The sequence below is a fragment of the Botryllus schlosseri genome, chromosome 2 (genome assembly GCF_051294905.1).
Source record: "Botryllus schlosseri isolate E-star chromosome 2, Bs_hap1, whole genome shotgun sequence".
In the NCBI taxonomy this organism is placed as follows: Eukaryota; Metazoa; Chordata; class Ascidiacea; order Stolidobranchia; family Styelidae; genus Botryllus; species Botryllus schlosseri.
The window spans coordinates 36,505,697-36,649,875 of NC_137237.1; the positions used below are offsets into that span (position 1 = coordinate 36,505,697).

The following is a 144,179-nucleotide window of genomic DNA, read 5'->3' on the forward strand; positions in this document are numbered from 1 at the left end:
TCACACATCATATAACACAATTGGTATTTTTTGCGATATTACACTTATAATACAATTGCTGTTTTTGTGTGACGCGAGGTTGATTTTGGTCAGATCAGATTCAAGGTCTGCAGACCTTTTGTATAAAGTGTCATTTCAAATTGCAGAAATAGATTCGCTGTTGTCTATGTCATTCATACAAATTACATTTATGCGACACCGAAGCAAATTGATGTTTTTTGTGTGACGCGAGGTTGATTTTGGTCAGATCAGATTCAGGGTCCGTTGTACTCACTCCCATAATGCAAATGCTTAAGCTTGTGTAAATTTCCTGTGTGGCATTCGCGTCATATTTCATAAAACTAATTCCTCAATGCCCCAGGAATGATCCGATAACACGCTATAGAGTGTAGACCTTTATCCGGCTCATCTCGCGTATATCTTGCATACACACCAATATATTTTGTTTACGAAAAGCGCGGAGTTATCACATGAATCGATTCATAATATCATGCAATTATATGGTTTTGCGTGGTTAAAATGTTCGTTATCATTTTCACATAGTACTATATCAGACATTGAATCTTTTGCTTGGTTAGGTTGGTCGCAATCGTCGACATCGCCGTGATTTTTGTAAACTGATCATATTAATCAATGCATTGTCAATATTAGAACACAAGTCGTCATCTTTTTTGTTTAAAGTATCATTTAAGTATTGAATTGGAACTCAAAACACGTAATTGCATGAACGCCGTAGGTTTTAACCAACTTAGCGACTACTTACACTTGGGATTAATTTTTGAATCCGATCATGCACTCCGAGGCGGTAATCTACTCCAGCCCTAGTATTTTAATCCTCTACTTCATGAACAAACCACGGCGCGACTGAAGTCGTAAACGGCGTAGGAGATGACTTTCATACAAACACTCTCTGTGGCTAAGACTCTCCTCGGTATTCAATTGTTGTCAATGCATACTATATGAATACGGATTCATTTCGGTGTGGTTAAACATTCAACTGTGACAGATACGAATTGTCACACTCAACAGATTTTATACCAAGTAGTTATTTAGTCTACAACATCCAAGGTCCAGAAAAATGTATGTCTCTCTAAATAATTGAGTATACTCTATAACTATAGATAACTAACCTACGGATAGATGGGCAACACGTGATTCACGGTCGAGAGCCCAGATGCCGTCAGATTTGATGTCGCTTCATAGCATGAAGCGGCAGGTTATTGGCCAGATTGATGTTTGGTGCAGATAGGATATAGGGCAATCACAACAGGTTATTTAGTGATACAGTACAAAGGCACTGGCGCGGCTATCATTGCATTAATATCAGGAGGATATTTCATGAGCAAAATAAGTCATGATATTCACTCCATTATTAATTGGTTTCAATATTGACTTCGGCTGAGATTTCCTTGAACGATTTTGGTTTGTATAATCATTAGAGCGGCCATTTTTTGACATGTCAAAATTGGTCAAAATCGTAGTGGTAAAAAGTTGCCTATTTCTGAGCCAAAAACGTTTTTCGATGCTAAACTACTTCATTAGGACAGCTATAGTTCCTACCAGAAATAAAGATAAGAAGTTGGCTACAATTTTAACATTATGTGGTCAAAAAAACGCCCTAATAATCAGAGATAGGTTTTAGTATGTATTGCTAAATAAAGAGAATATGTTTTCATAATCCAGGCATAATTAATATGGAATAATTATATTTCGAATTACTGACTGAGGATATCATGTGTGCGTAGGGCTTGGCACAATGATTCTCGAATCTGAACATAATATGATTGCGGTGGAGGATGCATCAACGAGTCACAACTGGAGCTATTTCACTTTGAAGTCAGCTGTCATAAAATAATCATGTTTTTGGGCAACATAGTCTTCTTGCCTTGCATGTTGATACTGCCTAGCCATGCAAAGATTCCTCCTATGTAAAAAAGAGGTAAACCAACACTATGGCTGAAACCTTGACGTTGGTGTGTTGGCTTTTGTCCAATATCAGCTGGCAGTCCACTTCGCAATGGTGACATATCAAACTGACACATATATCCTCAGTATTTATTATTTTCAATATTTAATATCATCATCATCATCATTGGTTTATTAGCAATTTTATCAGTTCAATACACCACAAAAATGCGATACAATGAAAAGACAGGAAGATGTCGAAGCGACAGGGAGTAGTCTATGGAATCTGACACCCACCATGGCCTAGGCGATGTAAAGAGGAGGCATGCACACTGAATGAAAGTAAAGAAGATAGTATAGAAAAAGAATGCGGCAAGAAATAGGGCGGCATGTCATGGGAAGCGAGATCGATAGGTCAGTCGTGGTCCGGTAATCTTGAGGATGGATATTATCTTATATATATTATTCAATCGACTTTCGCTTGGGTATTGGGGATGCATCGTAGGGCTTTGCCGATCTTTTCATTGCCTTTGATTGGGTGACATGATGGATGTCGTACGCTAGCTGTGGAATATCCGGATTTGTCCGTCTTCTCCCCATTTGTCTCTGCAATCACAATCCCAGTCAATAATCTAACGCAGGGGTGGGCAAACTACGGCCCGCGGGCCGCATGCTGCCCGCAACACCGTTCTGTGCGGCCCGCGAGAGTCTAAATAAACTTTTTAAAAATATTGATACAATGCGTACTAAAAATGGAATTAATGCAGGGACTTGATCAACTTTTTCTTAGTGTATTTCACCTTGATAATTCTTAGACAGTGCATCTGAAGAGGCGCGCGCAGCTGAGCTCGACTGAAAAATGCCTCTAGCACATCTTGCGTGAACGTTCCAAGGGCCAACTTGGGCATTTCTTCGATGAGACGATCGCATAGACCCACCATATTCCGTGACGTGAAAATTAGGCCCAGGTTATTGCTGGGACAAAGAAGATTCCATTAGATGGACTCTTTACTGATCCAAATCCGTAGGCTCCTGAAAGGCCAATTTTTCTATGCTCCGATCCTCAGCATATCCTCAAGGTAGCTTTACCTGATAATTTTAGATCATATTATATTGTAGTACGGTGAGCACTACCAGAGGTGGTCAAAGTAGTCAAGAAAGCTACTCAAGTAGAAGTACAAGAAGCGATGAAAAAATCTACTCAAGTATGAGTAGAAGTACTTCTTCCATAAGCAACCTAAAACTACTTGGAGTAGAATTAGAATTGACTGACTTTAAAGCTACTCAAGTAAGTAGTTTTGAAAACTATCGTAATTCGTTCGCATGGACTGCCAAAAGCTATGAGGAAGGAGTAAAGAGCTTGATTCATATTGATGCATCCCAGGCGGGGTCAATTTTTGACAGAATAGGCAGTCGTCCATATCATGGGATGTAAATGCTAGTATTGATATGGAATGTGCTACTAATTCTTTGTTTACTTGAACACCCCGTTTTAGAGAATATCATGGCATGGTGCCCTCCCCCATATTATAAGGCGGCTAGTTTAGTCAATGAGCATTGGTGACAAGTTGTGTCGGATACGGCTTCAACACTTTGCGCGATTAGTAAACGTTAATTAAAAATATGGCAGTTCGTATGTTTTCAAAATGTTTACACAATAACTGAAACAATGACAATAATGCCCGTAATTTGAAGAAAAATACAAAAAAAGCGGTAATATATAATGTGTCGTTTGTCCAGAAAGTTTCAACGGTGGTCTGCTAGAACAGGTCTAAGTCTAACGTTAAAAAAAGTAAAGGTTCACTTTTCCGGATTTGGACACGTCATGTTACTGCTAGATTGCGAAACGATAGTATCAAATGTTATGGTGGGGGGGGGGGGTATACTTACTGTGATACTTTCGTTTAAACATATTTGTCACGCCGTATCTACTGCGCGCGAAGCGCAACGAAAATTTTGGGTATTACTTGACTTATGAAAATTAAATGTTAGTAGGCCTACCATGTGAAAACAGTCCCGAAATTCCATACCCGATATATTCTTATATCCTAACAGCCACACGGAACTCTCTATTCATCGAAAGCAGAGGGATCTCGATACATGAACATGAATGGGAGAGGGCAAGATATATTATGGACGGATATCCAAAAACTGTTTGTCGTGGAGTCGCGCAGCCTGTCACTTTACCAGTCCGGATTTACATTGGCCCATGTTAATTTAAATCTACGATCTAAAGTAGGCAAAAAATATGTTTGACACCTCTGGTCTAGATCAGTGCTTTTCAACCGGTTGGCTGCGGCCCACTTGGGCCGCGAAGAAATTTTAAGAAACGATGATAGATCCCAATTTGTAGATCTGTTCTCTACCACGAAGACCAAGTCGAAAAATGTCAATATTTTCAACGTTTTCTTCCACTTTTGGATGATGATTCTGGAACATGTAATTGACGGGCCTGCGGGGCTTGTGCACTTTCGGACTAAACTCAATACAGCCTTACGGAGAAAATGTGTTTTTGGTCCCAAAGTGCATGAGTCCCACAGCTATTCGCTCTATTGTCTGTAGTGGTTTGAACGTTTGTCGTGAAAGGGTGTGTGGTGGGCCACGCAATGAAATTTAGATGGAAAGTGGGACGCGAACTGAAATAGGTTGAGAAGCACTGGTATAGATGATGCGCTTGCAATCATTCACTGGGCTGAAATGTGACCGTTTTTCATGCCAGATGAATGTCAGTTTGGCTACGGGTGTATTGAGTCACAAAGTTGGAAATTGTTTGAAAGGGATGGAAGCAACCGGTACATCTGATTTTGTTCTGATGATGGAAAGGTATGAGTAACGAATTTTCACTTATATAACAAGGGGCTTGATTTTATGACCAAAAACAGATGGTTCAATAATCAATGTCGTCACATGCCGCATTAGTTATCCGATATGCAGCCTGGACGATGAAAGAATTGCATGGCTGGGTGAATTTACGGATCGATTATTGAGTTGGAAGGTCAGTTCCTCATAGTTATTATTCGAGGTATTTTCGGGTCATCATGTAATTTAGAAATATGCTTCAAGTCGTGGTGAGCCAAAACGAATGATGGCAAAACCCACAATGGAAGGCCTAATTTTCACGTCACGGAATATGGTGGGTCTATGCGATCGTCTCATCGAAGAAATGCCCAAGTTGGCCCTTGGAACGTTCACGCAAGATGTGCTAGAGGCATTTTTCAGTCGAGCTCAGCTGCGCGCGCCTCTTCAGATGCACTTTCTAAGAATTATCAAGGTGAAATACACTAAGAAAAAGTTGATCAAGTACCTGCATTAATTCCATTTTTAGTACGCATTGTATCAATATTTTTAAAAAGTTTATTTAGACTCTCGCGGGCCGCACAGAACGGTGTTGCGGGCAGCATGCGGCCCGCGGGCCGTAGTTTGCCCACCCCTGCGTTAGATTATTGACTGGGATTGTGATTGCAGAGACAAATGGGGAGAAGACGGACAAATCCGGATATTTCACAGCTAGCGTACGACATCCATCATGTCACCCAATCAAAGGCAATGAAAAGATCGGCAAAGCCCTACGATGCATCCCCAATACCCAAGCGAAAGTCGATTGAATAATATACATAATAAATATTAAATATTGAAAATAATAAATACTGAGGATATATGTGTCAGTTTGATATGTCACCATTGCGAAGTGGACTGCCAGCTGATATTGGACAAAAGCCAACACACCAACGTCAAGGTTTCAGCCATAGTGTTGGTTTACCTCTTTTTTACATAGGAGGAATCTTTGCATGGCTAGGCAGTATCAACATGCAAAGCAAGAAGACTATGTTGCCAAAAAACTGGATTATTTTATGACAGCTGACTTTGAAGTGAAATAGCTCCAGTCGTGACTCGTTGATGTATCCTCCACCGCAATCATATTATGTTCAGATTCGAGAATCATTGTGCCAAGCCCTACGCACACATGATATCCTCAGTCAGTAATTCGAAATATAATTATTCCATATCAATTATGACTGGATTATGAAAACATATTGTCTTTATTTAGCAATACATACTAAAACCTATCTCTGATTATTAGGGCGTTTTTTTTTGACCACATAATGTTAAAATTGTAGCCAACTTCTTAGATCTTCATTTCTGGTAGGAACTATAGCTGTCCTAACGAAGTAGTTAAGCATCAAAAAACGTTTTTGGCTCAGAAATAGGCAACTTTTGTACTACTACGATTTTGACATATCAAAACATGGCCGCTCTAATGATTATACAAACCAAAATAGTTCGGCGCTTCTTCGATATACGCCCCAGATCGAATCAGTGTTTCACATGTCACCAGCAAGTGTTTCCCATGAACACGATTAAGTTTTATAAACGTCAAAATAAATTGTTTTTTTCCCCGTGGAGACAAGGATATTAGGGTTGGATGTGGGTTAGGGTCAAAGTTAGGGTCAGGGTATCCCAAGATTAGGTTTGGCGGAGGGGGTATTAAGGTAGGAGGAGAAGAGGATATTAAGGTTGTGAAAGGGTTGATGTGGGTTAGGGTATTCCAAGATTAGTGTTGGGGAAGGGGGATATAAGGGTTGGAGGTGGGTTAGGGTATCCCACGATTAGGGTTGGGGGATATTATGGTCGGGAGAGTGTGTGATATTAGGGTTGGGGTACATTAGGGTGGGATATCGTGTCCCTCACCCAAATCCTAATCTTGGGATACCCTAATCCTAACCCTAACCCAGCTGTAACCCCAACTCTTACCCCTAACCCTAATACCCCCTTCCCCAATCCCAATATCCCCCTCTCCCCCAACCATAATATCGCCCTTTCCCAACACTAATCTTGGAATACCCTAACCCACGTCAACCCTTTCACAACCTTAATATCCTCTTCTCCTCCTACCTTAATACCCCCTCCGCCAAACCTAATCTTGGGATACCCTGACCCTAACTTTGACCCTAACCCACATCCAACCCTAATATCCTTGTCTCCACGAGAAAAAAAAACAATTTATTTTGACGTTTATAAAATTTAATCGTGTTCACGGGAAACACTTGCTGGTGACATGTGAAACACTGATTCGATCTGGGGCGTATATCGAAGAAGCGCCAATAGTTCAAGGAAATCTCAGCCGAAATCAATATTGAAACCAAATAATAATAGAGTGAATATCATGACTTATTTTGCTCATGAAATATCCTCCTGATATTAATGCAATGATAGCCGCGCCAGTGCCTGTGTACTGTATCACTAAATAACCTGTTGTGATTGCCCTATATCCTATCTGCACCAAACATCAATCTGGCCAATAACCTGCCGCTTCATGCTATGAAGCGGCAACAAATCTGACGGCATCTGGGCTCTCGACCGTGAATCACGTGTTGCCCATCTATCCGTAGGTTAGTTATCTATACTATAACAGACCTGGGTAAAGTGCGGCTCGCGAAGTGCGACCAGCTAAAGGTTGCTTGGAATTCAAAACATAAAACTTGTTTTTTTGAATGACTAAAACCATAGTCTGTATCAAATGATCAGGAAATTAGCTGACTTTGAAGCCTGCTCATTAATATGCCACTGTACAAGCTTCGAAAAGTGGGTGAACACGTGTTTTCGAGTTTTTTAACCACTACTGAGTGTGACAGCCCACCCATTAGGGGTGTATGTGATGATATAGTTACTATTGTGAAGGTATACTGTTATTTCTAGGGCCGCCAAGTGTCTAGCAACGACTCCGTTGAATGGACACTTGGTGGACCCCATGACAATGCATGCTCCCTTCTTGTCTGAACTGGCTACCGTGAGGACGCAGAAATAAAGCTGTCTAAAAACTATTGTGAATCTCTCTACATCGACTATATTAGAAGGTCTTCCACAATGGCGAGCACGCCAAATAATACTGTCGATGCGATATCCTTGTCAGCGGAGTGTTTTCTGGAAACACGCAACAGATTCCAAGTGCTCGACACGATTTCGGATTCGGATGATGACTCTGCTGTTACCAGTACCGGTGTGGATGGAAAAGTCAAAGAAAGCTTGGCGAGATTGGACAAAATTATGAAAGGTCTTCCGCGGAATATGGCATACGAAGCGAAGCGTCAGGCTACGGAATTGATGAATTCGGTCAATGGGGATGTAGCTGCTCTCCATTCGCAAGTTAAATGGATTGAAGATAAGATTCAGCTGATGAATAGAGGATTTGAAGATAAGCTTCAGCTAATGAACAGTAGCATGGGTGACATAAGAGGTATGTTGGCAGCTATGGTGAACTCGCTTAAGGTTGATGCCGACAGCAATGGGGAATTAGGTGGTGAGAATTTGAGTAAGCCCAAGGCTGCATTTGTGGTAGATTCCTGTGGAGATGAGACAGGCTTTGTCCCTTCTTGTAATGGTGCTCATGCTCAAAGTAGTCCTAAAGGGATGAGTGCCGGACCGTTCCCTTATGGAGTGTCTGATTATGTAAAAATGGCCCCTGATACATTTGATGGTGCTAGCGGTACTTCTCTAGAAGAATACCTTTGTCATTTCGAATATACGGCTTTATGTAACCAGTGGAACAATGAACGTAAAGGTTGCTATTTGGGTGCTAGTTTGCGTGGCCGAGCTTTGTCTGTTGCGTGTGAGTTATCAGCTGAGGTTCGTGTGCAGTATGGGCGCCTCGTTGAACATTTGAGAAAGAGGTGTAAAACTAGTTCACATGGCTCACTGGTTTATCGTAATTCCTTCACCACTAGGAAGAACTTGCCAGGGGAGTCACCCACAGCTTTTGCTGCGGCCCTGCGAAGTCTAGCCCATAAGGCATATCCTCAAATGTCTGACCAAGTTTGTGAACAGATGGTAATTCAGCAGTTTTGCCATGGTTTCTCAGACCCCCATGTGTGTGCTTTACTTAGCTTGCAGGATTCGAGCAATTTGGACGACCTGATTAAAGTCGCAGAGGTTTACGAAGGCGCTTTTTCGAGTAAAGTAGACCAGGGCAAGGTGGCAAAGTCTTTGATTAAAACTGATAATGGTTATGACTCTGATGGAAATGGTACGTCTAGTAGTGGAGTGTGTTCTGGTGTTTCTGATCTTCGCAAAGACTTGGAAACTTTGTCTTTGGAGGTTAGGAAACTGGTGAAATCGATGGAATCTGCCCCAGTCAGGTTTTCAAAACCAGAACGTCGTGTAATGCCGAAATGCTATCGGTGTGGTGATCCGTCCCATTTGATACGTAATTGCCCGGTTCCTGTTTGCGCGAGGTGCCGTGGGGCTGGTCACGTGGCCGAGCAATGTCAATTCCAGTATCCTGCTCCGAACCAGATGTATGGCCCTGTGTTTAATCAAAATGTGCCTGCTCAACCGACCCATCAAGCTTTAAACCGATAGTAGCGGATCATTGGTCCAGTGATACCGCGAATGAAACCAGTGCTATGGACCAATCATTGGATAGGATGTTAGAACATGATTCTCTGGTTTTTTCGTTAGCTTTATCAACTAATTGGTTTGCGATGGTGAGTGTGAATGGTTTTTCGATCAAGTTTCTTATTGACACGGGCAGTGCGATTACAGTTATCGATATTTCTGTGTGGGATGATATGCCTAACAAAGGTGAGCTGTTTCCGTATGAGATGTCGTATAAAGTTGCCAATGGTGGTTGGCTGAACGTGTTAGGTAGGTGTGAGGTGCAAATGTGCATTGAGTCTGTGTGTGTCGTCAGGGAAGTGGTTATTGCGGAGCTCGGCGCCGCTGTTGGGATTTTGGGTTATGATTATTTTAAAGAGTATGATTGTGTGTTGTATGCAAAAGACGAGTGCATGGAAGTGTTGGGTCAAAGAGTCAATCTTAAACCTTCCACTACATCAGTGCCCTGCTGTAGAATCTTTTTGGATAGTGATGTAACTATGTCCGGGTACAGTGAAAGGATAATATTTGGTAAACTTAATGAGACTTGGCCCCAGTTGGATGGAATTGCAGTTGTTTTCGAACCTTCGGGCAATTTCATGAATGAATATGAGTCGAGGGGTCTGTATTTGGTCCCTGGATTGGTAGACCCAGAATTGGATAGGATACCCTTGCTGTTGGTTAATTCTGGCGGTGAGGACATTATTTTGCCAGCTGCCTTGTTACTGGGAGTTTTGTGTCCGCAAGAGTGTCAGCCTGTGGAATTTTGCTGTCCCACGTTTGTTCAGAATGTTCCTCATCATTCTGAATCCCTACCTGAGCATTTGGAGTGTCTGGTAGACGGTGTGGAAGGTCTCTCTGATTTCCACATAGAATCATTGCGGAACCTCCTGAGCGAATTTCAGGATGTTTTCTGTGGCCCAGATGGTCGCTTGGGTCGTACTTCTGTGATCAAGCACAAAATTGTGACTTCCTCGTCTAAACCAATCAAAGTGCCTCCGCGACGATTGGGCTGGGCCAAGCGAAAGATATTGGACGCTGAGATTGATAAGATGCTGGATCAGGATGTTATTGAGCAATCGGACTCGCCGTATAATACACCGTTGTTGTTGGTACCTAAGAAAGATGGGTCATCTCGTGTTGTTTTGGATTTTCGAAAACTGAACGAAGTTACAGTGAAAGACGCCTATAGTCTGCCAAGGATAGACGACATTTTGGACTCGCTCGGTAATTCCACTTGGTTTTCTGTTTTTGATTTAGCCAGTGGTTTCTGGCAGGTGGAGATTGATGAGAAGGATCGCCACAAAACTGCTTTCAGCCTTCCTGGGAGAGACCATTACCAGTTCAAGGTTATGGCTTTTGGATTGGCCAACTCACCACCTCTGTTTCAAAGATTGATGGAAAAAGTTCTTGCTGGTATTTTATACAAGAAAGCTCTGGTATTCATTGATGATGTCATGGTATATGCCGGGAGTTTCGAAGAGGAAATTGCAAATTTGAGGGATGTTTTCCTCAGGATTCGTTCTGCAGGACTGAAATTTAAACCGTCCAAGTGCAAATTGTTCAGAAAGTCGGTGGAGTATTTGGGTCATGTTATCACGTCAAACGGTGTTTTGTGCTGTGAAGAGAAAGTGAATGCGATCAAGGAGTGGCCTGTGCCTTGTCAATTGAAGGATTTGCAGGCATTCTTAGGCACTGCAAATTATTACCGACAGTTTGTGCCATTCTTTGCATCGGTGGCCAAACCTTTGCTGCGGCTCACTAAGAAAGGTGTGAACTTCAAATGGGATGAACAGTGTCAGATGGCGTTTGATCAATTGAAAACGAAACTGACCTCGGCTCCTATATTGGCGTTTCCTTTGGAGGATGGTGGTGCTTTTATATTGGATTCTGATTGTTCTGGTTTTGGTGCAGGAGCAGTGTTGTCACAGCTTCAGAGTGGCGAAGAAAAGGTGATTGCATATGCGAGTAAATCTCTTTCAAAGGAACAGTCCAATTGGTGCGCTACTTTCCGAGAGCTGTATGCTTGTAGATGGGCAGTTGAACATTTCAAGACTTATCTTTGGGGTCGAAAATTCATTCTGAGGGTTGATCATGCGGCGCTTAAATGGCTGATGAATTTTCGCGAACCGGAAGGCCTGGTAGCCCGTTGGATATCTTACTTGAATACGTATGATTTCACGGTCGAACATAGGCCTGGAAAGCTTCATGGCAATGCGGACGGCTTAAGTCGCAGACCTCGGCGACGTTGCAATCGTGAAGAGTGTGGCTCATGCGCCCCGTTTTTGCCTTCCGAAGGTGGGAAAATTGTATCTGCAATTGTGGCCGGTATTTCTGACGATGGGACTACCAATTGGTTGGGATCTTATACGTTATCTGACATCCGTCAAGGGCAATCAGAAGACCCGGAACTTTATGCTGTCATACAGTATAAAGAGAATCGTACGGACCGTCCCACATCGGAAGAATTGTTGTTTCAGCCGCATGTAGTGCGTCAGCTGTGTATGCAATGGTCTGTGTTGTCGCTGTGTAATGGAGTGCTGTATAGAAAGTATTCGAAGACAAAGCCTGGATGTCCCATAACGTATCAACTGGTAGTGCCAAGATCATGGCGCAGGGAACTCTTCAATCATCTTCATAGTCTTCGGACTGCAGGTCACCTTGGACGTGACAAGACTTACTGGAAGATGAGAGAACGCTACTACTGGCCCGGTATGAAACGCATGGTGGAGCACTGGGTGAAATTTTGCAAGACTTGTACGGCTACAAAGTCACCTCATGGTATTCACCAAGCTGCTTTGTGCAAGATGCTTTGTGCTGAACCTTTAGATAGAGTGTCGCTTGATTTTGTTGGGCCATTGCCTGAGACCGACGAGGGTTATTTGCACATGTTGGTGCTTACTGATTACTTTTCGAAATGGGTTGAAGTATATCCGATGCGTGTTAAATCTGCTCAAAATACTGCAGAAATTCTGGTGTCCCAATTTTTCACCAAATATGGGTGCCCACGAATAATTCATACTGACCAAGGGGGACAATTCGAAGGGGAACTTTTTCAGCACATGTGTTTGCTCTTTGATATTAAGAAGACACGTACCACCCCCTATCATCCCCGTTCGGATGGACTCTGTGAGCGTATGAACAGAACGCTGCAGCAAATGCTTACTAGTTTTGTTGATGATTCTCGGTCTGATTGGGCTGACCATTTGCCGTATATTTTGATGGCTTATCGCTCAACAGTTCATCATTCCACTGGTTATACCCCGAATCGCCTGTTTATGGGTCGTGAGATATCACTTCCTACAGATATCATGTATGGACACCCCCCCAATAATGACAGTGCGAAATGCTATGTGGATTATGTCAATTGGTTTCGTGATGCATGTTCAGATGCTTTTACTTTTGCTCGAGAACGTCTATCTAAGTCTGCAGTAAGGCAGAAACGTGCTTTTGATAGTGCTGTGAGACCGCTTGCTTTTGCTGTGGGTGACTATTGTTGGTATTTCTATCCTCCTAGAAAGAGGAAATTGTCCTCTGGATGGTCAGGACCCTATGTAATTGTTGAGCAAATTTCAGAGTGTGTTTACCGCATACAGAAAGTTGGAACTCAGAATTTTCGCAAGTCTCATGTTGATTACCTGATGCCTTATGATCGTGACGATGGTGAAAGTAGTGATGGTGATGTTTTTGAACCAGTAATGGCTGATGTTTCTGATCATGGTGATGAGATTTTTGATATTGTGAATGACCAGGACGTGCCTGAAACTGTCTACACTACAAGGTCGAAACGTTTTGTTAGGCGTCCTAGGTATTTGTTGGATTATGAGTCATGATTATTGTTTATTTGAATAATTGTTGTTAGTTTTTGGTTAGACGTGAGAGTGAATTTTTTATTATGTAATTCCCTCTATTTTGGGGGGGGGAGCAGTGTGACAGCCCACCCATTAGGGGTGTATGTGATGATATAGTTACTATTGTGAAGGTATACTGTTATTTCTAGGGCCGCCAAGTGTCTAGCAACGACTCCGTTGAATGGACACTTGGTGGACCCCATGACAATGCATGCTCCCTTCTTGTCTGAACTGGCTACCGTGAGGACGCAGAAATAAAGCTGTCTAAAAACTATTGTGAATCTCTCTACATCGACTATATTAGAAGGTCTTCCACACTGAGTGTGTGTGTGTTTGTCAGTTACCTTGCCCACACATTAATAACTGCGGATTTTTGCAATGCAGGGAACATTTTGTTCAAATCTTTATAAACCAATTTATATTGTTTACAATACTTATCGCCTCGAACTCGGAAAATAAACTCGTAAAATAAAGAAAAACAAATTTTTTACCCCAACGTCAAAACGTACTTGTAACCAATCACTTTCATCAAACACACAACTCAATAAAAGTATTTACTTTCTACAACATAACAATCCCGATTTAGTTGAACATGTAGTTAAAAGGTATTAATATTCATCTATATCAAAATATCGTTACCGTTACCCAAGTATCAACCAGGTAACAAAATTGTTACTTCAGACATATTGACGCTGGAAAATAAATTCGAAGCACGAATCCGAACAAGAACATAATCCACGAATCGAAACCTGTATTATTCGCCATATTTCTAAAACATTATGTCGGTGTACAGCATCACATTGTTATTGCATGCTGGTAACCGTAAAGTCATGGAGGTTGCTAATTTCGACATATTGACTCTGTGGGCGGCTAAAGCACGAACGGGGACACACACGCATATGTGTGATTATCTCTTACACACACCGGGACACACAGTATTCGTCGATTTCCAAAGCGTACATTTCGATATACAAGAGTCTATTGTTATTTCATGTGGTTAACCGACGAAATAGATGCGATGCGACCGACGTGGGTGTACTATGAAACCGGTTGTCGTGTATATTTTCGTCACTGGTCGTTGTCATCAATTTCAAACTGTCGCTAATACAACAATTACCGAATTGATGGGTGTGGTTGTCAGATTTCAAAAGGAAAATGGTATTTTTACTCAGGTAAGCATCACATCTCCAAGTGAAAACGGTATTGTTACTCAGGAAAATGATAGTTTTCCAAACGAAAATGGTTTATTACTCAGGGAAATATATATTTCCAGACGAAAATGGATTGTTACTCTAGGTAACGACGGATTTCCAAACGAAAATGGTTTGTTACCCGGGGAAAAGACAGATTTCCAAGTGAAAACGTTATTGTTACTCAAGGATAAGATATATTTCCAAGTGAAAATGGTTTGTTACTCAGGAAAAAAATATATTTCCAAACGAAAAGGGTTTGTTACTCCGGGAAAAAATATATTTCCAAACAAAAATGGTTTTGTTACTCTAGGAAACGATAGACCTACAAGTGAAAATGTATTGTTACTCTGGGTAAATGATAGATCTCCAAAGGACAATGGTATTTTTACTCAGGTAACGGTGGACCTCAAAGGGAAAATGGTAATTTTACGCAGGTAATTGTCAGTTGTCCAAACGAAAATGATATTTTTACTTGGGTAGGTATCGTGTGTTCAACGCTGGTAGTGTGATTGGTCTTGTTAAACGTAGTTGTCGAGTTGTACAATATACTTGTCGTGAGTATACAATTAGGAAGGGGAGGAAAATGAAAATGTTATTACCAATGTAAGAAGGTAGTTGTATGTTGATTTGATTTGTCGGGTCAGTAACCCTATCATTCGCATATGACAAAAAATCATTACCGTGAATACATGTAACTGGCTCGCTCGGTCTCGACCAATGCAAAATTGATGGCTCGTTTTAAAACTGATAAAGCGTGCTAGTCGATGCGATTTCTACCTCCGCGCATTCTGTCATGTCGAGTCGATTTTAATACCGGTCCACAGGTACGAAACACACACTAACACCGTAAACAGAAGACGATGATTTTGATACACATTAATAAACAGATTTTCTCAACTACATGTTCAACTAAATCGGAATTACGATGTTGTAGAAAGTAAATAATTTTTTGAGTTGTGTGTTTGATGAAAGTGATTGGTTACAAGTAGTACAAGTGTGTTGGGAAAAAAAATATTTTTACTGTGTGTGACAGTGTGGGGTAAAATGAAAATAGATTCGTGGTTTTAATTGAATTGCGCTGTTTTAATGTACGCTTCGACATGGAGACTTGACGCTGAACAACAATTCGATTCACAAAACATATCCATTGCAAAATTTGCCACTGGTGTGCAAAGAGTTAGGAACATTTTTAATACAGTTCTACCTACTGGTTGTTTTGTTGTGAGGTCAATCATGTGATGACTCAGTACTTTTCGTTAGCAAAGTAGATTGATTTGTGTGAAAGATGTAAGGACCGTGACTACAAAACATATGCACTCTGTTGTTGGAGTAGCTGATTTATTGCTATGACATTGACGGAACCCTCGCGAAGTGACCATGCTTTTCTTTCACGAAAGTTTACGTGGCTCCGTTGTAATAAATTTGTGTTAACTAAACTCGGATGGATACCGCAATTGTGCTGGACTTACACGTGGTATTCACATACTGTTCACATACAAACTTTTGTGTAAACAACTCTGATGTTTCTGTAAGTACTAGTTCTGTGTTGAACTATTTGATTATTAAGATACATGAACATCCATCCGGACAATAAAGTTCTTGCGATATCGAAACAGTTTGAAAGCGTCACCAATCAGTGCGCATGTTCGTAGCATGAGAATATCGAATATTTTCGTGTGTCTGAATATCTTTCATATACATTTAGTGTGAAATGAGTTGCGTGGAATAATAATTAGTATCCTACAAAACTGAAACTTGTTGTGTTCGATTGCATACTTTTTATCATTGTTCATTGTGGTTTTGCAATACGGGTGAGTTTACATTTACATGTAGTAAGCGTAGTACCTCAAGTAATGAATTTGACTCGTTTGAAAATCGACAACGAGAAAAAAAATACCGGTCACTAGAGTAACAGTATCAATATGAGTGGTATATTATTTTTTCGCGATATGCAACCAGCCTTCTAAGCAAAACTTTTCAAGAATTCATCATGTCATACAAAAGTCGGTTGTTACGAATTCGAAACAATAGTACTTCGATTATCACGATGAAGGAAATTAAGAACAACGTAGTATTTCGAAGTGGTATGTTCACCAATCACTAAATGATGAAGATATCAAATTACGCATGCAACTCTGGCAGTTTAACGATACAGTTACAAGTTGGATGTAATCTTGATTTACAGATGGCCGCTTAATGTTGTAATACTCAACCACTCCAGTGTGTTTATTACAAAGTATTTGACGCAAACAAAATATTGATGAACGCTAACCCATCGGAATCGCAATCCAAGATAGTGAAATTGTTTTCTGCTACACCAATATAATTTGTAATAGTTTACTTATGTGTATACCACAATACAATATTTCATTTGTGTAAAATGTTTGACGTTATTCGATAACTGGTTTAGTACGGCGTTATGTGACTGATCGAGGCGCGAGAATTGTAATGTTGCGGTGAAGCTGTGTACAACCAACTATTCTGTAGGTGTGAAACGGCGGTATGGAAACGCGCGAATAATCCCAGCTGAAAATCGGTGATATTCAGGTTACGTACGAATCAAAAGATCGCAAGGACTGAACAAGTACATATGACTTTTGGTAATCGATATATTTTCTAAAATGCTTGCTATTCTAAAATGCTTGCTGACCCCGTAAGACACAACATAAAATTCATATCAAGCAAGGTCTTTGCACGCTTTGGGCTTTGTGATGACATTTCACCCTATAGAAATGAACTTGTATCAATACTATAACACGCATCGTATTTACTAGCGGAAGCTGTCCTTCTTTATCTGGTAAGGTTGCCAGGATCTATCGTGAACGAAATGAATAGATGTGATGCAAACCCATATGTGGTGGGAGAGGAGGTCTTTGTGAAACCTGGAAACGCGAGGTGTTTCACACCGTGGAGGTAGGGAACGGTGACAGGGATAGCCCTAACTTATCCCACATTTTACTTTCAGATCACCCTCTATTACGTCGAGGGCGACGTCAAGTCAATAACAATTAATTTATTTCTGTTTTTTTATGTTGTTATTTTAATAGAAAAATCATTCAAAACCTTGCGTTTCTCATTCAAAACCTGCGTTTCTCATTCAAAACCTTGCGTTTCTCATAACTGAAGCTGCATGCTGTTACTGAAAACGAAAGTTTTGGTACGAAGTACAGCTAGGTATTTCGTGTGATCCCAGAAATGGTTGATCGAAAGCCAGGTTGGAATGCTTCGTCTAGTAGGGAAGGAAGGGATCAGGTAGGCAGCAACCGCGTGATCCCAGAAATGGTTGATACGAAAACGCACTAGGTAGGAATGTTTCATCTAGCAGGCAAGGAAAGGATCATAGGCAGCCACTACGTGATTCCTGCCTGATCTGATATATTGACCTTGCTTTCCGTCGCACGCCATGTCTCCTCTTTACTTAGCCTAGGCCCAGGTGGGTGTAGATTACCTCAGGCCGTTGCGTTACCTTGCTATCTTTTCATCGATGATTAATCTGATAAAATCAATAACGATAATAAACTCTTAGAGCGCAGATTGCTGTAACCAACATAGCGTCAATCTCAGTGAGCTCTAGGCAATTCTACCCTGATCTAAATAAGGACTAGTGCATTCATCTTGTTTCTCTCATTCAATGATATAAATATATTATTTCTCCCATTTGATCACCTCTGCAGAAATCGCTAACCCATATTGCTACACATAACTCACATATCTTCACTTTCTAGGATTTATTTGGACTACTTTGACACAATAAGTAGAATAACAATTAGATGGTATAAATTTGATTGTAGCTGTGCCTTTGACATGTCACACGATGCTGAACATTCCTCCGTCAGTGGTATTCATAGCCACCACGTAGCTGGCAGCAATAGCATTTACAGCCGCGCCATTCTAGTGAGAAGATTTCGAATCGAGGCCAGGGTGATTCTGAGGCAGTCTCTGGTAATAACTTGAAGCTGGTGGTCATAGCCATAGATGCTTTTACTACCTATAGATAGAGTACCTGGAAGATAACAACAAAACTGGCATTATCCATTGCAATCAGTTGATAGCTTGGTTAATTATTTACACTTGAAATGTGCCTGTTTGTTGGTTTTCAAGATTTGTAATAGTAAATTACAGTGTGTGCTTGAATCAACAATTCGAGGACACAGTACATGAAACTGAAGCTATAATGAGTAAAAAGACAACATCAGCAAGCTCCCTCAGGATTAATGGCATCATATCCAAATCAAATTGCCATACACAGCAGTACCTGAAACATGAAGCTGTAGGGATAAAGATGACAACATCACCAAGCTCCCTTAGGATTAACGGTATCATATCCAAATCGAATTATCAATGCCATGACAATAGACACTTACGTGACCTTTGACACGAACCAATCAGGTTGCAGCAGGATGTAAACAAAGAACAAGCCCGGGCAAGCTTACTATGAGCTCTTATGGAAAAGGGTTGAAAAATATAGGTTTTTAGCAAAATTACATTGAATTGGGAATAGCTGGCTTTGGTGAATGGTAATAACGTAGAGCTAGTATGTATTTGCAGTGTTATAACCTACAATAAGCATGAATGGTGGCAAGCACGCATCAGCATGGTATGTCCAAATGAATGAATTTCTGACAACTTTTCGGATGAAGCAACTATTGCTGTATTATCCTTAGTCGTATACTATAGGATTGTCGTACCGAATAGCATGTATTAGAGGAGTCTTGAGTCAGGATATGTGTGGTATCCATTATGTGGGCTTGGCGTTATATGCGTTCTATTTATGGAATCGACATTCGTGTATAGTACAGTCTACAGTCTGTATCGTTATCTAGCAAATTACTGTTACACTGGACACCTGTATGCATATTCAATGATCATATTAATATGATATATGTTAGGCATCATGATCCGTTCCCAACTGAAATCTAGCTCGCGTGTTGAATCAGGATAGATGCCGGGTAAACACTGTGCTAATAGCCTGTGTAATATGGAGATGGCTACCCAGACCGTTCCTAGTGTGCGCTTTTACATTTCCCAGAGCCAATAACATGCATGGAAGAATGTAAAATCTGGATAAAGGCATGTGGACTTCCTTGTAGTCATCTGAATTCTCATTTTATTAATAAAATGACATATCTATTATTGTACCAAAAATTGAATCGTGACTAGGGCTGGGCAAAATGATTCGAGTACTCGAATCTGAATCGAGTAGTAATTGTAATGATTCGAGTCGAGTAGTACAAGACGATTTTTTCGAGTACTGAAATTATACGGTCCTCGCAACTGAAAGTTAATTTACTGACGAGAATTATAGTTTTGATACTATTTTCCACTGAGGAAGCCGTGAAACCTTGATTGGCCGTGTTTGAGCATACCAGGCACAGTTTAAAGCTACGAACGTTACTGGAAATAACACATTTCCGAAGTCATTATCATCCAACAAAATTGTTAAGAAGTGCGATGAAATCGGTATGGTCGAAAAAATACCAAAATATCTTTAATGTGATGGATAACAGGCATTACGTTCTTTGTGGTGGCATAAAAGGTTCATATTTGGACTTCGACATAGTACATCCTGTTGTGACGTCATAATGAGTGATACTCGATTACTCGACTCGACTCGAAGCATATTACGTGATTCAGAATCGAATCACTCAGGTACTCGATTTTGCCCAGCCCTAATCGTGACATAATCTAGATGAAACAATTCTGTGTTTCAAAATGAGTCCAATCTGAAATGCAGTCACACTTGATGCCACAATCGACTTGGTGTGTGTCTAGTTTTATTCCACTCCAGTCTTGTTGCTTGATGGTGTGTAATGTATTGAAATTGTGGAGAGCAATATATATTCAATAATGAGATGAATGGTTGAAATTGGTAGCGGTGATACGTTGCATGAGTCGGACGAGTACGCCTTGATAGGTGCCTGCACAGCAGTATTGCTCTGTAAAATAAACATATTATATATTTTGTGCAGGCTTGATGGATTTCTTTTATGAAGCTGCAGAAAGAGGAAGTCGATGGATAAAACGCAAGAAAATCAAATTTCTGGAAGAAGCATAGAAGCACAAAACAGGAAACTCGTCCAGGAAATTACAAATTGACGGACAATTATTGCCAGTGAAGTTCAGTTCTCAGAGGAGCATCATAATGTCAAAAGATGCGGAGAAGCTGAAATTTTATGCTAGACTACATTAAATTCTTTCTGAAGTGTCCGACTTATCCTACTGACGTCAAATTTATGGTATTGCTGTAAGCATACTATTAAACAATTGGTTCAGCCACATGTAACTGCTTCATTAAATCGCGATTTGGCCATGTAGATATGTGGTTCGTAAAAATGCACCATTTGCATTCATTCATGATTTCTCGAATCTAGAATGATTATTGACTGTCAATAAATCACATACAACTTTGAAAGGATTGATGGATTGTGGTACACTTACTTTTATGCAGGAACTATTCACAGGGACCATTTCAGATCGAAATATTAGTTAAATATGTGGATTAGACAAGAAATGCAAGAAAATGATGGAGTTCAGCTATGGTGAGCCAGGCAATGCTATCATGGCAGAAAAGGGATTCACCATTGAGTCTGAAATCAATAAATTGAATCTAGATTTAAATATTTCTGCACATGATTTACACAACGTCAAATGCCTGAGCAAGACTGTTCCACAACAAGAAAGATGGCGAGAGAACGTATTCATATTGAACAGCTGATCGGAAGAATCAAGGAGTATAAAATTTTGTTCGGTGTCATACTATGCAGCATTGTGTATCACAACTAACCAAATACGGACTAATTGCAATGCATACTCTAATTCAAGATTGAAAATTAAAAATGAATGACGCAACATATTCGGCAATTGTGCAAATTCAGTTCCATTGTGAATATCGTAATGCCTAATAGCATGCTACGGATCGTATTTGTGCGGTGCCAAGGTAAGTCTGTACCAACAGTGCATGTCTAGATATTCCAGTGGTGTGCATTGAAGCTTATTTAGATGCCCAATTTGTTGAATGAACAATTCTCCAGAAGAAAATGTTCTAGGATTATTTGTGTTTGGTGGAATGTTATAAAACTGAAGACACCAGATACACCAAAATCTACCTTGAGGCAGGAGTTGATCGGTTGCGAGTACGGTGGAGAGATTGCTTGTCAATCACAATGGAGCTCACTGATGCTGATGCAAATCACAATGTAGTCCTTTTAGCTTCAGGTGCTGGATTGTCTTAATCAATGCATATGCATGAGAGCATATATCAGAACCTATATATGAAAATAAATCATGGTTAAAATATCTATTGCAGGAGTCTCTGAAAAAATGTCTTTTTCCTTACTTACCCTGTCTTACAAGTGCAAGACGAATCAATAATGGATTTTCCGAGAACGTGTATTTCCATCGAGTGTGTTATCTCACTTTTCCGCAAGTTGCGATAACATTGGCTGTTCCAAAAAGAGTGGATTGTCTCCTCAATCTTTATCCCTAAATCGTGTGCGTAGCGCTCCATGAAATACTTCAAAGCTTTCTCCGCGGTGTTAGAAGAAGATGCTGTTCCACTCAAATCCATAAATTCGATAGAATCTCCATAGCTTTCAAGTTTCATAATAAATACACAAAAATTGTGATGTGTGGCAGCAGCTATATTTCATAGTATATAAATTTCTGAACATGAGATATGCTTGAAAATTTTGCTCGAGACCTGGAGCCTATGAAATCGTCAAAATATGCATTACCACAATCCTATAGTATAGTATACAACAATCGTCGCTTAATCCGAAAAGTTGTCAAAAACCCGTGTATTTGGACACAGCACGCTGGTGCGTACTTGCCACCATTCATGTTCATCCTAGATTAAAAGCTGCAACTACATACTAGCTCTACGCTATTACTATTCATTAGGGCCAGTCATCCCCAATTCAACGTAATCTTGCTTAAAACCTTCATTTTTCGACCTTTTTCCATAAGAACTCATAGTAAGCTTGCCCGGGCTTGTTCTTTGTTTACATCCTGCTGCAACCTGATTGGTTCGTGTCAAAGGTCACGTAAGTGTCTATTGCCTTATCCCAGTAATTGTGAAAACAGCACTCAAGGCCAGCAGGAATTTTTGAGCAGAAGCATATGTTTATTTACCTGGATACAACGAGTTACGCAATCTACAATCTACATCAGGAAGATATTTCACATATTTGCAAATGAATACATACGGTGACACATATATAACCTTATCTTGTCCGAACCATCGAAATTGATACCTCCAGGCCAAAGAGTAATCAAAACAGTCATATCACCCAACCACTTTTGCCTTGATTACCAGCTTATCGCGCAACTATCAGCTTAACCCAAAGATGGCGGCCAATTGACCACGCATATATCGCGAGTAGCGCACTCCAGTGTTTATATAGCTCAGTGGAAATAACCCATAATCCGGGTCTTTAAGCCCAATCCAATGCCCATCTCTACTAGCCAGTCTTCAGGATTACCGGACCACGACCTAACATCGACCTCGCCCTCCGCCACATGCCACCCCATGTTGTCGCTTGCGTCTTATATTCTCTGCATTACTTTTCATTCAGTGTGCATGCCTAGGCTAAGGTGGGTGTCTGATCTTAATGGCTACTCCAAGTTGTTTCGACACCTTCCTATTTTTTCATTGTATCGCAGCCTTGTGATGTTTTGAAACGATGAAAATATTAATAAGCCTGACTGACTGACTGACTGTATTGTGGTGGTGTCGAATGTATGTCATGTGCGACATACTGCTATAGAGGTATTTCAACATGCGCAAACTTTGACTTCTAAGCTGCGAGCTTCGTGATCGTATCGTATCTTATGTGTGAACTGTGAATGTCAGATACAGATTGTCAGCACACGGTGGGCTGGCTTTTAGCGCGGCAGGTTTTGTTATTATGCGGGTGTGGCGTAGTGCAGAGTTTTAATCAGTAAACGTGTTGAACTGCTTTGAAATTTGGCTGGACGATTTCATCAGCTTTACAATGCAACACTCAAACCAGCATGTACAGTGCACACTGCACAAAGTGCACATGTATGTTATTGAATCTTCGCTGTGCTCACACAATTCCTAATTTTTTTAAATATTTTTCATTGAATCATTTCTACTTGACGAATCATTGCTGCTCTCTGATTGGTGATGGTCATGTTGTTATGGATAAGAAAGTAGACTAGACCTTACTCTGGTGAAACCAACACCAGTCTTACTAAATGCGTCGTACTTCAACTACACGGAAAGCTAAATAAGTGTTTGTATTTGAGTATTTCTACCCAAAGTGACTCGATCTGACCAGTCTTACTAAATGCGTCGTACTTCAACTACACGGAAAGCTAAATAAGTGTTTGTATGTGAGTATACCCAAAGTGACTCGATCTGTTGAACCTGGCTTCCTGTATATCAAATCGGTGTCCTGTGCTCACACAATTCTTTATTTTTCAATAAGGGAAATATATATCTTTAACTTGGAGAGTCATCGCTGCTAACATGTTATATTAGGCAAAGCGTACCGAGATTCCAGTAGGGCAGGGGTTCTCAACTTCGCATGTACAACGGGCCGCATTTTACCCGCAAAAGACGCTGGGGGCCGCAAAACATTATTACCATGCATTTGTGAGCTTCCATCAAATTTTTATTCTACTGGAGCCTATTTGATAGTCGTATACGGGTGTCTAGTCCATTTTTATGCATTTCAAATCATTAATGGACACTGGACAGCGTTCGTAAGTTTTCAATCGCTGTTTTTTGTGAGAATATGTATCTTCCGGTGTCGCAAGTAAATCGCTTCATGGAGCGTGCATTGCATTCATTTCCAAGTCGGTATATGTACCTTATTATTATTATTACACACAGTATTACTGTGACGCCGTGATCGCCGTTTAGGCCTTGTGCATCACAACACAGGCACTTTTTTGTTGCAACAGAGGCCATTATCACTTTGAGCTCTCGGTGAAATGAGAAGAAGTCTGGCGTTTCGGGGTAATTTCAGAGCAAACCAATTAACCCATGTCCTTTCCTTCCATGGCTGGTGCCCTCCACCGATAGTTACAGAAGTCAACTTTGTCAAGTTGATGTTTTTCGCTGGTGAACTCCCCACGTTTGCCATGCCAGCATTTCTTCTGCAAATATGTCCACTCTGCGAAAATGCACCAAGAAAATTAGCTATGCAATGTTTGTGAAGTCGATGGATTCGTCCAATGCTAGGCTAAAGTAGTATACGCGGCAATGTGTTTCAGAACATGCGATAAAATGTTTACTAGCTACTCTTCTGGTCACGGTTGAATCGGACAACTTTAGCTTCAAAATTTGTCAGGTAATGTTGTCCTTGCTGCTAAGCAGTGCTCCCTCTAATTTCTGACGAGTCTGCGCACACTCACCAACTTACTGCGCAGACCCTTGGACATTGACAACCATGATTAAAGACTATAAAAAGGTCATCATTGCTGATTTTTTGTGCGCAACTTTGATTTTCTGTGCGCACAGATCGTGTCAGCACTGAGTAATTCCCTGTCAACATGCAAATATTTTTTAAATCCGTCTCCACACCCTCTGATTTTTCTCTAAATTTATATACAACTAAAGTATCTAGTTCTGAGTACAACGAAATTTATTTCGGAAAATTTCGTTGAACGGTTCTCGAGTTATTGCTGTTTGAAAAATGATGATTTTGTGTTTTGTGATTACTCAACCATGAAATTTTGCAACATAAAACCTGTGTATGATTGTAACTAATATAGCTCAGAGGTTACGTAGAATAAAGGTTTGAATGTTATTCGGCAATAATTGTTGGTACATGTTCTTCACTTACCACGAATTTCCGCGGCCCACAGTATTGGGTCAAGGTTCAAAACGCGATTTCAAAATTGGCATATGTTAAAATCGGTGATGCATAACGATATTTTTCAACTCATCTGGTACAATTCTATTTGAACCAAAATTCACAAGCAAGGTGTCATTTGAAAGCTGTTTCCAACTAGAATGCACGAAACTTGGTTTTATTATTGATATTTGACAGCAACATGGTTAAAAATATAATATGGTGCATAATGCAAAACAGGTCATTTTTTAATAAATTTTAATTATATTAATTCAGTGAATATATGATTTTGACATTATTCTACTCCTTATATGATAATGTGTTTCAGTAGATAATTATTGCCATGCTCAGAGAGTACTTTTATTTATTGCATGTGCATTATGCTTGCAAGGGTGCTTCTGGGTTTACCGACTATCAGTAATTCGAGTCAACATCCAAATAATATTTCAATTCGTCTTCACACCCTCGCAGATTTCTCTGCAATATCATGTACAACTAAAGTACCCAATTCTGAGTGAAATAGAATTTAATTAATATAACTTTATTGATCGGTTCTTGAGCAATTGCAGTATGAAGAATGAGGATTTCGTGCTTACTCAACCATGAAATTTGCGTATAATTATAACTGCTAAAATCATTACTTATACAGGCTGCAGGTAGTAATGCTGGTAAGCAATGATTGGTGGTACATGTTCTTCACTCACTAGGAATTCCCCTCCGCATTACAGAATCAAGGTTCAAATCTTGATTTGAAAATTGACATACCAGTATGTTAAAATCAGTGATGCGTGACGATATTTCTGAACTCTCTGGCATGACTCTATCTAACTCAAAATTCATAAGTAAGGTGTCATATGAAAGCTGTTACCAATTAGAATCCATCAGAATTGGTTGTGAATTGAATATAAGACAAGAACACGGTTAAAAATATACTTTGACACATTATGCAGAACAGGTCATGCACTATTTAGAGCGCATCTTTTCAATGAAGTTTTAGACAAGTGGCAGTCAAATATCACATGCAATACCAAGTCAGCTACGTTCTACTCTTTCCAAGCTTCCATTTGACACCTTCCTCGAAAAAATCGGTTTAAATAGAATTACGCTAGGCAGAGTTGCATATTTGTTACGCATGGCTGATTTTGAAAACATGGTGACTTTGAATTGACATTTGACCCCTAACCCCCATTAGTAAAGTTGAAAATTTAGGTCTATCACAATAAGCATATACCAAAATATCTTACTACAGAAATTTAAGTCTGCCCGGCAGCAATTTGATCACTATAATGTTAATTACAATTAGACATAGGTTCCAAGCGGTATAGCGTCACGGCCGAGTGAGCACAAAATGTCACTGGTATTGACTCAAAAAACCAAAATCCGGTTAGCTCTAATTATAAAAAGCATGTAGAAATGGCAACTTGCAAGTTATTGACCATATTTTTTTTCACAAGAGTATTTACAAAATGGTATTAGAGCATGCGACAAATATAAACATTCACGCAGATTCCAAAGTGTCGATAAAGACGTCTCACCTTTACCACATTTTATCAAGCGAAAGCTTCTTTTGTTTCGACTCCAGTGAGTTTAAAGCATTTGGCAAATCAGCTTTAGTCAAGAAATTGCAATAACTCTCTAACGAATTGTCCGATTTTCTTGAAACAAAGTTTGTTATGCACCAAATTTATTGCCTGATCGATGTGAAAATTTTCAATTTGATCTGAAATGGTGTGAAGACGGGCGTTTGCATGTTGAGAGGGAATTACTCCACTGCGCATTTGCGCACGTGCCCAGCTTGGAGGAAACATTGCTGCCAAGGCCTGGAAACAGCGAATATTCGCACAGTATGGTAAAGTATTAGTGAAATCACACTATCTGTAGCAGATTTCTTGGGTTTAGCGATATTCCAAAGCGTCTGTATAACGTCGTCGGCAATTTTAATAATTCCCATAGAACTATGGATTACTGGGCTTGACGCCTAGGTAGTAACGTTTTTTTTAAGATCAGGTGATATGTAACCTAGAATAAACTTTAGTGGTATCGTTTTTAACTTCTACGCTTCGTTACGACAACTGTTATTTGACAAATATAGGTTTTCCATTTATATATGAGAAAGCAAATTCATCAAATTTAAGCTGCGCGCGTGCGCGGCCGCACATTGCTGACAAAATCGCCACGCACAGAAAATCTGTGCCGCGCACAAAAAAAAGCCGAAGTGATGACCTTTCTTTCAGTCGTTACGCACTGTTGTCCAAGGGAGCGCACGGTGAGTTGGTGAGTGCGCGCAGACTAGTGAAAAATTAACGGTCCATACCAATACTGATTCAGAACAATAACAATCTAAACTCGAGAACATATCAAGAGACCAGATCACGTCAAAGAATGGTTATTCAAACGAAACATCGACGATGCGATAAGAGAGCTAAGTAGATAAATTAATTTGCAACAATGCTGGGCCAGTAGTAATTGCGTTCGTAATGAAAGAGGCCGCGGGCCGCAAAATGGACCTCTGTGGGCCGCGGGTTGAGAACCCCTGCAGTAGGGGCTGTGCTCACACAATTCTTTATTTTTTAATAAATATAATATATCTTTAACTTGGAGAACTCAAATTCCAGTAGGGCCTCTCATAAAACACAAGTCCGTTCGTCCGAAAGAAATAGTAGATAAAATTCGAATAACGTAATAATAATAAGGATCAAAAGGTCACTAATGCAATTAAACAACTGCTTCTGACTATGCCAATTGTCACAAGGGTTTGGTACCAGACCACATTACGATGTAGTAATCCTGAACCTGTTGCAGTAATTTCTTGAAGCTACTTATCTGTAAATATGCTACCCTTTTGAATTGATTCATGAATTTAGCCTGGCTAATCGGGATCAGAACAGTTGATTTAGTACATTTACTCATGCCGACTTTTACAGCACTGAATTTGTATCAGGACTTATAAATATTTAGGCCTAGCCTAACTTCTTGGTCATTAAATCCTAATATTTTTGTAGACACAATACAATTAAATAATTAAATTCGTACTAAAGGCTGGTCTCAATCAACACCATACTTGAACAATGGCAGCGGGGGAGCCGATGGGAATGTACACACCAGGAAAAATAACGGAAATTGAAGACGATGAAGAGTTCCAAGACGAAACGCTCATCGAAAGACTCTACGGACTGACTGAAATGTTTCCAGAGTCCGTACGAAACGCATCATATTCGGCCGCTATAACAAGCTGCAAGGCGTCAAAGGCGTTGTACAGATTCACAAGACGCTCAATGTGGATTGGATCCACAAGTCTAATGATTTTGGCCGCACCGATTGTGTTCGAACAAGAACGCTTCGCTTTGGAACAGCAGCAGCTGTCTCAGCAACGACAAATGCTGTTAGGGCCTAACGCCGCCATGTCCGGCGCATTTGGTATGCCGCAAGGCCCACCCGGAATGGCACCACCGCCGCCAAAATAGAATCTTTTTCACGCATTACAGGCTCTAAATTGCCTGCTAAGCATTTGAGACAACATGCCTGATATCATGCGTGATAATATAAAAGTCAGAGTAGTTACCTTTGATACTTGAGCTGATATGAAATTGACAACCGAAAGAGATTGGTTCGGTGATCCTGCTCAAAAAGCTCTTACACAAGTGGCTGAGTTATGTTTTCACAATATGCGAGTGTCGCGTTGCATTATAAACTGTAATTGTGTGTCGTTTTTGTGACTGGTTGTTAACCGTTAGTGGTGGCACATGTATAACATGCAGCTGGCTAGGGTGCACATGAGCTTGACGCTACGCAGTAGAATAGGTTGAGACAAATTGCAGGAAACCAACTAGTAGACGGCTGTCGGCACTGTGTCTTGAGACATTTACCGTAGAAATTAGATTTGAGATGTGTCCGGTTGGCGGGCACTTACGCTAAACATAGCAGATGGATAGATATCGTACTTTTGTAAGATCCACCCTGTCATCAAATAATTTTGTGAGGTCTATTAACCCTGACTTGACTAAATTATATCCTACTGCACACAGACATTACCATACCTATTTCTGCCCTGGAATATATCCACACAGGATAGAGTATGCAGAATTTATAATAATGAAACCCTCTCTTGAATTCAATGGCCCAATCCTGATTGCTCAAAACTTGCGGACCATGGCATTCACGACTTTCCCAGAGTATTATTGACTATAGGGTGCATCTATTTTGTCAACATCACCAGCTATTCTCAATTCAAATCAATGTCGACGACTATGTCTACTTCAGCACCAACTTCTGGGGCACTTTGCCTCCCCCCAGACCCCCCTCAGGCTATCCCACTGTTTACCGCTACTTTTCTTCTACATTGGGTGCCCGTTTAGTGAGTCCCCTTTCCTCGCCTAAACACGCGACACGCGAGAAATTTCTATGATACATGACTGAGTCTGTCAATATGATCGGGAATTGCATATCTATTGCTATCTGATTTACCGGTAGAGCTGAGTGAGGTGTTTTTGAAAATGTAGAACCCCTCAATAATAATTGAATTAATAATCTCCTGGTGTATACCAGTTGGCAGGAACGAAACAGCACTATTGTAAGACCCACCCAAAGAAATTTGGGCTACCATAGGGTGATAAACTGACCCCCCATCAAGTTGTTTGCTTTTGCCACGAAATTAGAGTTGTACTGTTTAGTGAGCCAGCGCTATGCGCGAAAATGTTCGATAAGATTGGGAATTGCATATATATTGCTATCAATGTCTTGTCCTCTCTGCTCACGTGATCAGATTTACCGGTAGAGCTGGGTGAGGTGTCTTTGTATCTACAGTCCGTAAATAATAATTGAACATCTTACGGCGGGCAGACCCGTCGGTATGACTTCGTTACGTGATGTTATTTCGTGACCTCCTGTCTGCTATATCAGAAAATATAGAATCGCTAAAACGTACTATACTGAAAGATTACACGAGTTCGGATTGGTATTTCTTCACTTGCAGATATTTTTTTCCTGCGGGATAGTATTTGTCTTGTGAGGTTCAGATTGCCAAGACAGGAACATTTAGGCGCCTATATTGACAAATGAACCTGTGTGTATGTATGTATTTTGTATATATAACGAAGTTTTCGGTCAGCATAAGGGCAGTCCTTTACGGCCAAGGATTTCTCGCTGCGATCGTTCTGGCACACTTCTTGCAGTCGCATGTTGCGTGGCCTAAAACAGCAGTTCTCAACCTGGGGTCCGCGAAACCCAATTTTTTTTTAATTAAGAAAAGCATGGGACAGTTTCGCTTCATAATTGCTAAAACTCTAGGACTCGCATCATTAAAACGCATGAAATAGCAGACTGTGCAGACACATGCTAATTTTCAAATTACCAATAGCTATTTAGAGATGTTTTGTTGGGGTTTGTGGAAAAATGAAATGTTCGAGATAGCATTTTAGATTTGGAGTTGTCAATCTCGGCAAATTAGCGAACAGTCGTTTGAAACATAGAAATTCCTGAATTTTTGAAATATAATCTGTCCCAATGAAGGAATTGAAACCTCGCCACCAAATCCACTCTTGTGACATAACCACTAAACAACTTGAAAATAAGATGCCAAGTCTGGGCGTGATGTGTTCATTAAAAATCACACCAAAAGCTGTCGTCGGAAGCGTTACGTGTTAATATTACATTCGCCACCAATACATCTTTGTTGAAATGGATTTTCGGCACTCGTTCATATCCAATCGCAGACGGGGATTTCAAGGCAATAAATACAGCTGCTGCAAAATTCGTTTCGATATAAGAACAGTCTACCCAATTTCTACATATAGTGTGATGTTACAAGAAAAGTCATTTTGTGACTGTTTATCACTAGCCTACAATCAATATGTGCGCGAGACAGATGCTGGTTGCACGATAATTGAGCTAATTTTGAACGAAAACTTGAGGGGGTCCGCGAAGACAAAAAGTTCGAGAACCACTGGCCTAAAACGTCATATGTCTTTGTGCGTCGCGCCGCGGTAATGGCCAACGCCGATATGCCCATTTCTATAAACCTTGCGTATATTTTGTTGGGGGAACAGCGGCCAATAATCAAGATATTTGGCGACTAGAAATCGCGCACGCGCGAAAAATTTTTGAAAAAGTTGCATCAATTTTCAAAATATACTCTATAACTTATGCTAATTCACAAAATAATTTTGGGCCCCCTTCGAGCTCACCCCCCCCCCCTCAATTTGAGGTCTGGCAGTTACGGCCCTGATTCTACTAGAGTAGCACCAATGGCAGCAGCTAGCTTGACCCCTTCATGAACTAGTCATTATTCTACTTGAGTTTTCGACTTTGCTGCTACTTAACTACAACAATGAAATATTTCCTAGCACAGTCAGATAGATCTCCGACATTGAGGCTACTCGACTAGAATTGTTTGCGACATTTTCAATGAATGCAATGACAAAGTAGATTCACATCTGACTTCATACAAGTGCTACAGGCACGTAACAACACTTTTTTGACCAACTTGTATGTATTCCACTTCCGTCACTGTACCATGCAGTTTCAACCACCCACACAATTAGTAGGTAATTCAGACCTGCCTGATGCAATTTATAAAAGTGTAGGTAGTCTGGAGGACTTCATTTCCACTATGTTGCCAAGATGCACTGCACTCTAAATGTCTCAAATTTAAGTTTGAAGTGCTAATGAAATTGGGGTGCAGTCATATTCCTTGAGAGACGACATCAACTCGTGGTCCTATTTCACCTTTTCAATCTCTGTGGTGTCGACATCACACTTCATCGTTTCTGAATAACATTGACTGATAATTAACTGAAATTCGTTCTCTGGGTGACTGCTTAATTGCGTCAACAAAGTGTAACAGTGGCGTGTTGTGCTTCAGAAGTTTCGCAATGTGTTGGGAAGGTGTCATGTGTGATCTCAATGCCATGGAGCAGCGGTACCCAACCGGTGGGGAATTCACACATTTGTTAAGTAATATATACAGGATAGTTCACATATTTAAGGAGACACATGTGCCAATACACTGCTCTTGAATGCATGCATCGAAAATTATAAATTGAAAGTGTCCACGGAGGATGCCCAAATGTCCTATTACTTACGGTAGTTATTTGTCCTCTTTTACTCTGAAAAGGATTCAAATGCCCCGAAATATGCGACTCCGCGTATCAGAGTTTCATAAAAAATCGGAAGCCAAGTCAAAGTGATGACCCTTTTTTTAGTCAACACAATACTGTCGCCATATCAGTCGAAAAATTTTCAAAATCATTTTTTTTTTTGGAGCTTTCAGAATTTATAAAACTTGTCCTCTTATTAGGATCTCAGACTACAGCAGCCCTATTTTAAATGGTATACAGGAGTTTCGGGTAGTGGGGAATGAAGATAAAATAGTTGGGAACCACTGCCATAGAGATTATGAAGCGCTCGTCAAAATACTTTACCTATAGTCCTAACACAGTGGCTTTCTGAGTGAAATCGCTGCCAGTTAATTTTTTCACACGTTCAACACTCACCAAATCATACTAATATCGCAATGCCTCATTACCAGGCTCTATGGACTTTCGTACTGATCAGCAGCAGCCCACATCACAACATCAACACAACTTTTTTTCGGCTGTATACTATATAGTTAATCTACTGAAATCAAAGTGCATAATGTTAAAACAGTTGCAGCATACACAAACTGATTTTAAATGTGACAACACAAAGTCAATTACTGAGCTTGTCACTGCGTCAAACCGAGCTTGACATTCCAATGTCGAAAGTGCTTAGCAATAATCCACGATATCACAACTACGGGGTTGGGCACAATGATTTGGGCTTGCTCAAACCAGATTTTAGTATTAATTCTAATAAGTTGAGAGACGGTTCTTTCGAGTATTGCAGCAGATGAACTACGCAGTACAAAAACACACACGTTGGCATGAATGTTTCGATGAAGTCACGGCATTACAGAAAGTGTAATGAAATGGGCATGGTCCAAAAATACCAATCATCTTTAACGTGGTATAGATTAGAACTGGCATAATGCTCTTTGTGTCCCATGATGGGTACATATCTGAACTTTCCACATTCATTCCACATTATGACGCCAAAATGGGAGGCCCTAATCACAACCCCCAAAAGGTCCTTTACTTCTTGTTTTTAAGATTTTCAAATCTCTTCGTCAGATCGTCGAAATCCACATCATCACCCCCACTGGGACCGCCTGGGGGTGGTGTACTGAAAGAGCTCGGCACTGAAGGCAGGTCTGGGACCACTGGGGATGCGCTGCGGGGTGCCGGTCTCGGGGGCTGAAGGTTTGACTGCGGGGGTACGTTTGAAGCATCGTCAGCCCCAGAGTATACGTCCACTGGGGGTAGGCCGGCGGGGCTTTTGTGGGGTAACGGCGGGGCTTGGTGACCATCGTCCATATCGGGTGGTGGTTTCATGTAAGACGCGCCTCCTGCTTGGTTGGGATCATTTGGTGTGTAGGGTGGCAGTGACGTAGGTCCTGGGATCTCCGAGTAGGTATCTGGATCCATGTAACTCGCACCTGGTGCAGACGCACCGGGTGGGTACGAAAACGGGACTGGTGCTGGCATTTGGCCCCCGCCACCCCCACCAAACCCAGGACCGCCAGGTCCTTTTGGACCATTGTACGGTGGATCCACACTCTTATCGTACAATTCGATAAGCTCAGACTCGGCGATAGCGCCTGGGGCTTCACCCACGTCATCACGCATTGCGTTTTCGTCTGGAGTGAAGTCGATGTTTGCGGCACGCGCGATTTCGATGAGATATTGCTCGACGAGCTTTTTCGGGGGTGGCGACGGGTCCAGTTTGTGCATGAGACGCTCGCAGACGGTGCCGATCTCGTTCGAATGGCACGCCTTCATGTATTCCTTGCCGTAGTAAGCGCCCAGTTGGTCGTGGACCACCTGCAGCTCTTCGCAGTGGCTCTTCATCCTGACAAAATGATTGTCCAGTTAGAAGTAGGGCTGGACATAATGATTCAATACTTAAATTCAAATCAAGTATCAATTCTAATGAATCAAGTTGAGCAGTAAAAGACGAATTGTTCGAGCACTGAAATTTACACGTCGTTTTCCACCAAAAGGTATTTGGAGGGCTTCTTAGAGGTACAGAACTTCGATATACAATTTAATAGTAGTTGTGTCGCCAAAAGAAGTTCGTGTATATTGAACGCTCTCTTATTCGAAACTTCATGTTGGTGACGTCATATTTTGTGATAAGATTGTTGATATGACATACAATGTTCTTTCCAATTATCTACAAGTTGCTGACGATTACCGCTGAGGCGCTGACGAGTGTCAGCCGAAAATATTCGGGGTTCATTTCAATATGAATATATTCAAGTTACATTGTCAACGAGAAGTATGGTTTCAATACTTTTTTCTCAACGTGGATGCCTGAAACCTGAATTGGGAGTGTCACAGCACACGGAACATCCGGTACAAAGCTAAACATGTTAGTGGAGTTGTTTGTAGGTTTCATGAAATGCAATGAAGTAGGTATGGCCGAAAAATCATCCCCATGTCGTGTAATACTGGCATCACTTTCTTTGAGGTCTTCTAAGCTTTGTGCCATGATAATGAGTGATACACGAATACTCGTCTTTAAGCATACGGTAACAGTCAATTCGGAATTTAATCACTCAGGCACTAGTCCTATTTACAAGGCTGCTCAGAGTTACGGTACTAGTCAAAATAGTAGGGATGCGCACAATGATTCGAGTCGAGAAGTGGGACACAGCTTTTCCGAGTACCGGTACTAAAATTGCACGCTCCTCAGAAGTACGAGAATTATAGTTTTGATAGTTCCTAGTGCTCCATGTTTGAACTTTACATAATCTACCATACTGCTTGGACATCATAATGAACGACATTCAGCATTCGACTAGAAGACTAATACCGTGCTGAGTTCAGGATCGAATCACCACGCTACTCAATTTTGCCCACCCTTGCAAAGTAGTAAGTGTCGCTACTCAAGTAAATGTGGAAGTATTGCCGAAAATTTTTATTCAATTGCAATTAGAACGAATATCTAGGACAAATCAAAGCGTAGGACTAGTACTCATGTAGCTCCAAAAATTTGATTTGGTTGAGGGGTCGCACACTGGGAACCATGACCGTGAGATATTTAGTACATTAATTTTTTGTGCAAAATATTACTTACCTTATGGACACCCATATTAATGACGACACCGGTTTGCTAAGACTTTCATCCAATGATTTGGAAGCTGTCAGCAATCCTATCCTCGCCATCAAAATGTCTGCATACATCTCGACCAACTCCATTGCCTCGACTAGGTAGTCTTCTCTGTTGAATAAATTTCACAGAACGCATTATTACCGTGCACAGGATAACTACATAAAACTGAAATTCAACAATAATTACCGCCACAGCTGATTAGTACGTCAATTACTCAATTCGGTACAATTTTGCTGAATTGAACTCCATTGACATGAGAATTTCATAGAGACAGAACTAACCTGTTATTTCACTGTGTCAAGTCTATAGTCTACATAACCTTGATGTTAATAACAATATCGGTTTTTGTGGGGATTCATAGCTCAAAGTCAATCTATAGCATTCATGGTAGGTCAGATGATGGCTCACAACACGTATCTTCGTGTAAAAATCAAGAAATTCCTTGTGGTTGCGTGTAGTATCACATAGACCGATTCCATACAGGTTAATATCTAGGCCCATGTACCAAATGTGGCCAAACATGCCTCAGACACACAAACGACATCCACAGGGCCATTCTGATATTGTGAACACTGGTACCTCCATTTTGATTACTGTACGAAGGGTGTTTGTCAATAGGAAAGAAGTACAGCTTTCAGTAAAAGGCACATTTACCGGCATGCCCCACAAATTTACAACTGGGTCTTTATGTGATTAATTTTGACTACTTCCAATGGATACTCGCGAGTTGGTGACACAATAATGCACTTACAATTCTTTATCCTGGAGAGATGGCTATGCCATTGTTAGGACTTAAGAATGTGACACCACATTTTGGCAACTTTATTGATAATAATCAAGCCAGTTAGCAGTTATCAAATGTTCACCCATATCGGCGTTATCTAAAGACACGCCAATTTGGATTATACCGTACCTTATGATATGTTCCACCTTTATGCGCGCACGATCGGTCTTGCTAAGCTTGATGTATTCGGCGATTTCTCGTCTTTCTTTCATGGCCAATTCAGTTTTTTTCTTTTCAATTAGTTTGAGTCGGTTAATAACCAGGCGAAGGTTGACCTTCAATTTCTTTTCCTTGAATCCAGTACCGAACATTGCGCTTATTCTTAATATCGATAGAGTATATGCCTACAAGGCGAAAATACATGAAGTTAAAACATTTTTCAGTTTCATTATTATAATACCGTACCTGTATACCAACGTCTAAACCCGGCACCACTTTACTGGAAATAAACCGGGAACGTAATCAACCCACTGAGCGTGCTCGTAGTTTCCGCACTATTGAAACGACAACATATATATACATATATATGGATTTCCGCTATACACTGCCGAGTGTGCCTTGTCCACCTAATAAACCTCAGGTCTGTTAGTATTTGGGTCATGTGATCAGTTACGTCACACCACAGTCATGTGTGACGATTATCACCAGCACGAGATTTTGCACATGATCACTACAAAAATACGAGCTAAGATTAGAACGGGAAGGAACAAGCATCGGAGGCATTGCCGAAAATAGTTAGTTTGTAGTAATTGCGAATGTCTTCTTCAACTTTTGTTTGAGATATGTATCCGAAATTATGAAACTTCTACAAATGAAACACCCCCGAATAGCGTACTGGTCGATCAACGTGCCAACTGCCCACTGTGTTGTATAGAATCATTATAGCCTTATAAAGGCTATGATAGAATAGGGTTGCCATACGTCCGGAATTTCCCGGACATGTCCGGAATTTCACTGTTCAAACTAGCGTCCGGGAGGAATTTCTAAAATATGCCAAATGTCCGGAATTTTGAAGATAATTTTTTCGTAAATCAACATAAAAACAATATTTTTGGGAATATTTATGCTGATGCATGATATTTTTCTTCGGGGTGCGCGCGATTTACCATCACATTTGTTGATTTTAGTATGAAGACTACCATACCCTCGCAAAAAATGCAATGAAATATAAATAAAAACAACTTTCATTAACTGGAATAAGACTAATTGTAGTCGCAATTATAGGAGAACGGTTTATTCCTAGAGATTGTTAAGGCCGTTTAAATGCTTTATTCGAAGATAGTGGTTCCAAACGTGGGGGTCGTTTGCCTTTATTCTGGGGTTCGCGAATATGTTGAACGTAATCAGAATCCAATATAGCCCGTGAGTAAGTCCGGGCAAAGGTGCTGACTTCTTTTATTAATCAGCTCGTCAAATTTTGATCTGGGTCACGGAACATTTTCAAATTGGAGATGGAGTTGCGACCATAAAAGGTTGGAAACCACTGGATGTGGGGTGTTTATAAAGCTTCGTGTTGCGCACCGGCATAAGACTGATAAACGATCTTATCGGACTTAACGATGTACAATAACGCTCCCTGTATTTTCATCATCATCCTCCACCAGCTCTACCGCTAACTCATGTGGGCGGAGAGTATAGTAACTATCTATAGTAATATATGGAACAAGCGAACAACCAATATTATTGACAGAATTCATTCAAAAAATTTAACGACATGAAGGATATAGAAACCAGATTCATGTAGCAAGCCACCCCCCCCCCCCCCCCCAGAAGTTGCATCGATTACCCTATGGTGGGCTCAAAATCATTGTTGATTTGGGCGGGAAAGGACTGAAAACATGTGCTTTCGGTCCCGGTTACACAACACACAGCCACATACTCCTGAACCGGGTCATGACCACCTCCGGTCTATCAGCAAAGCTTTGCTAGTGCGACGTCATAACTCATTTTGAAATCCGCTAGTGGGCGCTAAAGGGTGTCCGGAATTTGTATCACTGAAATATGGTAACCCTATGATAGAATCATATTCCTAGGTGTAGATTAATTTATAACCTACGGTGGCATTGCTCACTTCGCATTATTTAAAACTGCTATTCTTGTCCAGTCACCGATAAAACTAAGATGTTTCAGCTCTAAAAGTCTGTGCAAATAAATAGCGGACCGTTGTGAGGGTGTGTCGTCTGATAACCTGCTAGAGTTGTAACCTGAGTCCAACGTAATGTGAGGCTGGGTAGATATACTTAGCTCTTTTAGTAGTAGACGCACGTCCCTGCGTTAGTCCTTGATCTGACAACTTCAACGTGAATGCCACGACAGTATTGCCTCAGATAGATATATTGGTCGAATATGCATGGAATATACAGTAGGATATCGCATATGAGTCTGGTTTGTAATTGAAATGCACGGGCTGATGAATGGTCAGTCACGTGGTGCGAGAAGAAAGACATAAATCACGTGATATACAGATATGAGAGAGCCAGAGCGTCACACCATAGTGTCCTATATGGTGTCGGTTGACACAGGCAAATCTCACGCCTCAGTGAAATTGTATCACGTCACAATTTCCATTTGGCTACAGGCAATTTGAGGGTCATTTTTGACCGGCTTGCCGAGCATTAAATTTGGTAAAACAGGTATCAATCGAAAGCTGACTCTGCACTGATTACGAAAATATAAATTTTATTCCGCTCGTGGCCCTGGAACTCCCACAATCAGCCTCGAATTTTTCATTGTTATAGGGATTGGCATTGGGACGCAACAATATAGGACACTATGGTCACACCGTGAAAGCGATACCACCGCATGAAAGATAACTTTTCAAGGGCAATCGGTTCCAATGCGGGCACATAAAACAGTGTATAAACACAGAGCACAGTACACAGACTAGCAAGGTGTAAAGTCAGCTGCGGCGCCGAGTAGGCTCACTCGTACGCGAGGAGCAAGCTTGCCATTGTCAGTTGCTATTGCGCGGCGACACGAGCTCAGTATATTTAATAATCGGGTACCAATCGAAATGCTATTTTCGCACTGATTCCGAAAATCCAAATACTATAGTATAGTATATCTCATGTCAGAGCACCATGCCCCTCAATCTCACCTGGGAATGCGATAGCCAACGTTTAGTGAAGAGCAAAGCGTTGTATTGCCGATGGCGGTTATGTATATTTCGTAGGCTACCTATATCTTCAGAGAGAGATCTTTATTCGCCCACATTAGGCGTTAGGCCTACAAATCAACATCACACAGCAAAAATGGTATACGCGTCATATACCTTCTCACGCCGCCTGCATGTGAAGAGAGCTAATGAACCAAAGTCATTTGTTACGTGGGTTATTGTAAGTATGATGATGATGCTTCCCTGTAAAGTAGCAAGGTATGACGTCATGCCTTACCCAACTGTGCATGACCGCATCACTCGTGCTTGACCGCTTCATCTCATATATCATCTCTGGTTGATGGCACATGGAAGCCATAATAAATGTACAGCAAGAAACATGGTGTCAGAAGTGGGATTCGAACCCACGCCTCCATTCGGAGACCATTCGGAGGAACATTCCATTCGTATTGCGGCTCTCAGAGCGGCTCTTGGACCAGCTGGGTGCGATGTCTATGATGGCATTACTTTATCAGAAGATGACGCCAAGAGTTACCCAGTCGTATTGAAGAAAATGGAGGAGCGCTGTGTTGTGAAGATCAACATTATATACGAGAGGTACTGTTTTTTCAGTCGTAGTCAAGCTTCAAATGAATCATTCAACACGTACTACGAACAGCTGCGAAGGCTGATAAAAACCTGTGATTTTAAAACCTTGGAGGATGAGCTTCTCAGAGACAAAATTGTGTGTGGCATATCCGATGTTGTGCTGAGAAGAAAACGCCTACAAGAGACAGGACTTACATTGGACTCCTGTATTTTGAGTTGCAGATTGTTTGAGTCAACTGCTCTGCAAATGAAAAAAATGACTCTAACGTCAGATGACGTTGCAATTCATGCGATACAAAATAAGTACAAGCAAAGGAAATGGCCAGCTGCTGAAAGGGACTCTAAAATGAATTGAGGATATGATGGTAGTACACCTCAATCGGAAGAGCTCCCCAAAATCTGCAAGTTTTGTAGAAAGGTGCATGTTTTTGGTCGGCGATATTGCCCGGCTAACGGCAAAACTTGTTCACGCTGTAACGGAAAAGACCATTTTGCCGTGGCATGTCAGGCAACTGTGATGATGATATCAGCTGATCGCATTGAGTCGGATGAAGAAGAGGATGACGAAGTTCTTTCGTTTGAACATGTGAGTGCTACGGAGGAATCCTATGTTAAGAAAATATTTGCTCTGTTATACCTGGTTAACATGTATGTAAAATTCCAAATTGATTGTGGCGCAACCTTAAATGTTCTTTCATGGCGAGATTACTTGAATGTAACTGGTGACACAAAAATGCTCAACCTGAAACCTACTTCTATGAGACTGGTTGTATATGTAGCGACCCTGATACGGCGCTGTCAACCTAACAGGGACGTCGTTGTTCTTCGGTTCAGAAGCCCTCTCGTCGGCGACCCGCTATCACCAGCATGCCATCAAGTACACCCAGGAGTATTTACAAATTACGAATTTAATGCCAAGCCAAACTTAATACAACCAAATACTCCAATCAGTACCTCACAGAGATATACAGGTACTACACTACATTACAAGTACAAATACACAGTTCACAAGCATTCCCAAGCTTCCTACTAACCGACCGTGCACTCAATAACACGTGCAGCCAGAAACGCAAAGAACATTCTACCAGCTTCCGCGAAGCAAGCGCACACTCGTCAATCAACTGTGACCAACAATGCAATCACTGATCCATTACATTATTCTATTCCCAGGATGTTACATATATAATAAGGAAGTGATAAGCCCTCTCGGAATAACAACGTTGGAAATCACCAATAAACAGAATGGTGAAAACTACTTGCTAGAATTTGTAGTGGTTGAGAAGCCGAACACTTCCATCATTGGTTCCGCCGATGCTCAAAGGATGAAACTAATTACGATCAATTTTGAAAACATAATGATCGAGGAACCTTCAGTACAAGCTCTTACAGCGAAGGATCCTGAATTCGCCAATTTTGCTACACTGGAGTTTGATCAAATATGTGAACAATTTTCGGATGTTTTCAATGGTACGAGAAAGCTAGAGGGTAAACTTCATCTGGAAATTGATGACACTATCAGTCCTGTACAGATGCCTGTTCGCAAAATACCCCTGGCACTTGAAGCGCAAGTGAAGGAGAAAATTGATAGTTTGGTTGATGCTGACATAATAGCTCCCGTGGATTGCCATACTCCCTGGATATCTAATCTGGTCACTGTAAAAAAGAAATCTGGAGATATCCGCTTGTGCCTGGATCCCCTGGCGCTGATCAAAGCTCTAAAACGCAACAATTATCCAATGCCGACAGTTGATGATGTGTTACCATATATGCACAATGCCAAAGTATTTACACTGTGTGATGTAAAAATGGATTTTGGCATGTAGAACTTGATGATACTAGTAGTTATCTAACTACATTCGGTACTCCATATGGTCGTTACAGATGGCTCCGACTGCCTTTCGGAATCAGCCCAGCACCGGAGGAGTTCATGAGAAGACTGAAGATAGCGCTGGACGGCCTGGAAGGAATCACGCCCGTCGCGGATGAGATCTTGATTTATGGTGTGGGCGATACTGTTGAAGAGGCGACTATGGACAATAAGAAAAAGTTCTTGAACTGTTGAAACGCTGTCAACAAACTGGTATTAAACTGAATAAAGCGAAACTACGCTATCTGCAGACTGAAGTGCCCTACTTAGGCCATACCATCTCAAAAGATGGTCTAAAACCCTCATCGAGCAAAATTGAAGGCATCATAAAAATGCCCCCTCCAACGGATAAGCAGGGCGTCCAGAGAATGTTAGCGATGACAAATTTTCTGCAGCGTTTTGCCCCTAAGCTTTCAGATATAACCGCTCCCATCCGCGAACTCCTAAAAAAAGACAACGCGTTCATACGGGATCCAATCCTACATGGGACATGCTTTGAGAAAATAAAACAAACCTTGATCAACGCGCCAGTTTTACAATACTTCGACAAAAACAAACCTATGGTACTGCAATGTGATGCCAGTTCAAAGGGGCTAGGATGCTGTGTATTGCAAAACTCTCACCCTGTTGCCTATGCTTCACGGGCGTTGACAACAACGGAGTGCAACTATGCGCAAATCGAAAAAGAATTGCTTGCTATTCTCTTTGCCATGGAAAAATTTGAGTTATATGTCTATGGCAGATTTGTAACAGTAGAAAGCGATCACAAACCTCTGGAAGTGATCACAAAGAAAAGTCTGGTTAATGCACCAAAACGGTTACAGCGCATGTTACTTCAGCTCCAAAAGTATGACTTCGAGGTGATATACAAGCCTGGATCACAATTATTTGCGGCGGATACGTTGAGTCGTGCGTACATTCCAAAGTCACCCAAAGACGCAGAAACTGCTGATGTGTTTGATATCTTTCAACAGATTGCACATATCGACATGTTGAATGATATACCGGTATCAAGCTCCACGCTCGGCATGGTCAGCCAAGCAACAATCTCTGATTCTGTCATGAACACGTTAATCTCTTTTATAAAACATGGGTGGCCGAATGAAGCCAAGCTGGTACCCCAATCAATTCGAAATTTCTACTGTTTTAAAGAGGAGTTGACATTTCAGGATCAAATCGTTCTGAAGGGTGATCGTATTGTCATACCGTCGTCCATAAAAGGCACTATTCTCAAGCGACTTCATGCCAGTCATGTTGGAATTCAAGGTTGTGTACGCCGGGCTCGTGAATGTTTGTATTGGCCCAACATGGTTAACGATATTACGGACTTCGTATCAAGCTGTCCCACATGTGGCTTACACCAACCCAACCAACAGAAGGAAAGTCTGATTTCACATCCGGTACCAGGACGTTCTTGGCAAATAATCAGTAGCGATTTATGTGAATCTGACGGACAACATTATTTGATTACAGTTGATCACTACTCGGATTATTTTGAGGTAGATCGACTAACCTCACAGACTTCTACAGCAGTTATTCGCCGCTTAAAATCACATATGGCACGTCATGGAATCTGCGAGAAATTGATTACTGACAATGGTCCATGCTATGCTGCTCATGACTTCGAGGCATTTGCAAAGGAATATGAGTTTGAACATGTGACCAGCTCTCCGCAGGACACAGCCAATCGAACGGAAAGGCGGAATCAGCTGTCAAAATCTTCAAATCGTTACTTCGTAAAGCGACAACTGACAAAAAAGACATAAATATTGTACTGTTGGATTGGAGGAACACTCCAGGCGAGACTGTTCCTGGCTCTCCAGTACAGAGGCTATTTGGAAGACGCACCAAGACCTTGTTGCCAATAGCAACTAAACTGCTTGAGCCGAAAATTGTTTCTGATGTCATTCCATCGCTTATGGATCGGAAAAGAAAACAGGCAAAGTATTACAATCGTGGTGCAAAAGACCTCGCCCTGTTGAGTCCTGGTCAACAGGTTCGATTCAAAAGGACAGAAAATGGCTTGTGGCTCGAAGCGGTGGTGATTAAGCAACTGAATGATCGATCGTACATTGTGAAGGCGACAGATGGAACGATCTACCGACGCAACAGAAAGTTTATTCGAACTACTTTAACTCACCCGCATGTTGCATTTGACTTTGACGACATTTCGATTGCCAGACCAGCAGTAGTGAACAGCGACACTAATGGGTCGTTATCTGGTTCCAGTAGCAGCAGGCCAAGCCGTACAGTAATTCGACCAGCATACTTGCAAGACTATGTTACAACTTGATTCGTTGCTGTAATTTATATCCTAATTCGGTTCGGTTCGTTTTCTATTATTTTGTGATGTTTTGAGAAGGGGATGTTACGTGGGTTATTGTATGAATTATGATGATGCTTCCCTGTAAAGTAGCAAGGTATGACGTCATGCCTTACCCAACTGTGCATGACCGCATCACTCGTGCTTGACCGCTTCATCTCATATATCATCTCTGGTTGATGGCACATGGAAGCCATAATAAATGTACAGCAAGAAACATCATTAACTGAGGGGGCCAACCATTTCGGCTTTTTTATATATGCGATTCCGATTCCAAGGAAATAGATGCGTCCTCAATCATAAACCTACCGCACACCACTGCCTTGAATAATAATATAATCTAAGTTTCTCGAAACGATCATTGATTGCTTTTGCTCTGTTCTACTGCAAAACTTTCAGGTGCATTTTTGCGCTCTGTCCTGGTCCGTGTCATAATAAGTAGGCCTAGCCTATTCGGTTCTTGATTTTTGCGACTCGCGGTTCAATTGTGACAATGTTAGCAAGCTGCTAATAATGTAACTGTGTTGTTGTAAGTTCTTTATTCTTCAAGCTATCAGATCGCAGCACAGGCGCATAGAAACATGACCAGTAAATATAGCACGTGCACCTCGCACGGCGTACATCCAAGAGAGAGAACGCAAATATAACAACACGCTTCGTCGATATGCATGACGTCATCACTAGCCATAGATGGCGCCCCGTTACAATAACACAGGCGAATGTTGCGAAATGCGAACTCTAGAACCTACATTTCATTGTAACGTAATAAATTCGTATTTTTGTGCTGTGGCTCTTTTCAAACTGAGATTTTTGATATGCGGCTCGCGCTTGCAGCAGGTCTGCCCACCACCGTTAGCCTATATAGCAGTGTTGGGATGACTCGAGTCATGACTTGACTTGAGTCAGACTCGAGTCACCTTTGTCGTATGACTTGACTTGACTCGAGTCACTTTGCTAAAATGACTTGACTTGACTTGACTCGGCGCATCTATAATGTGGATTGACTCGTGACTCGAAGCAAAATTCACGAGTCAATTTCAAGTCATCAAGTAATCGATGTCGATAACAATCACTGTTTCTTCCATATGTTTGGATTGTTCGCGGAACGCTGGTGTAACCCGTGAGAGCGACTAATCATTCAATGATCGTGTGTAAATAAAATGACCATAAATAAAATGACCACGAACGTAGTGATTGAAGGTTACAGCTTACGTTGTCGTAAACTGTTAGTGAAGTAATTTAATAGCATAATATTCATTTCGGTTTTCTGTTCTTATACCTTAGCCAAACCTCTTGTTTTATTGAAATTGAATCCGAATATAGTTTATATACTTCTCAGCCATTGGCCTAGGCTTGAATTGTATCATATCAATTTGTAAATGGATAATGTATTGCATCTTGTCAATTCGTTTCTCTATTCTCTATTTTGGCTGATAACTATAAACTAAGGCTATGAAATTACTTACGTCTAGTTTAACAGCAGTTCTTCGTATATGTGATCGATACAGCGCCTTCTTGCGTGTATATTTAACTCTATATTCGTTCATCGGTTCCGTATCAATGACCACATTAATCTGTATTTCAGACAGCTAGCATGACGTAATCATGCCTCATACTTCGAAAAGGCAACTTGACTTGAATTGTGACTTGACTCGTGACTTGACTTGACTTGACTCGACTTGACTCGAGTCATCTCCAAAAATCGAGTGACTTGACTTGACTCGAGTCACCTTCGAAAATCGATTGACTTGACTTGACTCGAGTCAAATATGCAATGACTCGAAATGACGCGTGACTGGAAGGTAGTGACTTGATCCCAACACTGCTATATAGCATGTAGATATAAAACATATATACGAATTGGATATTCTGATGATGATGATGACCGCCGACCGTAAAAATGCTGCTAAACGATGTAGTTCCTGTTTAAGCAATTTTTGGTGCGTGTTAAGAAGCCTTTTACGTCGAAGGAGTCGTGATTAGCCCAATTCTTTCAATTTACAACGCCAAATCAGTGACGTCACAATAAAGGATCCGTGACGTCATGGATAAGAAATAGCAAATAAAAACATGTTTCAAAAAGGGCATTGTTTTAAACATGTTTTTTAACCTGATTTTATTGTGTTAAATGCAACTATAACTGTACTGAAGTAAATCAGGACGAAGTAGAAGCAAGCTCACTTCCTAACATGCCCACTGCCCAGCTCTGTAAGCAACCCGTTTAATATTGAACTGATGCTCGGTAAATTTGAACTTCGAATTAGTTTATTTCGACACAATGGTGACCTATAATAGATCGCCACAAAGCATCATAACTACTCTAAAACATGTGAAATACAAAATGTCACTAACTCCAATTATATCACATCTCCAATGAAAGGGAAAAGCAACGTTGTAATTGTAATTTGATATTTTTAGCATTGAGTAATTGAAACATGCAAGGAAGTAATTGTAATTGAACTGAATTATTGTAATTGATCCAACTCTGACCGGACCACGACCTAACATCGACCTCGCCCTCCGCCACATGCCACCTCATTTTGTCGCTTACGTCTTATATTCTCTGCATTACTTTTCATTCAGTGTGCATGCCTCTTATTTACTTCGCCTAGGCTAAGGTGGGTATCTGATCTTAAAGTCTACTCCAGGTTGTTTCGACACCTTCCTATCTTTTCATTGTATCGCAGTCTTGTGATGTTTTGAAACGATGAAAATATTACTAAACCTGATTGATTGATTGATTGAACGACCAACCAGTTGGGGTCTCTTGAACTGACATCCACCTCGACCTATAATGCCCGATGTCACAGTCTTCTTCGATGTTAAACTTTTTTCGTCGGTCCGTTTTAGAAGCAATTCCTTGCTCTATTTTTCTTTCTTTATCTGGTCTTTTCTTCTGAACTTTTTTTGTCGGAAGTCAAGGTAAGTCAAGGAAGTCAAGGTAAACTACCGCACATCGGTGCAAAACAAGCGCACAAGTATAAAATAAGGAAAAATAAGAGGAATAAGGACAATGTATAGTTTTATCAGTCATTGCCCTTCAAAATAAGGACAAACCAAATAAATATAAGTAATTTATGACGACTATGTATCGGCCTCTACATGCATGCTCACGGGGTGTTATATATGCGTTCTTTTCGCAAACATAATTTTATTTTATTGCGCAATACCGAGTTACGATCATTATAGAGTCCATGAAAATTCATATTGGGCCGAAGAATATTAACATAATGATGAAGGGTTATGGGTATGGCGCCACCGTGGCCGTATGGATATATAGCTTTTGAGGCCTTTTTACGTTTGTCGCCACGTCTTCGATTACGCACAGTTCAACCGCAGAGGTCCCGACCTCGCCTTCGGCTTCTTTCGTCCAAAAGGGACATACGGTATTCTGCCACGTTGGAAATGCAACGACCGTCATGATCATGGTGATGGTGATACACCCGTGAATCAAGATTTTCGCGGTGTAGCCTGCTCGCATCATTTTCATCGCGAAAAAACTGAACGTTACTACGTCAGTAATCGCGCAGATTAAACCGCAAACCAGGGTCCTGATGACGAGCGATTTAATGTAGGATGTCTGTACCATGGTCTCCTCCGAATGTTTCAGAAGGGGTCGGATGAAGGGGTATAGAAGGAGCGAATGGATTGCGACTGCCGCTAATGTGCTCGTGATCAACGTTACTTCTCTCGGTATGTTATTGCCCGTTGCATCACAACCGTTAGATGTTACGCTGAACGTGAAATCTTGGATATGCATACACATTTTGATGAACGGCACTACGAATGATGTCACATACGAAACACGGCTTGAAGCTCTGAGACAAGTTGAAGTCAAGTGTTTCAACGCCGGCTCGTCGTACAAAGTTTTGTGCCGTTCCCAAAACAGTATGTAAGAGCACACTAGGGCGGCATGACTCGCAACGATTTTCGCCTGCTTGACCGCGCTGCACATGTGCTGAGCAAAGACGTCGATTATGGATTCTTCGAATGCGTCAGCTACGAAGACAAACGTGGAAAACGCAGCGCAACCGATCGTGAATACTGCGATGTTGTCTTTACCGCGTTCCATTCTACTTTTTCGCCCGTGAGGGGAAATGTATTTCTTGAGGAAAGCGATCACGATCCAGAAACCAATAACCGAGGGCGGGACCGTTGTGAACCATAGTCGCGCCCAGTCCTGCCAGGTTTTGATCACTGTCACGGTGTTAGCCATCTCCGTTTGAGTTCCGGTTGCGACGTCTGCGCTTGTAATGTTAAATTCTTGCGGTCCCGATGTCATGTCGCTTCACTAAAGGCTAACCCTCGCGTTTCCGAAACAACTATCGAAAGATCGATGCATGCAAGACTGAAGAATGCGCCTTGGTATTATAAATACAGCCCTCAAAAGCGACTCCTAATCAACAGCATTGATATGAACATTCCAACGGAGTGGCATGATTGACCATATTTTGTAACTGTTATTTTGGACTCGTATGCGGTGTTTATAGCATTGTGCTGCGAATTGAACATATCGCATGACCCTTGCACGATGTTGAACAATCCGCTCATTTATCTTTTGGGATCATGTGATTATACACTGCCTCAAACCATCGATCAACCTCTTTGGCCACGCAACTTTGACTATGATTGATTGATTTTTACCTACCTAGTTCCTAGAGGTTAACTCTTCAGCAGGCCCTAAAAGTCGTTGACCGGGGGAGCGCACGCGTATATAAGCCCTTCTCCCTTAGCATTCGGCAGACCTAACTGTTGTATTTTTGTATTACTCAAGCTTCTGTAAGTAAGTAACGATAGAATGACAACTCTTTTCCAAAATATCTCAAAGTGCCCTTTCTTTGACGTCCTGTATGCTAGATCATGGGTTCCCAAACTGTGGCCCACTGGTGGGCCCCTTGAGCAATTTGAGGTGGGCCACATATTTATTTGGAAAATTGTAGAATTGATGAAGGTTTAGCAGCCTACTATTTTTATACTATTCGCTCAAAATGTATCATTGAATTATACGTATGCTACATAAAGCTTTTATAGCGTGCTCTGTCGTGGGCGCGCGTTCTTCTTGGTCCGCGGCTCGATAAGTCAAAGTAGACAAGTCAGCATTGCTCTTTTAATAAAACAACTAAAACATGACGATGCTCGTCCGACGGATACTAAAAGACGACTGGCTCGGACGGTGACTAAAAGCGACTGCCTAAAAGAGTACAACACAACAAGACGTAGCAGTAACGTAATCAGTCATCAGCGAGGGTAATTATGGGTTAATCATGGAGCGGTACGCTACAAGGGCCCCCCTGGTTGGTAAAAGCTTTAGGATATAATATGGACACTACATCAGTCAACGATATAACTACGAATGAAGGACCCTACCAGCATGACACGGCAATGATTACAGATTGCGATTCGAATATGAGTTCAATTCTAAATGTTCTAACGTTAATGAAAGTGAGATGGGCGTAGTGGTGAAGCTATTAACGACACAATAGTTCGTTTAGCGATAATGATGCACTTTACAATGAGACAGGCTATATAAGACACGATTTATAGAACATACAGGAGATGAAGAAGCCTGTTGCGAAAAAGTACAAGTGATGGCGGAAAAGTGAATGAGTAACACACTAAATATCCATTTTAAATACTGGTGACAACACAAAATCAGTCAAGTGATGTGGAGTACGAATAATACGGCCACTGGCCGACACAGAGTTTGTTCGCGAAGTGTCAACTTGCGGTGGCGTCAATTCGTCGAGACGCTCGATGGGAAGTCTGCCAGGTATAAGCCTGTCGGTTGAGGCGTCATACGGACCCTTATTCGTTAGAATTGTGAAACATTTACGAGTGCGTTTTAAAACTTGATGCGGACCAGAATAAACCGGATCGAGTGATCTACGATGACCATCTATCCGCAAGAAAACGTGCGTGCAATTAGTCAAATCGTTCGGGACATAAGATTTTTGATTCGAATGAAACCTAGTCGGCATCTCACCCACGGCCGAGAAAAAGCGTTTCAATTCACCAACGTAGTTGAAATCATTAGCGTTATTACCACTGGAAGAAGGATTGACTAATTGACCGGGTAGTCGAAGGGAAGTGCCATACACAAGCTCTGCTGGTGAATAACCGAGATCTTCCTTGACAGAACATCGCAGCCCTAAAACAATTAAGCCTAAGTGATGATACCAATTATGAGGACTTTCTAATGCGCGGAGGGAGGCTTTCAAAGTTATGTTATAGCGTTCGACAAGAGAATTTTGCTCCGGCTTATACGCCAAGGTTTTGATGTGGAAAATACCCAAGAATTGCATATACTGAGTCCATTCAAGCGAGGTAAACTGACTTCCTCGGTCGGTTATTACTTTACGGGGTGAGCCGAAATTCGACACCCAGCCAAAACTAAACGCATCAATAACAGTTTGGGCACGAATGTCCAACATTGGAACACATACAGGCCAGCGAGTATAGCGATCAACACACATCAAAATATACGAGTAGCCGCAACTATTCGGGAGTGACAAAATGTCCACGTTAACCGTATGAAAGCGTTCAGAAGGGACGGGAAGATTATTAATTGCAGTTCGAGTATGCCTATGAATCTTCGATCGTTGACACTGCTGACAATGACGGACGAAATCGTTCACATGTCGTTTCATGCCGGGCCATACATAACGTTCAGCAATTAATCTAGTGGTCGCGCGTATACCGGGGTGCGAAATATCATGCACACTGTGCATTACAGTCTCTCGAAGCGCTGCAGGAACGTAGGGACGTTCTCTACCAGGTAACGACTTGTCGAAAATGATAGGATCGTTCAACTCTACGAAATGTACTTCCGCGAGATGCAACGAGTGGTTATTGGTGTTGGCGAGGAGGTCTTTGAGCTCATCGTCGTCTTTCTGGGCTTGTAGTAATGCTTCCGCTGTGATGGGAACAGTGTTCGGAAAAATTGCGTTCACCTCGAGTCTGGAGAGAGTATCCGCAGCCGTGTTCAGAGTCCCTTTGATGTGTCTAACGTCGTCGGTATATTCCGTGATAAATTCCAACTGTCTTGCTTGACGATCCAGAAGTCTGTCGGTTGGATTCCTTAACGATTTTACAAGCCCGTCATTATCGGTAATCAGTTGAAATTTCCTACCCTTTAGTTGGACATGAAAATGCTTGATTGCTGAATAAGCCGCCAAAAGCTCGCGATCAAATGCGGAGTACTTGCGCTGTGTCGGGTTCAAGGTTTTCGAGAAGAATGCTAAGGGTAACCACGAATCATCACTTTTCTGTTGCAAAACAGCTCCAATTCCGATTTGACTAGCGTCTACCACGAGTGACAGTTCGGCATCATGAATCGGGTGGAACAATATGACATTATCGGACAGTTCGGTCTTGATGCGTTCGAAAGCTGTGTTAGCACTATCTGTCCATTTTACAAGATCACGCTTATTCGATGCTGCATTGGCCACGTCATACAGTGGCTTCAAAATCTCGGCACAGTTTTTGACAAAACGATGGTAATAGCAGACTAGTCCAAGGAATGAGCGTAGTTGTTTTACATTTTCGGGACGAGGATAGTTAGAGATTACTTCAACCTTAGACGGCAAGGGACTAATTCCCCTTGCATTAACAAGGTGACCTAAAAATTCGATTTCTTCCTTACCGAAACTGCACTTATCAACATTTATGACCAGTCCGAACTTACGAAACCTTGAAAACAATTTCGACAATGTTGCCATGTGCTCTTCTTCAGTCCGAGTCGCAATTAAAATGTCGTCTAAAAACACGAAAATATTCTCCAGTCCTTCGGTTACTTCGGATATAAAACGGCTAAAAGTACTACAAGCGTTGGTCAAGCCGAACATCTTCGTCGTTGGTTGGAATAGTCCTTCGGGACAAATAAAAGCAGCCTTCTCTTGATCGTCTGGATGAAGAGGAATTTGATGGTACGCCTTCGCTAAGTCAACTTTGCTAAAAACATTACAGGTCGACAGTTCATTGGTAAAATCACGCAGAAATGGGACAGGCCAGCGATCCTTGACCGTTTGATTGTTTAATTTCCTATAGTCGACACAGATTCTAATATCGTCTAACCCCTTCGGTACGACAGTGATGGTAGAGGCGAAAGGCGATTTTGAGCGAATGATTACACCGGACTTCAACATCTCTTGCAATCGATTCTTCACCTTCTGTTTCAAATGGGGCGGCAATGGGCGACAGCGAGAACGAGTGGGACATCCGTTAGTAATAATACGATGTACAGTACCGTGATTAGCTCGTACTGCTGCATTCCGTGGAATTGTAATGTCATTGAAGCTCGACAAAAGATCTACATATGGCCTATTGTGATCATGCGCTATAAAGTTCAACCCGCGAACTACTGGATTACACTTCCAGCCAGGAATGAAACCTCCTGAAACAGTATCAATCAGACAATTGCTCCTCAAATCAACGACGAGAGAAAATCGCTCAATAAAATCAGCCCCCAATATGGCAATGTGTGTATCGGCAATATAGAATCGAAATCCATACTTGTGTCTATCGGAGAGCTCGATCCGTAAATATCTCGTTCCAAACGTCGCAATTTTTGATCCATTTGTAGCGTACAGATTTGGTCCTGGTTTACTTTTTAAAACGTTACTCGAAGTCGGCAAAACAGAAACGGATGCTCCTGTATCGACGAGGAAAATCCGCCCTGAAATCGAATCTCGCACATGCAATAAAGGGTTTTGACATTCGAAGTTGGCATTCACTGTTGAAAATTGCTGCGATCCCTCACGAGGCCTCCGTCTAAAAAAGGGCGATTTGAGGAGTAGGAACAGGGTGGACGGCAATTTCGAGCTCGATCACCGAATTTATCATGATAAAAGCACAACTGATTCGTACCACGCAGATGAGCAAATCGAGTTACCTCACCACGTGTCTCTGAACGGTTTGACTGCGTCCGAAAAGCTGGTCGATCACCTCTAAAGGGTTCATGGCGAGGAACGGAACTACGATTGAAATTGTGCGAGCTTTGTCCGCCCGATGCAGGTAAATGTCGTGTCGAAGGTATCGCCTTCCATTCCCTGACCTCTCGAGCTATCGATTGAACAGTTCGTTGCAATTCATCTAATTGATTTGCGGGAGGATAACTGTAATGATTTGAAACCACACGAGGAGAAGCGCGAGTGTATACACTATCAGCTCATAGGGCAAGCTGTTCCACGGTATCGTCTACATGTGACGACAATATCCCAGCAATATGATCTGGCAAATGATGAAGGAACGTTTCCTTTAAATAACAGTCGGAACCTGGTGTGTTTGATAGAGTACCCATTGCATTCCGCAATTTTTTCAGAAGTTCAGAGGGTTTTAAATCTCTACAGCGATCACTATAAAGTTCCTTAACACGGTCTCGTAAGGGAACAGCGTACTCACGCATCAGAAGATCACGCAATACTTCGTAGCAGTCGACGTCTTCTGGGCCAGGTAACTTCAATCGAATCGATTCGAGCTGGTTGCCGTCTAAACACCTCAGAACGTGAAAATACTTCGCCGCAGAGTCGGTAACCCCATAACTGACAAATCCGGCTTCCACCGAAACAAACCACGACTCCGGCGAATGGGACCAGAAATTAACCACCGGTGGCGGCATCCTCGGGGTACCATTGAAATTCGCAGAGTTCGCAATATCGTTTATCGATTGTTGTTGTCGTCGTCGTCGAGAAGACATTTCAAATACAGCAGAGAGTGAGCAAGGGATTCGAGTCGGCTAGTGCACGTTGGGTTCGAGTCGGCTGGCGATACCACGTCGGCTAGGATGGCTAGCGAAATCACGTCGGGGTCACCAAAATATAGCGTGCTCTGTCGTGGGCGCGCGTTCTTCTTGGTCCGCGGCTCGATAAGTCAAAGTAGACAAGTCAGCATTGCTCTTTTAATAAAACAACTAAAACATGAGGATGCTCGTCCGACGGATACTAAAAGACGACTGGCTCGGACGGTGACTAAAAGCGACTGCCTAAAAGAGTACAACACAACAAGACGTAGCAGTAACGTAATCAGTCATCAGCGAGGGTAATTATGGGTTAATCATGGAGCGGTACGCTACACTTTTCAGCCGACCAGCCTATGTGCACTGTGCAGTCACAATAATGTACAAGTCGATTACGGGAGGTGGAAACGGCGGCTTTTGTCTTCCTGCTATGACAACCTACAGCTAACAATAGGGTTACCATGCGTCCTACTTTGGGAGGACTTGTCCTTCCGTTTCAGTTATTTCAAAATATTCTCCGAGGACGCGTAAATAATGTTCTTATTTTTCGCAATTCGTCCTCCTTTACAGCTTTCACAGCTAAAATAATGTACAGATTCGAGTGAAAATGGGCATAAATGACGCAAAATAGCAAATACGGACTTCGAGCGGGAAATCCGTGGTTCCATCGAAAGTGATGACCTTTTTTTAGTCAACACCACCAAATTTAAGTAAAAAGTGTGGAAATCGGGGGTCGAACGAAAGTGATGACTCACCAAATTTTGCAGCAGAAATAGCGAAATCGTCTGTTTTCAGTCTTGATCAACTAACTTTTCTGATACGGTAAAAGTGTACTCCTTTCCCGATTCCAAAATATCGTAACCCTAGCTAACAGCAACGAAAAATAATATCGACTGTATATTAACTGGAAGTTATTGCTGAAGTATCCAAGTATCCTAGCAGGGACAGGGTCATGTGTCGTATGCCGTTAAAAAGGGTGTGTATATGTATTAAACTCACACCGACGTGAATTTGATGTAGATTTGCGGTACTTCGGCAAGTCGTATTATTGTGCCGTGAAAGGCCATAATTGCAACTTAATCTCAATAATCAACTTCCTGTGGAAGTATACGGCACCAACGCAACGAATCGTATTGGACTAAGGATTTAGCGCAGCACATTAATCTTCGGACTCGGTTTAAAATGTTCGGCTTTGAGATCATTGTACAACATGTGAGAGTGACATGAATTGATTGTAGGCCTATCAATGAATGGAATGTTCTGACATCCCTACTTCAGTGGGTGCAAAAAAACTATGTACGACGTACGTACATGTACATTGTACAGCTTGAGTGTTGAAAAAATATTTCGTCACTTCTCTGTAGTAGGCCTTTCCCATTCACCAGAGAATTGTTTGATGCTGGTCCTGAATGTTTATATTTTTCCCCACCATAGTGGAACCAAAGCTCCAACCACGCATAGGATGCGGGAATTAGATATCGGGTTTCGCGACGTGAGTGGAACATTGGACGGCTATAATGTACACAAGAGTTATACGGTCTAGCAGGGCCGTAGCTGCAGCAGTACCCCTAACCACCAATTGGGTGGGGGAACTCGATCGGGCCTAAAAATATTTCGTTGGTCGTTTGTTGGAGGAGATTTATTCAACTTGGAAAATTTTCGTCGCGCTTTGCGCGATTTCATGTTCTTAGAGGTTTAGATGTAAATATAACTAGTATACGAGACAAATGCGCATATTTTAGTGAAATCGGACTATGACTGTATAAGAGGTGGGCCACAGAACATCTTCAAACCGGAGCAGGGGCCACGGTTAAACAAAGGTTGAGAACACCTGTGCTAAATCAAGAGTCGCCAACTGAAAACGGGTCGTGGGCCACTTTTCATATTACGTAGAGGCCGCGGGCCGCAAGAATGCAAATATTGAGACAAAAATACCACACAGTTTACCAGCAACGTTTTTGAAACTTTACAAGACGTGTCATCACGAATCATACGCATGAGGTGAGTGCTGTGTTCTTGACTTCGCGGAATCCATGGGACTTGCTCAGTGAATCCATGGTGTTCTCAGGAGCCTATAGGTTAAGAACCACTGATTTTGAAGAAAATAGATGAAAGATAGTGCCCGCATTGAGATATACGGATTTGTTCAATTAGATTTCAACTTTTAAATCAATTGTCTGCCATACATATTTTAATGTCCATATGACCTAATATACGATATGTTACTATGCATTAGTAGCACATACATGTATATTAGTCTGTTTCTTGAGATAGATATTGCAGTCACTGACCCTCTTGTCGGAATGTTCAGATCCCTATCCGGTCCGAACTTTCATCGGATCGAGGAGAAAACTAGGCTACATATAGAATTCATTTCATATATCGCATACTTGTGCATTCTTGTATCTTGTATGCAACTATCTAGGACAGTGGTTCCCAACCTGGGGGCGTGAAAGCATCTGAACGGGGGCACGATGAAGCGGTCAACTGAAAAAAAATTTCACGCGTGTTTCTCTATATATAGACCGAATTTCATATTTTTTAATTCTCTCATCAACAGTTATTACCTTCCATGCCATCACACAATCTGTTGAGGTTGCTAGCATCCCGGTTGGATTTTGTACTGATATGACGATAAGGAGGACGCGAAAGGGTAGCGTGTCTAAAAAAAGGTTGGGAACCATTGATCTAGGAAGATTGTTGATGAAGTTGATAAGTTGATGAAGCATATGATTCAAACCCAAAAGTGTCAATGCGCACATTTATATCTGTCGGCATAGTTCGCTTAGACGCGGCATCGCCAAATACAGGATTGTAAATTAACATTTCGCGCAATGCAGCACCATATTTTAGACAATGGTGAAAATGCCTCCGAACAGAAATTAGGTAAACCCAAACAAGTACGCTATCAATCGATAATTACACTGAACATTGCTATTTAGCGACATACACGAGGTTGAATCAAAATTCGAAATACTTTGCTATGTTCACATCAATTATTAATAGCGCAATTTAAATGATATTAAGGGATTGAACTTGAAACGATATATGTTCTTCGTAAATTGGCATAGAGAACGTTGGTATGTTCGACGTTTCACTTCGGCTAGTGCTGTGTGCAATTTCAATATTCGCGTGCACAACAAGTGAGTCGGGTAGTTCAATGTTCTAATAGCAAGCAGAGCAATAGGAGCATTGCATTGACACATATTTCTAAAATGCATTTCGAAATATCTATATAAATTAGCATCATGTAGCCACCATATTATCGCATGTTTTTGTCAGGTGGCCATGATCTGACCGTTATCCCCGAGACTTCGGGAAAGAGTGTGGTCGAAGCAGTGCTACAGAAGCTCCTTCAACTTCACAGCTTTTTGCCGGACTATCTATTTTTGAGAAGAATAGCCTACGTTGAATCTCGGTACGGCGAGGAAGACTTCACTTATCGCAATGGATATGATGGTGGAATTTGGCAGGTATAGAGTGACTGGAAAAACTTTGCAACTTTTGGGAGGTCGATTTCCGAGCAAACTGTAACATTTTATCTCAGATATAGTGTATGTTTCAGAGGTGCACTTGCGTAAATGCATATAGTTGCATGCGTTTCTACTCCTATATTCCGAAGGTTGACGAGGCTACGTTTCAACTGGGCTTGGACGGAATTACGAGCAAATCCACAGTAAACCCAAGAGCAGTAGGAATCGCCACCCAATCCGGCGTTGATATTTCGACAACAAAATGGAGAGACCTACGCAAACCGTTTTATTCCGGATTATTTTGTGCGGTAAGTTAAACTCTTTGACTGCTGCTTCAACTCAACCAGCGTATATTTGGTCTTCGTGTTGACGTTACAGATTTACCTTTACGTTAAACTGGGAATCGAGGAGCCCGTCTCGCTACCGTCGCAATTGACCGAACAGGCAAGCATATGGCAAAGAGAATATCGCCCGACATTGTCGATGACAATATTTCTGAGAGGCGCGAGCGAACGCGGAAAAACGATAAGTAAGAGACAAGCTTTGGGGAACATATATTTTCCCATACTGACAGTTTATGTTTCATCCGATGTGAGATTGCCGTTATAGAGTGCTGATAAAATATATACAATGTATGACTCTAGAATAGAGTTTTATGCTATCGAACAATAAGAGTATATTTTCCAACAGCGACTACATGGATGGGAAATAGGTGTATAATATAATACACTATATATAACAAATTTTCATTATAGTGTAAGGTGCAATCGGGGCATTGGCACCTTCTAACACCAAACTTTGCCCACACCTTGCAACGGGAGAATACGAGTCAAATACAGTAGTCCTCTATGAGATATATTCCTGATGTGTAACTCTGTTTACAGGCCCACCACTAGGACTGCATTTAAAACAAATGGTTGTTTAAAACACTGTTTAAAACATGCTTTAAACAAAGTGTTTTAAAAGCCTATTTTTAAAATAATTGTGTTTTTTCAAGCTGTAAAATTATGCCATAATTGTGTAAATACTTTCCAAAAAACAGGCTTTATGAGCCTGTGGACAAATACCACCCGATATAGCAGCGTTGGGATAAATGGAGTCATGACTTGACTGGAGTCAGACTCGAGTCACCTTTTTCGTATGACTTGACTTGACTCGAGTCACTTTGCTAAAATGACTTGACTTGACTTGACTCGGCGTATCAGAAATGTGGATTGACTCGTGACTCGGAGCAAAATTCACGAGTTAATTTCAAGTCATCAAGTAATCTGTAGTAACGTGACTGACGGTCTGTCTAATATACGAGACGTGAGTTCTCAAGCAGCCATGTATTCAGTGACGACCAAGCACCGAAGCACCTGCGATGTCGTCACACCCTAGTGGCGCCATAGAGCTACCACTACATCTCCCTTCTCGGGACAAGCACAAATGCTTATAAGCAGCACAAACATATACAACGCAAGCACAGAATGAAGACAATAAACAATCCGAATTGAGGCAGTTAGCGGTACAAAGGTATGAAGCAATTGGCAGGCAAGAGGTGAATGAAGAACACAACATATTTACACACACTACTCCTATAACTACATCAGTACTCCTCGATGTATCTACGAGGTGCGGTTCTGTTCCGATCCGACCGTCGGACTATCGCCGCCTCATGATGGTCATCACGATCGACACTAGTAGCGCTCGAACTGCTATCTCCTCCCTGATCGGGAAATTTGAAGAATTCAGCTGCCTCACTGGCGGTAATGTCGACGCCTTCTTGCGGGGCATTCTCCGTCTGGTATCTCCGCACCATTCGGCGATTTCTTCTGAAGGTGCCACGCCCAGTTCTGATAACCAAGGATCTGGGTTGAGTGTCAGTGTCAAGTTTTTCCACAACACCTTGCGATTTGCAGTCCGGAATCCAAACGCGATCTCCCACCTTGAACTCATCTCCAGGTACTACTCTGTGTCTTTTGTTGTAATCACGAGTAACTCTGCGTCGGTAATCTGCTTCAGCTTTCTTCACGGCGGTTCGGTTGACAGACTTGGGCAGAAGATCGTCTGGATGACACGGTACTCTTGTTCTTAGTTTGCGGCCCATGCTCAATTCTGCCGGCGAGTAGCCGATAGCCAATGGCGTGTTGCGGTATGTGAGTAGCGCCAGATATTCATCGTCACATTTTCGCAGAAGGTTTTTGATGGTCTGAACGGCACGCTCAGCCTCCGAGTTCCCCTGTGGATATCTAGGTGAGGACATGATATGTTCAATTTTCCAGCTTTCGCAAAATGACGCAAAGTCGCGGGAAGAGAACATAGGTGCTCCATCGGTGACCAAAGTCTCGCAGATGCCATGCCTACTGAAAATCTTCTTGAATTTCAGAATCGTCTCTGCTGCGTTCACTGTTTTGGAGACTATGCAAATCTCAATGTCCCTGGAGTAGTAGTCAACGGCTAGCAGGTACATGGAATTCTGGTATTGAAAGAAGTCGGCACCAACACGGGACCAGGGTCTCTCTGGGAAGGATGCTGACAGCATCGGTTCAACCTTTTCTCGCTGATGCTCCGTGCACTTTTCGCAATTTCTGACGGTTTCTTCAATGTCCTTAGAAATTCCAGGCCACCAGCATGACTGTGATGCATTGAGTCGGGATTTTGTCACCCCTTGGTGAGCATCATGAAGGTATCTTAAAACGTCTTGTCTCAGCGTACAGGGGATCACCAAGCGATTCCCTTTAAGCAGGAGTCCTTCATAAGTAGATAAACAGGCTCTATCATTCCAGTATGGCCTAAGTGGGCCATGCAGCGTCTCTTTGCATTTCAGCCACCCTGAGGATACATATTGCATCACTGTGCGCAATACGTCATCTTTCTGGAGCTCTGAGCGAATTTCATCCAACCGTTTACAAGACGCAGGAAGGCTGGATGTGACGGCATTGACATAGGCTTCTGTCTCATTATGAAGGCCATCAACGTCCTCGAAAGTTGGCAACGGACAACGAGACAATGCGTCAGCGGTATATAGCAGTTTCCCAGGAACATGAGATATGGTGAAGTTGAACTTCATCAGCCGCATTCGAAATCGTTGCACTCTGAGCGGAAGCTCATCAAGAGTCTTTGTTGACAAAAGTGGAACTAATGGTTGGTGATCAGTCTCCACGCGAAGTTGATGCAAGCCGATCAGGAGTTCCTTCCATCTCTCCATAGACCACGTTATAGCAAGGGCCTCCTTCTCGATTTGAGCGTATCGTCTCTCTGTCTCAGTCAGCGATCTGCTAGCATAAGCGACAGGGCGTAGAGAGTTGTCTACCTGACGTTGCATCAGCACAGCTCCAAGTCCATAACTGCTGGAGTCGGCAGAGATAACAGTTTCCTTATCCGGGCTGTACATAGCAAGAGTCACATCCGAGGACAGCTCTGCCTTAACCTGGTCGAAGGCCAGCTGTTGTTCAGCACCCCAGAGCCACGAAGTGTTTTTCTTCAGTAGATCCCTCAGAGGCTTTGTAAGCTCAGCCAGGTTGGGTGAGAATTTCATGAGTTGATTGGTCATTCCCAGAAACCTTCTCAGTTCCGGGACGTCTGAGGGAGCGGAGAACTTGGCAATCGCCTCAACCTTTTTAGGATCCTTGCCGATGCCATCTTTACCAACAACATGTCCAAGGTATTCCAGTTTAGTCGCTGAAAAGACACATTTGTCTCTATTCAATGTAATTCCCTCATCTCGGAGTCTATCCAGTACAAGTCCGAGGGTGGTATTGTAATCCTGTGGTGAGCTAGCAATTATGATGTCATCCATGTGACATATCACATTGGGGATGCCAGCAAGCACCTGATTCATTTTCCGTTGGTAGACTTCGGGTGCGCTGGCGATACCGTATGGAAGCCTCTTGAATCTGAACCTCCCATCAGGGGTGATGAATGTAGTTAACTTACGACACTCCGGTTCAAGTTCTATTTGATAAAATCCACTATTTGCATCCAGTTTGGTGTAAACAGTTCCTTCGGCAATCTTCCCCAGGGTGCTCTCAACTGTCGGCATAGGGTAGAGTTCCCTATCAACAGAATCATTTAGTTTCGTTAGATCCACACACAGGCGTATTTCAGAGTTTTTCTTTGGTACCACAACGATCGGTGCGCACCAGTCTGTTGGCTCGTTGACAGGCTCAATTATGTCCGCCTTTTGCAATTTATTTAGCTCAGCAGTCAAACTACCAAGCAAAGGAATGGGAACTCTGCGAGGTACTTTCAGGCTAAACGGTTTAGCATTCGCCTTCAGTTTGATAGAGTACTGTCCTTTCATTTTTCCAACTCCTTGAAAGAGTTCAGGGTAAGCTTTCATGACCTCTTCCTTAGACCGAAGCGAGGGAGTTACTGCACAGTCTACTGCACGGATGCTAACTGTACCCGGCACATCTTGCAGGAGTCCGATTTTGAATGCCCCTGGGATACCCAAGAGTAGTTTAGGCGTATCCCGGACAACGTAGACCTTTTCCACAACGGAGTTATCCTCAAACCCGAGCGTCATAGCGACATAGCCAAGGGTGGAAAGTTCCTTATTCCCTGCAGTCATCAAACGTTTGTCGGAGGGTCTGATGGATCCATATTGACGCTTGTATATGTGCAAGGGCATGACTGATACTTGTGCGCCAGTATCAACGCACCATGTAAGCAGGTCAAGGGCAACCTTGAGCTTGACAAACCAGCCAATATCTTCCGCTGGTTCCACCGTGCTAATGGTCAGCCCCTGGTGTGGGATTTCAGGCTCCATGTTAACTGTATCGGTATTGGGAGCACTATCCAAATCTACAGCAGCAATCACGGATCCCACAAAGACTGGTGCGATGGGACTTGAGCGTCCGTCCACATCGTCTTCACCAACAGTATCGGATTCCACGGAGCGTATATTTGTCCGAGCAGAAGCACGGCAGACAGTTTCGAAATGTCCTGTTTTCTCACACACCGAGCAATTGTAATCGGCAGCAGGACAGAAAAATCTACCAAACTGGTGCTTCTTACCACAGTATTTGCATTTTATCAGCGACGTCTTGGCATCCTTTCCATCCTTCTGTCGAGCAGTAGATCCTGTTTTTAGTGGAGGTTTCTTTGTGACTGCATCAATCGTAGCAGATTTATAGGACGCGACACCCTGTTTGACGTATTCGCGTTTATCGATGATCGATTCAACTTTGCTCAGTGTCAAGGTTTTCGGATCCTCGGCGAAGAGTTCTGACAAGGTACCGGTGTCCGTACAACACAGAAGGAGTTTATCCATAATAACTTCCTCAAGACACCTCTGCGGATGATAGCAGCACTTGGCTGCAGCTTCGCGAACACGGAGTGACCATTGCAAAAAAGACTCGTCCTCCTCCCGTTTCAAGAATAGCCAAAACTTCCTTCGCATTCTGAAGCGATCATCACGAAGCTCAAAGCACGCATCAAATTTCTCAATGACTAGTTTGTAGTCATTTTTATCCTCAGCAGGAATGTCTTGATCATTTTCTCGTCGAGCAGGAAGCCACGTGAGATTCTTGTAAATTGACTTTCCCTCCGGACCAATAAGACTCAGGAGGTGTCCTACCTTGACGCAGTCATCCTTTTGTGATAATTCTGCAGCACAGAGATACGTTTCAAAGTCTTCCTTCCAATCAACCCACGCTTGAGGCGGGTTGGTTCCAGCCAGTGATAATGGCTTCGGGTGCAGTCCTTGCAAGGCAGTATATCCACTAGCCATAATTCTGAGTAGCTAAGTAATTGCTATCAGCTGCTTTTATACTGCTGCCACCATGTAGTAACGTGACTGACGGTCTGTCTAATATACGAGACGTGAGTTCTCAAGCAGCCATGTATTCAGTGACGACCAAGCACCGAAGCACCTGCGATGTCGTCACACCCTAGTGGCGCCATAGAGCTACCACTACATAATCGGTGTCGATAAATATCACTGTCTTTCATATGTTCGGATTGTTCTCTCACAAATAAATTGACCGCAAACGAAGTGATCGAAGCTTACAGCTTACGTTATCGTAAACCAAGTAGTAAATAAATTTAATAGCAAAATGTCTATTCCTGTTTTCCGTTCTTACCTTAACGATACCTCTTGTTTTATTTAAATAGAATTCGAATATAGTTTAAATAGTCCTCAACCATTGGCGTAGGCTCGAATTGTATCATATCAATTTATAAAGGGTTAAGTATGGCATCTTATCCATTCGTTTCTCCATTCTCTATTTTGGCTGGTAACTATAAACTGAGGCTATGCAATTACTTGAGCAGTTTAACAGTTCTACGAATATGTGAGCGATGCAGCCCCTTTTTGCGTTTATATTCAAGTCTATATCCGTTCATCGGTTCAGAATCAATGACCACTCAATATGTATTTCAGACATCTAGCAAAATTCAATGGTGTAATCATGCCTCATACTCCGAAAAGGCAAGTCGACTTGAATTGTGACTTGACTCGTGACTTGACTTGACTCGACTCGACTTGACTCGAGTCACCTCCAAAAATCGAGTGACTTGACTTGACTCGAGTCATCTTCGAAAATCAATTGACTTGACTTGGCTCGAATCAAAATGTGCAATGACTCGAATTGACTTGTGACTCGAAGGTAGTGGCTTGATCCCAACACTGGCTCGAATTGTATCATATCAATTTGTAAATGGGTTATGCATTGCATCTTAACAATTCGTTTCTCTATTCTCTATTTTTGCTGGTAACTGCAATTACTTAGTAGTTACGCAGTTCTACGTATATGTGAGCGATACATCGCCTTCTTGCGTGTATAAATATTCAACTCTATATTCGTTCATCGGTTCAAAATCAATGACAACACAAACTGTATTTCAGACAGGCAGCAATTTGTGATAACGTAATCATGCCTCATACTTCGAAAAAGCAACTTGACTTGAACTGCGACTTGACCCGTGACTTGACTTGACTTGACTCGAGTCACCTCCAAAAATCGAGTGACTTGACTTTACTCGAGTCACCTTCGAAAACCGATTGAATTAACTGGACTCGAGTCAAAATGTGCACTAACTCGAAATGACTCGTGACTCGAAGGTAGTGACTTGATCCCAACACTGCGATATAGACGACATATACAATATGGGATGATTAGAAACTTCAAATAATCGGTTCAACGGCTATAATACGTAGATATTTCGTCAAAGGATCTATATTTACCCAATATTTTCAATTGTCAATGTCAATCCACTATGACGTCACAATTGAATATTCGTGACGTCATTACTTAAAAAACAAAACAAAAAAACATACAATAAAAAATATGTTACAAGGGCCTTGTTTCAAACATGTTTGTTTCAAATTGATTTTTGTTTCAAATGCAACTCTATCTACCACCATATTACTATATATTGGCGTGGTACAAGCAGGGCCGTAACAGCACTTTGCCAGCTCCCCCCAAAAAACGTTGGTTTTTGGCCCCCTATATGATGATAAACCGAACTTCTGGAGGGCTTCGTCCCTTCAGACCCCCCGCCAGCCTGGACGCTGTTTACCGCTGCTCACGATATACATTGCGGGCAATTTACTGAGTCAGCTTTACATGCCGAATCGCGGTAAACGCGAAAATTTTCTATAATTCATGATTGAATCGGTCAATATGATCGAGAATTGCATATATATTGCTATCAACTTTTATCTTCTCGCTGCTCACGTAATTAGATTTACAGGTAGAGCTGAGTGAGATGTGTTTGAAAAGGTACGACCCCTAAATAATAATTAAACATCTTCGGGCGTATACCCGTTGGCAGGAACGAAACTGCACTTCGTCACCCCCCCCCCAAAAAAAATCCTATGTCTTGGGGTCCATAGGGTGATAAACCTAACGCCAATCACGTTGTTTGCTTTTTCCACGAAATTTGTCACACTGATTAGTGAGCCAGCGCGCAGCGCGAAAATCTTTGATAATTCATGATAAAATCAGGAATTGCATATGTATTGCTATCAATTTCTTGTCCTCTCTGCTCACGTAATCAGATTTACCGGTAGAACTGAGTGAGGTGTCTTGGAAACTATCGGGCCCGTTGGTATGACTCCGTAACATGATGTTAATTTGTGACCTCTTTTCTGCTATATCAAAAATATAGAATCGCCGAAACGTAGGCTACTAAACTAAAAGACGTACACGATTTCAAATTGGTATTTCATCACTGGCATAGAATTTTTCCCTGCGGAATGGTATTTGTCTTGTGAGGTTCAGATCGCCAAGACAGGAACATTCTGCTCCAGTCAATTTGGCGCCTATAGACAATTAAACCTATAGGCCTATACATTTTGTATATATAACTAGGTTTTCGGTCAGCATAAGAGCAGTCCTTTTGGGCCAAGGTTTTCTCGCTGCCGATACTTCTGGCGCACTTCTTGTCGCATGTTACATGGGCCAAAACTTTATATGTCTTGGTGCATCGTGGCGCGGTAATGGCCAACGCCGATATGCCCATTTCTATAAATCTTGCGTATTTTTTCTTGGTGGAAGAGTACCATAAAATCAAGATATCTGGCAACTTTAAATCGCGCGGAGCGCAAAAAATTATGAAAAAGTTGCATCAATTTTCAAAAAATACTCTATAATTTATGCTAATTCACGAAATAATTTCGCGCCCCCTTCGAGCATGCCCCCCCCCCCCCAATCGGAGGGTTTGGGGTGCGGCAGTTACGGTCCTGGGTACAAGAAAACAGAATCCACTACAGACTACACCCATGCTGGGATAGGGGAATTTCACTCGTTTTCGTCCATTCGAGCTGGAGTGAAAGGAAAATGTGGTTTCAGAAAGGGTCATTTGCCCAATTTATACCATACGCTGCGTTATAACTCGGCGAAATACACAATGTCCGTATGCGGCATATTGATATTGATATATGGACGCATGGCCATGGCGAGGGTCGGTAATATGTCTGTATAACTCCACCCCTAATTATGCGAGTATTTTGTGTTTGTTCGGTCACAAGTTTTTGGTACTTTTGAATCTTCCCGTTTTTATTCGGTATGCGCGGTCGTTAACAACTTCTAAAACATGCAACCTTGAATTATATCACGTTATAGAGGTGAGGATGGCCGGGAGCTACTTGATTTTTACGATGTGATAATGCTATCAGGTATTGCGAACACCAATATTCAGTTTTACACCACACCATAATAACTTCCAACTTTGTATCCACTATATATTCTATTTTTTTCCATTCATATTCAGAGTGCAAAAAATCCAGACCAATCGATACCACGTTCCTGATCGATACGTCCGCGAGTCTCGGCATTCGTAATTTCCGGCTCGCCCTAAAATTCGTCGCGCAACTGGCGTCTGACTTTCAACAGTTGTCGACTAACTTTAGGACCGCTTTGATGACCTACTCTACTGAAACACGGATAGAGATCCCATACACCTTTTACAACGTGAGTCAACGTTTCGCGTTTTGATAGCGTTTTACTAAACCCCGGCGGATGTAGATGATGTACACTGTACAGGCCCGATATCGTATACTAAATATCGATATCGACTATAGCCGATGTTATCGAACATTTCCGGTGATGTCCTATCATATGTAAATAGCAGTATGTATATATTTTGTTCTACTATGGCAGGTGACTGAAATTTCATTAAGCGAATGGCACGTTTGCTTCTCTAATTGTTCTCTTTTGAGTCGCCCTACACCCAGTGCCGCAGTAGCCACTTGGCGCTTATGGCTCTGCGCCATGGGCGGCAGGCTCCAAGGGGGCGGCAAAATGTGAGGTGTTGACGTTAGCGTTCGATCACTAATACGTAGATACAGCAGAGGAGTTCCCAATTCTTTGATTTACATTTTTTCTGGTCAGAATATATAATGTCTTAACTGTATTGTGGAGCTGTACACACTGACAACGGGCATGACTCAATTAGGATGGATAGACATCGCTATCTGCTTTGAGCTAAGGAGAATTATGGCAATCTTAGGACTGGTGTCCCAAGTCCAAGATTTGATGCAGCTGATATCAATGAAAAGATATGATCGTAACAATTACGAAGTTAAAATTTAAATTTGGCCAGGAGACTGGAATGCATCTATAATCTTGAATGATAAACATTGTGATGAACAATGGCAGGGTAAAGAATAATGCGATTTCGCGGTCCGTCTGGCAATGCAATAATAAAAAAATATATGAACGTGGGAGATACACGTACAATACATGGCCAATATCGTAATAGAAGTTTTTTTTCATCAAGCAGTATCGCGTGGTACCTTTATATCGAAAACGTATACTACACTCTTAGCGAAAAGAATGTGTATTTCCACCCGCGTACCACCCTTGATACACGGGCGTGAATATATTATACATACACCCATGGCACTCGAAACCAGAACATACCTCAGACTGTATACCGCGGTATAAATCGATACTATCGATATTATCCAGCGTTGTAATGACTCGAGTCATGACTCTACTCGAGTCGGGTTTTTTGGTGACTCGACTTCACTCGAGTCATTTTCCCAAAAATGAAAAATGACTCGACTCGGGTCAATTTGTGTATTGACTCGACTTGTACTCGAGTCACTTCGTATGACTCAGACCAAGTCATATCACTCGAGACTGAGTCTACCAAGACAGGCATTTCATTGTAATTTCGAAGAATAGTAAAGCTATACTACTATTATTATTTTGTCTATCAGTACTGGTACTTGAAAATGCTACCAGAAACTGTTTAAAGTGAGGCAAATTAGTATAATATGAGTAGTAATATAGATGTGCGATCGACGCCCATTCGCGATTTATAAAGAACAAACAAACATTATCAAGATAATAAACAGTGTAAGAATTAGCTCATTCTCAATTTTGCAGCAATACTTTTATGACCTTGTGTGCGGCAATAAAAAAAGGGGGAATAATTAACGATAGAGAGAAAACGAACAAAGAATCTGGATTGACCTTTGTACTCAGACATGAGTCATTCTACTTGTACTTTTCCACTCGCCTCCTGATTATAATACATTGTAATTTTACTGTATTTTTCCACGATCCATAGCTGACCTCGGTCGTACACGAAGCTTGATAATAGTTGCCTGCCCTGACCCGTTGTTCCGTGGTCCAATTTCATGACCTGGGAGCAATAGCCCGTCAAACTGGTTGACTTATCGTTCCGCGGTTGATTCAATTTCGTGTACGGGGGGGGGGGGGTCATAGGAATAATTGCCGGTCGTGACGTCAGTATAGTTTTCTTCTGATCCATGAGATCCTGATGCGTGTTTTAGGTGTCCATACGTTCGGCTGTGTAAGGTGACGCCTGTGGTCTGTCTCATACTGTCGTACTTGAACCCGCTTGCTTTGTTGTCCACCCAGACAGTAACGAGAAATGATCTGTTATTATTATAAATATGTGTGTCATTTCGAGTCATACCGAGAATCAGAATGAATGTCCTAGTAGAAATTTGTATTAGGCGACCCGACATAGATTAGCTTAAATAAAGTAACATTATGAATATAATAAGTAATTAAACAAATAGCTGATTCTCAATTTTGCTCGCATCAACGCTCCCGGTATTACGTACCTAGTATTCGGTGCAAGCAACAAATGTGGCTGTTCCATACCTATACCGCGTTCTAGCGTCTTCATAAGGACAGACAGTCCCAACCAAACAATGTATTTATGATGGGTTCTTTTACTGCTTCACGTCTGGTCAGGCGTAATCGTACCGGTGCTTGTAAATGATATACAATTTACCGCGGCATATTATTTTTGTATGCTTGAATCGATCAGTTGTCGAACTCATGCTTTACCGGTATGTACTATCGATCACGAGCTCACCACGCACTTGTCGTTCGAGAGCGACTCATTTCGCTATAGGCAATCAGTTGTGTTCGCGTGTACCGTAACATATCCTCAACACTTGTTATGACAACACCTCCAAGCATATTTACAATATCATGCTAAGGAACTATTGCTTCGGCAGCCACGCACTGTCGTTCGAATTCGACTAATTTCGCCGCAGACAATCAGTTGTGCTCGTGTGTGTCGTAACATATCCTCAACACATGTTATGCCAACACCACCGAGCATATTGGCAGCATCATACTACGGATATATTGAACCGGCGAAGTGTTACCGTCAGAGAATTGCTCCCGTCAACTGGTATTTTGAAAGCTCCCGGTATGGTGTATAATTGTGTAATGTGTATGGATTGTCGCGGTATTAGAATTGTGGTTACGGCTCGTTGGCGGTGCGAGGATCAGGTTTATAGTATACTATAACTACTTAGCTCGGATACGCTATCGTTGCTTTGTCCAAGACCTAATTCACGATAATCAATCTCGCTGTCGAAAATGACATGCGGCCGCGTAGACTGCATAGCGCCATTTTGTTTTGTGATCCATCCTGCTGTGCCGAGGATCGAAACATATCCTCAACACATGTCAACACCCCCAAGCATATTTGCAGCATCGTACTACGGATATATTGACTCGGCAGAGTATTACCGTCAGAGAATTGCTGTGTCACGCCTTCGGGCCTTGCATTTTCCGCTCGGTAACTGCGAGTACGATGTTATTTCAATTGTCCACGAAACGAATCGGGGTAGCTCGCTTCATCGGGGATCAGTGACCTTATTTGGCTGAAACGCGCTCGGTGGTGCAATAATGGGAATGAATTGTGACAGATCATACGTGATGCGATCTATAGCCTGAGGTGAGGTGTAAAGTAGAGGGGGAGATTTCGAAATCGGAATCCACTGCGACTATAGGGTTGCAAAATCAAAGTCCAAAAAATCCGACTGGCCCGTAAAGTCCTGGTATTTCCATGTATTAGGCTGGTAAAATGTATCATAAATCCGACTCTCAAAGACACTTGGCCGCATCCAGCCCGGGTTTAACCAAAACTGATGAAATCCGCGCCGGAAACGAATCGTGACCACCCCCGTCCAGACAAAATAGTTCTGCTGTAAGGGGAGTGTCGTTGTACATTCATTTACGTACAGAGAGACTTTGTATCGACTCATCGGCGGGCTTCTGTTTGTCTGTACAGGTATTATTAGTGTAATTAGATTTGCCACCACGGGGAGTATATTGGCAAAATCACACAACGATAACAACTTTACCCGCCAACAACTCCAACGGGATATATATCCATGTAAATTTCATTCATATTATTATGAAAAAGCTAATCCACCACGTTCACACGATAATATTTCATACGACTCCTTTGACAGGGTTGTTTACGCTAGTATTGTAACATGGTGATCACTAACAGGGGGCTGTGAATCCAGGTCCAAAGAGTCCGGGAATAGGCTAGCAATACAACCGTTGGGGGTATTCGAGAAAATCGCTTAATTTTTCGACAGGAACGATGATCACACCGACGGCATCTCATGACTTGTCATTCGAATACTTGTAATTTTGATGTACTGTGCTGTACGCAAATCAGCTGTGATCAATCGAGCGTGACACAGTCGATGTCAGTCATCAATCCGCTTGTTTGACAAAACTCTCGTTTTCTGGTTGATAGCAACACGATACGATACATTTGTTGTCCCCATCGACCCTCCTAATAGGGTTACCATGCGGCCTCCTTTAGGGGAGCATATGTCCTCCTTTTCCCAGATATGTCACCCAATTCACCTAAATGTACTCTCTTTCTGTCAGTTTGTCCTCCTTGTTAGCTCAACATTTCCAAAAAAACACCACGAGTAACGCAAAATGCGGGTCTAGATTACGAAAGTCGGGTACGTAGCCAAATCGGAAAAATGACGCTATGATGGCATTGTGCAGGCTATCACGTGGATACGGGGGACCTGTGTAAACACGTGAATAGTAAAAGCGCCCCAAACTATCGTGAAAAAGATCGAGCGTACTCGACTATGTCGGGGCCCACCATAGTACAGCCAAATGATCCCATGTCGTACCGAGAATAGCCGGGGTGGTGGTACATCATTCGCACGAGATGTACTTTGGAATGCGTGTGAAATCGACATCCTCCGTTACTCGACTGAAGCAAGTCGCCACTGCACTCTCTCTGTGTATACACAACGATCCAGACGAAACTACGCGTTCTGGCGAGGTTATCGAAATAGCTGGAGCGATTCACAATACATGCTACATTTACTTCTAATGGAAGGACAAAATATAGCTTTGAAGTACTCAAGTAGAAGTAGTGTTAAAGAAATGTCGTGAAATCGCTTTCTATCCTAATGATAAAGAGTAGGTCCCCATAAAACTGTCGAGCCAAAATACAGTTTCGAAGCAACCCAGTAATTTGTAAATCTTATGGGTTGCACGATGTGTTCATTGATTAGAGAGAAGCAGACACGGTGGTGTCTGTATAACAAGGCTGTTCTCAAACCCACATTGTCTTCGTTATTATCGGCGAGATATGGCTTTGCAGTGACATTGCGGTTGTTAAAATACATTGATTAAATACGATTTATCCCTCGTATATGGGGATCAATGGGCGAATAATGTATCGATTCAGCAATTCGGTACGCCAAGTACTTAATTTTCTCCGGCCCGCCGACCGAAGAAGTTGCCCCCCCCCCCCCCCCCTTGTGTAACACGTAAATGATACAATAGCGACAGCTAGCGGTTGTCGATCATCCATAAAAATACTAACCAGTAATACAGCCCTCAAGGAAAACAACAATCCAGGAGATACGTCAAGTGTATTTCAGATACATCGTCTGTAGACCTCCAATTGCGGAGAACACCGGAGCAGCTGAAGCACTGCGTTCTGTCTAGGTCACCGAGATAAACCTTGTTTTGCCAACTCCCCGACCGTCCGTGGTATGGGATAGCTGAGCCATTTCTCAAAAGGTTCAGTACTCTCCGTATTTTGAGGTTATTGCACAATCTATCTCTAATATGCTGTAATATAGACAGGTCCAGACTTGTCTATTCACTTCCGTAGACTGACTTTTATAACACATTTTACACAAATACACATGTTCAGTTTATTTGAAGTAATAACGGGCAAGCACATTAACTAATCGTCCAGAACAAGGTGTAGAGCTTCTTTCAGATCTTGGCATACTTTCTTGATATCAGAATCCTTTTTTTTTGATTTGCGACGTGAAAGCAATACCAGCTTCGCATACACGAGCATATGATTGCGTATAAACCGATATTGAAGTCTTCTGAGAGCATCTTCATTATTCTCTAGTCTACACAATATTATTTTCCTCTTAGTACTTTATGTCTCTCAATCCAACAGTTGAATTGCTATTCGAAAGTATCTGATACAGACAAACTAATTCTTTAAGTTTGTTCATCGTAGCGTAACGACCATTTTTACGAATCCATAACTGTATCATTTGATATCGTTGCTCAGTTAAGTTATAGCAATCCGTGTATTGGCATTCGGCCATTTCATTGTCAGATAGCTCAAGTTTTTCACGTGCAAACCTATACCAGTTCATCGGGTCAATCCGATCCATTATGACGTATATATCACTAGCAGTAATCTTGGACATATTCGATCTATAGTGTACAGCGAATAATCATGTAATAAATATTACACGTTATATATTGCCTTGCACTCGGTTCAACTACAATAACAAATAAGGCGATCAACTTACGCAATAATGACGTAATCATATCTCAGCGTTACTGAAACCAAGCAAAGCCGCTCTCGTAATAACTAGAGTAATCGACTACGCAATCATAATGACGTAATCATTACTGCACATGCTTGAACTGCAATACGCAATCATAATGAAGAATATATACGTATATATCAATTTCTGCAACTTTTTAATTTTGCTCGCACTGTACACGATTTCATGTAGATAAATGTTTTGATTATTAGGCACCCTTCCTTCACAAAAAATACGCATCATTTATGAGAGTAGGAATCTAAGCGTTGCCCATTACCACGCCAAGATGTAAGAAGACATATGAAGTTTGGACCAACATGGGCCTCATAGAAGAGTGTCAAAAAGATCGTCAGCGAGAAAACATGGGTCGAAAAGGATTGCCCTTATGTTGACCGTAAACTTCGATATAAATGTATGGGTGCCTAAAGTGCTGGCACCGAATAATTATGTCGTGGTAATCTGGACCCCACAGGGCAACTGACATCCCGAATTATTATAGTGAAGAAATACCAATTTTGAATCGTGCGCTTCTTTTAGTTTAGTAGTCTGTAGGCGAGTTCAATATCTTTTGATTACATACCGCACAGGAAGTCGGGCTGAGAGGATACAAAATTTATAGCAATATACACGCAATTATCAATATTATTGACCTAATCAATCGTTAATTATACAGTTATTTTACCAGGTCCACGTGGTCGCATCTGAATGGAGACCGGATAGGTCAAAAGTGCTACATTCGGTCAAAGTGGCGAACATACCGCCTGGTTATCAAGTGTTTTTATGTATGATCGATCCCCACTGTCTAGCGAGACGAGCAGGATTTTGGTGTCTGATTAATAAGGTCGTAAGAGTGTGGTAAATCCGTTTACAAACTACTTTACACATTTCAAAATCCCAACACCCGAAAAGTAAGTAGCTAAAACTGTTGAAGCGGAGGTAGTCTGAAACACAACGACTCATATAGCACAGATGGACAAATCCTAATCGAGTACATCGGATAGAGTTGCATCCTTGAAATCGTTATTTCCTCAACAAATCGATACAAAAATGGATCTGCATGGAAATAAACCTGAATATGTTCTGATGACACTCGTTATGGAAAGCTAAATTCGCCTGCCCACATCCCCAACAGAACATATTGACAATTAATATCAGACATATACTACAGAAATACCCATTTACTCGAATGGTACCATGTCTGAAATACTGTAGTGTAGGCGAATCAGTGTCTACTGATCCTGACAGTCACCGTTTAAACAGGTTTTTGCCGGGTCAACTGTGATCGGACACGGTTCATCTGCTACTTGCAGACTTATACGCGCGGGGGTTGAAAAAAAAAAATGGCTCGGATGCTATGTCAGCTCAGGGCGACAATTCGAAGTTTTAAACGATACGGTTGGTACGTAAAGCCTCGTTATTCCCGCGTATTGTGAGGGTAAAACCGATGCTAAAATAAGTCGTCTGAAGGGTATACCGAAAGCCTCTTTGCACTGCGGGTGAACTTATCGCATAGCATTTCACAGCTCTGCGGCGTGTCCGAATCGTGGTCAACTCTAGTCAAGCCTAACAGCTCCGCTATCGTCGCATGATACGGAGGGGGTCGCTAAACTTTTATAAACTAGTAAAAGTAAGTGGCTTCCTAAAGAAGGCTAGCCACATTGATAACTTGGTGCTATCTTTTCTGGTTGCAAAGTAAGAATTTCCTCTTGAATTGCTCCGAAAGCCCGAAACTATTCATCAAACTTCACTATCCCATCAATTACAAGCGCTACCATGCAGTGGAAGATTCACTATTTCGCCACATTTCCACATCATGATGACATAACCTGACCCTTAGCTGATTTGTGACTGATATTTGTGAGTTGGACTTGGGCGTGACCTTTTTAGAATTACTCAGACTCGGGCTAACCCGATGGTAAAATGGAAATGACTCGAGTGGACTCAGATTGACTCGGAATATACCGTTAATTTATCGGAACCATGAACGCAACGAACTAGACGCGTATCAGGCGAATAGTAATAGATCAGAAAGTCGCAGCTTGGTATTTCGCTATTTAAGTAAGTAGTTATGACAACCATTGGTAATCTGTTAGTTACTTAGCCATGTTATTAAGGCCACTTAAAGGTACCGAGTACCGTAGTGGTACGCTCAAACGATGTAACAACAATGGCCCGTTCGGCGTTCCGACATTTTAATCACTAGGACAGATTCATTATTATATTTATATTATATTATATATATTTATGTTTGCTACTATTTGAGGATATTTGGCCATGAGAATAATAGCCTACTTATCAGAAGCATACACGAATCCTGGATTGGAATTACAATGCTCATGCTCGAGTTAAAAATGTTTTGATATGAGATCAGTGACATAGAATACACCTATCAATGCTGCGGCGTCGTCAAAACGGGAAAATTAGCCCATGAGCACATTTGAGACCTCTACACTATAGACAGTCTATACGAATAAGTCTGCATATCTCTGAATGACTACCTCAGATATAAAAATAGCTCGATCATTTCTCAATGTATAAAAACACTTGGTGATTCGTGATCCACCACGTCTGGTATCTAGGGAGCACTATGTTTGATATAGATTACAGAAATATAGGAAAAAATCATGCTTTATCTAGATTACACCCGTAGCAGGGAAAATTATGCTCTGTCAGCACCTACATTAGCGGGATTCAGGGTGTCTGGAACGTTTTTGCAGGTCCCCCCGTCGCGACGATCCTTTGTCGAGTTGAGATTCCCAAGTCATGCAGCGTGTTGTTTCCTAATCATATCCGCATATACCCCAAACTATTTGTTTCACTCGGTCGTTTATGGCCCCAATTAGCAGACAAAATGGACCGTCCACAGCGCTAGACAGCTAAATTACGACGCAGAGCTGTGAAATGCTATGCGATAAGTTCACCCGCAGTGCAAAGAGGCTTTCGGTATACCCTTCAGACGACTTATTTTAGCATCGGTTTTACCCTCACAATACGCGGGAATAACGAGGCTTTACGTACCAACCGTATCGTTTAAAACTTCAAATTGTCGCCCTGAGCTGACATAGCATCCGAGCCATTTTTTTTCAACCCCCGCGCGTATAAGTCTGCAAGTAGCAGATGAACCGTGTCCGATCACAGTTGACCCGGCAAAAACCTGTTTAAACGGTGACTGTCAGGATCAGTAGACACTGATTCGCCTACACTACAGTATTTCAGACATGGTACCATTCGAGTAAATGGGTATTTCTGTAGTATATGTCTGATATTAATTGTCAATATGTTCTGTTGGGGATGTGGGCAGGCGAATTTAGCTTTCCATAACGAGTGTCATCAGAACATATTCAGGTTTATTTCCATGCAGATCCATTTTTGTATCGATTTGTTGAGGAAATAACGATTTCAAGGATGCAACTCTATCCGATGTACTCGATTAGGATTTGTCCATCTGTGCTATATGAGTCGTTGTGTTTCAGACTACCTCCGCTTCAACAGTTTTAGCTACTTACTTTTCGGGTGTTGGGATTTTGAAATGTGTAAAGTAGTTTGTAAACGGATTTACCACACTCTTACGACCTTATTAATCAGACACCAAAATCCTGCTCGTCTCGCTAGACAGTGGGGATCGATCATACATAAAAACACTTGATAACCAGGCGGTATGTTCGCCACTTTGACCGAATGTAGCACTTTTGACCTATCCGGTCTCCATTCAGATGCGACCACGTGGACCTGGTAAAATAACTGTATAATTAACGATTGATTAGGTCAATAATATTGATAATTGCGTGTATATTGCTATAAATTTTGTATCCTCTCAGCCCGACTTCCTGTGCGGTATGTAATCAAAAGATATTGAACTCGCCTACAGACTACTAAACTAAAAGAAGCGCACGATTCAAAATTGGTATTTCTTCACTATAATAATTCGGGATGTCAGTTGCCCTGTGGGGTCCAGATTACCACGACATAATTATTCGGTGCCAGCACTTTAGGCACCCATACATTTATATCGAAGTTTACGGTCAACATAAGGGCAATCCTTTTCGACCCATGTTTTCTCGCTGACGATCTTTTTGACACTCTTCTATGAGGCCCATGTTGGTCCAAACTTCATATGTCTTCTTACATCTTGGCGTGGTAATGGGCAACGCTTAGATTCCTACTCTCATAAATGATGCGTATTTTTTGTGAAGGAAGGGTGCCTAATAATCAAAACATTTATCTACATGAAATCGTGTACAGTGCGAGCAAAATTAAAAAGTTGCAGAAATTGATATATACGTATATATTCTTCATTATGATTGCGTATTGCAGTTCAAGCATGTGCAGTAATGATTACGTCATTATGATTGCGTAGTCGATTACTCTAGTTATTACGAGAGCGGCTTTGCTTGGTTTCAGTAACGCTGAGATATGATTACGTCATTATTGCGTAAGTTGATCGCCTTATTTGTTATTGTAGTTGAACCGAGTGCAAGGCAATATATAACGTGTAATATTTATTACATGATTATTCGCTGTACACTATAGATCGAATATGTCCAAGATTACTGCTAGTGATATATACGTCATAATGGATCGGATTGACCCGATGAACTGGTATAGGTTTGCACGTGAAAAACTTGAGCTATCTGACAATGAAATGGCCGAATGCCAATACACGGATTGCTATAACTTAACTGAGCAACGATATCAAATGATACAGTTATGGATTCGTAAAAATGGTCGTTACGCTACGATGAACAAACTTAAAGAATTAGTTTGTCTGTATCAGATACTTTCGAATAGCAATTCAACTGTTGGATTGAGAGACATAAAGTACTAAGAGGAAAATAATATTGTGTAGACTAGAGAATAATGAAGATGCTCTCAGAAGACTTCAATATCGGTTTATACGCAATCATATGCTCGTGTATGCGAAGCTGGTATTGCTTTCACGTCGCAAATCAAAAAAAAAGGATTCTGATATCAAGAAAGTATGCCAAGATCTGAAAGAAGCTCTACACCTTGTTCTGGACGATTAGTTAATGTGCTTGCCCGTTATTACTTCAAATAAACTGAACATGTGTATTTGTGTAAAATGTGTTATAAAAGTCAGTCTACGGAAGTGAATAGACAAGTCTGGACCTGTCTATATTACAGCATATTAGAGATAGATTGTGCAATAACCTCAAAATACGGAGAGTACTGAACCTTTTGAGAAATGGCTCAGCTATCCCATACCACGGACGGTCGGGGAGTTGGCAAAACAAGGTTTATCTCGGTGACCTAGACAGAACGCAGTGCTTCAGCTGGTCCGGTGTTCTCCGCAATTGGAGGTCTACAGACGATGTATCTGAAATACACTTGACGTATCTCCTGGATTGTTGTTTTCCTTGAGGGCTGTATTACTGGTTAGTATTTTTATGGATGATCGACAACCGCTAGCTGTCGCTATTGTATCATTTACGTGTTACACAAGGGGGGGGGGGCGGGCAACTTCTTCGGTCGGCGGGCCGGAGAAAATTAAGTACTTGGCGTACCGAATTGCTGAATCGATACATTATTCGCCCATTGATCCCCATATACGAGGGATAAATCGTATTTAATCAATGTATTTTAACAACCGCAATGTCACTGCAAAGCCATATCTCGCCGATAATAACGAAGACAATGTGGGTTTGAGAACAGCCTTGTTATACAGACACCACCGTGTCTGCTTCTCTCTAATCAATGAACACATCGTGCAACCCATAAGATTTACAAATTACTGGGTTGCTTCGAAACTGTATTTTGGCTCGACAGTTTTATGGGGACCTACTCTTTATCATTAGGATAGAAAGCGATTTCACGACATTTCTTTAACACTACTTCTACTTGAGTACTTCAAAGCTATATTTTGTCCTTCCATTAGAAGTAAATGTAGCATGTATTGTGAATCGCTCCAGCTATTTCGATAACCTCGCCAGAACGCGTAGTTTCGTCTGGATCGTTGTGTATACACAGAGAGAGTGCAGTGGCGACTTGCTTCAGTCGAGTAACGGAGGATGTCGATTTCACACGCATTCCAAAGTACATCTCGTGCGAATGATGTACCACCACCCCGGCTATTCTCGGTACGACATGGGATCATTTGGCTGTACTATGGTGGGCCCCGACATAGTCGAGTACGCTCGATCTTTTTCACGATAGTTTGGGGCGCTTTTACTATTCACGTGTTTACACAGGTCCCCCGTATCCACGTGATAGCCTGCACAATGCCATCATAGCGTCATTTTTCCGATTTGGCTACGTACCCGACTTTCGTAATCTAGACCCGCATTTTGCGTTACTCGTGGTGTTTTTTTGGAAATGTTGAGCTAACAAGGAGGACAAACTGACAGAAAGAGAGTACATTTAGGTGAATTGGGTGACATATCTGGGAAAAGGAGGACATATGCTCCCCTAAAGGAGGCCGCATGGTAACCCTATTAGGAGGGTCGATGGGGACAACAAATGTATCGTATCGTGTTGCTATCAACCAGAAAACGAGAGTTTTGTCAAACAAGCGGATTGATGACTGACATCGACTGTGTCACGCTCGATTGATCACAGCTGATTTGCGTACAGCACAGTACATCAAAATTACAAGTATTCGAATGACAAGTCATGAGATGCCGTCGGTGTGATCATCGTTCCTGTCGAAAAATTAAGCGATTTTCTCGAATACCCCCAACGGTTGTATTGCTAGCCTATTCCCGGACTCTTTGGACCTGGATTCACAGCCCCCTGTTAGTGATCACCATGTTACAATACTAGCGTAAACAACCCTGTCAAAGGAGTCGTATGAAATATTATCGTGTGAACGTGGTGGATTAGCTTTTTCATAATAATATGAATGAAATTTACATGGATATATATCCCGTTGGAGTTGTTGGCGGGTAAAGTTGTTATCGTTGTGTGATTTTGCCAATATACTCCCCGTGGTGGCAAATCTAATTACACTAATAATACCTGTACAGACAAACAGAAGCCCGCCGATGAGTCGATACAAAGTCTCTCTGTACGTAAATGAATGTACAACGACACTCCCCTTACAGCAGAACTATTTTGTCTGGACGGGGGTGGTCACGATTCGTTTCCGGCGCGGATTTCATCAGTTTTGGTTAAACCCGGGCTGGATGCGGCCAAGTGTCTTTGAGAGTCGGATTTATGATACATTTTACCAGCCTAATACATGGAAATACCAGGACTTTACGGGCCAGTCGGATTTTTTGGACTTTGATTTTGCAACCCTATAGTCGCAGTGGATTCCGATTTCGAAATCTCCCCCTCTACTTTACACCTCACCTCAGGCTATAGATCGCATCACGTATGATCTGTCACAATTCATTCCCATTATTGCACCACCGAGCGCGTTTCAGCCAAATAAGGTCACTGATCCCCGATGAAGCGAGCTACCCCGATTCGTTTCGTGGACAATTGAAATACCATCGTACTCGCAGTTACCGAGCGGAAAATGCAAGGCCCGAAGGCGACACAGCAATTCTCTGACGGTAATACTCTGCCGAGTCAATATATCCGTAGTACGATGCTGCAAATATGCTTGGGGGTGTTGACATGTGTTGAGGATATGTTTCGATCCTCGGCACAGCAGGATGGATCACAAAACAAAATGGCGCTATGCAGTCTACGCGGCCGCATGTCATTTTCGACAGCGAGATTGATTATCGTGAATTAGGTCTTGGACAAAGCAACGATAGCGTATCCGAGCTAAGTAGTTATAGTATACTATAAACCTGATCCTCGCACCGCCAACGAGCCGTAACCACAATTCTAATACCGCGACAATCCATACACATTACACAATTATACACCATACCGGGAGCTTTCAAAATACCAGTTGACGGGAGCAATTCTCTGACGGTAACACTTCGCCGGTTCAATATATCCGTAGTATGATGCTGCCAATATGCTCGGTGGTGTTGGCATAACATGTGTTGAGGATATGTTACGACACACACGAGCACAACTGATTGTCTGCGGCGAAATTAGTCGAATTCGAACGACAGTGCGTGGCTGCCGAAGCAATAGTTCCTTAGCATGATATTGTAAATATGCTTGGAGGTGTTGTCATAACAAGTGTTGAGGATATGTTACGGTACACGCGAACACAACTGATTGCCTATAGCGAAATGAGTCGCTCTCGAACGACAAGTGCGTGGTGAGCTCGTGATCGATAGTACATACCGGTAAAGCATGAGTTCGACAACTGATCGATTCAAGCATACAAAAATAATATGCCGCGGTAAATTGTATATCATTTACAAGCACCGGTACGATTACGCCTGACCAGACGTGAAGCAGTAAAAGAACCCATCATAAATACATTGTTTGGTTGGGACTGTCTGTCCTTATGAAGACGCTAGAACGCGGTATAGGTATGGAACAGCCACATTTGTTGCTTGCACCGAATACTAGGTACGTAATACCGGGAGCGTTGATGCGAGCAAAATTGAGAATCAGCTATTTGTTTAATTACTTATTATATTCATAATGTTACTTTATTTAAGCTAATCTATGTCGGGTCGCCTAATACAAATTTCTACTAGGACATTCATTCTGATTCTCGGTATGACTCGAAATGACACACATATTTATAATAATAACAGATCATTTCTCGTTACTGTCTGGGTGGACAACAAAGCAAGCGGGTTCAAGTACGACAGTATGAGACAGACCACAAGCGTCACCTTACACAGCCGAACGTATGGACACCTAAAACACGCACCAGGATCTCATGGATCAGACGAAAACTATACTGACGTCACGACCGGCAATTATTCCTATGACCCCCCCCCCCCCGTACACGAAATTGAATCAACCGCGGAACGATAAGTCAACCAGTTTGACGGGCTATTGCTCCCAGGTCATGAAATTGGACCACGGAACAACGGGTCAGGGCAGGCAACTATTATCAAGCTTCGTGTACGACCGAGGTCAGCTATGGATCGTGGAAAAATACAGTAAAATTACAATGTATTATAATCAGGAGGCGAGTGGAAAAGTACAAGTAGAATGACTCATGTCTGAGTACAAAGGTCAATCCAGATTCTTTGTTCGTTTTCTCTCTATCGTTAATTATTCCCCCTTTTTTTATTGCCGCACACAAGGTCATAAAAGTATTGCTGCAAAATTGAGAATGAGCACTAATTCTTACACTGTTTATTATCTTGATAATGTTTGTTTGTTCTTTATAAATCGCGAATGGGCGTCGATCGCACATCTATATTACTACTATTATGAATGCGAAGCATTCGATATCACCGAGTAGAGTTGTAAAAACTAGGTTTCACATGACATTAACTCGGAACTGAACAGTCAATACAGTGACTTAGACTCTGACTCGAGTCAAAACACTCTGACTCGAACTCGACACTCTACTCCGTTACTTGGACTCGCACTTGACTCGGTGGTGAATTGAAAATGACTCGACTTGACTCGAGTCAAAACTATAAGATTGAGATTGACTTGTGAATCGGAACCTTGTGAATTGCGGTTACAACCCTGATATTATCTATACCTGTTATACGTTAGCTGCTATACACATCTACAGAACGACTCCGATGCCATTACCATTACATCACGCATTCTGAATACGAAGTATCTTCGGGGGAATACGTACACTGGAAAAGCAATCCGGAAAGCAATTGCTATGATGCACCACGACAGAGGTTGGATTGACTTGAACATCAAGTTTCACTGGGAATCCTGTTGTCCGAATACGTTGGCAGTGCAGACGTATATAATATAAGATAGAACGGACTGTATGGTTGGTATAAACACCATACTGCTCAGTCTGTCTGCATTTTTCGATGATTCCAGAGCAAAATAGAATGCGTATGAAACCATTTATTTGTATTTGAGGCGACTCGTCAAGGCAGCACTCACTGGCGGTTCAGAGTCTGGTGTTGGTAACGGATGGAAAAAGCTCGGACAACGTCAAGCACATCAACGACATAGCCCTTGAACATGGAATAAATATTTTCGCAATCGGTGTAAGTCTATTTTCACGAATAGCCATCGTATATACATTGAATATATGTCCTGCAGCAATGACCGCATAGCCATAGACAAGTGCTGCAGAAACAAATTCGTTAATTCTTATTCTTATGTAGAAAACAGAAATCTATCGTGATATCGATATGGGGAATTTGATTTGATAGTGGGTGTTAATTTGTTGTATATTCTACCATGATAGCACCAGAATTGGAGAACCGGTAATCTAATTCTCATCTAATGAGTGAAATATTTCTATGTCATAATTTTTCATTCTAATGTAAATTTGATTTCTGGTTTCATGGAAATGCGCAGGAGAACTGCGCAGTGCAAAAATTAGCTAAGCTTGGGGTACAAACATTTACCATTCTCATGCATATGGGAATGAGCTGTGATTTGATATGAACTGAACTATTGATTTAAAAATTATATTACTTTGTAAGTCAAGATCTCATTCCAATTCCAAGTTTTTGCGAATTTAGTAATTCGAATTCTATTATAATTTGGAAATAAATTTTTAGCTACAATTCTATATCAGTCTAGATCAGGGGTCTCAAACTCAAATATGCTCGCGGGCCAATTTCCTGGTTTTTGATGGCTCCGCGGGCCGCAGCATTATTAACAGGGGTATTCAATGTATTTCCAAGTAGGCCTTATCTGACGGGATTTCGCAGACTGGCATTCCACAAGCATCGGGAAAATTTAATTTACTCTTGTGAATTCGAGCCTGGCACGAAAAAAAATCACAATTTAAATATTTGAATGAATTTTTTGTTGTACTTGGCATAGTTTGCCAAAATTATTTGTTATAGGAACCATGCTAGCGTACAAATGCATCATGACGTGCATGCATATAAGTTGGATTTACATTCGTGATCAACAACAGCTTGAATACAATGATGAATGTGCCATAGCATTGAAACAGTCCAATAGCCGAGCAATCCGTCATTGTTACAGCGGTGAAGCGCATCTCTACCTCACTCCCCACCTTTAATTGGCTATAATAACATGGATAAACGGAACCAAGACGACGCAGGATGTAACTAACTATACATCAAGTGGAAACAGATTGCCAATGGTTGCCATTGTCATTCCGACCTGCTTAGATAGCTAAATACACTACGCTACGCAACGCAAGCTACGGCCTTTTGATATATTATTATTCCCAGTCTGGTAATAGTCCGTGGTTGTACCAAGTCACAGCGTTCTGAGTCACAAGTCATTCTCTGGTTGTAAAGTTTGACCCCACTAAAGTCGAGTTCTTTTTATTTTATCACCCATTTAGTCCAAGTTCGAGTAATTCTACTAAAGGTCGCGCCCAAGTCCAAATTACAATTTTCAGTCACGAATCATTAACGGATTAACGGATCATATCTTACCATCATCAACAGGTAATGTGACGTAATAGCTGATCTTCCCCTCGCATGGTAACTTTTGAAAGTGCTGATGTTGTAGTGAAATTTGATGAGTAGTTTCAGGTTTTTGGAGTAGTCTTAAAGCGGATTTCAAGTTCTCAAATCTCAAAAATATTTGTGGCAGTTTAATATTGTCGAATACTTCAAAATCCCAAAACGACGACGCGGGCCGCACAAAACGATCTCGCGGGCCGCGTGTTTGAGACATCTGATCTAGATTGCACACTGTGAAATATAAAGCCGTACATGAATGCAGCTCGCAATCCAGGCCAGGTGATAAATTGGAAAATAATAAGCAATTCATCATATCTCCATTGGTTCAGGCTCAGTTGATTTTTAACATCGTTTCCATTCATTTCTATAGGTCGGGGGCGAAATCGACTTGAACACCCTACTAACCATAGTGGATGGTGACAACTCGAGGGTGTTTCAAGCACAGGACTACTCCAACCTCGCATCATCAATGCGCGACGTTATGATCGAAAGGGCTTGTTCCACACCCACCCTCTTGAACATTCGACAGCAACACGACACGTTCAGCGAAAAGCTGCCGTCTGCAGCAGACCAGCCTTTGGAGACTACCGACGAGAGTAGATACCAACTTCGAACGACCGCAAACAGTGCAGTTCTCATTACTTTCAAAATTCAAAACGACAGTGATTACTCAACCGCGTGCTCCCAACGTCCCTTAAGTGACGTTACTGTGTTTGCATCTCCAGACAACCAGTTTGTTAACTCTGCGTTTTATACCAGCATTCACAAAGTAAACATTGGATGCGCAAATGCCGACACTCCAAAGTGTCAACCAGAGAATGGAAATTGCAAGCAGAGTAATTCGGTGCGGTTATGGTGGCCACAAAAACGTTCGGCTGGTTACGCGAATATAACTTGTAACAGTACCGGCAATAATCACTCGTGTTCCGCCGGAGGATTGGATCTGACAACTACCAGTTTTTCTGTTTTATCAAGCAGCAGAGAGGCATTGTTGATGGTTGTTTCTACTGATAATATTAGTATTGAGTCTCAAGCAACTTCAAGTGCCCGTCTCACGTCTAAGGTATGCACTGCGCAATGGTTCTGGGCACTCATTACGTAACCGAGGCTTGACTTGAACAACCAGATAAATTAAATTGTAATTTGTGAAATGTTTCTAGGCTCCAATTTTTATTCTAATATAATCAGAGTTGGTCAGTAACGAAGTACTTCTACTTGTTTAAATAACTCAAGTAGTTTTCCTCTACTTCTGGTACTTACTAAAGTAGATCTTTTTTTTACTTCTACTTCCACTTCGTAATATTTTGTGAACCACTCACTTGCTTTTCGCTATTTTCAGTTTGTCAAGTAGAAGTAGTTTATTCCCCCATTAAGAAAGATGGCCTAAGGAATTTCGGGGCTGTTTTCACGTAGTACCAACATTTAATTTTCATAAAAGTCATGTAATACCCGGAATTTTCGTTGTGCTTCGCGCACAGTAGATATGACACAACTTCTCCGTATTGTTCTTCGACTGAACTAGGGGTCATATAATATGGGGGAGGGCGCCATGCCATAATGTTCTTTAAAACGGGGTGTTCTAGTAAACAAAGGATTAGTATCGCACTTCCATATCAATACTATCATTTACATCCCCTGTTGTGGACGACTGCTTATTCTGTCAAAAATTGACACTTCCAGGTATGCATCAATATGAATCAAGCTCTCTACACCTTCCGCATAGCTCCATTTGCAGCTTTTGACAGTCCATGCGAACGAATTACGATCGTTTTCACTACTACTTACTTACTTGAGTGGATTTAAAGTCAGTCAATTCTACTTCTACCTCAAGTAGTTTTAGGTTGCTTATGTAAGAAGCACTTCTACTCGTACCTGAGTAGATTTTTTCGTCGCTACTTCTACCTTTACTCGAGCCTTCTCGACTACTTTGACCACCTCTGAATATAATTACAATTTTTTTCGAAAATGATACTTTGTCAGCGGCGTTTTCCAGCAAGTTATACGAGAATATCGCCCGAGCAGGGAAAACCTGTGCCCATTCGCTATCAGCCATCTAACGTGTCTGACAGTTAGAACTCTGATTTGATATGAACTGAACTTGATTTTTGTGGTATCTCTCTAGTTCGGAATTTAATTCAATTTACAAGTTATTGTGAATTCAGAAATTTCAATCTAATTTGGAAAAAACGGTGCAGTTATATTTCTAATTCTAATCTAATTTGGAGGAGCTGAAAATGTTGAAGGCTTCCAGCTCCGACCGAGGATACGGTAACCCGTGACCGATCACCCCCTGTTTTGTTCCGCTCCGTAAATAAGTCGCGAGGTCCCCGACACAAATTCTGTTATGCTCTGTATTATTATAATAATTCGTTTCATAACACACCGTCTCTAAGAAATAAAGTGAAGTTAAACTCACCTGGGGACTTCGAAAAAGTAAAGGTACGCCTTTAGCGAATACCTAGCTGGACCACCCTGCTAAAAGGTTCCACGCCCCTAATGTTACAGACATTTTGATAGGGTGGTAAACTGGGTGAACAATGAAGTACTTCTAATCTTCCGACTGGTGGTAAGTTTTATTTACTTGTCGTTTATATAAATCCCGACCAATATCAGAATTCAACACAGCCCTTAATTCCAAACACCGAAAATGGCTTCGTAAATGACAGATTTGTTAGCATTCTAGTTTTGTACTTCTATTTGAAGTACCTTTGGCCTGTCGTTTGAATTAACACTACACTGAACAGCATCATTACCTGCCTCTTTTAACAGGACTGGTTATGATCAAACTGTATTGCAGATGCTTACATCTACTGCCAAAGAAAGAGATGATATTAGCATCTCTACACTTTCATACGAAAGTCAACAAACTGCGCATGTACCAACTGAGAACGACGGAACAAGCTCTACATTTGGAAACATCATTCGTAGAAGTTACGAATTTCAGAAGACAGGTATTCTGCAGTTTGCTAACGCATAGGTGGCGACGTGGGGCAGAAATCTTCACCATGCCGAAGCACATTAGTCAAAGTGGTCCATTTCGCTACGCAAGCATAGAGAAGCAGAAGTAAGGTGTAAATTTCTATTCAATTAGAAGAAGAAGTGGGACATGAACGGTATTGAAAGTACTCATGTGAGTGGTTTTTAAAGTAGATTTTATTGATGTATGACGTACCTGAAATAGTGAATAGGAGGTGGGCTTCATACGAAATTGCAACACAAAACTATAAAAATAACTGATGACACAACCAATAGACTAGAGCAATCGTCGAAAATTGTCTAAAATATATACTGTTACCACGAGTTTATGGTTATTACGATTGTTTAGTCTCGGATAGCATGCTATTTTATCTGACACAAGTGACGCAAACCAATCCAAAAACTGTACTTTTTACTTTAAAAAATCTAAAGCGTAGAATAAGTTTTGATTCAATAAATAGTTGAGTAGAAGTGGAAGTCGTATGGAAACGTCACTGCTCACGTACGCAGGGAATTGCAGACAAGGCCCACTTAAGTAGGCTACTCGAGAAAATAAGATTTACTTAGCTACTGACCGCCTCTGATTATCACTCGTACATTTTCTTTTGTACTCAAGAAATCACGACAACCAGCACTGATGCATTTCAATCGACTGACCATGTGGGTGACGAACAAACTATCGAAGTCATTGTAATTTGTGGAATTGCCGGATTCGCGTCATTGGCGATGGCACTCTATCTGGTGATCAGGTAAACGTGAGGAAATACCAGAATACTATAGATCAGCGCTTTTCAACCTTTTTGAGCTCCGTTCGCACTTTTTTTGTAAAATAATTTTCATTCGCACGAACTAATCGAAAATTGTTTTACAAAAAGAAAATGACGATAGGCCTACTTAACAATAATTTGTTCAGATGTGCAACAAATTGGCAGAATTTTTTGCAATAAATTAAATAATTACAGCATACATATTAACAGATAGCTCTGGCACCGTGTCGACCAAAAATTATACCCTTTGCGGTCAATACTTTCATAACCCTTGAAAGGGTAAAAATTTGCGTAACAGTAACTTGCAAATGTGAGTCTGTAATGATGGTATGTACTACTATCCCCGTGCCTCGCGTTAATCGAACAGTTATTACCAACGTATGATGATTGTTCAGCGAAAGAAAGCAGAAAGTCAATTTGATGTCATTTTTCCAGCCTGTCACAGGCTCAGACGGGCTGATATACTGTATGTCTGCCACTATAGAGATTGTAGAGATCTCTATACTATCACTACACCAGCTTTCAAACCAGGCTTTTGGTTACGGAATAATGATAGTGCGGGAATATTAATTCACTACGACTTGTGAGAGCTACGATTAGTATAGTGCGTCGTATTAAGTTTTTTTAATTGCGTCGCAACTACAAATGTTACACTGATCTTAAATTTCCTATTAGGTTTATTTGAGTTATTCCACGTTAGAAAAGTTTGCAATTAATCACGATTTTCATTCGCACTTGATCTGGATTTTCATTCGCACCATTCGCATCACCTTCGTCATTCGCACTTGATCCGGATTTTCATTCGCACTATTCACACCACCTTCGTCATTCGCAGTGCAATTTTTTCATTCGCACAAGTGCGAACTGTCACACAGGTTGAAAAGCACTGCTATAGATAATTTCACATGTTTTGATGAATGCCCCAATATCGTAGAATCTTGGCAGGGCTTTTTCGGCTGACTGTACCAACTGCCAAGTAGTTTCGATGAGGACAGACTCGTAAATCGATGCCAAGTATAGAAACGGTTGAATCTTGATGAAATAATTCAAGTTCAGTTAGTTTCAGGATCATTTGAAAAACAAATACCGATAATGTTTTGGATTTGGGTTAGGGTATGACCTCATTCACTTACATTACATAGAGCAGTGATTCCCAACCACGGCCCCGAGGGCCGCATGCGGCCCCCAGCTAGCCTTCTTGCGGCCCCCACAAAAATATTGAGAAATCGATTTATGAAAAAAATATATATATTTATAAAATAGCCTACTCTTGCTTGGCTTGGAGTCTGGAGTTTTCAATTAGGATTGCAGGAAAGTTGTGAGTAGACTGCTAAGATTACGTCACTGCTGTTTCAATGCAATGTGCCCCAACTTTCTAATTGAACTAGCAGCAGTGTTGGGATCAAGTCACTACCTTCGAGTCGCGAGTCATTTCGAGTCATTGCACATTTTGACTCGAGTCAAGTCAAGTCACTCGATTTTTGGAGGTGACTCGAGTCAAGTTGAGTCAAGTCAAGTCAAGTCACGAGTCAAGTCACAATTCAAGTCAAGTTGCCTTTTCGGGGTATGAGGCATGATTACGTCATTGCATTTTGCTAGCTGTCTGAAATACAGATTGAGTGGTCATTGATTTTGAACCAATGAACGAATATAGAGTTAAATATACACGCAAGAAGGCGCTGTATCGCTCACATATACGTAAGTAATTGCAGAGCCTCAGTTTATATAGTTACCAGCCAAAATAGAGAATAGAGAAACGAATTGATAAGATACTCAATACATACCATTTACAAATTGATATGATGCAATCTGAGCCTGCGCCAATGGTTGAGGACTATATAAAGTATATTCGAATTCAATTTCAATAAAACAAAAAGGTTTGGTTAAGGTAAGAAGAGAGAACAGAAATATACATTTTGCTATTAAATTACTATACCATACTATACTAGTTTACGACAACGTAAGCATCGATCACTTCGTTTGCGGTCAATTTATTTGTGAGAGAACAATGTAAGCTCAGTAAAACGCACGATCATTGAATGATTGGTCGCTCTCACGGGTTACACCAGCGTTTCGCCAAAAATCCGACCATATGCAAGATACAGTGATTTTTATCGACACCGATTATTATATAATGACTTGAAATTGACTCGTGAATTTAGCTCCGAGTCACGAATCAATTCACATTTCTGATACGCCGAGTCAAGTCAAGTCAAGTCATTTTAGCAAAGTGACTCGAGTCAAGTCAAGTCATACGAAAAAGGTGACTCGAGTCATCCCAACACTGACGAGCAGCACCTATAGATATAGGTATTGACAGGACTGTAACTGCCGCACCCCAAGCCCCCAATTTGGGGGGAGCGAGCTCGAAGGGGGCCCAAAATTATTTAGTGAATTAGCATAAATTATAGCGTATTTTATGAAGTTTTACGCAGCGAGAAAACCTTGGCCAAAAAGGACTGCCCTTACGCTGACCAAAAACTTCATTATGTATATACAAAATACATGTAGGTATAATTGACCATAGGCGCCTAAATGACTGGCGCCGAATGTTCCTGTCTTGTCAACCTGAACCTCACGAGACAAATAGGCTACCATCCCGCAGGGAAGAATTATATGCCAGTGAAGAACTACCAATTTGAAATCGTGTGCATCTTTTAGTTTAGTACGTTTGGGCGATTCTATATTTTTTGATATAGCAGACTGGAGCTCACAAAATAACATCATGTAACGAAGTCGTACCAACGGGGCCGCCCGTCCGAATATGTTTAAATATTATTTACGGGCCCTACGGTTTCCATGACACCTCACTCAGCTCTACCCTATGGGAGCTCAAGACCTAAGTGTTTTGGGGGGTCTGACGAAGTATTGTGTCGTTCCTGCCAACGGGTATACGCCCGAAGATGTTTAATTATTATTTAGTGGTCATACGTTTTCAAACACAACTCACTCGGCTCAACCGGTCAATCTGATTACCTGAGCAGAGAGAGGATGAAAATTGATACCAATATATATGCAATTCCCGATTATATTGACCGATTCAATCATGAATTATCGAAATTTTTCGCGCCTGGCGCGATTAGTCGAGATAAGCTGCCTAAAATGGACACCCGATTTAGATGATGAATAGCGGTAAACAGCCATCTAGCCTGAGGGGGGTCTGGGGGCTTCGAAGTTCGGTTTATCACCCTGTGGGGGCCCCAAGAGCAACGTTTGTTTGGGGGGGGGGCTGACGAAGTGCTGTTACGGCCCTGGGTATTGATAACTAATTTACGGATAGATGTGCAGCAAGTGACTCACGATTGAATACGCCGAGATGCGTACTGCTTAGCCGGCAAAAAGCAGCATAATTGGTAGTCCTATAGCTCGCGACCCAAGCGTCCGAATAATTTGATATGTCGGTGTTTATCGAAAGCAAGTGTCGAACTGATTCCAAAAATCTGAATTGAAATCTCGCCAAGGGCAATAAAACTACTCCGAAATAGCCAGCAAAGGTTGATTGTTCTGAACAACGGGAGCGCGGCAATACAATGGCCAATGGCATCAAGCGAATGATCGGAACAATGCCAATTTTCATATTTTGGTGACTATTTTGGGTCCCTTTCATTGCCCTGGTATTCGTGCGGCCCCGACCGCACTCTGCAGTTCTAAATTTGGCCCTGCCACCGAAAAAGGTTGGGAACCACTGACATAGAGTCTTTCAACGTGCCACTCAAATGATTTATCACTGAAACGAATGAAACACCAGAGTACTATGTAAGTAAGACCACCTAACGCTTGGGATGGCTTGGTGCATATGTGATCAGGCAATAGCCTACATCCTCCCATCGCACCAAAAGTGTTTAATGTAACATCGGACAGTAAAATGTCCAGTATTTACAAAGATTCATGTTGAAATACGCGAATAAATGACAGAGCAAAGATATTATGTCAGCTCGAAAATACAATTCTCAATTCCTTGCAGACGCTACAAAAATAAGAAAAAACGACGAGCGAAAGTTGAGGATGAAACAACAGAAACCACTACAGTCTGATGTTGATTTGATGAAGATGATTTGACAGAGTTGTATCGACCATTTTTGTCAAACCGTATTTTGATTTCGACTTGGAATTTATAATAATTCCGTAGGTTTGTGTGAATTTTAAATAAATGCGATTCAGCACAGGTTGTGCACTTGGGTTTGAACACTTTGATTAAGACAGGATTGAGATCCGAAAACGATACGTGACATATTTACCAGCTCCGTATTTTTGTCGAAATATGTATACGATTGTACGATTTATATGTACGATCACACGATTTTGTGATACGATTGTTGATATACGATGTCGTTTTGCATTCTCTACTATTCTCTACGATTACCCCTGACGAGTGTCCGCCGAAAATATTTGGGTTCATTTTAATATGAATATAGCCTACTATTCAATTGTATATTGAAGTTCTGTACCTCCAAGAAGCTGTTCAAATATGTATCTATATCGTGAATGTTTAAAAAAAGATCCCGACTTTCTCATACCTCTTAAAAAATTAACGTGACTAAGCCTGAGTACAATTATTCGAGCAGTACTCGAATCTAAGGATGGTGTGAACGTAAGGTTCACGTTCGCGTTCTGTGTGTGAACCTCGGAAATTTGGAGGTTGACGTTCACAAACGAACCTTGGTAGTTTCTGCACTGTGAACCTTTTTCATATATCAAAATTTTCACGTCATTATAACATTTTTGGTTGAAATTTAATTCATTTCAACTGCGGGCCACTCTATGCATGGCACTGGCAACATAAAAAATCAACACTAAACCAGCATGCACCTTGACAAGTTCAGAAATTTTTCCTGCTTTGTTGCAAAAGTTTGCTCGAAATATCCAGCTGTCTGATCGTGAATATTTAATGACCCTCTGCTGTGACCCGAAATCACACAATATCAAGAGTGAAATACGCTACATGTATAGGTAGTCAGTGAATGATGCTTATTCAACCAAACAAGTTGATATCGTTGTCTGATAACATAACATAACATAACATGATTGGGTTATATTTTTATCTGAACAAGTCACACACAATGTACAATGCGATAAGACACAATGCGATAAAATATCTAGCAAGCGTACGGGATCCATCTCGATTTCATATGTTTATTGTATCCTAAAAACCAAATCGGTGCGATTGGGATGTTGGCTACTGCTGTATAATTTGTTAATGGGGTAAACCCGTTTCACACTTTGCTCAATATCAACGTAGCACAACTGACTGAGACGCCGAATACATTGTCCCGTCTGGCCTAGACCGTTAGGGCGTAAGCTTATATTCCCTTGCAAGTCCTCGTCGAAATTGTTGGCAAAGCGACGGACGATATTGATCCTATGGTATTATTATATCATTTAATAGCCCCAGTTGATACATTTAGCGATGATTAAAACGTCAATAAGTAGGCCTATACATCAGCATTGTGGCATTATGTGGTCCGAGTCGTCGCTAGGTATCGTGTACATTAATATATATCACTTCACTGAAATGTAGGGTTAGAATTAGCAATATGACGACACGTGACGTCATGAGGTTCACGTTCGCGTTCACACAGAACCGGTCAAAAAGGTTCGCGTTCACACGAACCTGAACCTTTCATAGGTTCACACCATCCCCACCTCGAATCCATTTTAATTGTAGTGATTCGAGTCAGTAATGAGAGACGAGATTTCCGTGTTCTGAAATTATACGTCCTAGTTCTATTTAATAATTATTATGAACTAGTATTATAGTTTCGATGCTTGTTCCCCTCCTGGAGTGTTGACACCAGAGTTGGATCAAATGTAATTTGTGATTGAGCTGAATGTAATTAATTACGTTTTTTCATGTAATTGTAATTGTAATTTGATCAAAATTTTGCTCAATTACAATCTCAATTACATTTTCATTGAAACCTGACAATCACAACATAAAATAATCATTTAATCAATCATTTATTCGTCGCACCAGTGAAAATCCGGTACGAACCAGGATGACGACGAGGGGCCTTATAAGGCCTTAGTAAACAGTCACCACATGTGATAATCAGCCTATTTACATCGGTGTTCTATGCGTGCTTTACTATAACTGGATAATTCAGTCACGCTAAACTGTTTCCCATACTTCAGTAGCAACAGAAAACTTTGTGAATTACAATATAGGCTAAACCAGTGGATCTCAAACTGAGGTCTTGTCTCCTTATGGGCGGCGTGAAAGCATCTGAACGGGGCGCGACGCTCCAGTGAACTGAAATCTTTCCCGCGCTTGGCCCGATCCACCTCTGTTTTATGGTTATTGCTCGGTGTATAGTCTGAATTTCGTATTGGAGAATTCTCTCATCAACAGTCATATCCTTCCATACCATCAAACTATATGTAAGGATTGCTAACTTTCTGGTTTCATTGTTTGCTATGACGATAAGGGGGGCACGAAATATTCACTGTCATAAAGGGGGACGTGTCTAAAAAAGTTAGAGAACCAGTGGGATAAACTAAATCTTAATATTTCAAAAATGGATGAACAGTAAATAAACTCTTCTGAAACCTGTGCTGAACCATTTCCTACACCACGGTCAAAGTTTTTTTTAATCTCTGACCAGTACCGAGGCTTGTTGCAACAATAGCAAAAAAATTCAAGTTTCCAACCAAGGGTTCATCAAACTTGATCACGCATTTGTAGAGATGTTATCCCAATCTTACCTTCAATCTTGGCCAAATTTACTGGGGCCAGAAACTTTTCGCACCCTAATGTTCATCAAATGCAATCTAACAGTTTCCGAGCAAGTGAAAATGTAAATGCGAACCAAAATATTGTAATTCTTAGTTATCAGGAGGTTCTTTCCTTTTGCATTTATTTTAATTTTACGCACCTTATCGGTATCATCCTTATCGCTGACGCCTTACCAATTACATTCCATTATCCTCACTCAGCTCTGAGTAGCCTAATCGTTTTATTACATTTCATTGACTGTCCTGTAGCCTATTCGCTGTTAGTCGCTCAAACCTTTGGTTGTTAACAGTCGCTTGAAACATTTTTCTGTGCTTATAGTTTTCAGTACTCATGATTAGGAATAGTTCGAATACGTTCGAGTTTTTTTAAGGGTATTCTACATATCAGGAATGAAACATGAATAGCTTGAAATTGTTGCTAATTACGTCGCTACGGTTGTCAAAGAACACCTCTTTACTGAATCAATTACCTGTTTAAAAGTAATTGTAATTGTAATTATAATTGTAATTATTACATGTTTAACAGTAATTGTAATTGTAATTTGATATTTTTAGCATTGAGTAATTGTAATTGTAATGTAATTGAAACATGCAAGGTAGTAATTGTAATTGTAATTGTAATTGAATTAAAATATTGTAATTGATCCAACTCTGGTTGACATCCCGTAAGGTCGTATCTCGGCATTCAAGACTTGTAGTAAACATCTGCGCACGTTGGTGCAAGCGACTGTTATGCAGTGCTGAGATGATTCGAGTCAACTTTTTCGTATGACTCGAGTCACTTTAAAAAATTGAATGGACTTGACTTGACTCGATGCTTCAGATATGGCTTAAATCGTGACTCGCAGCGATATTTACGAGTCAATTTCAAGTCATCAAGTAATTGGTGTCGACGAAATCGCCGTATCTTGTATGAGTTCGGATAGTTCGCGACATAGGCTACTATGTTGTCACATGTGAGAGCTAGCTACCAAACATTCAATGAATATGCGTTTTACCGAGCCTCCATTGTTATAACACAAATAAATTGACCGCAAACACTGTGTCTGGAGCTTACAGCTTACGCTGTCGTGAACTAGTAGTAAAGTAATATAATAGCAATGTATCTCCTTTCTATAACCTGCTCACAGTGCCAGTGCTGGTATAATCAACACTCTCGTATGATTTATATCAGGGGTGTCAAACTCAAATCACGTCGCGGGCCGGACCAGTCAAATCATTCCAAAATGTTACCTCGTGCCCTTGCTTTTCAATTGCATACTTTATTATCAAGCATAATTAACTGATCATATAAGGTTTCATTCAAGCAAGTCGCAATACCTTTATGTGCGAACAATGGAATTGACAAAAATACGATGATTGTCCGGTTGAATGCAGTTAAGATGAACCGACAAAACAGTTGCACTAACGGCGATATAAGTTGGCATATTTCCATGCTCCCTTTGCTGTAGTCGTAATCTGGCGTTAGCAGATGTGATCATAGATATTTGACTTGAGTATTTGTGTAACTAATATATTTTCCATGTAAACTGCATATAGCGGTTGCGCCATGGTGTTTACGCTTCTGCGAATAGGTAATTTTTGTCCATGTTTCCATAAAACTCTGAAATCAGTGTGTACTTTTAGCCTTCTGGAATTAGAGTGTAACAGCAACGCCTTAGTCAGGTGGATATATAGTGGTATATGAGCAAGCCCGACATTAGGTGTCTTGGAGGGATATTTATAATGAAAGTATTTCCTGCAAAAAATCACAACATTTTTTACAAATATGCTGTTTAGTATAAAAAAATGTTCGAACTACTCAGAATTGCATCGCGGGCCGGATGAAATCGTCTGGCGGGCCGGATGCGGCCCGCAGGCCGTATATTTCACACCCTGATTTAAATCAAACGAATATCGTTTATTCGTGCATATCAATCGTAAACAATATCATGAATGTGTAGGTGGGTTTCGTGGGTAGGGTAATTGCATTATATGAATTTGCTACAACTTTCTGAGGTTCCCTCTTCTATCTTCTTGTCTCAAATGTTGGATCGGCTCGGCTAGGCTCGGCTCGGCTCGGCTCGACTCGACTCGACTCATCTCCAGAAATCGAGTGACTTGACTTCACTCGAGTCAAAATGTGCAATGACTCGAGATAACTTGTGACTCGAAGGCAGTGACTTGATCTCAATGTTGTGCTATGTGCGGTCGTCATCAATGGACAGTATCACCACAAAATGCAATAACACTGATATGGTCGAAAAAATCTCAAATTATATTTAATGTTGCAATATTTTCTTTGTAGTCGCATAAAAGGTACGTATTTATGTGAGCTTCACGCATTAGCCACACCGTTATGGCATCATAATGAGCCATGCATGACCCACCTCGAAGCCTAATACTCGATTAGGAATCGAATGGTTCAATTGCTCAATTTTGCCGGTCCTATAGCCGTAGCCTAATCACGAAGTTTTCGCCAGAGGTATTCATGGTGCTGTTCGACTACAGTTGTCTTACGGGTTGTCCAAAATATCAAGAATTTAAAAAATGCTGTTCGGCAAAGGGCCATCTGCAGACTCCATTTCGCACAACGCGTGTAAAAGTAGCTGGTGAAGAGTGAGTGGGTGAGCAACCAACCAACCAACCGACCTACCTGAGAATAGTGGTCATTTCCAGCCTGCGGATATTATTTATTTTGATTTCTTGTCTGCCGAATTGTAGCACAGTCCACTTCTAGGTTTTTTAAGAAACCGCTTACGCCGGGAGTGGCCAATCCTTTCGGGCAAAGGACCACATGAAATTTACAAACCATTGCGCGGTCCACTTGAATGTTGATGACCTTTTGTTTAGTCGCCCGATAGGAGTGAGCCGGATTAGGTAACGTTGAAAATGAGTCTTATCTTACTACGTGTCAAAATCGGTAAGACATACGTCATGAAAACGCAGAAAATCCATCGATGCACTAACCGCGAAAATTTCCCAAGTTAATAAATGAATTTGATCAATAATATTGTTACTTGCATATATTGCGGGTCGCCTCTATATACCGCTGGGCTAAGTTTGCAAGGATATGACTATTCCGCGCTGGACATATTCAATGTCGAAGGTTTCGGCCAACGTATGCGTCTATCATTTTGTGTCACGGTTTCGTGGTCGACGATGTTTTAGCAAGCGCATACACGAAGTCACCTGTTGAATGACGCGCCCTGTCATAATTGCGAATAGCCGGCATACAGAATTCGGTGAATTTTGCTCATTTTTTATTTTCACCACCATTAAGAGCAAGATATTGAGTGACAACAAATCCACGAACAAAAATATCAAGTTAAATAAATCTGCCGCAAAATATTCTACTTTATGGAAACGTACGAAGACCTACGACAATTGTCGCCAGCCTCTGGCTACATCAATGCTTCGTACTGCTATTTGAGTCATCAACATCCCAAATTTCGCGATCAGGCTAATCCACTTTCGGGTTGGCCTTGCAAGTTCACGATAAACTACCTGGGCAATTCATTTTTTATAATAAAAATAATTTCGAAAATTACCTCGGGGGCCACGTGTTGGCCACCCCTGACTTACGCGGATGAGATGAAGAAAAAGGACTTGTATAAACCTCCAATACTTGGATAGGAGTTCTGTAGTCAACCTCGGTCGGACTTCAACCCGCAACCCATTGGTGTTGCAGCCAGGGTTGCCATCCACATGGACCCAAAAATAAGGACAGTCGAAAAATTAGATTAGCATCAAACAGCGTTTATGTACATACTTTGTATTTACACGAGGCGTGGCATATCACATTCCATACTTTTCGCCAGAAATAATCTGCTCCAGCAACTCCTTGTCATTAGAAAGTGCTTCATGGATCTCACGACAGATCAGGTCTAGGTTAACCTTTACTCAGGGCCGAAACCATCGCCCTTCGAGCTTCACTCTCGTTTTACCAGACAGAATTGTTGCGTCACAAAGCCAAACGTCGATCACAATCCAAATTTCGAGGCAGATTTTTGGGGGTTCCAGGACAATGAGCAGAATAATATTTATGTTTTCGTAATCAGTACAGTAGCAGCTTTCCATTGATACACGTTTTATCGAATCGGCAAGCCGGTCAAAAATGGCCGTAAAGTTGCCTCTCGTCAAATGGAAAGTATGACGTAACGCAAATGCAGTGAGCCGTTCAGTCTCGCTGTGTTCACCAGAGATGAGCATGGATTAGGATTAGGTTTTGAAAAAACAGGATTTGTGAAATTTTGTCGGATTTGGATTGGATTTGGATTAGACATTTTTTCAGAACGGATTAGGATTTGGATTGGATTTACCTATTTTCTGGGAGATTGAAATGTCGTGTGGCGAATGGCGACAAATTTTATTCAGATCAGTTATTAATGTAATTGTGGTTACCAAGTTATCTTGAATCAAGTGAATCGTTGGTTGTGAAAGAAAATTTTCGAATCCCTCCATTGCATAAATTAGTATTTTTTCTGAATTTCCAGTTGGAAGCAGATTAGGATTGGACATGGACTTGAATATGAAAAAGTTATGGATTAGGATTTGGATTTGGATTTGAAGGTTCGGATTTGGATTGGATTAGGACATAGAAATTTCAAATCCGCTCATCTCTGGTGTTCACTCTATAGATTACAAACGTACTGATAGATACGCAAGTCCCGCAAAACCCGTCGTTACGCTCGGGCAAGCAGTTACTCATATTGCTGAGCTAGTGAGCAATCTAAATGTAGCATAATTGGTAATGCTGTAACTAGCGACCATAACGATGAAAATTAATAAAACTGGTCTTAATCGAAAGCTAGTATCGCATTGATTCCGACAATACACATTAAAATTTTGTCAGTTCAAATGAACCTCCCTAAACAGTCAAAGTCTAAAAATCGGCATTGTTCAGAACAATCGCTGGACGAAATTGGCCATTGTTCTGCTCATTGCGTCGCGGCGCTGCCAATGTTGGAACAATGCCGATTTACAGATTTTTACGGGCTGTTTAGGGAGGTTTCATTGCCCTGACAAGATTTTAATTTGTACTTTTTGGAATCAGTGCGACTCTAGCTTTTGATTAAAACCAATTATAATTATATTAAATTTCAGCGCCCTAGTCGCCAGCTATAGCACTACCAATCACGCTACTTTTAGATTGCTCAGCAATACGAAACACTGCTTGCCCAAGCGTAACCACCAGAAGTTGCGTATCTATCCGTAGGTTAGTAATCTATAGTTTAAACCATATAGGACACCATGGTTAGATACCTTTGAATTCTCTCATAATCGTCACGAAAAACGTTTTTACGACTGCTCATTTTAACTAATCAGATTTAGCCTTATTAGCAGCTAAAACTATATGCGCAAGTGCAATATAGTTTAGAAAAGTTATCAATGATTTATAGCTTTACTACTTTCTAGCCAATGTGTCGACTGCATTGCGTCTTTTTTTACTACGAAATAAATGCTGCCTTCCACACAGCTTGGGCTTATTCTGCTGTAGACCAAACAGCAGCTGAAACCTGGTACGGCTGTTTACTGCTAAATTGACCTCCGCTGCGGTAGCTTGGTACAGACGAAGCTGCTATACCACTACCAGACATGGGGTGATTACTTTATGAATGTAATCGATTACGATTACGATTACTTCGGAATCACGCGATTACGATTACGATTACGATTACAGCAAAGTCAGGAAGTAGTCGATTACGATTACGATTACATTGAAAAAGTAATCACGATTACTCACGATTACATTTGCTTTGCTTAGGACTATAATCTTAAATGATATATGGGAAGAAAATACAAGGATTGCGATGAAAAGGCTTAATGAGATATCAACTTTCTTCATCATGCGTCATTTGCTTATTACGTCATAATATATCGATTGCCCAACTTTATAGTGGATGATTTATCGCATCCAACGATTTGCATTATTGCCAGGTCTTTACCTGCCGCGCCCCAAATTCCTTAATAGAGTGGGGAGCGTGCTCGAAGGGGACCCAAAAGTATTTCGTAAACAAACATATATTATAGAGCATTTTCGAGAATTTAATAAATTCCTGTCAATGTTTTTCGAGCTTTGCGATTCAAATATATCTAGAACAGGGGTCACCAACGCGGACCAAATGAGTCGCCCGCGGCTTTTGAGGTGGGCGGTCGCCAGGGGGGCTGGCCGAAGGGCTCCCCTATTTGGATTATGCGCTTTTTTCAAGGATAATAACTAGGGCAATTTTTTTTTTGACATGTCAAAAAAAGTCAAAATTAGGTCAAAATTGTAGCGTTAGGTCAAAATTTGTCAAAATTATTTACAAAGTCAAACATTTTTTGACCTCTGCATTTCGTTTGTATCGTAGATTTTGCGCTGTCGGTGAACTTATCATTTGATATTTTACAGCTTGTAGCCTACTTTATAGGCCTACCGTTGTAAACGGACCATCGTCTGCTCATTGTGAATCATAAATGGTCAAATGAAACAAATAGTGACATGGTTTTATGGTCAACGTACTGCAATATCCTAGCTGAAGCAAGACTGCTTGGACATTGCATGGTTCTTATATCAAGAAGTGCAAGCTGAAAAATTGTGATATAGACAACATTGTCAGAATGAAGCAACACGGTTTGTCACCAGCAGTGTGCACACAACTTGAGTGTTGTCAGCCAACAAATGCTGCTGTTGAACGTTCTTTCTCCGTTCTTGGCAAGCTACGTAGTAACGACAGACACTTTCTACCCGAGAATGTAGGAAAGGATCTTTCGTTGTACTACAACAAATTTTAATTATTTCCACCAGAATACGTAATGGAACTACTGGAATTCTTCATAGGGCCAGATTTCGTTAAAATACTAGTTTTTCATGTAAAAATCTGTCAGTTTTTGAGCCAAAAACGTTTTTTCAGGCCAATCTACTTTTTAAGGACAGACAGTTCCAACCAGAAATGAAGATAAGTAGTACAATTTTAACATTATATGCGAAAACACCTAATTTGCATACGTGAGGTCAAAATTTGGTCAAATTTCAGTTTTTTTAGGTCAAAAAAGGTCAAAATTTAGATTTTTTAGTTCAAAATCTTCCGTTTTTTAGGTCAAAAAAAATTGCTCTAATAATAACGAATAAACATGGAAATCCGTGTAAGGCAAGAATAGGATTCCGTACAGATGTGTCAATCATCATGAAATCTCTGCATTTGTTAGAAAAGTACCATATCCCGATAATCATCACGTCTCTGCATGCGGTAGAATTACTTAGTTTTAATGTCGTGTATCTGTGCACACATGAAAAAATAGACATGGCCGAATCCAGCACCTGGCCGAACCTTGATAGATAGATAATAATAAAAGATGCGAAAGAGAGGTCTGGGGGGCGAAGCCCCCCATAAGTTACGGATAGATACTTATAGGGGGCCCCCGGTAAGTCTCGTCCAGCCCCCCCCCCGTTCGTATGGCCACCACTGCGCTGTAGCAAATATCCAAATGAGAGATTTGATAGTTGAATCTCGTTTCATATGAGCAGCAGTTGAACATGGGTCGGCCGACGCCAAGGAACATACGAACGCAGTCGCTCGGGGCATTGCTTGCCTTCGCCCACGCGGCGGCTCAACGGGAATCTATATAGTTAACATTCCCGAGTCTAGACGCGGAGATCGGCGCTTCTGCGCGCACTGCAGCAACGCAACTGAGCTTGGAGGAGCTGGTGTGAGTCCCTGCGAGTGAGCGTTTTTTTTCTTGGTAAGGGGCGGAAACCCGGCCCAGTGCTCTGATTGTCTTACCCTCAGTCAGTGGTTCCCAACCTTTTTCGACTCATCGCCCCCTTTTGAAGCTCCGCACCGATCATCGCCCCCCAAATATTGGGAACCGAAAAACAGCACTTCGTCAGCCCCCCCCCAAAAGAAACGTTGGTATTTGGCCCCAGACCCCTGACCCCCCTCAGCCAGTGGGCTTTTTGTCGCTACATATCAGCTATACCCTATTCCCTGTACTGTTTGGTGAGTCACCGTATTTCGCCAAAACGCGTGAAGCGCGACAAATTTATATAATTCATGTTTGAATCGGTAAATATGGTGGATGTGGTATGTTGGAAAAGGTAGGGCCCCTAAATAATAATTAAACATCTTCGGGCGGAATCATTGTTATATTTACTTCTTTACATGATGCTATTTCATGACCTCCTATATCTGCTATGTCAGAAGATATGCAAACCGTCAAAACGTACCAAACTAAACGACGCACAGGATTTCTTTACTGGCAAGTAATTTTTTCCTTGCGGGATGGCATTTGTCCTGTAGCGTTAAGGTCGCCAGGACAGAAACATTCGACGCCAGCCATTGAGGCGCCTATGGACAATTAAACATATATGTATTGTATATATATGGAAGTTTTCGGTCAGCACGAGGGCATTCCTTTTCGGCCAAGGTCTTCTCGCTTCTGATCGTTCTGGCACACTTCTCGGAGTCGCATGTTACATGGCCTCTAACTTCATACGTCTTGGTGCGTCGCGGCGCAGTAATAACCGACGCCGAAGTCTCCCATTTTAAATCATACGTATTTTTGTTGGGTGACGGGGCCCCCAACATCAAAATAAATGAAAATATTAAATCGCGCGCAGCGCTAAAAATTTTTGAGAAAGTCGCATGAATTTCTAGAAAATTACTCTATCATTCATGTTAATTCACCAAATAATTTTGGGCTTCCTTCGATTTCGGGCTCCCCACCCCAATTGGGGGTTTGGGATGCAATAGTTACGGTCCCGACTCCAATATAGCCGTTTTAAAGCACCATCACCCCTATCGCTCCCTTCGTTGTTTTCGCCCCCTATCGCCCCCTTCGTCCGTTTTCGCCCCCCTATCGCCCCCTTCGTCCGTTTTCGCCCCCCCTAAACCGTCAAATCGCCCCCTGGGGGGCGATATCGCCCACGTTGGGAACCACTGCTCTAAGTGAAGAAATCCAACTGAACATGGATAAACGACGAGAGTACGAGGTAACCCGTCGGTCGTCGCAATAATCAGTACACACTACACAAGAAGTAGCTTTTTGTTTCAAAACAGTTGGTGACCCCTGCTCCAGTACATAGCTGGGTTTGAAATGCATACCTCTTCCCCTCAAGAAAAAACATACATAGGCTATATTTTATGGGAACAGGCATTTCGTAGCCGGTCATTACCGCGCCACGATCCCACAACACACCAAAACGCATATGCAGTTTCGGCCAACACGCAACTCCACGGGATGTGATACCAAAGAAATACCTTGGCCGAAACTTAGGGTATTCGTCCATTGTCAATAGCCGCGCTGAGTGGGCGGGACTAATAACTCCTGTCCTTCCAATCTGGGCCCACAATGCAAATGTCACCCGGCGCATCCAAGAAAGAATAAACCCATGACAATTTGTGTGTGCGTCTCACAAAAGATATTCTTTTAGTCTGCTACGTTTGGGCGAGTACAATATCTTGTGATTATACAACGGACTGGAGGTCGCGAATTAACAACATACAGTAATTATAACAACATACCAAATGCTATGAATATGAATTACGTGCCACAGCTTTACAGGTAAATCTGACACTCGGGGCTCAGAGAGGTTATAAATGAATAGTAATATAATGCAATTTCCAATATTATTGACGAAATTCACTTTTGAAAATTGACCAACGGTTGGACTGGGGAATTGCTGTTTTGGCTGAATTGCTGATTCTAGCTACAACCCACGCTAACATGTCAGGCTATATAAGCGGATGGTTATGGCGGCAGGTCCAAATGCTAAGTAACGAACTGTGAAATAACGATTGACGCCCGTTTCAAGTAGTTATATGAGAATAAGATATGGTTAACATAAAAATTCTGCCTTCAACTTAATACATATACAGCGAGCTGCTGTTACGAGAAACGGCTAAGCACGGCTCGGTTATGATATATATCAGCAGCTGTTCATTTGTAATGCTTCGTTGTGGAAACTGCAATGTCTTAATCGACGAGTACAAAATTCCGAATCTTCGTCAGGTGCACGTGCGTACGTAGGCCTCCTGCTCGCCAAGCAGCAATGGTAAACTGCGTTTAACTAAGCACAACCAAACATTAATACATAAGTTACTATTTGAAACTATAGGCAGAGTGGTGAACAATATCCTGCTGCGAGGTAGCGGCTTGTGTAGTGTATTGATAACCTGATATACACCACGGGAGGTGTTCTTACAATCACACTACAATGTCCATCGCATGTCTGTTTACTATGTGTGGATACTTGTTACGCAATGACGAGCGGAGCTAATACTTCTGACGTAATAATGAGTCAGTGGCGTTTGAAAACAGACGTTTGTGCTAACGCTAACGTGGTATATTATCTCATTCTTGTTCACGAATATTCAGTTTATGTCATAGTCCTTGTACAAACAAAAAGTAATCGTTCTTTCACAAACAAATCGATTAGATTTGGGAAGTAGTCGATTACGATTACGATTACTTCGGATTTTTTTCGAATGTAATCGATTGCGATTACGATTACTTCAAAATGCTGTAATCGTCGTAATCGATTACGATTACTAATCGCGATTACCCCATGTCTGACCACTACTCACTGCCCTAGCTATCTCACCACTTAGAAGTCAAATCTTATGGTGTGTACGTCGCGAGAGTTCCTTTCATTTATGATGTCATAAAATCTCGACGCAAAAGTATAATTTCAGAATATTATGCAAGACAGACACCAGAGGAAAACGATCGAAGTTCAGTAATGGTTGAAAGTAAGACAAAATAAGGACGCAAGTCGAAAATAAGGACATTTCTTAGAAATAAGGACAGTCGAGTTTTCTAAGACGTGCCCCTTTAAAATAAGGACAAATCTTAGAAATAAGGACGGTATGGCAACCCTGGTTGCAGCTCTGGATCATACCGTTATAATAGGGTTACCATACGAATGAATGACGCTAAATAGCAAATACGGACGTTCGAGCGGGTAATTCGGGAGTCGATCGAAAGTGCCGACCTTTTATTCTCAACAAATTTTCCAGCAAAAATAACAAACTCCGCTTACATGGTCGACTAACTTTTCCGATCCTAAAATATGGTAACTCTGCGTTAAACGCTATCACACCACTGGGATTTACAGTCGGATCATCAATGAGAAGCGCAAATACATCTCCGACACATAGAAACTTGGTCACGGCGACGTTCAAGTCAGCCGTATGGATGTCGTTACTGCCGCATGGGTGCCGTCTTCTTGCAGAATCTACAAAGCTGGAACGAGCTACGTTTCAATATTTTCGATGTACGGCAAACAGTTTCAATAACCACTCAGAAGCATGGCGGCTGGACTCTGCATGAAAAATGAATGATCGAAATGCATTGATATATTTACGAATATTACCTACTTGATGACATGCTGAGAACATAGCAAATTGATTTGAATCCCAAGTGGTAGTTTCGTATACCTGTTCATAATCGGAAACAAAACCAACTTAAGGACGTTATTTATTTTTGTTTTCTCGCGCCTTACACTTCACACGGCGTACTCAGTTTATAGTCCAGGCGGTGCTTTGCTAATCCCATTAAATATGGCATATCACTGGAATGAAGTCATCAGGGAAGTAGATACTAAGACGTGTCCATACTACTCCATAGAGCAGGCAAGTCAATCGCATATCAAACCATTGAGGCTAATGAAATACAGCTACTGCTCATTGTCACATCTATGGCACCAAAAACAAATCGTATTCGCTTGAGTTTCGAAATTCCACCTAGTGAAACGATGGCTCAGTAACGATTACGTTATATCAATAATTCATTCCATTCATGTGAAGGTCGTTTATTACAGCGCAATATGGCAAAGAGCACATGAAGTTCCAAAGGTAGGTTGGGGTCGTCCTTATTAGTCGGGGAAGGTATAGTTATTATATGTGGAGATGACTCTTGTACATGTTAAGGTCACTCCGAAGCGCATTGATCTTCAAATCTTGATTCTGAAACGACAAAAAGACAGCATGTATCACAGCAAGCATTTCTGCTAAGTTCAGTCCAACATAATCATCAACAGGGGTAGTTAAGGATACAATTAGCAGACGAAAATTGTGCGGTCCACGAAGATATATCAAGTAAGTATCGTGTGCAGCCTGCGAAAGGGCATTTAATTTAGTTGATCTGGTCTGGGATTTCAGGAAAGCTAAAAAAACTTGAAATCACGAAAGTATAGTTATGCCGATTTTATATATAAATATTTTCGAGGGAGAAAATGTAGGTGATCTGCATTTCCGTAATTCACTTATGAGTATCCAAGACTGCTGTGGGTAGTCCGATGTAATGGAAATTTGATAAAAAGCTTCGATCTGACGACATTTGTTTACCTAAAAACGGAATATTTTGATCTAAAAAAATCACAATTTTGGCATTTCTTTACCTTAAAAAAACTTAATTTTGACAAAATATTGACCTCGCGCAAGTAAATTAGATGTTTTCGCACATAATGTTAGAATTGCACTACTCATCTTCGTTTTTGGTGGGAACTGTCTGTCCTTGCATATTAGTTTGGTCTGAAAAACTTTCTTTAAAACTGACAAATTTTTACATGAAAAAACTTTAATTCAACAAAATCTGAACCTATGAAGAATTCCAGTAGTTACATCACTCATTATGTAAAAATAATTAAAATTTGTTGTCGGACAAGAAAAGATACTTTCCTACATTCTCGGGTAGGAAGTGTCTGTCCTTACTAAGTAGCTTGCCAAGAATGGAGAAAGAACGTTCAACAGCAGCAGTTGTTGGCTGACAACACTGAAGTTGTGCGTACACTACTGGTGACACATTGTGTTGCTTCAATGTTGTTTACATCATCATTTTCCATCTTGCTCTTCTTGATACAACAATTGCCCATGCACTCAGTCTTGCTTCAGTTAGGGTACTGCGATACGTTGAGCATAACACCACGTCAACTTATATGTTTCATTTGAACGTTTATGATTCACAATGAGCCAACAATGTGCTGTCTACAACGGTACGCCTAGAAATAGGCTGCAAGCTGTAAAATGATAAGCACACCGACAGTGCAAACATCTACTATACAAACGAAATGCAGGTTGCAAAATGATTTTGACTTTGTAATTTTTCGACCTAACGCTACAATTTTGACGAAATTTTGACTTTTTTTGACATGTCAAAAAAATTCGCCATATTAATAAGATATAGTGGTAAGTTGACTGTACTATAAACCCCGTGTGCGGGCCACGGTTCAATCCCATTATTCACGTCTAATTTGCTTGTTAAAAAGCCTGCACAGTAACACAACCCTGGTTTATCTGATTCAACAGTTTCTTACGAAACGACATTAAGAGCGTTCAAAAATACGCAATACAGTCAACGTAATAATTTGCGTTCGCCCCACATCGAAATTTGAAATCTGAACATTACGACGTCATTTAGGTAGCTATGATCAAAATGAATTCTGCACTTGCTGATATATATTCTATACCCAGTTTTCATAGTGACTACGTCAATGCACGCTGTCGTCATATCTCACCACAATAGTACGCCAAACTAATGTTTTTGCAATTGCTTTTGTGTAGTCGTATACTGGGATGGGCAACAAAAGTTTCGGAAAAAATACAAAATAAGTTGGGATGGTGGTAAAGGTTCAGGTTCGTGTGAACGTGAACTTTTTTGAAAGGTTCTGTGTGAACGCGAACGTGAACCTAATGACGTCACGTGACGTCATATTGCTAATTCCAACCGTACATTTCAGTGAAGTGATAGCCTATATTAATGTAGAGATTGTACACGATGCCTAACGACGACCCGGACCACATAATGCCACAATGCTGATGTATAGGCCTACTTATTGACGTTTTAATCGTCGTCAAATGTATCAACTGGGGCAATCAAGTAATATAATGATACCATGAAATCAATATCTTCCGTCGCTTTGCCAACATATAAGCTTGCGCCTTAACAGTCTAGGCTAGACCAGACAATGTATTTGGCGTCCTAGTACTGCTACGTTGATATTGACCAGAATTTGAAACGGGTTTCTATACTTGGTACCGCTATTACCCTATTAACAAGTTATACAGCAGTAGCCCACACCCCAATCGCACAGATTTCGTTCTTATGATACAATAAACATATGAAGTCAAGATTGACCCCGTACGCCTGCTAGATTTGAAATCAATTTCATTGATTGGTTGAATAAGCATCATTCGCTGACTACCGACATGTAGTGTATTTTGCTTATGATGTTGTGTGATTGCGGGTTAAGCTCACAGCAGAAAATTTTGAGAAAGGCAAGGTGCATGCTCGTTTTGTGTTGATTTTTTTTACCCTGCCAGCGCCATGTATAGAGTGACCCGCAGTTAAAATGCAATAGATTTCAACCAAAGATGTTATGATGAAGTGAAAATTGTAATATATGAAAAAGGCTCACAGTGCAGAACCTACCAAGGTTCGTTTGTGAACGTGAACCTCTGAGTTTCTGAGGTTCACACACAAAACGCGAACGTGAACCTCAAGTTCACACCATCCCTAAAAATAAGGCCCGAGGGCAGATGTATCCTAAAGCATTGCAGCACCTTGAAACTACATCACAGTCGTCGTTGTTATGAGTCATATTGAATGTATGCAGGCTAAATGTTGTAAATCGCTCTAGGAGCAGAAACGTCGCAGAAAAGTAATGCCTATGGCGGGGTGAATTTAGGGTTGGAATGGGTTAGGTTCATGGCCAGGGTTAGAGCAAAATTTGCGATAATCTTAGGTTAGCTTGGGCTAGTATTGCCGATGGGGTTAGGGGTAAGATTAGGGCCAGCTTGGGTTGGATTGAATAACTCGCTATCCTTACACGCTTTGTTTGGACACTCGCTGTCTCGAATGACTCGACATATAAAGTAACATGCTCCTTCATCAAGAGTTGCATGCTCAAATGTCGGGAAGCCATCCAATTCCAGTGCCATATGGCGTATACTTATCAAGGGCGAACTGTATCCCATGGGCCAATCGATAGCGTATTGTTTTTATAAACTTGAATCACGCCGCATATATGAAAATGATTTTATTCGGACATACGCACCCCCTTCGAACAAATTGAAAACCAATTTCACTAGACGCAGACCAATAAACGTTAGCATTTCCTCGCGATGTTATCATTCTCTTTGTGACTAGGTGTGACCCGCGGGCCACAGGTTTCACATCAATGTTCTTCAAGGTATTAGGTCAGTAACTAATATATAGTGTTTGAATTTAAGTTATTTGGCCGAGCCTTAAGCGAGACCGCCTTGGATCACCCGTTTCAATTTGGATTGACCGTTTTTGACAGTGAATGTAACTGTACATCACAAAACTTCGTATTTCAACTGATAACCCACCTCTAGTTGATAAATCAGATGGCTGATGACTTGTTTGGTGTATCTATCAATCACCATTTTTCCGAAACGCGCGGCCAATAAAAACGATAGGTAGTCTCGTTCGGCGTGTAACGTACATTTCCGAGTGCTGCCAGAAGATAACGACAAGAATCTGTACTTCTTGAGGGATTTGAGTGCTGCGACGGTGTGCGGTTTCAGTTCAGTTCAGTGAGCAAATATCTAGAGTCCTTACTATTGCGATTCACATTCTCTTTACTTCTCGCGCACAGCGTTAAATTCCCAGTTGAATTCTTCACTTTGACGCTGCTATGAAGGTGTACTGGCAGGTGTCTATGGCGGTATCTTCTCATGGAGAATCTTATCGGAAGCGTGTTGCCAGAAGGGTTGTATATTCCTGGAGATGTAAATGCTAATACAGCTGTCGCGAATAAGTTGGGTGGATATCGAGTCCGATTAACATGTTTAAAGTATCAGTTTATGACGGGAAAGATTTACACAATTTAATATTGTACTGGTTAAAATTATAATTAAAACTAAAATTATAGTTATAAATATTGTCGTTCCATCGTATTATCAAACATATTCGACCTGCAAATTATAGGCCTCTACTCTCGCAAGTGTGTTTGCTAATTTAGAATATTCAATATTTCCCCATATAAACAGCCTCTTGGGGTTACAAAACTTCGGTAAATAATTAAATAATACGGCGGAAATGCTAAGATATACTTGTATGTTGAATTTTAGTATGGGCTTTTATAGGTCGCCAGACGTGTCAGACATGTTTACTAATTTTCAAGACTGACAAAAATAGGGTTATGCCGATTCTAGTTCACAAGTTCCGAAACTATGTGGAGTGGAAGAGGGGCGAGAACTCTTCGCAGACAAGACGTCACAACACACGACCACAAAAGTGTACCTCACTGCGCTTGGGTCGCATCATTCTGTCCATTCGACCAAAAGCAATTTACGACAATATTTGGACTGGCTTGCCGAGCACGAAACTCGATAAAATGTAATGAATCAAAAGCTATAGGTACTGATTACGAAAACATAGATTTTACTCTTCTCATAGCCTTGGATAAAAAAAATCAGCCCCGAATTTTTCGTTGCGCCTAATATTGACCAGTCTTTTCATGTATATTCTTGTACCGGTTTCTCCAATAAAAATAGCCGCCCCCTGATGTATTTAGGCAAGACTTATTATTGATGTAGCGTAGTGAGCACAAACACAAATTTACCCAATCCAATGGGAAGTAGACATACGAAGTTCACATCGATCATATACAGCAATTGACCTTAGACTCTGGAAATAGCATGATAGCACTATAGGCGTTATTGGCAGATTCGTGTTGGGACGCTGAGTCCCAACCGGTGCGGCATTCCATACTAGTAGGGAATTCAATGCTTTCTCGTGGTGAACAGACGCACTTGCAAAACAATTACAAACAGTATATACAGATGTGCGAAGGTTACCAGTTCACAGCTCTTGGATGTATGCGTCGCTAATTTATATCGAGTAATTGTTCGCAAAAACTCATTTTGACATCTGGGAAACAAATTTGGGGCCACAAACACGTTTAGCACGAGGAGCATGCGCAATACCGCTTTTGCAGAATTTTGGCGGTATACTATGACACAAGAAGTTTTGTGCTGCAGTTTATGTTTACTTTCTGACGTCCCAGAGATATTGAGTGCACTCAAATGAGCAAATAGCTTGTCCGCGCTATACCGGATATGACTTTGGTGAGCGTGAAGCTTGATAAAACCAAGTGACTAAAGTTAAAACAAAATACGACCATAGTTATCTCGATATAGGGTCAACTTTAGGCCAGATAAATTGGTTTTCCTCATTGGTTTTCCCTACATGACTCTTCTCTATCAGTTCCTGTGCGTTTGTACTTGCACCGATATCAAGTCGCTACTATACAAAATCTTACAAAATTTTATTTGAGGGAGCATATTTGAAGGTTAGATAGAGGGTTTTATGTAGTGGGGAATGAAGACTAGGAAGTATTTAGAAGTGGGGAAGAAAAAGGTTGGGATAGGGTATAGCTCCGAGGTTCGCAAACTGGTGTACTCATTACCCCAAGCGAACACGAGCTATTTCCAGGGCAAGTGAGTATATTCTAACAATTTCACAATTTTCTGTTACAGCGACTTTAACGTATACATGACATGTGAGAAAAAGGTTCAAGTTTATACCAAATGCGGAGCTTTTTAAGACTAAAAAATCTTGCGTTTACATCGCCGTGTACCGTTACTCGCTTCATCTATAACCGTAATAGTGAATTTCTGTTTCTCCAATGCATAGGCGATGAGAGTTAATTACTACTAAGCCGACTGTAGGCTCAAATCTTGGATTGCTTATACCATAGGGTTGCCATACGTCTGGAATTTCCCGGACATGTCCGGAATTTCACTGAAAAATCTGCGTCCGGGAGGAATTTTTAAAATAAGCCTAAATGTCCGGAATTTTGAAGGCTTGGAGTAGGCTAAAAATTTTTCGTAAATAAACATAAACAATATTATTTTCTAGCTGATTTATGCTATTCAAAATTCTTCTTCGTGCCGCGCGCGCATTAATGCAACGTATATTGATATAGGTATGGGCACCAGGCATCACCCTCGCAGAAAATGCAATCGAAATAAATATAAATAACCATCATTTACTGAAATAAGTTTGATTGTAATCGCAACGATAAGCTAACGGTATATTCCTAGAGCTGATTGGATGCTTCAGTCACCGACAATGGTTCCAAATCTTGGGGTCGTTTGTCTTCATCTGGGATCGCGATGATGTTGGACGTAATCAGCTTCCTTGGCCGTGAATAAGTTTGGGCAAGCTGATATTTTTAAGTAATCAGCTTCAGCTTATCAAGTTTTTAGCTAAGCCACTTGGAAATGAGGTCGCGACCATAAAAGTTGGAAATCACCGGATGTGCAAGCTGCTGGTGCATTTCATACTAGCTTAAAATATGGAAGAATCAATATTATTGAAATAATTAATTCATAGATTTTAACAGCCAAATGTGCATATAGTAAGTTCCCAAGATGGTGCATCGATTACCGTGTGGTGGGCCCCAACATCGGTGCCTTTTTTGGGTGGAAGGGGGCAAAATAAAATGTTGTTTCGGCCCAGATTTAAAAAAAAAACAGATAGCCGCACCGAACCAACAGTATAGCAGGGCTGTCAAACACTATTCCGGTAGGCCAGACACGGCCCGCCAGACGATTTCAGCCGGCCCGTGGAGACATTTATTGCAGACCGTAGCAAGTAGCAATCAACAGAGCTCATATTACAGATGGCCCAATTCATGACCCACGGTCCACTCCATTCGTATACAGTTGAGGGGCAATGCTTTGCTAGTGTGACGTCATATTGACAGACAACGTTTTACTGCTCATTTCGAATCCGTTAGTGGGCGCTAAAGAGTGTCCGGAATTGGCTTCACGAAAATATGGTAACCCTATACCAGAACCAGTAGCATCTGCTTATTACGAAGACTACTTGAATAGCGCTATTGCAATCTTCTGTACTCTGCCTATGCACAATGATAAGTGGTTATAGTGTATAGTGTAGGGTTACCATATTTTTGTTTCACAAATTCCGGACGCTCTTTAGCGCCCACTAGCGGATTTCAAAACGAGTTGTGAGCGCATTGTCGATCAATATGACGTCACGCCAGCAAGGCTTTGTCTATCGACTAGAGGTGGTCGCGATCCGGTTCAGGATTATGTGGTTGTGTATTGTATGTTGTAACCTGGACCGAAGCCACATATTTTCAACCTCATCCCGCTCAAATAAACACTGATCTTGGGCCCATCGTATAGGGCAGTGGTTCCCAAACTTTTTCGGTGTCAGGGCCAAATTCAGAATTTCAGAGCACGGTCGGGGCCGCACGAATACCAGGGCAATTAAACGGACCCAAAATGTCATCAAAATATGAAAATTTGCATTGTTCCGATCAATCACTTGACGCCATTGGCCATTGTGTTGCTGCGCTCCCATTGCTCAGAGCAGTCGACCTTTGGAGGCTATTTCGGAGTAGTTTTATTGCCCTGGCGAGATTTCAATTGGCATTTTTGGAACCAATGCGAAACTAGCTTTCGATAAAGACCGGACCTATCAAATTATGCAGACGCTTGGGTCGTGAGCTATAGGACTACCAATTATGCTGCTTTCGGTGCGATTTAGTGAGTCAGGTTTTATCGCCTGGACGCCCTAAGCGCGAAAATTTTCTGTAACTCATGATTGAATCGGTCAATATGATCGGAAATTGCATATATATTGCCATCAATTTTTATTCTCTCTCTGCTCACGTAATCAGTTTTACAGGTAGAGCCGAGGGAAGTGTGTTTGAAAAGGTAGGGCCCCTCAATAATAATTAAATATCTTCCCGCGTATATACCGGTTGGCAGGAACGAAATCGCACTCCGTCAGCCCCCCAAAAGTAAAATGGTAAACTTGGGTTTTGGCTCCCATAGGGTGATAAACCTATCCCTATCACTTTGTTCGCTTTTGCCACGAAACTAGTTGTACTGTTAAGTGAGCCAGCGCGATGCGCGAAAATTTACGATAATTCATGATAAAATCGGTCAATATGATCGGGAATTGCATATATATTGCTATCAATTTCTTGTCCATCGCTGCTCACGTAATCAGATTTACCGGTAGAGCTGAATGAGGTGTCTTGGAAACTGTAGGGCCCATTACTATGATTCCGTAACATGTTATTTCGTGACCTCCTGTCTGCTAGGTCAAAAAATATAAAATCGCCCAAACGTAGGCTTCTAAACTAAGAGACGCACACGATTTCAAATTAGTATTTCTTCACTGGAATATAATTTTTCCCTGCGGGATGGTATTTGTCTCGTGAGGTTAAGATTGCCAAGACAGTATTTTGTATATATACGACGTTTACGGTCAGCATAAGGGCAGTCCTGTTCGGCCAAGGTTTTCTCGCTGGGTGCGTCGTGGCGCGGTTAAGGCTAACGCCGATATGGCCAATGCCCATTTTTATAAGTCTTGCGCATTTCTTCTTGGGGATGAGTACCCAAAAATCAAGATATTTGGCAGCATGAAATCACGCTTACAGAAAAAAAATTGAAAAAGATGCATAAATTTGCCAAAAAACACTTTATAATTTATGCTAATTCACGAAACATTTTGAGCCACGTTCGAGCTCGCCCCCCTCTTTCATTGGGGGTTTGGCGTGCGGCAGTTACAGTCCTGTCTTTACCTATATCTATAGCTACTGCTCGTTCAACTGGACGTAACGATAGCAGTCTATACTCACGACTTTCCTGCAATCTTAATTTAAAACTCCAGACTCCAAGTCAAGCTAGTGTATTATATAAATATAAATTTATATTTCTGTCATACCTCGATTTCTTAATATTTTGGGGGGGCCGCAAGAAGGCTAGCTGGGGGCCGCATGCGGCCCTCAGGGCCGCGCTTGGGAATCACTGGTATAGGGTATTCGATGCAACTTCTGGGGGTTTACTATATGCATCTGGTCGTTAAATCATTTGAATGAATTGTGTCAATAATATTGTTTCTTCCATATATTACTGTATAATTTTAATCCTCTCTCCGCCCACATAATCAGAGTCAGCGGTAGAATAGAGCTGGTGGAGGATGATGACTTCGAAAATGCAAGGGGCGTAATTATACATCGTTAAATCATGTTCATGTCACGCCGATAAGATTATTTATCAGCCTAATGCGGGTGTGCACTTCACCATTGAGCTATATAAACATCGCACGTCCGGTGGTTTCCAACCTTTTATGGTCGCGAATCCATTTCCAATTTGAAAATGTGCCGTGGCCCAGCTCAAAATTCGATGAACTGATAACTAATTAAAGGTCGGCATATTTGCCCAGGCTTACCAACAGCCTACTTTGGAAGCTAATTTCGTTCAACATCTTCGCGAACCCAGGAATAAAGGCAAACTACCCCCAGGTTTAGAACCGCCATCTTTGAATAAAACATCCAGACGACCTAAAACGACGACTCTATGAATACCGTTATCTTGTAATTGCGATTACAATTAGACTTCTTTTTGCAAATGAATGTTATTTTATATTTATTTTTTGATCGCAGTTTTGCGAGGGCGGTAGTCCCCATATTAAAACCAATATATATGATACTAAATCGCGCCCAGCGCGAAGAAAAATTTCATGTAGCAAAAATCTACCCAAAAATAATCTTGTTTAGGTTGATTTACAAAAAAAAAAAGTATGAGCTTACTTCAAGCCTTCAAAATTCCGGACATTTAGGCATATTTTAGAAATTCCTCCCGGACGCAGTTTTAACAGTGAAATTCTGGACATGTCTGGGAAATTCCGGACGTATGGCAACCCTAGTATAGTGTATCTCGTTTCCCCCATTGTGACAGGCATGAATGCAAAATTTGGTATCATCAAATGCCGACAGCTTGATTTGCACTTTACGCTATGATGAAATTATTGTATATACACCATTACACCTTTTTCCCACACATGCATTTACATTGTATGCTGTTCGCAGGTTAACCACTATTGGTCACGAGAGTAACTCACCAATTTTGAAGTAAGGGATTCTGTTGCCATCATTCCTTCCGCACGGACCGCTCCAGTCTACAATCATTTCGTCATTTATCCACACTCTTATCAAAGCATGGGACGTGAGAATGCCAGGGTTGGTATCTAAACACAGACGCAGCGATTGACTATAACACCGTCGCTCACTGCAGTAGGCCTACGTTACTTCATCTAATGTGATGCACAGGAGATGCGGGTAAATTGCAAGAAGGAAAAGAGTTCTTATTCGTCTGCATTATTGAGGCTCTTGGATGGCAAAGATGCAAAGAAACCGTATGATCATACTGTCATTAATGCGATTTGTCATCTCCAGGCTCGAAACCATAACATACAGAGGAACAGTCAAACGCTCTCACACAGTGATTCTTAATATATGAGTAATTACGCCCAACGAGCAATTTATCATTTCCTGACGGGTGATTTGACCGAATAAAACCAAATGCACTTAATATTCAGAAATTTCATTCTACTATTTACTATTAGTTTCGAAAGGAATCTTTTTTGATACTACAAAAAGCCTATGTTACATAACCGTGCAGGCCGCGTTTTCTCACAGCCGTACCCCTCAGGCCCATCTGTAATCCAGTTTCCACACCTCATACGTGAAACCGGAAAGCAAAAATATGGGAATTGCATGGGAATTGATAACATTGGAAATGTATATAAGATCCTTTTCAGAAAAGCGCCAGAGATTAATTAGCTTTACCTATGCTACCACTTTAAACAGATCCTAGAATGTAGGGTAGAGTGGAGGTTGTTACTGTGGGCATTTCATGTTAATCTTAGGGGATTCAATAATTTAGGAGCCATACTTGTATTCGCTAGATGGCGTATGCTTGACGATACTTCCTGGTCTGGTCTAAGCGAATATTCTGGATATAGCTGTGATAGGGTACAGTTTGTCAATAGTAGGCTTACCATACGTCCTCTTTTAAGAGGATTTGTCCTTTTTTTTGACTTTTTTGAAAGTGTCCTCGGAGGACGCCCTTTTGTCCTCTTTTTTGAGATTTTGTCCTCTTTTTTGAAAATTTAGGTCAGATTTAGAGGAAATTGCGAGTGATAAGCCGCAAATTAGCGCAGAAGTGAAGCTCCGGCGGGCATTTCGGAGGGAAAAGCGGTGATATCAGCTCTGAGCGAAAAGAAGACCTTTATTTATTTTTTTATTTTTTTTTTAATCATCCACCTTGCAATGTGGAGTGAAAAACGTGATTTTGAGCTCTGAGCGGAAGTGATGACCTTTTTTTTTTTTTTTTTTAGTCAACCGATCATGAAGTGGGAAAAATTTACCGGTTTTTGAGAATTCTTCTCCAGTTTTGCATGTCTGAAATTTCTGAAAAAGTGTCCTCTTTTTTCATTTCCGAAATATGGTAAGCCTAGTCAATAGTAATTGGCCCACCGGACGTTTCCCCACTGTATCTACCGATCTTGTTGGGACAATATCTTATTCGTGCTACTATCGTGTCTTATTATATTTGGATATAAGGAAATTCGATCAATTGGAACTTTAAGCAATACACTGTTTTCTACCGTACTTCAAGATCGCGTATATTTACATCGGGAAACTATAATAGGACTTTGCGGCGCTGTAAGTTGAAGGGAAGACAGCTTACACAGAATCATATAGGCAGTTCAGCGGCCGCAACAGAGGTCGACCGATTATAATTATCGACCTGGCCGATTATCGAGACCGATATTTGGAACTTTCCCGATTATCGATATCGGCCTATGAAGGCCGATATTGCGGCCGATATTTTATATATAAAAAAATTCGAAAATATTGGAAATTCAATGCTCCGTGTTCTCAATCTCAATAAATCGATGACGCAAAAGGCGATACGTGACAGATTTACCCGTGCAGAACGAGTTTAACTGGCGAGCATGCAGAGAAGCTGCTTCCTGCATTACAATGTACCTCGACTGGACTGATCTGTATCACGTTTTGCTTTTTGGGTCATCCCAAATTTCAATGAATGTGCACAATTAGGCAATAATTCTTTTTAATTTCAGTTTTCTCGTTTGTTTTTCAGTTTTCTATGGCATGTGCAAGTGCCACCTTGGCTAATAAATAATATTTTAGGCGAAATGGTTCTCTGCTCTTTCCATATTAATATCAGCCTATGATATCAGTTATCGGCCTTGTGAGTGCGTCGATAATCGGTATAGGTATCGGCCTGCAAAAATCAATATCGGTCGACCTCTAGTGTAGATTCCCAACCGCGGCTTCAAGGTAGCCTTTCTACGGCTTTGATTGATCTCTAAATATGCTACAAAGTTATATAATAGACAACAGCCGTTGTTCGTATCTATGAATAGTTCTAGTCAATTTATGTATATGAATGCTAAAGTGAGATATATTAGTTATGTCTAAAGCCGTCGAATACCAAGAGAATTCTTACAGCAGACTAGCGTCAAACGCAGGTATGAATATCCCGTCAGCAAGGATATATCTTGAGTTCTGCTTAGCATAGACCTTTATGTGTATTCTCCCGGAAGAGAAAATTACGACAATTTTACTAGCATCAGAGTAACGGCTCAAGCTAAGTATAAATTGCAGTAAGTCCAATATTACTCGGCGTATAATCCCCCGCAAACCTGTGCATTAAGTGCTGGAATGTATGAAGAGCTATTACCTGACGACATAATAGTATGTTGTAGTAATGCTATGCATTACAGTTTATTTCAATGTATAGTAGGGTGGAGTGAAAATGACTTTTTTTTTTTCAAATCAAAAAAGGGCTTCCTCAATCCTGACAAATGACCTAAAACAGTGGTTCCCAACCTTTTTCATCTGGTGCCTCCCTTGGCCGAAATTTAAGCCAAAATTCCCCCCTTAGGATAAATCTGCCCGATGATTAAAAAAGGTCATTTTTACCGCGCAAACACCTGTTGACTGAGAGAATAAGACGGGCGGTACCGAGTGTTTGTTTCTAGCAGTGCTGTAATAACACTTTGTAGACCTTTAAAAACAATGGTCTTGATCCCAATCAAACAAATTCTGGAAGGCTTGACTCAACAAACCCCCACACTTGCATTTGTGTTTTCGGCTTACCATGCACCAATCGCTAATATAACTGTTGTGAAAAATCACTATGCATAAATTTACTGGTCTTGCGATTTTTTTCTCAAGTTTGCGTATGCATTTGGCCGATAATATTAGTACTTTCATATATAGGAGGGTTGACCAGACTAGAGTCTGACTCGAGTCACCATTTTCTGATGACTCGACTCGACTCGAGTCATTTTCTCAAAATACAGAAGCGACTCGACTCGAGACAATCTGGGTATTGACTCGACTTGGACTCGAGTCATTGTTCATGACTCGAACCAAGCCATATGATTTAAGACTATAAGACGGCCAAGACCGACATTTCATTGTAATTTCGAAGAACAGTAAAGTGACCAGTGTGACCACCCTATTGGAATTTCGTCTATTGATCCTGGTATTTGACAATGGGACAAGAAACTGCTCAAAGTGAGGAAAATTAGTATATCATAAATCCAAATCATTCAATATCACCAAACAGTGTTGACTGGAGTGTGACTTGGACTCGGACTCGAGACATAATACACTGACTCGGACTCGATCCTCTGCTCGGTGACTTGGACTCGGACTTGACTCAATGGTGAATTGAAAATGACTCGACTTGACTCGAGTAAAAACTATGAAAGTGAGATTGAGTTGTGACTCGGAGCCTCGTGATTTGGTTTCGGCGTTGATATATAACATACACGTGATCAGATACCCTGCTGGAGCTCATTGAAATTTAGGACACCCATTACGTTTCGGCAACATTGCACCAAGTTTACCATGTATTTTTTCGATCGGGTAGCTGTTCACTAAAAATAAAGCAAGGCTAGCGATCTCTTTGACTTGAATCGATGACGTTGAAATATTTTGTCACTGTCTGAAAATGTTGACTTGAAAATATAAGATAAATACTTTCACTAGAGGCCCTGTTGTGATAGATACGGCACGACATTTGCTCGCTTCGGATATATTTGATTGAGAGGCCGTCGCTGGCCTACAAAATTGTCTTGCAAACTGCAGCACATCTGAACTAATTTTAAAAAATGGGGGGGGGGGATTTGTATGTGAAAAAGAGATTTCAAATAGCATTTGAACATACTTTCAGCAAACAAACAAAAAAAACATAAGGAGCATACGTTCAGATATAACTGGTTGACTACATGACAGTTCAGACATGAACAATTTAGGAAATCCAATTCCAAAGTGGAATTCCTCCCTAAAAATTGCAAAATTCCCCCCAAGGGGGGAATTCCTCCCCGGTTGGGAACCACTGACCTAAAACTTCAATAAAAAGTGACTTGAGGGTATTACCCCCATTTTCCACCCGGCAACCCCCCAATTTCTGCGCGTGGGGGGAGGGGGTAAAATGGCCCATCTCGGCAACCGCTGGTCGTAGAGTCATGATATATAGCTCAAAATATGCGGAAGCGTCATGTTTCTATCTGTCTTAAGAAGAAAGATTTCTCTATTGTGAACTCAAAATGAGTTATAGCCACAAAACAATATATACGCACATTTTTGTTGAAATTCAGCATTCATTCTGACGAATTGTGATCGGTCATCAGTTTTTTTTAATCTAAAAGTAACACACTGACAATACCGAATATTGGGCCCATAATACAAATATATTCACAACACAGTCCTTTTAAAATCGGTTCAAAACATCATAATGAAACACTCACATTTAACGACTTATTGAAAATGCATTTTTGTGTCAAATTTTTTCATCAGTTTACGAGACTTAATTTTTTGGCAATTGAGAGGCCATCTCGTCTTTCAAATCCCGAAACTTGTGCTGATGCTTCTGTTACGAGCTTTACATGTCCTTCCACTGTTTGATTGTAGCATGGATGAAACAAAATCAGAGGCTTCTCGCGGCATTCTTCCAACTCTGCATCAGTTAAGTGCTCAATCGCTGGAGGAAGTTGTTGATAAGGTTCAATATCAACCAACTCGTGGTATGCCTTTGCCTCCAAGTTCAACTTTGTGACACAGAATAAACGAATAGGACCCCAGTTCAATTGTTTGGGACTGCTATGACTCTCAATGTCCATAAGTGAATTTTGTTCAGCGGCATGTTTTCGAATCGCCAGCACCTTGGTCACCTTGGAGGTTGGACCAGTTGTGCATTCAAGATGGCTAACTTTAGAATGCAGTGCAGAGTTTTACGGTATTATGTGACAGTTGATGAACCGCCTTTGAACCTGGAGATTTTGGTTCGTTTTTGCTTTGAAGTATATTTTCCGACTTGGTTTGAGATCAAGCGAAACGGACATATAACACATGGATCCAGAAACTTCTTCAACTTGATTCAACAGGTTTTGAATTTTTCTGACCGAAACGTTCGGAAAATTGCTTTGAATGTGGTGATAAGAAACGGTTATTTCGCACACCCCGAAAATATTATGATTGCAATGCTGGTAGATGATAATGAAGACATACGAAATAAGGGTGTGACCACTGACCAAGGTGCTTGCGTTTCGAAAACATGCCGCTGAACAAAATTCACTTATGGACATTGAGAGTCATAGCAGTCCCAACCAATTGAACTGGGGTCCTATTCGTTTATTCTGTGTCACAAAGTTGATCTTGGAAGCAAAGGCATACCACGAGTTGGTTGATATTGAACCTTATCAACAACTTCCTCCAGCGATTGAGCACTTAACTGATGCAGAGTTGGAAGAATGCCGCGAGAAGCCTCTGATTTGTTTCATCCATGCTACAATCAAACAGTGGAACGACATGTAACGCTCGTAACAGAAGCATCAGCACAAGTTTCGGGATTTGAAAGACGAGATGGCCTCTCAATTGCCAAAGAATTAAGTCTCGTAAACTGATGAAAAAATTTGCCACAAAAATGCATTTTCAATAAGTCGTTAAATGTGAGTGTTTCATTATGATGTTTTGAACCGATTTTAAAAGGACTGTGTTGTGAATATATTTGTATTATGGGCCCAATATTCGGTAATGTCAGTGTGTTACTTTTAGATTCAATAAAACTGATGACAGATCACAATTCGTCAGAATAAATGCTGAATTTCAACAAAAATGTGCGTATATATTGTTTTGTGGCTATAACTCATTTTGAGTTCACAATAGAGAAATCTTTCTTCTTAAGACAGATAGAAACATGAGGAAGCCCCTTTTTGATTTGAAAAAAAGGCATTTTCACTCCACCCTAAATTGTATAGCAGTCGCCAATCCACGTCTATCAATGCTTGAATACCCGATATAGAATCTATTGAAGTATTCGTGCATGTTTTTGAATTGGCTTGACGGTGAGATCCAGAGGTAGGCTAGCTACCTTTAAATTTTCGTTGTAAGTAACGTATACTCGAGTGTTTTCATGCGTCTCCATTGGTACTTTGAGGTTTGAAATGCGGCTCCGACATCCGAAAAGATTGAGAACCACCGGTGTAGACAATGACCCTGGGGCTTGCTGAATATTTAATACGTTGGCCCCGTGACACCATAATTTTATATAGCAATTGCTGGATAATCAGGTATTTCATGATTGAGAGTAGTTGAAGTCCTTCGGGGGTAAGAAACACTGGCCTAACATACCATCTCTTCAGCAAAACATTATTGAATATCAGTATATTTTCAATCAATATGTAACAAAAAAGTGACTTACGTGTATCTCCGCTGGTGCTGTATTTGCTCCATTTTATCTCCCACTTCATTTTTACCCAGCGATCAAATTGGAAGCTCCGAGCAGGCATAGTCCAGAGGACGTTGTACTTAGAAAATAAATATGGAATCAGGAATAACCGTAGGAAGAGGCGATTGAAGAGGTTCGTGTTGCTACTTGGGTAGAAGTAGAGGTAACGCCATGCTACTCAATTACAAGTAGAAATGGTAATTACTGAGACTTCAAAACTGCTGTAAGTAGAAGTAGAAAATGAACGATCTTTACCATAGGCCTACTCCACGTAGTTTCAAAATGTATCTTTGGTTGCAATGAGAACTCACATACTTTTGGTAATTAATTGGGGGTGGTCACTTTGGAAATGGAAGGCTGCAGTGTCGTGACTAAGACCGTATAACTAAAGACGCTGAAAATTGGTGGAATATTCGATAATATAGTCAGCAGTCACCGTGATAGCTATTTTGTTAGGTTCTTACGACGATTTCACACAAAGAAGTGATGCAGACATATTCCAAACTGCTTTTCTACTTTCTCATATTCAAAGATTAAAAAAGTTACTTGTTTTGATAGAAAACTGTTCTAGCAGAAGTGGAAACAGTCACCTCATGAGTGAGCATGTGAAAGTACGCAAAACCAAATTAAGTACTTCGAAAAAGTATAAGTACTTCGTTACTGACCAACAGTGCATAGCGTACAGGTCAAACTTTGTTGAAGTAAGATTTTGACTACCACACAGAGTCATATGAAACCAACTTGTTGCCGAGGATGATCCGGGCACCTAACTGATGCTAAACCAGATTTCGGACACCCTCCTTTTTCTATGAACAACCTTTCATCCGACATGGCTGTTATCATGAAGTGCCCTTGCTTCAAGGACATCACCAACGGCGGATACCCGCCCTGGTTGTAATTTATCCCAATAAACTTGTTGTGATCGTCGAATATGTCACCTGCAACGAAGCAATCTTGAAATTAGGAATATGAAAGGAGAAGTGTTCTATCTGCAATTGCATGCATATGGACTAAATCGAATCACAATGGGATCGTACTCTACCTGCAGTATTCACGCTAGAATAAGCAAATGCAGTCAATCTAGTCCAGTGTTTCTCAAACATATTTCAAACACGCCCCCCCCCCCCCCCTTGTAGATAGAGAAAAATTGGGCGCCCTCCTTTTCGTCGTATCAAAAAATATTAAAAAGAGCAACCAGAAGGTTTGAAATCAAAATGCACAGTTTGATAGTAGGTAAGATCATCACTGTTGGTAGACCTCTCAAATATCAAATCCGGACAGCACACAGAGCAATATATTTATGAGCTGGAAGCAAATCGCGAAAAAACTTTCAGTTGAATATTTTGTCAAGAATAAAGGTGTGGCATGCGGGTAGCGCGTTCGATACACATATTTTAGCGATTTTGGAGTCTAATCCCTCTATTTCCTGACGTGGGCTTGGCTTAAACGTACCTGACCAGTGACCATATAGGGTAAATCAGAAACCTATGGCGCCGGCCGCACGCCATCAAAACTTGGCACTATATACCATGTACAAACGATTTTTCTCTTCGAGTCGCAGGTGTTCAACAAGAGAGTAGTCGGAGACGTTTTAAGCCACTTTGATGGGAATCCTTGCTTTTCGCTGCATATTATACGTGGCATATGACATGACCTTACAAGCACATATCTTATTTCTTCATAACTTTGTTTCTTTCTACGCACTCCATACAGATGCCTCACAGACAGACCATAAAAGCATCAGCGAACACTTACACGTGTTCTCCAGCCAATCCTTATTCAGAGACATCTACTGATTGGTGCTAAGTCCGGTATAAGTCACAATATATAGCATCGGTGTATGGATAGCACGACGCTATATACCAGGGGTCGGGAACCCTTTTTGACCAAAGAGCCATAGTGACCCAATATTTTCAATAGTAACTCCCGAAAAGCCATACATGTCAATCAACTGCTACGTCACAATTGGAAATTCGTGACGTATTGGTGGCACTAATATATGGGATTCGTATAGTGTGTGCCATATTTTTCTGTCCACATGCGTAGGTGGAGCCAAACATGGTCACTATATCAGTACATAGGCTACCCACTGCAGGGTGTGATACGTCAGTGACTTGGGGTTAAGGGAGGCAAGTGAGGCAGTGCCTCACATGTCGTCAGGGATGTGTGAGGGAAAATTGTGAAACCTTCAATGATTATTGGTATTTTTTATCGATGTTTATGATTGATTAGATTTTAAACATTTTCATTCCCAAAATCATTGGAATTTTCATATTTATTTCGAAAATAAAGCGCGAAAGGGCCAAGCCTCACCAGTGATAGCGCAACTCATCGGAAATACCTTAGAATTTATCATCACTGATATTACTCGAACGAAATTGTCGCGCTGATTCCGAAAATCATAATATTGATCGACTGCTAAAGTATTTGGCGTAACATAACGCTACACAGCTACATTTTACGGTGGTTCTAGAAAGCTACTTGCGTTACCAATCAAGAACTTGGATAGCTATGGCGTTGTTTTTAATTTGAATTTGTAATTGGTAATGTCACTTCAAAGGAAGTTCATTTATCGGCGTAGATCAGGAACACAATGTGTATTTGAAAGCTGCATTTTCCTACAAACGTCGACATGTCAATGTATCAATCAAGGTATTGTACAATCCAAGATTTCGAGGCGCGCGATGGCGGGTGGATCGAATTCGCTAGTGGTGTCAGTCGCCGGCGCGACAGCTACTTCAGTTTGAGGATTTTGAAAAGGGGGGTATGAGCCCCTAACCCTGGTTACCCCACTGTCTTGACCTCTCAAAGACATGTTTATGTTGTCACGAGAATAATTATTTGGGCCGTCATGAAAATCTACCAACAGGTTGCTGCAATTTTGATAAATTAAGAAGAAAATTAAAAATTTATCAAAGGGCCATATCTTATACCCAAAAGAGCCATATATGGCTCGCGAGCAATAGGTTCCCGACAACTGCTATATACTATGACATTCGACACTCGACACACAGCGTTTGGGCGGGCTGACAAAGTATAAATTCAGTTCCTGGATAGGGGGTACGAGATACATTTCAGGAAAACTCAAGTGGGACGAGCGCTAGAAAGGTTAAGAAACAATGGATTGGAGGTTTGAAATGCTCGATAATACACAGAAGCGATGTTTATATTCACGGTATATCTCAAATAGGAAGGTCTCCCGTATTGAAGAACCCCTGATCTATCGAAGTCGGTACATGTATAATGCAAAATGATTCGATATCGAGGTATTGCTCGAATACTAACAATTTTTGCCCAATTTTCTGACAATAGAGCATATCATCATTTTGGAAACCACAAACAGGTATACCTACAGGGCAGGGGTTGGGAACCAATGGCTCGCGAGTCAAATACTACTCTTTTGATGATATAATATGGCTCTTCGATAAATTTCCAATTCCCATTTTATTTATCAATATTGCCGCACGTTAAAATAAAATTAAAATGTGAAGCTTGCAAAAGGTTTCCGACCCCTAATGCTAAGCTTAATTTTCTCATGTTCAACTGTCGTTTTTCATTACGTCGAGCGCGCTCAAATATTTACCATATTTTGAGATTGGGAAAGAAGGACATTTTCACAGTCTCCAGAGGTTACTGAAGCGGAATAGAAAACCATATTTATGCAGGGTTAGGGTTGATTACAAATAAAAAAAAATAAAAAAGGCCATTTTCCGATTTGACTCCCGAAATACCCGCCTATCTTTTAGGCCAAAATTTAACGTCTTTCGTGGAATTTTGGGGCATTTAAGGCTAAGAAGGAGGACGAATTGTCAAAAAATGAGACATCTGGGCGGAGGAAAGATATTTCATCAAAAAGGAAGACAAATCCTTCTAAAGGAGGAGGTATGGTAACCCTATATATCATCACATCTGCGTATACACGGAAATATGGTGCACACGACGGATATCATGTAGTGAGCTTCGATTTCGGACCACGGTGACGTCACAAATCGTCAGTTGTGACGTACCAGTCAATTGAACTCATGGTATGGCCCTTTCAGAATTACAATTGACAATATGAGGTAAACATTACTCTTTGAGGAAAAAGGTTCCCGACCCCTCTACATACATACTTTGGTCACAGTAGCCTTTGGAACACAGTCTGTGAACATCCACAGCAGATACCTTTGCGATGCATTTGTTGTTGTCTCGTAACAATGTAGGGTCGGCCGATCCGTGCCATTGAGTGATTATATACTGAGCACCGAAATTAATGTCATCTTTCCCGATGTATATCTCATATTCGTATACGTGCAGGTGGTCAAGCGGTAAGTGGGAAATGGGACACATGGTCTTCACAAGTATTTCTGTATTCAAAATGAAGTGTAATGATGTAAGCCAGTATTGAGATATAAGTTTTCATTGCAGTTGTTTTGTTGGGGAAGGGTGAATAATACACTAATACTACGCACCAGGGATAAATATATCTAATATTGGTTCTCATTCTAGGGAAATGGCACCATTTTTCTTCAGCGCCCCCATTACCGCGCCAATGTGCCCAGCGCCCCCCCCCCCCCATATCAACCCCCGAGTGTTTCCGCCACCTTCAAATTTCAAATCGCCCCTTGTCGGCGCTGGAGACAAGGTTGAAAAGAACTGGTTTAGAATTTGACGTGTACAAATATCTGATGTTTATTTTGTTAAATCGAGGCAAGGGCAGTATAATGTCAATACTCGAAGAAGGTGACTCTCATTAGTCGACTCGAATTATCCGAGTACCCGAATGATTGTGACCAGCATTAGCAGACAATACCCGTTATTTTCGGAGGAGGTGCATCCGTATCTGTAGACAATTCCGTTGTTCCCTCCCTGTACCATGTTGAATACAAACTTACCAAATTCGTTCGGTACCTCCCCGTACTTCTTGATCACTTCCTCCTCCTCATTGTAACAAGTGGTAAGTTCCAATCTGGATTTTCCACCCACGTTATTTGGTACGAATGAAAACCTAGGTAGTAAAACATGGAGTTACAGAAAAATTGCAGGAATCGAACTCATATTTAAACCTGGAGATTGAGCTTATACGGTTTCGTACTGCAAGACCTTAAACGAGTCTACGATTTGGACGCTCTCAGTAACCTACTGCAAAATAGACATCTGAAACGATTCTCCCATTTGCTCTCCAAATGGAAGGCATACCAGTCAAATGGACAGAAAAGGTTCAGTGAAGACAAAATTCCTCCAGAATCCAGACACACATCAAACCTGTTAACTTCTATATTTTAACTGCCGACAACACTGTAAAACTATTCGTGTAAGAAAAATGAGGTGCATTGGACTTTTTGTCCGATTCGGAAGAATGGATATATTTGTAATTTCGACATGTATCCCTCAGAATGACAAACATGCCAACGAAATAATATCTACTTAACTGAATCCAAAGGACAAAATTTAGTAAATTGTGGAATACTGCGCAGTAAATAGGTGCAGTCTAAAACACGACCACTTGAAGAACTAGTGCAGGTAGACAAATTCTACTTGAGTACACCTAGCAAGCGAAATTATTTTGTCATTGACCACCATATCACACCGTTCAAAATATTTAAATTTGTTGTCTGCTACGGTTACACTCATCATGTTGTGTTTTGTGTTGCCAACAACTAACAGTTTAAATGAGAGAAATGCGATGCATTATCGATCATGTAGAATTTGAAGCACTGTGATTTAATCCTATCCGTGTCGTCACGATGTGAATGGTAGACGTTCGGTTGCTGACAGGGCTTTGCAGCTGGAGCCGGAGCAATGAGCCGGAGCCCCGGAGCTGTGCATTTTCAACGGAGCCGGAGCTGGATCCGGAGATCTAAATAAAATTCTGATGGAGCCGGAGCTGAAGCCGGTTATTTAAAAAGTAGCTCCGGCTCCGATCAATTTTATAAAATGCTATGCTAATAACTTCGGCTGAATTCACAAAATTTTACGGTAATCGCTCAAAAAATTAAGAATTGTTGGCTCGTTGGCGCCACCTTTTTTAAACTAAGCATGTTCAAATTGTTCAATGTTCATACATAACGCGCAAAACCTGGGTATGCGAGATATGTAGTACATTACTATATACTGGGACGTGGTTACTCGTCATACCCGCAATTTCGTCATCAGCACAACACTGATGGCCAATAGGGCGGTTCGAAAATATTGATCACTTTGTATTTCACAAAATGGGACTGGTGCTTATGTCAGCTGAGCAAACTAAGTAATGAGTAATTAGCCAGTGGTTCGCAAAGTGTGGTACGAGTACCTACGGTGGTACACGAGAGCTTGTCAAGTGGTACGCAAAGAGTGCCGTGAGTAATGTCGTATCTCAGATTGACGAGCTTCTGCATAAGAAACAGATGCAATTATCTCATTATCTCTTGTTATCCGTTGGTGTTGCCGTAAAGTACTAACAGGAATAACCAAAAAACACCGGTACATTCAAGTAAAATAAGTGATTCAGGTGGTACGACCTGTAGTGAAGAACAAGTTAGTGGTACGCCATGTGGTAAAAAAAAAACTAATTATTGGTACGCGACGGGAAAAATTTTGAGAAACACTGCATTAGACGAAGCGACGCCAGAGGCTAAACGTGACCTTGCTACACTTGCACATGTCGATTTGGAGGCGCGCACGCAGATATACTGTACTCCGTCTATACTCTCGGAATTAGGCGAGCAATATGCCCGTTTTTTGGTGATAGCTTTATAATCATACGTTGAAATTTAACAGTGTGATAGTGTGTGCCTGCGAATTGGAATTCAATCTTGCGCATGATCGTGTATTGCTGTAAGGATCTGCGAACGTAATTAGAGAAACGCATCCCAGAACGCGAATTAGTAGAAAACGAATTTCTACTGATATGGCTGCGACATGGGCAATTAAACAATCCCACAATTTCAAGATTTCAGTCAACTGTATGGCTTGATATAGCAAGTGCAGCGCCGGTAATAAAACGTCGCATTCGTGTTTTGGGATGCGGTACGCAGCAATGCCCTGGCGTGAGTTCTCATGCGGGTATGACGTTTTCGACAGTCAACATGGAGTAATTATGACGTCACAGAACTGTGCCACAAAATAACGGGTCGGCTCGACGGCCCCCGGCGCAACGGTAGTTATTGACTACATGACTGAACCATTCGATAGTTTACCGAGGTTAAGCTGGAGCCGGAGCAGCGGTATCAATGAGCTCCGGAGCTTGGAGCCGGAGCCAATTCATCATAGAAGAGAGCTGCGGAGCCGGAGCTGGAGCAGTTTAAAATTTGTGCCAGCTTCAAAGCCCTGGTTACTGAGCGTATTGGTGATATCTGTGCACTTATACAGAGATTAAACAAAGCTGGACATCTCACCTATAAACGTTGGAGCCTCGACCGCTCCGTTCTTTCGCAGTGCCAAGTTCGCTGTTTGTCCCATTGATACCATAAGATACGATTGCGAATTGTTCATCGAAGATATGTTCTGCGCAGATAACTGATACATTGATGTAACTCTAACCCATATAGTTGTAACAGTATTTTGTTATTCGATCGCATGTGGTGAATAAACATATAAAATCGTGTAATCAAAGCAGTTATCGATGCTACTCAAGTATAATCTGGAGCAGGGGTGGGCAGTTATTTTTCCCCGCGGGCCAAATGAAGTAGAAAATACATTGGCGGGCCGAGTCAACATTTTAAACTACATTCTGTGGTGTAGTAATTGTATTTCTAAATTGAAAGCAGTGAATAACATTGTAAATACATGGCGCTCAGTGGATGTATTGAAATTAGGCAGCGAGAAAGTGACGGTTAATTAACAAAAACAATATTTATTCGTCGTCATAATTCAAAACGATGGTAGGCATGATACATTTTAAATTCTTTTGTTAACCCGGAGACGCGTTTTTGAGATAGGCCTACTATACAAAGCTTTTCTTGGTCGCCTTTCTTTTTTTTTTGACATCGTTTCATCACGAGCACTGATTGACTTGTTTTAGGAATTAGGGATTTGGAAACGTGTCGCGTAGCAATTCGAAGCACGGATTGTGTAAATGTGTCACTGGCAACAAAGAAGGCTTGAACGACACTATGTAAACAGTGACTTTTCGCGTCTTCAATTGTTACGACGCACTTCGCTACATTGGCTTTATTTTGACTCTCTATTACTCGTATGACGTACGTAGGCTACGTGGTCGACGCAAATAAATAGACAGACTAAATAGTGAACGAATGTCCGGTTCAGTTGATGCAGCCTACGATTCTAGTTCACGGATTTACATTCCAAAGTAGGTTTTATGTACTGAATTCCTGGCAACTTTGCGCGAGCCACTGAAAATCGCGTCGCGGGCCACTCAAAACGGCGTTGCGGGCCGCATTTGGCCCGCGGGCCGCACTTTGCCCAGGTCTGATCTGGAGTACGGATATCGGAGATGCGCTAACACTACTGGAAGTAGAAGTATATCGAAAGGTTCCGAGTGAAATCGAGTGCGTTGATATTATTGGAAAATTATCTTGGGGCAAGGCGTGGTGAACGTTTGCTACTCGATCGCCAGTGGAAACTCTAAAATTAAAAGCATGTACTTCTCGACTAAGACAGAATGAACAAAGAAGCAACAATTGTATAAGGTGCAGTGTCGCCCTTTTATTTGCGATGAGGGAACTATATACAGAGGTGGTCAAAGTAGTCAAGAAAGCTACTCAAGTAGAAGTAGAAGTAGCGACGAAAAAATCTACTCAAGTACAAGTAGAAGTACTTCTTTCATGAGCAACCTAAAACTACTTGAAGTAGAAGTAGAATTGACTGACTCTAGAAGTACTCAAGTAAGTAAGTAGTTGTGAAAACGATCCTGATTGGATGGATTATAAAAAGGTGCAAATTGAGCTATGTGATAGGTGACGAGCTTGATTGATATTGATGCATACCAGCAGGTATCCACTTTTCTATAGCATAAGCATTCGTCCACATCATGGGATGAAAATGATAGTATGGATAAGGAAATGCGATACTAATCCTCTGTTTTCTCGAACAACACGTTTTGGAAAATAGCATGGTATGGCGTCATCCCCCATATTATAAGGCCCGTAGTTTAGTCGAAGAGCAATATGGAGAAGTTGTATAGGATACAGTGTAAACACTTTGTGCGATTAGTAAACGTTAATAAAAGATATGGTGGACCGTAAAATAGCCATATTGTGTAGCTTTATTTCCAGAAATTTAAGGCATTACGGCACTTACTTTTATACTTCAACATGTATGTTATTCGGATAACAGAACTGATATTAATTATAACTCAAAGTATATGATACTGGGAATTTAAAGTGAAATATAAATACTACTTCTAAAAGCAGAATATGTATTTCATGTTTTTAGTCAAGAAAGTTTCAAAGGTGGTATGCTAAAACAGCTCTAAAATTAAAAAAAAAAAACAAAGTTCACTCTTCCAGATTAGGACACGCCATGGACATATATGCTAGATTACGATATGACAAGAAAATGCTAGATTGCGAAACATCAGCTTCAAAGGTTATGATGAGCCATACGTACTGTGATGAATTATTTCATATGGGTGAAGGGCGACAGTGTGGTGTGAACGGAACCACGCCAACCTTCCACCTAAGTTATATTCACCGATACTTTCGTGAAATCATACTGCATGGTCACTCCGTATTTACTGGTCGCGAAGCGCGACGAACATTCTGTGCTTTACTAAACGTTTATGAAAATTAAATGGTAATACTCCTTGAAAACAGCCCCGAAATTCATCAGGCTATCTTCCTGATTGGAAGATTTAACTACTTCTACTTGACAAACTGAAAATAGCGAAAAGTAAGTAAGTAGATCACAAAATATTAACAAGTAGAAGTAGAAGTAGCGAAAATCAGATCTACTTGAGTGAGTACCAGAAGTAGAGGAAAACTACTTGAGTACTTCGAAAAAGTAGAAGTACTTCGTTACTGACCACCTCTGACTATATATCGGACATACTTGTTAGATTTTGTTTCTTATATCCACATCCAGGAATGACGTTTTAATTGACAGATTTAGACATCTAGCATACTTCGTTTCGCAAACTGTTGAAATAGAAATGTTAACATGAAATAAAGAAAACTCCAGACGAGCAAGTATAGGCTATAGAGAAAACTTAATTGAGCATCAGTTGATCACTCCATACCTAATTTATAGTAGCCAATTTGTTGCACATCTGAAAAAAATACTTATAAGTATTATTATCTTTTTTTTTGTACAACAATTTTTAGTTGGTTTGTGCGAATGAAATTTATGTTCCAAAAAAAGTGCGAATTGAGCTCAAAAAGGTTGAAAAGCACTGCTCTGTAGCAGTGTTTCCCCAAACTTTTTGAACGAATAAAGTGCCAGCGTCCCCCGACCCCCTTGCCACGCCTAAATCATAAAACGAAAATTTTTCTGCGTTTATTACAGCTAATCATGAGACATATGAAGCTGGAATATTATTATCATCATCCTCGTCATATTGGGATGAGTTTTGATAAGAGCAATTTCATTCTAAAATTTCCAGTCTCTATGTACCGTAGGCCTACTGTCAATAATTTTGTGGGATTTTCAACCGATGGTATCTGCTGTGATTCAGAAATTTTGTCATGCTCTGGAAACACGTTCTATCAAATATGAGTGGGGAAGGGCAACGACGAAAAAGTCAACTCGACTTCAGTCAGAGTATTTCAATTTTAGTTAATTGTGCATCAAGAACGATCGACTGGATATATTGAACTTTGAGTTGAACTCAAAATTGTTCTACACTCAATGTAATCAGCTCGCATCAATCATTTCATGCTTGGAAACTTTACACAATGAATTGATTATCCTGTAAGGAATTTCTAATTTGAATATATCTTGTAATCAAATCGCCATATCCTCGTGGAGTGTTCTAAAATTAAGTTTTGTACCCCAAATGGCTTGTTCTAAGATGATTGATTAATTTTCTCCATCAAAATCGGGTAGCCTTACTCCAGCTGGACCGGTAGCTCATGCAAGCTTGAGAATTGGAACAGTTCACGAGTCTCAGAATTTCGGTGAAATATCACGGTCTTATCACTGAATCCAGACAGTGCCATTTCAGCTTTATCAGGTTTCATCATTACTAAGAACTGATATATTCTACTCATAAATTTTGCAAAATATGCCCATCAAGTAGAAGCGATATCGTTTCTAGCAACCAGAACGTCGTGTCGCAGCACAGTGGAAAATCCACGATAGGTTAAAAAATTGAAATAGAGAATAAACTCACGCAATACAGTTTCTCTTAAAAATCCATCACACCTTGCAGTGAGCAATAACTGCTCAAATACTTCGTAGTTTTCACAGCACACTATGAATCACGCTTTCTAGGGATTCCACCGACTGCTAATTAGTCCATTGATGGCAGGATCAACATTGTTATGTAGCAATGGAGTTTTCCTGTACAGCTGATTAAATAGACGGACGACCTTGAATTGTCTTGACTGGATCGATTTTTCATTTTTACTGGTGCTTTTTTCGTCAATCGTTTCAACACTACGCAGCAGTTGCCTTCTAAACCTACACCGCCCCATTTGCTCTCCCAGCACCCCCTACCACCCAATTTTATAGCGAGCCCCCCCCCCCCCATTTGATGGTCAGCACCACCTTCACGCTCGCGAATGCCCCCAGGGGGCGCTGGCACCAACTTTCGGAACCACTGCTCTATAGAGTATAGTGCCCTTTCGCAATGGAGAGTAGCAGCATTTGTGAATTCTACTTCCATACGCCAATGTGGGGCCGGTTCAAGTCCGACCGAGGTATAGACTCCAGTATTCCTCCAAAATGTTGGAGGTTTATCTATCTATCCTCGACCTCCGATTCGTAAGCAGTGTCTTGAAGGCTATTGCACAATAAAGCGGACCGTGCGATAAGTTGGAATCATAAAATAGGATTATTGGCATGGTGCAAGCAGGGATATCTAGATATCCCTGGGTGCAAATGACCAGAGATGTCGAAACACTAAGGCTGTTCATCTGTTTTGTTACTTGACCACGTCGAATTACTAATAGGAATATCCTTACCTGTGGACACAGGCGACTTCGAAGGCACGGAGTATAAGCGACGCGGAATGATTTTCCATCGTAATTTATCCAATCGTGACTTCGACCAAACTGCAACGGAAGCGAGTAATTCAGTCAACTTTAGTAGTCAATTGATACCATTATTCGGATTAAGGCGCCGAATTTTTCCATATATTTTTCTGCTTTTATTATTTTTCGGAAGAGACTCATACCGTGATGAGATTCGACGACTACGAAAATAAAACCTTAGATAATGTCATAGATGTGATATGTATGCGCAGATTTAGCAAAATATGACTTTCATAGGCAGTTCGCGATTTTTGAAACAAATGCCCAAACTTGGATAAGCTCTATATGACATTGCAATAATTGATATTAATCAGTGTTGGGATGACTCGAGTCAGGCTCGAGTCAAATTTTTTGCATGACTTGACTTGACTCGAGTCATTTTGCAAAAGTGACTTGACTTGACTCGGCGTGCGTCTCAAAAATGCGGATTGACTCGTGACTCGGAGCTAAATTTACGAGTCAATTTCAAGTTATCAAGTAATCGCTGTCGATAAAAATCGCTGTACTTTACAAATGTTCGGATTGTTCTCGATGCGCTGGTGTGACTTGTGAGAGCGACAAATCTCCTTCATTCAATGATTTTGCGTTTTACTGCGCCTTCATTGTTTTATCACAAATTATTGACCGCTTACAGCGTACGTTGTCGCAGTAGTAAAGTAATATAATAGCAAGGCATCTATCTCTGTTCTCTAGACTGGTCATTAGTATGCTCGGTTAGTCATTAATCACCCTAATCAAATATCTTGTATGATCTAAATCGAATTCGAATATAGTTTACAAGTTTATATTACTAGTCAAGCATTGGCACAGGCTTAAATCCCATGGATAAGTAGTTGGGTATGCATCACATCAATTCGTTGCCCCTATCTGAGGTTTCGTATTCTATTCTCTATTTTTGGCGAATTAATAAAGACTGAGGTTATGCAACAGTTACGTAATTTAGTAGTACTACGCATTCGTGACCTGTACACCGCCATTTTGCATTTAACTCTATATTCATCCCTCGATTTAAAATGAATTACTTGACTTGACTCGAGACACCTCCAAAATCGAGTAACTTGACTTGACTCCAGTCACTTTCAAAAATCTATTGACTTGACTTGACTCGAGACGACTTGTGGCTCGAAGGTAGTGACTTGATCCCAACACCGATAACAATGTCGGCAAGTCGTGTTCATGTAGTTAGATAATATGAAAAAGATTTCGATGCGTAATATCGAAAAATGGGTGATATTATTTGATATATATTTTCTATTCAAGTCTTTTTCTGCTGCAAGCACTATAAAGTTGGATGTTGACCTACTTATGCCACGCATTTGAAAAAACTCCTAGATTTGAACTTAAACACAATTCCAACTGACGGGGTGTAGTCTCCTCCTTTCCGTCTGCAATCGTAGAATCGTAAGCGATGGCACCATATCCTGATCCTGAGGTCTCTGTCAAGTACGGACACACACTAAGTGACATTTAACCGAACTCATTATAGAACACGCATCCGCTGGACCGATGTCAGTTTTATTGCGAATGAGATCGGGTTACGAATAGAAAAACAACTCAAATATATCCGAGGCAATTCCTCGTGGTTGGAGAAACGAAAGTGACTCATTCTTCGTGAATCATAAGGCTCGTTACCATACTTTTACAAGAATGCAACTTATCTACAATTTTTATCACAACACAAGTCGTATAATATAATTTTCGTATTGAATTGACTTGTGCAGGACTCGAACAACTTATATGATTCGAGACTTGAGCGGCCAGGACGGGCATTTCATTACAACCTCGAAGAAGAGTAAAGTTACAACATTATAATTACAATAATTATTGGTATTTCGTATGTAATTAATGGTATTTAAAAAACCCGACCAGAAGCAGTTGAGAGTGAGTAAAATTAGAGTATTACGAATGTGGAGTGTTCGATATTAGCCAAGCCTCCATGTAAAAGGCGAGCTGAACATTACTTGATCTCGAAGAATAAAAGTGAACGAACACAGTGACTTGGACTCTGACTAGAGTGTCAATACTATGACTGGAACTCGAGTTTTAACACAATGACCCGGACTTGCCCTGCGCCTTCCTAATAGGACTTGGACATTACTCGGTAGTAAATGAAAAGGTTTCGACATGACTCGAGTCAAAACTATATGAGTGAGATTGACTTGTGATTTGGCTACAACCCTGGAGATAGTACGATGTATAGGCAGCTGATAACAAAAACGTTTAGGCGTTACCTTATGTAATTCTGTAAAATATATTTCTGCACCGATTCCATGTTAAACAATAGATTTTCGTCGCTTGCCTTTCGTCCTGAGCCCTCATCCATTTTTGCGAACACTCACCAAACGTGGGTTCACGAATATAAAACTATATCCCACCAATATCCGGCGAAGTTTCAATTACCAGTATGAACAACTGAGATAATAAATCACTATATTCTTGGCAGGTCGCCTAAAAATACGTGCGTGCTGCAGTCTACCCAGATTTTAGATAGGAAATTATTAATTTCTATACCTATCCATCAACTTTAGAGCTCACGAAATAATGCAACAACAAACTCAAAGCCAACACAGCAGTAACGAAATATTCCTTGGGCCATAAGTCGATGACGATCAAAAGTTTGTTTGCATGACACTTTGACTCCGCCAACACAGATTTCATTCAATATTTCGAGCATAGGTATGATTTCGACCACGGAATGCTGCGGATTGCGACGGTTAAAAGCGCTTCTTTAGACAAAATTAATCAGTACTTAGCCATAAATGAACTAAACTTTATTGTGCTAGCGGAGATTGCAACTGGGAAATGCACCAATTACCGGTCATACAGCTTATGTATCACAAGGGCGTTAAACCCGACATGAACTACCTTCCCCTTTGAGGCATAGTATTTCGATTTGCCATTCGAATGTTCGGCTACTGAAATTAAAGTTCATCAAAATATCTGAATAATACGCTTCATCAAAAGCGATATGTATAAAGCAAGAGATTATTATGCAAGACCAAAAGATCCGTGTTGTAAATATCAACATAGGAAGTTAAGGGGACTAGCAACCCAAAAAATCAAAGTTTTTGATTATTTTTTGTGGTAAGAAATATTGACATTGTATCTCTGATGTCACCTTATGGCCATTTTTCACCCAAACAATAACTAAAAACTGCAAAATTTCTATTTTATTTTCCTTCGATGATTGTGGGGGGGGGGGTGTTTTTTTTCAAGCTCCAACCAAAAGATCGCATGTTTCGTCCGATGACACTATAAAATATATGGTTTGACAGTTATAAAATATATCTATCTATATTATCTCCGGGTACAAATTTGTTAGATTGTTGTCAGTTGGCATTCTAGCATTCTGGCACTCATTCTTATCATAACATCGGTAACACTTATTCATTGACTTTTTACGTTTCAAGTGTTTGATAGTCGTTTTATCAATTGTAAAATTTTGTTACGTTGCATCACGGCAAACCAAAACTTTGTGTGAAATATGTGTCGTAAATGCGTCACTCAAGGTTTTTTGAAAAGCTGAGATTCAGACTTGTGCTATGCTAAAAGTTTTTAGTCATAGGTCTACCATGTCAAGAGGTACAGAACGTCACAGCAAACTTACAGCAAATATATGACAAAATTTGCGATTTTTTTGAATTTTTGAATTTCGAAATGAAATTTCTCCGAGGTGGGTTGCATGTAATCCTTCAAATTTTAGCATAGCACAGTACTGTCCTAGTACTTCCTAAAGAAGACGTTAGATCGGAAAAAGGGCTTCACAATATCGAGATTTTGCATTCCCCGTGTCGGTGCATTTTCTGTCCTTGAAATACTAAAAAATCCACAATCTGCAAGGTAGAACGAAAATTGTTGGTTTTTTGTTTATAGCATAGCGACATCCAGCAACTGTGAAAATTTCATGGTGATGGGGGTAGCCATCCGAAATTTAGGTTTTTTGGTTGCCAGTCCCCTTAAATGCAATATTGCTCTTTTTTCTGTCTTTATGATATTTGTTTGCATAATATTAACAATTTATATCGAAGTGCTCATCATGTTTACAATTCCCCATCTATTACCTCCATCTCCTGAAAATTCCCTCCTCGAGTCGCCAATTCCTTCAGTCACTGAAAATAAAGACACGAAAATTCGAGTCAATTTCAAGGTGGCTCTGGGTGTGTGGCTGTATTATGATAGTATCAATTGGAATAGTTCCGCGAAACTCAGAGCAGTTTGTGAAATTACCAGCGTGGCCTCACGTGACGTCAGAGCTTCGTGTTCACGTTCCCATTCACACCAAACCTTTTATTGAAGTTCGTGTTTACACGATCCGGAACTATCTAGGGGTTCGCACCATCCCTATATATACATGCCACATTTCCTGAGTGGAGACTGGCTGTGATGATAGGTATTCATTTTCAAACGATCATGACTCTTCCGGGTCTCTCACATTGATTTGCCGGGCCATATTTGGCCTAGGGGCCACAGTGTATACATTTCTTCAGTGCCCGATTACATATGGGAAGTACTGATTTTATCGATCAATTATGGTGAGTTTACTTTACTTAGCACAGTAAAACAAGAATCAATGCATTAGCATTTAGCGTAGGCCACTCACATATAATATCGCAAATCTTTCCTTTATAGCCATAATCGCAAATGCAAGTCTTATTGATACTTGGGATTCCGTAGATGCAAGCATTAGCCACCCCACTGCCAGATTCCTCGCTTCTACGTGAAGGGTACACGGCAGAGGTCGATGCATCCTGTGGCAGTGATCGAACAATTTCTGTAGAAATAGTCTCTGATCAATCCCACTGATGAAAAAAGTAGTTGAATTTGATGTAGGGCCTATTTCGCTATTTGTATTCACTTTGATACAAACGCACAATTAATATTTTCTTAACTCTATACAACAGTAATAATAAAAAGAGACCATCCATTTTATTCGCTTTCTGAATTCAATAAAAATCTCACACATATCTCACTATTCATATGCGTAGGCTACTTGAGATACAATACGCCCATACCAAAATCACATAGCTTTCCAGTATATCCCGGCCGGCAAATACAATCCCCTGTCTGTCCAATTAATCCATTTTCACAATAATTCTCTGCATAACTGGGGATGGTCAGAGTGACTGCGTACCGAAACTGTAACGGAACACGATGATATAACATATACTGGCAGTCGCAGTAGAGCACAGTGACCATGCAGAAAAATCGGTAAGTTCGCACTGGGACCGCAATGCATGAGATTAGTCTTCAGCTGGTATAGGTTCTAAAGTTGTAAGACCAATAATAATTGATGAAATAGTATCCACGTTCTAGGGAAAAATTTCAATAGAATTTCACAGGATGTTATTCGGTTACACTCTTTAGAAGCCATATCCACAGATACACTGCTACGTAACATTGACTTCGGCCGGTCATGGTTCCTGGTTAGGTATTAGATTAATTCCCTCGACAAGACATCTAAAGGTAATTTGTGTCACAGCAGTCGCCTTACCGACAAAACAAATACTGAAAAATAGCAAATTTCACCTAATCGTGACTAGTCCTTAATAGGCCTGCTGCACTACCTTGGTTATTATAGCGGATTGGGGTTACCATTACCATAGTTCTACTTTAAGAGGATTTATCCTCTTTTTTTTCAGGAAAATGAAAATGTCCTCCGAGGACGCCTAAATGTCCTCCTTTTTGGGGATTCGTCCTCCTTTACAGCTTTTACAGCTAGCATAAAGGACAGGTTCAACTGAATATCGGCGCGGGACACGAGTGGCGCAGTGCGTAAAACCACCGCGCTACGACACCAGCGGTGGTTGGTCCGAACCCATGTTTGGGCTAGTTTCTATGAGTTGGAGGTTTATCTGGGCTCCTCATCGCCGATCCCGCTGTACAAATGCATTGAAAGGCCCAGAAACGCTTTAAAAAGTCGGCAGCCGAGACACGAAGATGAACGCACCCAAGAGAAAATGTCTGAAGAGTGAATGCGCGTGACTGAAAGTCGTCCAATGAAAAAGAATGCGAAAAAGTGAAAGGTACTGCTCTAAATGAATTCGAAGATACTGAACTGTACGAAATCAATGACACTAAACCAGAGGTGGGCAATTATTTTCCTCCGCGGGCCACATGAGAAGTAGAAAATACGTTGGCGGGCCGAATGAAAAATGTTAGCTATATTTTCCAGCTTATTTTAATTTAATTTCTAAATGATATTGTTAATACATGCTGCTCAGTAAATGTGTGAAAAAGTGACGGTAATTATTATATAAAAATATCTATTTGCCGTCATGATTCGAAACAATGGTAGGCCAAACATTATACATTTTACCTCTCTTTTAACCCCTATCCCCGTTCTTCTATATTAGGACTCCAAAACACTGGTTCTCGAACTTTTTTAGGCACTCCTCCCTTTATGATAGTGACAAATTTCGCGCCCCCTTATCATGATATCACAAATTGTGAAAAAGTGCTAGCAATCTTAACGAATAGTTTGATGGCATGGTTGGTTATGGCTGTTGATGAGATAATTCGGAAATATCAAAGTCGGTTAATATACAGAGCCATACCTATCATCTAAAAGCGGGGGAGTTAATCGCGCGAAGCGCGAAAAAAATATTCATTCAACTTCGGTTTCGCGCCCACCTTCTGATGCTTGTTCGAGAATCCCTCCAATTAAATGTAGCCTATATGTAATAGTACAAAGCTCATTTATTTAGTCGCTGTCTTCCGACCAGTGTGCGTTGATGCTGAGCGAAGCTTGCAGTTTCTCTGAAATTCACCCTCCCTTGACAGAGTGTTTCGTGTTTTCGTCATAAGACCGAATTCAATTAAAATCCTTAATCTCGGCGACATGCTCAGCGAAAACTATAAGGACGGGTTTGCCCCTGACACCAGTATGCAAATGTTTAGTGCTTTAAAGTATAAAACTTTCTTCGAATTTCAGTTTTCGGTTTTCTTTTTTTGGCATGCCCGTTCATCCGTTATGGGTGAAAGATATGATTAGTCATATATAGTAATCGCCAGCACTGATTGACTTATTGTTTTACGAATTAAGGGTTTGGAAATGTATCACTAACAATTTGAAACACATACCGTATTGTGCGTAATGTAACAATGACAACAAAGAATATTTGAGCTAAACTATATGGAAAGAGTAATTTCTTGTTATTTTAATTGCCACTCATACTTTGCCACATTGCCTTTATTTTGAATCTGGATTATGTAAGCGAGGTACATAGGCAGCGTAATCGTGCATATTAATGGGCAGGCTTCAAAGTACACGAATTTTCTGTTCAGTTGATACAGCCTATGGTTTTAGTCATTCAAAGCGTATATTTCACGTTTTAAAGTCCAAGCAAGCTTTCGCGGGCCGCACAGAATAGCTTCGCGGGCCGCATTTGGCCCGCGGGCCGCACTTTGCCCAGGTCTGCACTAAACTGTACAAATATCTATGTCGTGATGCACATCAGCCTAAAAGGCTACAAGTGTCACTGTAATACCTTGAATTATAATAATATGAACTGAAAATCAGCATAAATGACTTAGAATAGCTAATACGGACGTTCGAGCGCGCCATTCTGGAGTCGACTGAAAGTGAAAAGTGACGACCTTTTTTAGTCAACATCACAAAATCATAGTAAAAAATGGGTAAATCGGTAGTGGAGTAAAAGTGGTGACCTTTTTTTTATTAGTCAACTCAACAAATTATCCAGTAAATATTGCACAATCGACTGTTTTAAGTTTCGATTAACTAACTTTCATGATTTGGTGAAAGTGTCCTCCTTTCCCTATTCCAAAATATGGTAACGCTATTATAGCGGCTCGCAGGCTGCTCATAACATATATCTGGACTTAACTTCATTCCAAGTGTTATACAACTCAACATACATCACTCTATCATAGGTTTCACTATCTATACGCACGTTGCAAACGAACATAACAGTCAGCGTTTGATAGCACCGCACGATACCATAGTACGGGATCTTCGCCGAAGACTTGGGAACCATCAATTTCACCATCAAACCCGACTGCACACAAGAATGACTTTTGACTTACTTCAGACAAAGAGTTAATGCTTCCTATTCCAGGGGGAAAGTTATTTACATCGTATGTGCGTATGATCGCGATACAATAAGAAAGAGCGGAAGAAAGGAAACATCAATCAGGTATATGAATTTGAGTACCAACCGGCCGACATGAAGTAACGAAAACAATTCTTTGAATCAGAGTGGAAGTGATTATCAAAATTCGCCTTACTCGCGTGGAGTTTGTGTTGTTCCAGATCGGTTATGAAGTATTCTTTGACCAACATTGTCCTTGATCTGTTCAATAAATCATGGCAACAAGGAGCGTCATTTGGTTGGAACCTGATCGCAAACAAGTTTTAGTTTAGGAAAATAAAATTTCCTATTTACGGAAAATATAGCTACCTTTATCACGGTCATAATCGACCTCCACAAACTAATTTAGGAAGGAAAGTGGATATTTTATGCTACGATCACGGGTTTTTATTTTTGATATGGCTATAAGGGGGGCGTGAAAATTTTCACTATTATAAAGGGGGCTTGTCTAAAAAAAGTTTGAAGTAGGACAAGCTTTTGTTGCACTTAAATCGTGAAAAATGTTGTGCTTAATTTTAATGAAAGTTTTTTTCAGATTTTTTAGATATATTAGGATATCTGATACTCGAAAAGTTCAAAATTATCAGGTTGAAACGTTAGGATATTTTCCGACTGCTGCTAACGTGTCTTGGCACATATAGTCGACCAAGAGTAAGCTCAGCAGGTATAGAGATGTTGCGAACCAAATGATTGCGCTC

At 41.1% G+C, this 144,179-nt stretch overlaps 4 protein-coding genes and 4 long non-coding RNA genes across 9 annotated transcripts; 5 read left to right on the forward strand and 3 right to left on the reverse strand.

Annotated features, from left to right (window-relative positions):
- The first annotated feature begins 4,481 nt into the window (after positions 1 to 4,481).
- On the forward strand, positions 4,482 to 5,939 carry LOC145434522 (uncharacterized). Its single transcript, XR_013913439.1, has 3 exons — positions 4,482 to 4,648; positions 4,692 to 5,176; positions 5,371 to 5,939. It is a non-coding gene; the product is annotated as an uncharacterized LOC145434522 (long non-coding RNA).
- Positions 5,940 to 18,666: 12,727 nt separating this feature from the next.
- LOC145434528 (uncharacterized) lies at positions 18,667 to 21,585 on the forward strand. Its single transcript, XR_013913442.1, has 2 exons — positions 18,667 to 18,837; positions 20,290 to 21,585. It is a non-coding gene; the product is annotated as an uncharacterized LOC145434528 (long non-coding RNA).
- On the reverse strand, positions 21,442 to 22,371 carry LOC145434525 (uncharacterized). The gene is made up of 2 exons (XR_013913440.1): positions 21,661 to 22,371; positions 21,442 to 21,585 (listed from the first exon to the last, which is right to left on the reverse strand). It is a non-coding gene; the product is annotated as an uncharacterized LOC145434525 (long non-coding RNA).
- Positions 22,372 to 28,106: 5,735 nt separating this feature from the next.
- On the forward strand, positions 28,107 to 28,852 carry LOC145434524 (mitochondrial import receptor subunit TOM22 homolog). Its single transcript, XM_080311871.1, has one exon. The coding sequence runs from the start codon at positions 28,212 to 28,214 to the stop codon at positions 28,605 to 28,607; it is 396 nt and encodes a 131-aa protein (XP_080167997.1). The 5' UTR covers positions 28,107 to 28,211; the 3' UTR covers positions 28,608 to 28,852.
- Positions 28,853 to 33,150: 4,298 nt separating this feature from the next.
- On the reverse strand, positions 33,151 to 36,697 carry LOC145434523 (IST1 homolog). Its single transcript, XM_080311870.1, has 4 exons — positions 36,524 to 36,697; positions 36,248 to 36,462; positions 35,299 to 35,442; positions 33,151 to 34,068 (listed from the first exon to the last, which is right to left on the reverse strand). Exons 2-4 carry the CDS (start codon positions 36,427 to 36,429, stop codon positions 33,252 to 33,254), a joined length of 1,143 nt encoding a protein of 380 aa, XP_080167996.1. The 5' UTR covers positions 36,430 to 36,462; positions 36,524 to 36,697; the 3' UTR covers positions 33,151 to 33,251.
- Positions 36,698 to 40,030: 3,333 nt separating this feature from the next.
- LOC145434527 (uncharacterized) lies at positions 40,031 to 43,087 on the forward strand. The gene is made up of 2 exons (XR_013913441.1): positions 40,031 to 40,407; positions 41,703 to 43,087. It is a non-coding gene; the product is annotated as an uncharacterized LOC145434527 (long non-coding RNA).
- A 13,616-nt stretch (positions 43,088 to 56,703) lies between these two features.
- LOC145458479 (uncharacterized) lies at positions 56,704 to 92,117 on the forward strand. Its single transcript, XM_080336858.1, has 10 exons — positions 56,704 to 57,217; positions 57,367 to 57,525; positions 57,596 to 57,746; positions 66,419 to 66,618; positions 82,351 to 82,468; positions 82,662 to 82,792; positions 84,573 to 85,265; positions 87,000 to 87,153; positions 87,795 to 87,927; positions 91,910 to 92,117. The coding sequence occupies exons 1-10, from the start codon at positions 57,014 to 57,016 to the stop codon at positions 91,977 to 91,979; spliced, it is 2,013 nt and encodes a 670-aa protein (XP_080192984.1). The 5' UTR covers positions 56,704 to 57,013; the 3' UTR covers positions 91,980 to 92,117.
- Positions 92,118 to 106,424: 14,307 nt separating this feature from the next.
- LOC145434532 (uncharacterized) lies at positions 106,425 to 143,443 on the reverse strand. Of its 2 annotated transcripts, none has more exons than XR_013913444.1 (15): positions 143,284 to 143,443; positions 140,386 to 140,509; positions 139,974 to 140,144; positions 139,435 to 139,482; positions 136,735 to 136,809; positions 135,305 to 135,394; positions 130,619 to 130,727; positions 128,135 to 128,247; positions 127,373 to 127,606; positions 124,002 to 124,198; positions 123,234 to 123,339; positions 116,551 to 116,676; positions 110,221 to 110,382; positions 109,989 to 110,115; positions 106,425 to 106,604 (listed from the first exon to the last, which is right to left on the reverse strand). XR_013913444.1 is itself a non-coding variant. In XM_080311879.1 (15 exons), exons 1-15 carry the CDS (start codon positions 143,377 to 143,379, stop codon positions 106,536 to 106,538), a joined length of 1,896 nt encoding a protein of 631 aa, XP_080168005.1. In that variant the 5' UTR covers positions 143,380 to 143,443; the 3' UTR covers positions 106,425 to 106,535. The 2 variants fall into 2 exon arrangements, 1 of the variants encoding a protein (XP_080168005.1); XM_080311879.1 differs by having other exon boundaries at positions 109,989 to 110,164.
- Between the last annotated feature and the right edge of the window lie 736 nt (positions 143,444 to 144,179).

Excerpts from the sequence above, each read along its gene's own strand:
- LOC145434523 (XM_080311870.1), bottom strand. The coding sequence starts at position 36,429 with ATGTTCGGTACTGGATTCAAGGAAAAGAAATTGAAGGTCAACCTTCGC. Across the intron at positions 35,443-36,247 it reads AAGGTGGAACATATCATAAG|AGAAGACTACCTAGTCGAGG; the intron begins GTACGGTATAAT and ends TTTATTCAACAG. Across the intron at positions 34,069-35,298 it reads TTAATATGGGTGTCCATAAG|GATGAAGAGCCACTGCGAAG; the intron begins GTAAGTAATATT and ends TCATTTTGTCAG.
- LOC145434524 (XM_080311871.1), top strand. The coding sequence starts at position 28,212 with ATGGCAGCGGGGGAGCCGATGGGAATGTACACACCAGGAAAAATAACG.
- LOC145458479 (XM_080336858.1), top strand. The coding sequence starts at position 57,014 with ATGTTTTTGTCAGGTGGCCATGATCTGACCGTTATCCCCGAGACTTCG. Across the intron at positions 82,469-82,661 it reads TATGATGCACCACGACAGAG|GCGACTCGTCAAGGCAGCAC; the intron begins GTTGGATTGACT and ends TTTGTATTTGAG. Across the intron at positions 85,266-86,999 it reads GTGCCCGTCTCACGTCTAAG|ATGCTTACATCTACTGCCAA; the intron begins GTATGCACTGCG and ends ACTGTATTGCAG.
- LOC145434532 (XM_080311879.1), bottom strand. The coding sequence starts at position 143,379 with ATGGTGAAATTGATGGTTCCCAAGTCTTCGGCGAAGATCCCGTACTAT. Across the intron at positions 140,145-140,385 it reads TGGAAAGCTATGTGATTTTG|AAATTGTTCGATCACTGCCA; the intron begins GTATGGGCGTAT and ends CTATTTCTACAG. Across the intron at positions 123,340-124,001 it reads CGGATCATCCTCGGCAACAA|TACAACGTCCTCTGGACTAT; the intron begins GTTGGTTTCATA and ends TTATTTTCTAAG.